At 34.5% G+C, this 144,179-nt stretch overlaps 1 protein-coding gene and 2 long non-coding RNA genes across 3 annotated transcripts; all 3 read right to left on the bottom strand.

The window, feature by feature from the left end:
* Positions 1–86,009: 86,009 nt before the first annotated feature.
* LOC134848490 (uncharacterized) lies at positions 86,010–90,178 on the bottom strand. Its single transcript, XR_010162949.1, has 4 exons — positions 89,747–90,178; positions 89,290–89,467; positions 87,419–87,497; positions 86,010–86,174 (listed from the first exon to the last, which is right to left on the bottom strand). It is a non-coding gene; the product is annotated as an uncharacterized LOC134848490 (long non-coding RNA).
* A 6,106-nt stretch (positions 90,179–96,284) lies between these two features.
* Positions 96,285–101,628, bottom strand: LOC134848388 (uncharacterized). Its single transcript, XR_010162930.1, has 5 exons — positions 101,366–101,628; positions 98,703–99,106; positions 98,225–98,402; positions 96,695–96,773; positions 96,285–96,460 (listed from the first exon to the last, which is right to left on the bottom strand). It is a non-coding gene; the product is annotated as an uncharacterized LOC134848388 (long non-coding RNA).
* Positions 101,629–102,156: 528 nt separating this feature from the next.
* Positions 102,157–135,390, bottom strand: LOC134848446 (uncharacterized). The gene is made up of 3 exons (XM_063865908.1): positions 135,302–135,390; positions 122,161–122,463; positions 102,157–102,600 (listed from the first exon to the last, which is right to left on the bottom strand). Exons 2-3 carry the CDS (start codon positions 122,191–122,193, stop codon positions 102,250–102,252), a joined length of 384 nt encoding a protein of 127 aa, XP_063721978.1. The 5' UTR covers positions 122,194–122,463; positions 135,302–135,390; the 3' UTR covers positions 102,157–102,249.
* Between the last annotated feature and the right edge of the window lie 8,789 nt (positions 135,391–144,179).

Here is a 144,179-nt window from a genome sequence, read left to right as displayed (position 1 = left end):
AAAAAGATTCCATTGATAATAATATCAGATTTCATTGACGTTAAGAAAAATATGAGGTGTGGCCGGGAAACATAAATGTCCTAGAATAGTTCCAAAGGCACACCTTTTGATTGGTAAGTGCTCGAATCTTTAAGAAGCGGTTGCAATAAAATTCCATTGATAAAAATATCAGAATTCATTGACGTTAAGAAAAACATGAGGTGTTTTTGGGAAACATTGCTTTCCTAAAAAAGTTCCAAAGGCATACCTTTTGGTTGGTAAGGGCTGGAATCTTTAAGAAGCGGTCGCAATAAGGTTCCATTCATAGTTACATCAGAATTCATTGACGTTAAGAAGCATATGAAGTGTAGCCGGGAACCATAGCTGTCCTAGACTAGTTCCAGAGGCATACCTTTTCGTTGGTAAGGGCTCCAATCTTTAGGAAGCGGTCGCAATAAGGTTTCATTGACAATAATATCAGAAATCATTGACGAAAAGAAAAAAATGAGGTGCAGCCGAGAAACATAGCTGTGCTAGAATCCTAGAATAGTTCCAAAGGCATACCTTTTGGTTGATAAGGGCTCGAACCTTTAAGAAGCGGTCGCAAAAAGGTTTCATTGACAATAATATCAGAAATCATTGACGAAAAGAAAAAAATGAGGTGTAGCCGGGAAACATAGCTGTGCTAGAATCCTAGAATAGTTCCAAAGGCATACCTTTTGGTTGGTAAGGGCTCAAACCTTTAAGAAGCGGTCGCAAAAAGGTTTCATTGACAATAATATCAGAAATCATTGACGAAAAGAAAAAAATGAGGTGCAGCCGGGAAACATAGCTGTGCTAGAATCCTAGAATAATTCCTATGGCATACCTTTTGGTTGGTAAGGGCTCGAATCTTTAAGAAGCGTTCGCAACAGGGTTCAAGTGAAAAAAAAATCAGAAGTCATTGACGCTAAGAAAAAAATGAGATGTAGCCGGAAACATAGCTGTCCTAGATTAGTTCCAAAAGCACTGCTTTTGGTTGGTAAAGGCTCAAATTTTTAAGAAGTGGTCGCAATAAGGTTCCATAGATAATAATACCAGATTTCAATGACGTTAAGAAAAGTCTGAGGTGTAGCCGGGAAACAAAGCTGTCCTAGAAATTTTCCAAAGGCATACCTTTTGGTTGGTAATGGCTGGAATCTTTAAGAAGCGGTCGCAATAAGGTTCCATTCAAAGTTTCATCAGAATTCATTGACGTTAAGAAAATTATGAGAAGTAGCCGGGAAAAATAGCTGTCCTAGAATAGTTCCCATGCCATACCCTTTTGTTGGTATGGGTTCGAATCTTTAGGAAGCGGTCGCAATAAGGTTCCATTGATAAAAATATCAGAATTCATTGACGTTAAGAAAAATATGAGGTGTTTTCGGGAAACATCGCTTTCCTAAAAAAGTTCCAAAGGCATACCTTTTGGTTGGTAAGGGCTCGAATCGTTAAGAAGCGGTCGCAATAAGGTTCCATTGATAATAATATCGGAATTCATCGACGTTAAGAAAAATATGTAGCCGGGAAATATAGCTGTCCTAGAATAGTTCGCAAATCATACCTTTTGATTGCTAAGGGCTCGAATTTTTAAGAAGCGGTCGCAATAAGGTTACATTGATAATAATTTCACAATTCAATGACGTTAAGAAAAATATGAAGTGTAGCCGGGAAACATAGCTGTCCTAGAACAGTTCCAAAGGCATACCTTTTGGTTGGTAAGGGCTCGAATCGTTAAGAAGCGGTCGAAATAAGGTACTATTGATAATAATATCGGAATTCATCGACGTTAAGAAAAATATGAGGTGTAGCCGGGAAACATAGCTGTCCTAGAATAGTTCCCAAATCATACCTTTTGGTTGGTAAGGGCTGGAATCTTTAAGAAGCGGTCGCAATAAGGTTCCATTCAAAGTTACATCAGAATTCATTGACGTTAAGAAAATTATGAGAAGTAGCCGGGAAACATAGCTGTCCTAGAATAGTTCCCATGCCATACCCTTTGGTTGGTATGGGTTCGAATCTTTAGGAAGCGGTCGCAATAAGGTTCCATTGATAAAAATATCAGAATTCATTGACGTTAAGAAAAATATGAGGTGGTTTCGGGAAACATCGCTTTCCTAAAAAAGTTCCAAAGGCATACCTTTTGGTTGGTAAGGGCTCGAATCGTTAAGAAGCGGTCGCAATAAGGTTCCATTGATAATAATATCGGAATTCATCGACGTTAAGAAAAATATGTAGCCGGGAAATATAGCTGTCCTAGAATAGTTCGCAAATCATACCTTTTGGTTGCTAAGGGCTCGAATTTTTAAGAAGCGGTCGCAATAAGGTTACATTGATAATAATTTCACAATTCAATGACGTTAAGAAAAATATGAAGTGTAGCCGGGAAACATAGCTGTCCTAGAACAGTTCCAAAGGCATACCTTTTGGTTGGTAAGGGCTCGAATCGTTAAGAAGCGGTCGAAATAAGGTACTATTGATAATAATATCGGAATTCATCGACGTTAAGAAAAATATGAGGTGTAGCCGGGAAACATAGCTGTCCTAGAATAGTTCCCAAATCATACCTTTTGGTTGGTAAGGGCTGGAATCTTTAAGAAGCGGTCGCAATAAGGTTCCATTCAAAGTTACATCAGAATTCATTGACGTTAAGAAAATTATGAGAAGTAGCCGGGAAACATAGCTGTCCTAGAATAGTTCCCATGCCATACCCTTTGGTTGGTATGGGTTCGAATCTTTAGGAAGCGGTCGCAATAAGGTTCCATTGATAAAAATATCAGAATTCATTGACGTTAAGAAAAATATGAGGTGGTTTCGGGAAACATCGCTTTCCTAAAAAAGTTCCAAAGGCATACCTTTTGGTTGGTAAGGGCTCGAATCGTTAAGAAGCGGTCGCAATAAGGTTCCATTGATAATAATATCGGAATTCATCGACGTTAAGAAAAATATGTAGCCGGGAAATATAGCTGTCCTAGAATAGTTCGCAAATCATACCTTTTGGTTGCTAAGGGCTCGAATTTTTAAGAAGCGGTCGCAATAAGGTTACATTGATAATAATTTCACAATTCAATGACGTTAAGAAAAATATGAAGTGTAGCCGGGAAACATAGCTGTCCTAGAACAGTTCCAAAGGCATACCTTTTGGTTGGTAAGGGCTCGAATCGTTAAGAAGCGGTCGAAATAAGGTACTATTGATAATAATATCGGAATTCATCGACGTTAAGAAAAATATGAGGTGTAGCCGGGAAACATAGCTGTCCTATAATAGTTCCCAAATCATACCTTTTGGTTGGTAAGGGCTGGAATCTTTAAGAAGCGGTCGCAATAAGGTTCCATTCAAAGTTACATCAGAATTCATTGACGTTAAGAAAATTATGAGAAGTAGCCGGGAAACATAGCTGTCCTAGAATAGTTCCCATGCCATACCCTTTGGTTGGTATGGGTTCGAATCTTTAGGAAGCGGTCGCAATAAGGTTCCATTGATAAAAATATCAGAATTCATTGACGTTAAGAAAAATATGAGGTGGTTTCGGGAAACATTGCTTTCCTAAAAAAGTTCCAAAGGCATACCTTTTGGTTGCTAAGGGCTTGAATTTTTAAGAAGCGGTCGCAATAAGGTTACATTGATAATAATTTCACAATTCAATGACGTTAAGAAAAATATGAAGTGTAGCCGGGAAACATAGCTGTCCTAGAACAGTTCCAAAGGCATACCTTTTGGTTGGTAAGGGCTCGAATCGTTAAGAAGCGGTCGAAATAAGGTTCTATTGATAATAATATCGGAATTCATCGACGTTAAGAAAAATATGAGGTGTAGCCGGGAAATATAGCTGTCCTAGAATAGTTCCCAAATCATACCTTTTGGTTGGTAAGGGCTGGAATCTTTAAGAAGCGGTCGCAATAAGGTTCCATTCAAAGTTACATCAGAATTCATTGACGTTAAGAAAATTATGAGAAGTAGCCGGGAAACATAGCTGTCCTAGAATAGTTCCCATGCCATACCCTTTGGTTGGTATGGGTTCGAATCTTTAGGAAGCGGTCGCAATAAGGTTCCATTGATAAAAATATCAGAATTCATTGACGTTAAGAAAAATATGAGGTGGTTTCGGGAAACATTGCTTTCCTAAAAAAGTTCCAAAGGCATACCTTTTGGTTGCTAAGGGCTTGAATTTTTAAGAAGCGGTCGCAATAAGGTTACATTGATAATAATTTCACAATTCAATGACGTTAAGAAAAATATGAAGTGTAGCCGGGAAACATAGCTGTCCTAGAACAGTTCCAAAGGCATACCTTTTGGTTGGTAAGGGCTCGAATCGTTAAGAAGCGGTCGAAATAAGGTTCTATTGATAATAATATCGGAATTCATCGACGTTAAGAAAAATATGAGGTGTAGCCGGGAAATATAGCTGTCCTAGAATAGTTCCCAAATCATACCTTTTGGTTGGTAAGGGCTGGAATCTTTAAGAAGCGGTCGCAATAAGGTTCCATTCAAAGTTACATCAGAATTCATTGACGTTAAGAAAATTATGAGAAGTAGCCGGGAAACATAGCTGTCCTAGAATAGTTCCCATGCCATACCCTTTGGTTGGTATGGGTTCGAATCTTTAGGAAGCGGTCGCAATAAGGTTCCATTGATAAAAATATCAGAATTCATTGAAGTTAAGAAGCATATGAAGTGTAGCCGGGAACCATAGCTGTCCTAGACTAGTTCCAGAGGCATACTTTTTCGTTGGTAAGGGCTCGAATCTTTAGGAAGCGGTCGCAATAAGGTTTCATTGACAATAATATCAGAAATTATTGACGAAAAGAAAAAAATGAGGTGCAGCCGGGAAACATAGCTGTGCTAGAATCCTAGAATAATTACTATGGCATACCTTTTGGTTGGTAAGGGCTCGAATCTTTAAGAAGCGTTCGCAAAAGGGTTCAAGTGAAAAAAAAAACAGAAGTCATTGACGCTAAGAAAAAAACGAGATGTAGCAGGAAACATAGCTGTCCTAGATTAGTTCCAAAAGCACTGCTTTTGGTTGGTAAAGGCTCAAAATTTCACGAAGCGGTCGCAATAAGGTTCCATAGATAATAATACCAGATTTCAATGACGTAACAAAAAGTCTGAGGTGTAGCCGGGAAACAAAGCTGTCCTAGAAATTTTCCAAAGGCATACCTTTTGGTTGGTAAGAGCTCGAATCGTTAAGAAGCGGTCGAAATAAGGTTCTATTGATAATAATATCTGAATTCATCGACGTTAAGAAAAATATGAGGTGTAGCCGGGAAACATAGCTGTCATATAATAGTTCCCAAATCATACCTTTTCGTTGGTAAGGGCTCGAATCTTTAAGAAACGGTCGCAATAAGGTTCCATTGATAATAATTGCAGAATTCAATGACGTGAAGAAAAATATGAGGTGCAGCTGGGAAACAAAGATGTCCTAGACTAGTTCCAGAGGCATACCTTTTGATTGGTAAGGGCTCGAATCTTTATGAAGCGGTCGCAATAAGGTTCCATTGATAATAATATCAGAAATCATTGACGTTAAGAAAAATATGAGATGCAGCCGGGAAACATAGATGTCCTAGACTAGTTCCAGATGCATACCTTTTGGTTGGTAAGGGCTGGAATCTTTAAAAAGTGTTCGCAATAAGGTTACATTGATAATAATTTCACAATTCAATGACGTTAAGAAAAATATGAAGTGTAGCCGGGAAACATAGCTGTCCTAGAACAGTTCCAAAGGCATACCTTTTGGTTGGTAAGGGCTCGAATCGTTAAGAAGCGGTCGAAATAAGGTACTATTGATAATAATATCGGAATTCATCGACGTTAAGAAAAATATGAGGTGTAGCCGGGAAACATAGCTGTCCTAGAATAGTTCCCAAATCATACCTTTTGGTTGGTAAGGGCTGGAATCTTTAAGAAGCGGTCGCAATAAGGTTCCATTCAAAGTTACATCAGAATTCATTGACGTTAAGAAAATTATGAGAAGTAGCCGGGAAACATAGCTGTCCTAGAATAGTTCCCATGCCATACCCTTTGGTTGGTATGGGTTCGAATCTTTAGGAAGCGGTCGCAATAAGGTTCCATTGATAAAAATATCAGAATTCATTGACGTTAAGAAAAATATGAGGTGGTTTCGGGAAACATTGCTTTCCTAAAAAAGTTCCAAAGGCATACCTTTTGGTTGCTAAGGGCTTGAATTTTTAAGAAGCGGTCGCAATAAGGTTACATTGATAATAATTTCACAATTCAATGACGTTAAGAAAAATATGAAGTGTAGCCGGGAAACATAGCTGTCCTAGAACAGTTCCAAAGGCATACCTTTTGGTTGGTAAGGGCTCGAATCGTTAAGAAGCGGTCGAAATAAGGTTCTATTGATAATAATATCGGAATTCATCGACGTTAAGAAAAATATGAGGTGTAGCCGGGAAATATAGCTGTCCTAGAATAGTTCCCAAATCATACCTTTTGGTTGGTAAGGGCTGGAATCTTTAAGAAGCGGTCGCAATAAGGTTCCATTCAAAGTTACATCAGAATTCATTGACGTTAAGAAAATTATGAGAAGTAGCCGGGAAACATAGCTGTCCTAGAATAGTTCCCATGCCATACCCTTTGGTTGGTATAGGTTCGAATCTTTAGGAAGCGGTCGCAATAAGGTTCCATTGATAAAAATATCAGAATTCATTGAAGTTAAGAAGCATATGAAGTGTAGCCGGGAACCATAGCTGTCCTAGACTAGTTCCAGAGGCATACTTTTTCGTTGGTAAGGGCTCGAATCTTTAGGAAGCGGTCGCAATAAGGTTTCATTGACAATAATATCAGAAATTATTGACGAAAAGAAAAAAATGAGGTGCAGCCGGGAAACATAGCTGTGCTAGAATCCTAGAATAATTACTATGGCATACCTTTTGGTTGGTAAGGGCTCGAATCTTTAAGAAGCGTTCGCAAAAGGGTTCAAGTGAAAAAAAAAACAGAAGTCATTGACGCTAAGAAAAAAACGAGATGTAGCAGGAAACATAGCTGTCCTAGATTAGTTCCAAAAGCACTGCTTTTGGTTGGTAAAGGCTCAAAATTTCACGAAGCGGTCGCAATAAGGTTCCATAGATAATAATACCAGATTTCAATGACGTAACAAAAAGTCTGAGGTGTAGCCGGGAAACAAAGCTGTCCTAGAAATTTTCCAAAGGCATACCTTTTGGTTGGTAAGAGCTCGAATCGTTAAGAAGCGGTCGAAATAAGGTTCTATTGATAATAATATCTGAATTCATCGACGTTAAGAAAAATATGAGGTGTAGCCGGGAAACATAGCTGTCATATAATAGTTCCCAAATCATACCTTTTCGTTGGTAAGGGCTCGAATCTTTAAGAAACGGTCGCAATAAGGTTCCATTGATAATAATTGCAGAATTCAATGACGTGAAGAAAAATATGAGGTGCAGCTGGGAAACAAAGATGTCCTAGACTAGTTCCAGAGGCATACCTTTTGGTTGGTAAGGGCTCGAATCTTTATGAAGCGGTCGCAATAAGGTTCCATTGATAATAATATCAGAAATCATTGACGTTAAGAAAAATATGAGATGCAGCCGGGAAACATAGATGTCCTAGACTAGTTCCAGATGCATACCTTTTGGTTGGTAAGGGCTGGAATCTTTAAAAAGTGTTCGCAATAAGGTTCCAGTGATAATAATATCAGAAATCCTTGACGTTCAGAAAATTATGAGGTGTAACCGGATAACATAGCTGTCCTGGAATAGTTCTAAAGGCATAATTTTTGGTTGTTAGGGGCTCGAATCTTTAGAAGCGGTCGCAATAAGGTTCATTTGACGATAACATCAGAATTCATTGACGTTAAGAAAAATCTGAGGTGTAGCCGTGAAACATAGCTGTCCTAGAATAGTTCCCAAATCATACCTTTTCGCTGGTAAGGGCTCGAGTCTTTACGAAACGGTCGCAATAAGGTTCCATTGATAAAAATATCAGAACTCATTGATGTTAAGAAAAATATGAGGTGTAGCCGGGAAACATAGCTGTCCTAGAACAGTTCCAAAGGCATACCTTTTGGTTGGTAAGGGATGGAATCTTTAAGAAGCGGTCGCAATAAGGTTCCATTCATAGTTACATCAGATTTCATTGACGTTAAGCAAATTATGAGAAGTAGCCGGGAAACATAGCTGTCCTAGAATAGTTCCCATGCCATACCCTTTGGTTTGTAAGGGTTCGAATCTTTAGGAAGCGGTCGCAATAAGGTTCCATTGATAAAAATATCAGAATTCATTGACATTAAGAAAAATATGAGGTGCAGCTGGGAAACAAAGATGTCCTAGACTAGTTCCAGAGGCATACCTTTTGGTTGGTAAGGGCTCGAATCTTTATGAAGCGGTCGCAATAAGGTTCCATTGATAATAATATCAGAAATCATTGACGTTAAGAAAAATATGAGATGCAGCCGGGAAACATAGATGTCCTAGACTAGTTCCAGAGGCATACCTTTTGGTTGGTAAGGGCTGGAATCTTTAAGAAGCGGTGGCAATAAGGTTCCATTCATAGTTACATCAGATTTCATTGACTTTAAGCAAATTATGAGAAGTAGCCGGGAAACATAGCTGTCCTAGAATAGTTCCCATGCCATACCCTTTGGTTGGTAAGGGTTCGAATCTTTAGGAAGCGGTCGCAATAAGGTTCCATTGATAAAAATATCAGAATTCATTGATATTAAGAAAAATATGAGGTGCAGCTGGGAAACAAAGATGTCTTAGACTAGTTCCAGAGGCATATCTTTTGGTTGGTAAGGGCTCGAATCTTTAAGAAGCGGTCGCAATAAGGTTCCATTGATAATAATATCAGAAATCATTGACGTTAAGAAAAATATGAGGTGCAGCCGGGAAACATAGCTGTCCTAGACTAGTTCCAGAGGCAGACCTTTCGGTTGGTAAGCCGGGATACATAGCTTTCCTAGAATAGTTCCAAAGGCATACCTTGTGGTTGGTAAGGGCTCGATTCTTTAAGAAGCGGTCGCAATAAAGTTACATTGATAAAAATATCAGAATTCATTGACATTAAGAAAAATATGAGGTGTAGCAAAGAAACATATCTGACCTAGAATAGTTCCAAAGGAGCACCTTCTGGTTGGTAAGAGCTCGAATCTTCAAGAAGCGGTCGCAATAAGCTTCCCTTGATAATAATAACAGAATTCATTGACGTTAAGAAAAAAATGGGTTGTAGCCGGGAAACATAGCTGTCCTAGACGAGTTCCAAAGGCACACCTTTTGGTTGGTAAGAGCTCGAATCTTCAAGAAGCGGTCGCAATAAGGTTCCAATGATAATAATATCAGAATTCGTTTGAGTTAAGAAAAATATGAGGTGTAGCCGGGTAACATAGCTGTCCTAGAATAGTTTCGAAGGCAAACATTTTGGTTGGTAAGGGCTCGAATCTTTAAGAAGCTGTCGCAATAAAGTTCCATTGATAATAATATCAGAATTCATTGACGTTAAGAAAAATATGAGGTGTAGCCGGGAAATATAGCTGCCCTAGAATACTTCCAAAGGCATACCTTTTGGTTGGTAAGAGCTCGAATCGTTAAGAAGCGGTCGAAATAAGGTTCTATTGATAATAATATCTGAATTCATCGACGTTAAGAAAAATATGAAGTGTAGCCGGGAAACATAGCTGTCATATAATAGTTCCCAAATCATACCTTTTCGTTGGTAAGGGCTCGAATCTTTAAGAAACGGTCGCAATAAGGTTCCATTGATAATAATTGCAGAATTCAATGACGTGAAGAAAAATATGAGGTGCAGCTGGGAAACAAAGATGTCCTAGACTAGTTCCAGAGGCATACCTTTTGGTTGGTAAGGGCTCGAATCTTTATGAAGCGGTCGCAATAAGGTTCCATTGATAATAATATCAGAAATCATTGACGTTAAGAAAAATATGAGATGCAGCCGGGAAACATAGATGTCCTAGACTAGTTCCAGAGGCATACCTTTTGGTTGGTAAGGGCTGGAATCTTTAAAAAGTGTTCGCAATAAGGTTCCAGTGATAATAATATCAGAAATCCTTGACGTTCAGAAAATTATGAGGTGTAACCGGATAACATAGCTGTCCTGGAATAGTTCTAAAGGCATAATTTTTGGTTGTTAGGGGCTCGAATCTTTAGAAGCGGTCGCAATAAGGTTCATTTGACGATAACATCAGAATTCATTGACGTTAAGAAAAATCTGAGGTGTAGCCGTGAAACATAGCTGTCCTAGAATAGTTCCCAAATCATACCTTTTCGTTGGTAAGGGCTCGAGTCTTTAAGAAACGGTCGCAATAAGGTTCCATTGATAAAAATATCAGAACTCATTGATGTTAAGAAAAATATGAGGTGTAGCCGGGAAACATAGCTGTCCTAGAACAGTTCCAAAGGCATACCTTTTGGTTGGTAAGGGCTGGAATCTTTAAGAAGCGGTCGCAATAAGGTTCCATTCATAGTTACATCAGATTTCATTGACGTTAAGCAAATTATGAGAAGTAGCCGGGAAACATAGCTGTCCTAGAATAGTTCCCATGCCATATCCTTTGGTTGGTAAGGGTTCGAATCTTTAGGAAGCGGTCGCAATAAGGTTCCATTGATAAAAATATCAGAATTCAATGACATTAAGAAAAATATGAGGTGCAGCTGGGAAACAAAGATGTCCTAGACTAGTTCCAGAGGCATACCTTTTGGTTGGTAAGGGCTCGAATCTTTATGAAGCGGTCGCAATAAGGTTCCATTGATAATAATATCAGAAATCATTGACGTTAAGAAAAATATGAGATGCAGCCGGGAAACATAGATGTCCTAGACTAGTTCCAGAGGCATACCTTTTGGTTGGTAAGGGCTGGAATCTTTAAGAAGCGGTGGCAATAAGGTTCCATTCATAGTTACATCAGATTTCATTGACTTTAAGCAAATTATGAGAAGTAGCCGGGAAACATAGCTGTCCTAGAATAGTTCCCATGCCATACCCTTTGGTTGGTAAGGGTTCGAATCTTTAGGAAGCGGTCGCAATAAGGTTCCATTGATAAAAATATCAGAATTCATTGATATTAAGAAAAATATGAGGTGCAGCTGGGAAATAAAGATGTCTTAGACTAGTTCCAGAGGCATACCTTTTGGTTGGTAAGGGCTCGAATCTTTAAGAAGCGGTCGCAATAAGGTTCCATTGATAATAATATCAGAAATCATTGACGTTAAGAAAAATATGAGGTGCAGCCGGGAAACATAGCTGTCCTAGACTAGTTCCAGAGGCAGACCTTTCGGTTGGTAAGCCGGGATACATAGCTTTCCTAGAATAGTTCCAAAAGCATACCTTGTGGTTGGTAAGGGCTCGATTCTTTAAGAAGCGGTCGCAATAAAGTTACATTGATAAAAATATCAGAATTCATTGACATTAAGAAAAATATGAGGTGTAGCAAAGAAACATATCTGACCTAGAATAGTTCCAAAGGAGCACCTTCTGGTTGGTAAGAGCTCGAATCTTCAAGAAGCGGTCGCAATAAGCTTCCCTTGATAATAATAACAGAATTCATTGACGTTAAGAAAAAAATGGGTTGTAGCCGGGAAACATAGCTGTCCTAGACGAGTTCCAAAGGCACACCTTTTGGTTGGTAAGGGCTCGAATCTTTATGAAGCGGTCGCAATAAGGTTCCATTGATAATAATATCAGAAATCATTGACGTTAAGAAAAATATGAGATGCAGCCGGGAAACATAGATGTCCTAGACTAGTTCCAGAGGCATACCTTTTGGTTGGTAAGGGCTGGAATCTTTAAGAAGCGGTGGCAATAAGGTTCCATTCATAGTTACATCAGATTTCATTGACTTTAAGCAAATTATGAGAAGTAGCCGGGAAACATAGCTGTCCTAGAATAGTTCCCATGCCATACCCTTTGGTTGGTAAGGGTTCGAATCTTTAGGAAGCGGTCGCAATAAGGTTCCATTGATAAAAATATCAGAATTCATTGATATTAAGAAAAATATGAGGTGCAGCTGGGAAATAAAGATGTCTTAGACTAGTTCCAGAGGCATACCTTTTGGTTGGTAAGGGCTCGAATCTTTAAGAAGCGGTCGCAATAAGGTTCCATTGATAATAATATCAGAAATCATTGACGTTAAGAAAAATATGAGGTGCAGCCGGGAAACATAGCTGTCCTAGACTAGTTCCAGAGGCAGACCTTTCGGTTGGTAAGCCGGGATACATAGCTTTCCTAGAATAGTTCCAAAAGCATACCTTGTGGTTGGTAAGGGCTCGATTCTTTAAGAAGCGGTCGCAATAAAGTTACATTGATAAAAATATCAGAATTCATTGACAATAAGAAAAATATGAGGTGTAGCAAAGAAACATATCTGACCTAGAATAGTTCCAAAGGAGCACCTTCTGGTTGGTAAGAGCTCGAATCTTCAAGAAGCGGTCGCAATAAGCTTCCCTTGATAATAATAACAGAATTCATTGACGTTAAGAAAAAAATGGGTTGTAGCCGGGAAACATAGCTGTCCTAGACGAGTTCCAAAGGCACACCTTTTGGTTGGTAAGAGCTCGAATCTTCAAGAAGCGGTCGCAATAAGCTTCCATTGATATTAATATCAGAGTTTTTTGACGTTAACAAAAACATGAGCTGTAGCCAGGAAACATAGCTGTCCTAGAAATTTTCCAAAGGCATACCTTTTGGTTGGTAAGGGCTCGAATCTTTAAGAAGCGGTAGCAATAAGGTTCCCTTGATAATATAAACAGAATTCATTGACGTTAAGAAAAAAATGGGGTGTAGCCGGGAAACATAGCTGTCCTAGAATAGTTCCAAAGGCATACCTTATGGTTCGTAAGGGCTCGAAACTTTAGGAAGCAATGGCAAAAAGGTTCCATTGATAATATTATCAGAATTCATTGACGTTAAGAAAATTATGAGGTGTAGCCGGGAAACATAGCTGCCCTAGATTAGTTCCAAGTGCTTACTTTTTGGTTGGTAAGGGCTCGAGTTTTTAAGAAGCGGTCGCAATAAGGTTCTATTGAAAAAAATACAGAATTCATTGACGTTAAGAAAAACATGAGCTGTAGCCAGGAAACATTGCTGTCCTAGAATAGTTCCAAAGGCACACCTTTTGGTTGGTAAGAGCTCGAATCTTCAAGAAGCGGTAGCAATAAGGTTCCCTTGATAATATAAACAGAATTCATTGACGTTAAGAAAAAAAAATGGGGTGTAGCCGGAAACATAGCTGTCCTAGAATAGTTCCAAAGGCACACCTTTTTGTTGGTAAGGGCTCGAATCTTTAAGAAGCGGTCGCAATAAGGTTCCATTGATAATATTAGCAAGATTCAAAGACGTTAAGAAAATTATGAGTTGAAAGCCGGGAAACATAGATATCCTAGAATAGTTCCAAAGGCATGCCTTATGGTTGGTAAGGGCTCGAATCTTTAAGAAGCAATGGCAAAAAGGTTCCATTGATAATATTATCAGAATTCATTGACGTTAAGAAAAATATGAGGTGTAGCCGGGAAACATAGCTGCCCTAGATTAGTTCCAAGTGCATACTTTTTGGTTGGTAAGGGCTCGAATCTTTAAGAAGCGCTCGCAATAACGTTCCATTGATAATATAATCAGAATTCATTGACATTAAGAAAATTATGAGGTTTAGCCGGAAATATAGCTGTCCTAGAATAGTTCCAAAGGCATACCTTTTGGTTAGTAAGGGCTCGAATCTTTGAGAAGCGGTCGCAAAAAAATTCCATTGATGAAAATATCAGACTTAATTGACGTTAAAAAAAATTGAGGTGTAGCCGGGAAACATAGCTGTCCTAGATTAGTTACAAAGGCATACTTTTTGGTTGGTAATGGTCTGAATCTTTAAGAAGCGGTCGCAATAAGGTTCCATAGATAATCATACCAGAATTCAATGACGTTAAGAAAAATCTGAGGTGTAGCCGGTAAACATAGCTGTCCTAGAATAGTTCCAAAGGCATACCTTTTGGTTGATAAGGGCTCGAATCTTTAAGAAGCGGTCGCAATAAGGTTAAATAGATAATAATACCAGAACTCATTGACGTTAAGAAAAATATGAGGTGTAGACATGAAACATAGCTGTTCTAGAATACTTCCAAAGGCATACCTTTTGTTTAGTAAGGGCTCTAATCTTTAAGAATCGGTAGCAAAAAATTCCATTGATAAAAATATCAGAACTCATTGACGTTAAAAAGAAATGAGGTGTAGCCGGGAAACAAAGCAGTCCTAGAATAGTTACAAAGGCATACCTTTTGGTTGTTAATGGCTCGAATCTTTAAGAAGCGGTCGCAATAAGGTTCCATAGATAATAATACCAGAATTCAACGACGTTAAGAAAAATATGAGGTGTAGCCAGGAAACATAACTGTCCTAGAATAGTTACAAAGTCATACCTTTTGGTTGGTAAGGGCTCAAAATTTTAAGAAGCGGTCGCAATAAGGTTCCATTGATAATAATATCAGAATTCAATGACGTTAAGAAAAATCTGAGGTGTAGCCGGTAAACATAGCTGTCCTAGAATAGTTCCAAAGGCATACCTTTTGGTTGATAAGGGCTCGAATCTTTAAGAAGCGGTCGCAATAAGGTTCCATAGATAATAATACCAGAATTCAATGACGTTAAGAAAAATCTGAGGTGTAGCCGGTAAACATAGCTGTCCTAGAATAGTTCCAAAGGCATACCTTTTGGTTGATAAGGGCTCGAATCTTTAAGAAGCGGTCGCAATAAGGTTAAGTAGATAAAAATACCAGAACTCATTGACGTTAAGAAAAATATGAGGTGTAGACATGAAACATAGCTCTTCTAGAATACTTCCAAAGGCATACCTTTTGTTTAGTAAGGGCTCTAATCTTTAAGAATCGCTAGCAAAAAATTCCATTGATAAAAATATCAGAACTCATTGACGTTAAAAAGAAATGAGGTGTAGCCGGGAAACAAAGCAGTCCTAGAATAGTTACAAAGGCATACCTTCTGGTTGTTAATGGCTCGAATCTTTAGTAAGCGGTCGCAAAATGGTTCCATTGATAATAATATCAGAATTCATTGACGTTAAGAAAAATATGAGGTGTAGCCGTGAAACATAACTGTCCTAGAATAGTTACAAAGTCATTTCTTTTGGTTCGTAAGGGCTCAAATCTTTAATAAGCGGTCGCAATAAAGTTCCATTGATAATAATATCAGAATTCAATGACGTTAAGAAAAATCTGAGGTGTAGCCGGTAAACATAGCTGTCCTAGAATAGTTCCAAAGGCATACCTTTTGGTTGATAAGGGCTCGAATCTTTAAGAAGCGGTCGCAATAAGGTTAAGTAGATAAAAATACCAGAACTCATTGACGTTAAGAAAAATATGACGTGTAGACATGAAACATAGCTCTTCTAGAATACTTCCAAAGGCATACCTTTTGTTTAGTAAGGGCTCTAATCTTTAAGAATCGGTAGCAAAAAAATTCCATTGATAAAATATCAGAACTCATTGACGTTAAAAAGAAATGAGGTGTAGCCGGGAAACAAAGCAGTCCTAGAATAGTTACAAAGGCATACCTTCTGGTTGTTAATGGCTCGAATCTTTAGTAAGCGGTCGCAAAATAGTTCCATTGATAATAATATCAGAATTCATTGATGTTAAGAAAAATATGAGGTGTAGCCGTGAAACATAACTGTCCTAGAATAGTTACAAAGTCATTTCTTTTGGTTCGTAAGGGCTCAAATCTTTAATAAGCGGTCGCAATAAAGTTCCATTGATAATAATATCAGAATTCAATGACATTAAGAAAAATCTGAGGTGTAGCCGGGAAACATAACTGTCCTAGAATAGTTACAAAGGCATACCTTTTGGTTGTTAATGGCTCGAATCTTTAGTAAGTGGTCGCAAAATGGTTCCATTGATAACAATATCAGAATTCATTGACGTTAAGAAAAATATGAGGTGTAGCCGTGAAACATAACTGTCCTAGATTAATTACAAAGTTATTTCTTTTGGTTGGTAAGGGCTCGAATCTTTAAGAAGCGGTCGCAATGAGGTTCCATTGATAATAATATCAGAATTCATTGACGTTAAGGAAAATATGAGGTATAGCCGTGAAGCATAGCTGTCCTAGAAGAGTTCCAAAGGCATACCTTTTGGTTGGTAAGGGCTCGAATCTTGAAAAAGCGGTCGCAATAAGGTTCCATTGATAATAATATCAGAATTCATTGTAGTTAAGGAAAAAATGAATCATAGCCGTGAAACATAGCTGTCCTAGAATAGTTCCAAAGGCATACCTTTTGGTTTGTAAGGGCTCCAATCTTTGAGAAGCGGTCGCAAAAAAGTTCCATTGATAAAATTATTAGACTTCATTGACGTTAAAAAAAATTGAGGTGTAGCCGGGAAACATAGTTGTCCTAGATTAGTTACAAAGGCATACTTTTGGTTGGTAATGGCCTGAATCTTTAAGAAGCGGTCGCAATAAGGTTCCATAGATAAAAATACCAGAATTCATCGACGTTAAGAAAAACATGAGGTGTAGCCGGGAAACATAACTGTCCTAGAATAGTTTCAAAGTCATACCTTTTGGTTGGTAAGGGCTCAAAACTTTAAGAAGCGGTCGCAATAAGATTTCAATGATAATAATATCGGAATTCAATGATGTCAAGAAAAATCTGAGGTGTAGCCGGGAAACATAGCTGTCCTAGAATAGTTCCAAAGGCATACCTTTTGGTTGGTAAGGGCTGGAATCTTTAAGAAGCGGTCAAAATAAGGTTCCATAGATAATAATACCAGAATTCATTGACGTTAAGAAAAATATGAGGTGTAGCCATGAAACATAGCTGTTCTAGAATAGTTCCAAAGGCATACCTTTTGTTTAGTAAGGGCTCGAATCTCTAAGAAGCGGTAGTAAAAATTCCATTGATAGAAATGTCAGAACTCATTGACGTTAAGAAAAATATGAGGTGTAGCCGTGAAACATAGCTGTCCTAGAAAAGTTCCAAAGGCATACCTTTTGGTTAATAAGGACTCGAGTCTTTAAGAAGAGGTCGCAAAAAAGTTCCATTGATAAAAATATCAGAATTCATTGACGTTAAAAAGAAATGAGTTGTAGCCGGGAAACATAGCTGACCTAGAATAGTTACAAGGGCATACTTTTGGGTTGTTAATGGCTCGAATCTTTAAGAAGCGGTCGCAATAAAGTTCCATAGATAATATTACCAAAATTCATTGACGCTAAGAAAAATATGAGGAGTAGCCGCGAAACATAACTGTTCTAGAATAGTTACAAAGTCATAACTTTTGGTTGGTAAGGGCTCAAATCTTTATGAAGCGGTCGCAATAAGTTTCTATTGATAATAATATCAAAAATCGTTGAATTTAAGAAAAATATGAGGTGTAGCCATGAAACATAGCTGTTCCAGAATAGTTCCAAAGGCAAACCTTTAGTTTAGTAAGGGCTCGAATCTTTAAGATACGGTCGCAAAAAATTCCATTGATAAAAATATCTGAATTCATTGACGTTAAGAAAATTATGAGGTGTAGCCGTGAAACATTGCTGTCCTAGAATAGTTCCAAAGGCATACCTTTTGGCTAGTAAGGGCTCGAATCTTTAAGAAGCGGTCGCAAAAAAATTCCTTTAAAAAAATATCAGATTTCATTGACGTTAGAAAAATGAGGTGTTGCCGGGAAACATAGCTGTCCTAGAATAATTACAAAGACATACCTTTTGGTTGGTAATGGCTCGAATCTTTAAGAAGCGGTCGCAATAGGGTTCCATTGATAATATTATCAGAATTCATTGAGGTTAAGAAAAATCTGAGGTGTAGCTGGGAAACATATCTGTCCTAGAATAGTTCCAAAGGCATACCTTTTGGTGGGTAAGGGCTCGAATCTTTAAGAAGCGGTCGCAATAAGGTTCCATAGATAATAATACCAGAATTCATTGACGTTAATAAAAATATAAGGTGTAGCCGGGAAACATAACTCTCCTTGAATAGTTCCAGAGTCATACTTTTTGGTTGAAGCGCTCGAATCTTTAAGAAGCGATTGCAATAAATTTCTATTGATAATAATATCAAAAATCATTGAGGTTAAGGAAAACATGAAGTGTAGCCGTGAAACATAGCTGTCGCAGAATAGTTCCGAAGGCATAGTTTTTTGTTGGTAAGGGCTCGAATCTTCAAGAAGCGGTCGCAATAAGGTTCCTTTGATAATAATTTCAGAATTCATTGACGTTAAGTAAAATATGAGTTGTAGCCGGGAAGATAGCTGTCCTTGAAAAACTCCAAGGGCATTCTTTTCGGTTGGTAAGGGCTCGAATCTTTAAAAGCGGTCGCAATAAGGTTTAATTGATAATAATATCAGACTTCATTGACGTTAAGAAAAACATGAAGTTTAGCCGGGAAACATAGCTGTCCTAGAATAGTTCCAAAGGCATATCTTCTGGTGGTAAGGGCTCGAATCTTGAAGAAGCGCTCGCAATAAGGTTCCATTGATAACATAATCAGAATTCATTGACATTAAGAAAATTATGAGGTGTAGCCGGGAAACATAGCTTCCTAGAATAGTTCTAAAGGCATACCTTTTGGTTAGTAAGGGCTCGAACCTTTGAGAAGCGCTCGCAAAAAAATCCATTGATAAAAATAACAGACTTCATTGACGTTAAGAAAATTTTGAGGTGTAGCCGGGAAACATAGCTGTCCTAGAATAGTGACAAAGGCATACTGTTTGGTTGTTAATGGCTCGAATCTTTAAGAAGCGGTCGCAATAAGGTTCCATAGATAAAAATACCAGAATTCATTGACGTTAAGAAAAATATGAGGTTTAGCCGGGAAACATAGCTGTCTTAGATTAGTTCCAAAGGCATACCTTTTGGTTGGTAAGGGCTCGAATCTTCAAGAAGCGGTCGAAATAAAGTTCCTTTGATAATATAAACAGAATTCATTGACGTTAAGAAAAAAATGGGGTGTAGCCGGAAACATAGCTGTCCTAGAATAGTTCCAAAGGCACACCTTTTTGTTGGTAAGGGCTCGAATCTTTAAGAAGCGGTCGCAATAAGGTTCTAATGAAAATAATACAGAATTCATTGACGTTAAGAAAAACATGAGCTGTAGCCAGGAAACATAGCTGTCCTAGAATAGTTCCAAAGGCACACCTTTTGGTTGGTAAGAGCTCGAATCTTCAAGAAGCGGTAGCAATAAGGTTCCCTTGATAATATAAACAGAATTCATTGACGTTAAGAAAAAAATGGGGTGTAGCCGGAAACATAGCTGTCCTAGAATAGTTCCAAAGGCACACCTTTTTGTTGGTAAGGGCTCGAATCTTTAAGAAGCGGTCGAAATAAAGTTCCTTTGATAATATAAACAGAATTCATTGACGTTAAGAAAAAAATGGGGTGTAGCCGGAAACATAGCTGTCCTAGAATAGTTCCAAAGGCACACCTTTTTGTTGGTAAGGGCTCGAATCTTTAAGAAGCGGTCGCAATAAGGTTCCATTGATAATATTAGCAAGATTCAATGACGTTAAGAAAAATATGAGCTGTAGCCAGGAAACATAGCTGTCCTAGAATAGTTCCAAAGGCACACCTTTTGGTTGGTAAGAGCTCGAATCTTCAAGAAGCGGTAGCAATAAGGTTCCCTTGATAATATAAACAGAATTCATTGACGTTAAGAAAAAAATGGGGTGTAGCCGGAAACATAGCTGTCCTAGAATAGTTCCAAAGGCACACCTTTTTGTTGGTAAGGGCTCGAATCTTTAAGAAGCGGTCGAAATAAAGTTCCTTTGATAATATAAACAGAATTCATTGACGTTAAGAAAAAAATGGGGTGTAGCCGGAAACATAGCTGTCCTAGAATAGTTCCAAAGGCACACCTTTTTGTTGGTAAGGGCTCGAATCTTTAAGAAGCGGTCGCAATAAGGTTCCATTGATAATATTAGCAAGATTCAATGACGTTAAGAAAAATATGAGCTGTAGCCAGGAAACATAGCTGTCCTAGAATAGTTCCAAAGGCACACCTTTTGGTTGGTAAGAGCTCGAATCTTCAAGAAGCGGTAGCAATAAGGTTCCCTTGATAATATAAACAGAATTCATTGACGTTAAGAAAAAAATGGGGTGTAGCCGGAAACATAGCTGTCCTAGAATAGTTCCAAAGGCACACCTTTTTGTTGGTAAGGGCTCGAATCTTTAAGAAGCGGTCGAAATAAAGTTCCTTTGATAATATAAACAGAATTCATTGACGTTAAGAAAAAAATGGGGTGTAGCCGGAAACATAGCTGTCCTAGAATAGTTCCAAAGGCACACCTTTTTGTTGGTAAGGGCTCGAATCTTTAAGAAGCGGTCGCAATAAGGTTCTAATGAAAATAATACAGAATTCATTGACGTTAAGAAAAACATGAGCTGTAGCCGGGAAACATAGCTATCCTAGAATAGTTTCAAAGGCATGCCTTATGGTTGGTAAGGGCTCGAATCTTTAAGAAGCAATGGCAAAAAGGTTCCATTGATAATATTATCAGAATTCATTGACGTTAAGAAAAATATGAGGTGTAGCCGGGAAACATAGCTGCCCTAGATTAGTTCCAAGTGCATACTTTTTGGTTGGTAAGGGCTCGAATCTTTAAGAAGCGCTCGCAATAAGATTCCATTGATAATATAATCAGAATTCATTGACATTAAGAAAATTATGAGGTTTAGCCGGAAATATAGCTGTCCTAGAATAGTTCCAAAGGCAAACCTTTTGGTTAGTAAGGGCTCGAATCTTTCAGAAGCGGTCGCAAAAAAATTCCATTGATGAAAATATCAGACTTAAATGACGTTAAAAAAAATTGAGGTGTAGCCGGGAAACATAGCTGTCCTAGATTAGTTACAAAGGCATACTTTTTGGTTGGTAATGGTCTGAATCTTTGAGAAGCGGTCGCAATAAGGTTCCATAGATAATAATACCAGAATTCAACGACGTTAAGAAAAATATGAGGTGTAGCCGGGAAACATAACTGTCCTAGAATAGTTACAAAGTCATACCTTTTGGTTGGTAAGGGCTCAAAACTTTAAGAAGCGGTCGCAATAAGGTTCCATTGATAATAATATCAGAATTCAATGACGTTAAGAAAAATCTGAGGTGTAGCCGGTAAACATAGCTGTCCTAGAATAGTTCCAAAGGCATACCTTTTGGTTGATAAGGGCTCGAATCTTTAAGAAGCGGTCGCAATAAGGTTAAATAGATAATAATACCAGAACTCATTGACGTTAAGAAAAATATGAGGTGTAGACATGAAACATAGCTGTTCTAGAATACTTCCGAAGGCATACCTTTTGTTTAGTAAGGGCTCTAATCTTTAAGAATCGGTAGCAAAAAATTCCATTGATAAAAATATCAGAACTCATTGACGTTAAAAAGAAATGAGGTGTAGCCGGGAAACAAAGCAGTCCTAGAATAGTTACAAAGGCATACCTTTTGGTTGTTAATGGCTCGAATCTTTAAGAAGCGGTCGCAATAAGGTTCCATAGATAATAATACCAGAATTCAACGCCGTTAAGAAAAATATGAGGTGTAGCCAGGAAACATAACTGTCCTAGAATAGTTACAAAGTCATACCTTTTGGTTGGTAAGGGCTCAAAACTTTAAGAAGCGGTCGCAATAAGGTTCCATTGATAATAATATCAGAATTCAATGACGTTAAGAAAAATCTGAGGTGTAGCCGGTAAACATAGCTGTCCTAGAATAGTTCCAAAGGCATACCTTTTGGTTGATAAGGGCTCGAATCTTTAAGACGCGGTCGCAATAAGGTTAAGTAGATAAAAAAACCAGAACTCATTGACGTTAAGAAAAATATGAGGTGTAGACATGAAACATAGCTCTTCTAGAATACTTCCAAAGGCATACCTTTTGTTTAGTAAGGGCTCTAATCTTTAAGAATCGGTAGCAAAAAAATTCCATTGATAAAAATATCAGAACTCATTGACGTTAAAAAGAAATGAGGTGTAGCCGGGAAACAAAGCAGTCCTAGAATAGTTACAAAGGCATACCTTCTGGTTGTTAATGGCTCGAATCTTTAGTAAGCGGTCGCAAAATGGTTCCATTGATAATAATATCAGAATTCAATGACGTTAAGAAAAATCTGAGGTGTAGCCGGTAAACATAGCTGTCCTAGAATAGTTCCAAAGGCATACCTTCTGGTTGTTAATGGCTCGAATCTTTAGTAAGCGGTCGCAAAATGGTTCCATTGATAATAATATCAGAATTCATTGACGTTAAGAAAAATATGAGGTGTAGCCGTGAAACATAACTGTCCTAGAATAGTTACAAAGTCATTTCTTTTGGTTCGCAAGGGCTCAAATCTTTAAAAAGCGGTCGCAATAAAGTTCCATTGATAATAATATCAGAATTCAATGACATTAAGAAAAATCTGAGGTGTAGCCGGGAAACATAACTGTCCTAGAATAGTTAAAAAGGCATACCTTTTGGTTGTTAATGGCTCGAATCTTTAGTAAGCGGTCGCAAAATGGTTCCATTGATACCAATATCAGAATTCATTGACGTTAAGAAAAATATGAGGTGTAGCCGTGAAACATAACTGTCCTAGAATAGTTACAAAGTTATTTCTTTTGGTTGGTAAGGGCTCGAATCTTTAAGAAGCGGTCGCAATGAGGTTCCATTGATAATAATATCAGAATTCATTGACGTTAAGGAAAATATGAGGTATAGCCGTGAAGCATAGCTGTCCTAGAAGAGTTCCAAAGGCATACCTTTTGGTTAGTAAGGGCTCGAATCTTGAAAAAGCGGTCGCAATAAGGTTCCATTGATAATAATATCAGAATTCATTGTCGTTAAGGAAAAAATGAAGTAAAGCCGTGAAACATAGCTGTCCTAGAATAGTTCCAAAGGCATACTTTTTGGTTTGTAAGGGCTCCAATCTTTGAGAAGCGGTCGCAAAAAAGTTCCATTGATAAAATTATTAGACTTCATTGACGTTAAAAAAAATTGAGGTGTAGCCGGGAAACATAGTTGTCCTAGATTAGTTACAAAGGCATACTTTTTGGTTGGTAATGGCCTGAATCTTTAAGAAGCGGTCGCAATAAGGTTCCATAGATAAAAAAACCAGAATTCATCGACGTTAAGAAAAATATGAGGTGTAGCCGGGAAACATAACTGTCCTAGAATAGTTTCAAAGTCATACCTTTTGGTTGGTAAGGGCTCAAAACTTTAAGAAGCGGTCGCAATAAGATTTCAATGATAATAATTTCGGAATTCAATGATGTCAAGAAAAATCTGAGGTGTAGCCGGGAAACATAGCTGTCCTAGAATAGTTCCAAAGGCATACCTTTTGGTTGGTAAGGGCTCGAATCTTTAAGAAGCGGTCAAAATAAGGTTCCATAGATAATAATACCAGAATTCATTGACGTTAAGAAAAATATGAGGTGTAGCCATGAAACATAGCTGTTCTAGAATAGTTCCAAAGGCATACCTTTTGTTTAGTAAGGGCTCGAATCTCTAAGAAGCGGTAGTAAAAATTCCATTGATAAAAATATCAGAACTCATTGACGTTAAGAAAAATATGAGGTGTAGCCGTGAAACACAGCTGTCCTAGAAAAGTTCCAAAGGCATACCTTTTGGTTAGTAAGGACTCGAGTCTTTAAGAAGAGGTCGCAAAAAAGTTCCATTGATAAAAATATCAGAATTCATTGACGTTAAAAAGAAATGAGTTGTAGCCGGGAAACATAGCTGACCTAGAATAGTTACAAGGGCATACTTTTGGGTTGTTAATGGCTCGAATCTTTAAGAAGCGGTCGCAATAAAGTTCCATAGATAATATTACCAAAATTCATTGACGCTAAGAAAAATATGAGGAGTAGCCGCAAAACATAACTGTTCTAGAATAGTTACAAAGTCATAACTTTTGGTTGGTAAGGGCTCAAATCTTTATGAAGCGGTCGCAATAAGTTTCTATTGATAATAATATCAAAAATCGTTGAAGTTAAGAAAAATATGAGGTGTAGCCATGCAACATAGCTGTTCCAGAATAGTTCCAAAGGCAAACCTTTAGTTTAGTAAGAGCTCGAATCTTTAAGATACGGTCCCAAAAAATTCCATTGATAAAAATATCTGAATTCATTGACGTTAAGAAAATTATGAGGTGTAGCCGTGAAACATTGCTGTCCTAGAATAGTTCCAAAGGCATACCTTTTGGCTAGTAAGGGCACGAATCTTTAAGAAGCGGTCGCAAAAAAATTCCTTTAAAAAAATATCAGATTTCATTGACGTTAGAAAAATGAGGTGTTGCCGGGAAACATAGCTGTCCTAGAATAATTACAAAGACATACCTTTTGGTTGGTAATGGCTCGAATCTTTAAGAAGCGGTCGCAATAGGGTTCCATTGATAATAATATCAGAATTCATTGAGGTTAAGAAAAATCTGAGGTGTAGCTGGGAAACATATCTGTCCTAGAATAGTTCCAAAGGCATACCTTTTGGTGGGTAAGGGCTCGAATCTTTAAGAAGCGGTCGCAATAAGGTTCCATAGATAATAATACCAGAATTCATTGACGTTAATAAAAATATAAGGTGTAGCCGGGAAACATAACTCTCCTAGAATAGTTCCAGAGTCATACCTTTTGGTTGAAGCGCTCGAATCTTTAAGAAGCGATTGCAAAAAATTTCTATTGATAATAATATCAAAAATCATTGAGGTTAAGAAAAACATGAAGTGTAGCCGTGAAACATAGCTGTCGCAGAATAGTTCCAAAGGCATAGTTGTTTGTTGGTAAGGGCTCGAATCTTCAAGAAGCGGTCGCAATAAAGTTCCTTTGATAATAATTTCAGAATTCATTGACGTTAAGTAAAATATGAGTTGTAGCCGGGAAGATAGCTGTCCTTGAAAAACTCCAAGGGCATTCTTTTCGGTTGGTAAGGGCTCGAATCTTTAAAAGCGGTCGCAATAAGGTCTAATTGATAATAATATCAGACTTCATTGACGTTAAGAAAAACATGAAGTTTAGCCGGGAAACATAGCTGTCCTAGAATAGTTCCAAAGGCATACCTTCTGGTGGTAAGGGCTCGAATCTTGAAGAAGCGGTCGCAAAAAAATCCATTGATAAAAATAACAGACTTCATTGACGTTAAGAAAATTTTGAGGTGTAGCCGGGAAACATAGCTGTCCTAGAATAGTTACAAAGGCATACTTTTTTGTTGGTAAGGGCTCGAATCTTCAAGAAGCGGTCGCAATAAGGTTCCTTTGATAATAATTTCAGAATTCATTGACGTTAAGTAAAATATGAATTGTAGCCGGGAAGATAGCTGTCCTTGAAAAACTCCAAGGGCATTCTTTTCGGTTGGTAAGGGCTCGAATCTTTAAAAGCGGTCGCAATAAGGTTCCATTGATAATATAATCAGAATTCATTGACATTAAGAAAATTATGAGGTGTAGCCGGGAAACATAGCTTCCTAGAATAGTTCTAAAGGCATACCTTTTGGTTAGTAAGGGCTCGAACCTTTGAGAAGCGATCGCAAAAAAATCCCTTGATAAAAATAACAGACTTCATTGACGTTAAGAAAATTTTGAGGTGTAGCCGGGAAACATAGCTGTCCTAGAATAGTTACAAAGGCATACTTTTTGGTTGTTAATGGCTCGAATCTTTAAGAAGCGGTCGCAAAGGTTCCATAGATAAAAATACCAGAATTTATTGACGTTAAGAAAAATATGAGGTTTAGCCGGGAAACATAGCTGTCTTAGATTAGTTCCAAAGGCATACCTTTTGGTTGGTAAGGGCTCGAATCTTCAAGAAGCGGTCGAAATAAAGTTCCTTTGATAATATAATCAGAATTCATTGACGTTAAGTAAAATATGAGTTGTAGCCGGGAAGATAGCTGTCCTTGAAAAACGCCAAGGGCATTCTTTTCGGTTGGTAAGGGCTCGAATCTTTAAAAGCGGTCGCAATAAGGTTTAATTGATAATAATATCAGACTTCATTGACGTTAAGAAAAACATGAAGTTTAGCCGGGAAACATAGCTGTCCTAGAATAGTTCCAAAGGCATACCTTCTGGTGGTAAGGGCTCGAATCTTGAAGAAGCGCTCGCAATAAGGTTCCATTGATAATATAATCAGAATTCATTGACATTAAGAAAATTATGAGGTGTAGCCGGGAAACATAGCTGTCCTAGAATAGTTCTAAAGGCATACCTTTTGGTTAGTAAGGGCTCGAACCTTTGAGAAGCGGTCGCAAAAAAATCCATTGATAAAAATAACAGACTTCATTGACGTTAAGAAAATTATGAGGTGTAGCCGGGAAACATAGCTGTCCTAGAATAGTTACAAAGGCATACTTTTTGGTTGTTAATGGCTCGAATCTTTAAGAAGCGGTCGCAATAAGGTTCCATAGATAAAAATACCAGAATTCATCGACCTTAAGAAAAAAATGAGGTGTAGCCGGGAAACATAGCTGTCCTAGAATAGTTACACAGGCATACCTTTTGGTTGGTAATGGCTCGAATCTTTAAAAAGCGGTCGCAATAAGGTTCCATAGATAATAATAAAAGAATTCATTGACGCTAAGTAAAATATGAGGTGTAGCTGGGAAATATAACTGTCCTAGAATAGTTACAAAGTCATACCTTTTGGTTTGTAAGGGCTCAAATCTTTAAGAAGGGGTCGCAATAATGTTCCATTGATAATAATATCAGAATTCAATGACGTTAAGAAAAATCTGAGGTGTAACCGGGAAACATAGCTGTCCTAGAATAGTTACAAAGGCATACCTTTTGTTTAGTAAGGGCTCGAATCTGTAAGAAGCGGTCGCAAAAAACTCCAATGAAAAAAATATCAGATTTCATTGACGTTGAGAAAACTATGAGGTGTAGCCGTGAAACTTAGCTGTCCTAGAAAAGTTCCAAAGTCATACCTTTGGTTGGTAAGGGCTCAAATCTTTAAGAAGCGGTCGCAAAAAATTCCATTGAAGAAAATATCAGAATTCCTTGACGTTAAGTAAAATATGAGTTGTAGCCGGGAAGATAGCTGTCCATGAAAAACTCCAAGAGCATTCTTTTCGGTTGGTAAGGGCTCGAATCTTTAAAAGCGGTCGCAATAAGGTTTAATTGATAATAATATCAGACTTCATTGACGTTAAGAAAAACATGAAGTTTAGCCGGGAAACATAGCTGTCCTAGAATAGTTCCAAAGGCATACCTTCTGGTGGTAAGGGGTCGAATCTTGAAGAAGCGCTCGCAATAAGGTTCCATTGATAATATAATCAGAATTCATTGACATTAAGAAAATTATGAGGTGTAGCCGGGAAACATAACTGTCCTAGAATAGTTCTAAAGGCATACCTTTTGGTTAGTAAGGGCTCGAACCTTTGAGAAGCGGTCGCAAAAAAATCCATTGATAAAAATAACAGACTTCATTGACGTTAAGAAAATTATGAGGTGTAGCCGGGAAACATAGCTGTCCTAGATTAGTTACAAAGGCATACCTTTTGGTTGTTAATGGCTCGAATCTTTAAGAAGCGGTCGCAATAAGGTTCCATAGATAATAATACCAGAATTCATCGACCTTAAGAAAAATATGAGGTGTAGCCGGGAAACATAGCTGTCCTAGAATAGTTACAAAGGCATACCTTTTGGTTGGTAATGGCTCGAATCTTTAAGAAGCGGTCGCAATAAGGTTCCATAGATAATAATAAAAGAATTCATTGACGCTAAGTAAAATATGAGGTGTAGCTGGGAAATATAACTGTCCTAGAATAGTTACAAAGTCATACCTTTTGGTTGGTAAGGGCTCAAATCTTTAAGAAGGGGTCGCAATAATGTTCCATTGATAATAATATCAGAATTCAATGACGTTAAGAAAAATCTGAGGTGTAACCGGGAAACATAGCTGTCCTAGAATAGTTACAAAGGCATACCTTTTGTTTAGTAAGGGCTCAAATCTTTAAGAAGCGGTCGCAAAAAATTCCAATGAAAAAAATATCAGATTTCATTGACGTTGAGAAAACTATGAGGTGTAACCGTGAAACTTAGCTGTCCTAGAAAAGTTCCAAAGTCATACCTTTGGTTGGTAAGGGCTCAAATCTTTAAGAAGCGGTCGCAAAAAATTCCATTGAAAAAAATATCAGAATTCCTTGACGTTAAGTTAAATATGAGTTGTAGCCGGGAAGATAGCTGTCCATGAAAAACTCCAAGGGCATTCTTTTCGGTTGGTATGGGCTCGAATCTTTAAAAGCGGTCGCAATAAGGTTTAATTGATAATAATATCAGACTTCATTGACGTTAAGAAAAACATGAAGTTTAGCCGGGAAACATAGCTGTCCTAGAATAGTTACAAAGGCATACCTTTTGTTTAGTAAGGGCTCAAATCTTTAAGAAGCGGTCGCAAAAAATTCCAATGAAAAAAATATCAGATTTCATTGACGTTGAGAAAACTATGAGGTGTAACCGTGAAACTTAGCTGTCCTAGAAAAGTTCCAAAGTCATACCTTTGGTTGGTAAGGGCTCAAATCTTTAAGAAGCGGTCGCAAAAAATTCCATTGAAAAAAATATCAGAATTCCTTGACGTTAAGTTAAATATGAGTTGTAGCCGGGAAGATAGCTGTCCATGAAAAACTCCAAGGGCATTCTTTTCGGTTGGTATGGGCTCGAATCTTTAAAAGCGGTCGCAATAAGGTTTAATTGATAATAATATCAGACTTCATTGACGTTAAGAAAAACATGAAGTTTAGCCGGGAAACATAGCTGTCCTAGAATAGTTCCAAAGGCATACCTTTTGGTGGTAAGGGCTCGAATCTTGAAGACGCGCTCGCAATAAGGTTCCATTGATAATATAATCAGAATTCATTGACATTAAGAAAATTATGAGGTGTAGCCGGGAAACATAGCTGTCCTAGAATAGTTCTAAAAGCATACCTTTTGGTTATTAAGGGCTCGAACCTTTGAGAAGCGGTCGCAAAAAAATCCATTGATAAAAATAACAGAATTCATTGACGTTAAGAAAATTATGAGGTGTAGCCGGGAAACATAGCTGTCCTAGATTAGTTACAAAGGCATACCTTTTGGTTGTTAATGGCTCGAATCTTTAAGAAGCGGTCGCAATAAGGTTCCATAGATAATAATACCAGAATTCATCGACCTTAAGAAAAATATGAGGTGTAGCCGGGAAACATAGCTGTCCTAGAATAGTTACAAAGGCATACCTTTTGGTTGGTAATGGCTCGAATCTTTAAGAAGCGGTCGCAATAAGGTTCCATAGATAATAATAAAAGAATTCATTGACGCTAAGTAAAATATGAGGTGTAGCTGGGAAATATAACTGTCCTAGAATAGTTACAAAGTCATACCTTTTGGTTGGTAAGGGCTCAAATCTTTAAGAAGGGGTCGCAATAATGTTCCATTGATAATAATATCAGAATTCAATGACGTTAAGAAAAATCTGAGGTGTAACCGGGAAACATAGCTGTCCTAGAATAGTTACAAAGGCATACCTTTTGTTTAGTAAGGGCTCAAATCTTTAAGAAGCGGTCGCAATAAGGTTCCATAGATAATAATAAAAGAATTCATTGACGCTAAGTAAAATATGAGGTGTAGCTGGGAAATATAACTGTCCTAGAATAGTTACAAAGTCATACCTTTTGGTTGGTAAGGGCTCAAATCTTTAAGAAGGGGTCGCAATAATGTTCCATTGATAATAATATCAGAATTCAATGACGTTAAGAAAAATCTGAGGTGTAACCGGGAAACATAGCTGCCCTAGAATAGTTACAAAGGCAAACCTTTTGTTTAGTAAGGGCTCAAATCTTTAAGAAGCGGTCGCAAAAAATTCCAATGAAAAAAATATCAGATTTCATTGACGTTGAGAAAACTATGAGGTGTAGCCGTGGAACTTAGCTGTCCTAGAAAAGTTCCAAAGTCATACCTTTGGTTGGTAAGGGCTCAAATCTTTAAGAAGCGGTCGCAAAAAATTCCATTGAAAAAAATATTAGAATTCATTGACGTTAGGAAAAATCTGAGGTGTAGCCGGGAAACATAGCTGTCCTAGAATAGTTACAAAGGCATACCTTTTGTTTAGAGAGGGCCGAATCTTTAAGAAGCGGTCGCAATAAGGTTCCATAGATAATAATAAAAGAATTCATTGACGCTAAGTAAAATATGAGGTGTAGCTGGGAAATATAACTGTCCTAGAATAGTTACAAAGTCATACTTTTTGGTTGGTAAGGGCTCAAATCTTTAAGAAGGGGTCGCAATAATGTTCCATTGATAATAATACCAGAATTCAGTGACGTTAAGAAAACTATGAGGTGTAGCCGTGAAACTTAGTTGTCCTAGAAAAGTTCCAAAAACATACCTTTGGTTGGTAAGGGCTCAAATCTTTAAGAAGCGTTCGCAAAAAATTCCATTGAAAAAAATATCAGAATTCATTGACGTTAGGAGAAATCTGAGGTGTAGCCGGGAAACATAGCTGTCCTAGATTAGTTACAAAGGCATACCTTTTGTTTAGAGAGGGCTCGAATCTTTAAGAAGCGGTCGCAAAAAATTCCAATGATAAAAATATCAGAATTCATTGACGTTAAGAAAAATATGAGGTGTAGCCATGAAACATAGCAGTCCTAGAAAAGTTCCAAAGTCATACTTTTTGGTTGGTAAGGGCTCAAATCTTTAAGAAGCGGTCGCAAAAAATTCCAGTGATAAAATATCAGAATTCATTGACGTTAAGAAAAATATGAGGTGTAGCCATGAAACATAGCTGTCCTAGAATAGTTACAAAGTCATACCTTTTGGTTGGTAAGGGCTCAAATCTTTAAGAAGCGGTCGCAAAAAATTCCATTGAAAAAAATATCAGAATTCATTGACGTTAGGAAAAATCTGAGGTGTAGCCGGGAAACATAGCTGTCCTAGATTAGTTACAAAGGCATACCTTTTGTTTAGAGAGGGCTCGAATCTTTAAGAAGCGGTCGCAAAAAATTCCAATGATAAAAATATCAGAATTCATTGACGTTAAGAAAAATATGAGGTGTAGCCATGAAACATAGCAGTCCTAGAAAAGTTCCAAAGTCATACTTTTTGGTTGGTAAGGGCTCAAATCTTTAAGAAGCGGTCGCAAAAAATTCCAGTGATAAAATATCAGAATTCATTGACGTTAAGAAAAATATGAGGTGTAGCCATGAAACATAGCTGTCCTAGAATAGTTACAAAGTCATACCTTTTGGTTGGTAAGGGCTCAAATCTTTAAGAAGCGGTCGCAAAAAATTCCATTGAAAAAAAATATCAAAATTCATTGACGTTAAGAAAAATATGAGGTGTAGCCAAGAAACATAGCTGTTCTAGAAAAGTTCCAAAGTCATACTTTTTAGTTGGTGATGGCTCGAATCTTTAAGAAGCGGACGCAATAAGGTTCCATAGATAATAAGACCAGAATTCATCGACGTTAAGAAAAATATGAGGTGCAGCCGGCAAACATAACTGTCCTAGAATAGTTACAAAGTCATACCTTTTGGATGGTAAGGGCTCAAATCTCTAAGAAGCGGTCGCAATAAGGTTCCATTATAATAATATCAGAATTCAAGGACGTTAAAAAAAATCTGAGGTGTAGCCGGGAAACATAGCTGTCCTAGAAAAGTTACAAAGGCATACCTTTTGTTTAGTAAGGGCTCGACCATTTAAGAAGCGGTCGCAAAAAATTCCATTGATAAAATTATCAGAATTCATTGACGTTAAGAAAAATCCGAGTTGTAGCCGGGAAACATAGCTGTTCTAGAAAAGTTCAAAAGTCATACTTTTTGGTTGGTGATGGCTCGAATCTTTAAGAAGCGGTCGCAATAAGGTTCCATAGATAATAAGACCAAAATTCATCGACGTTAAGAAAAATATGAGGTGCAGCCGGGAAACATAACTGTCCTAGAATAGTTACAAAGTCATACCTTTTGGATGGTAAGGGCTCAAATTTCTAAGAAGCGGTCGCAATAAGGTTCCATTATAATAATATCAGAATTCAAGGACGTTAAGAAAAATCTGAGGTGTAGCCGTGAAACATAGCTGTCCTAGAAAAGTTCCAAAGTCATACCTTTTGGTTGGTAAGGGCTCAAATCTTTAAAAAGCGGTCGCAAAAAATTTCCATTGATAAAATATCAGAATTCATTGACGTTAACAAAAAATGAGGTGTAGCCGTGAAACATAGCTGTCCTAGAAAAGCTCCAATGTCATACCTTTGGTTGGTAAGGGCTCAAATCTTTAAGAAGCGGTCGCAAAAAAATCCATTGATAAAAATATCAGAATTCATTGACCTTAAGAAAAATATGAGGTGTAGCCGTGAAACATAGCTGTCCTAGAAAAGCTCCAATGTCATACCTTTGGTTGGTAAGGGCTCAAATCTTTAAAAAGCGGTCGCAAAAAATTTCCATTGATAAAATATCAGAATTCATTGACGTTAACAAAAAATGAGGTGTAGCCGTGAAACATAGCTGTCCTAGAATAGTTCCCAAGGCATACCTTTTGGATGGTACTGGCTCGAATCTTTAAGAAGCCATCGCAATAAGGTTTCATTGATAATAATATCAGAGTTAATTGACGTTAAGAAAAATCTGAGGTGTAGCCGGTAAACACATCTGTCCTAGAATAGTTACAAAGGCATACCTTTTGGTTGGTAATGGCTCGAATCTTTAAGAAGTGGTCGCAATAAGGTTTCATTGATAATAATATCAAAATTCATTGATGTTAAGAAAAATATGAGGTGTAGCCATGAAACATAGCTGTTCTACAATAGTTCCAAAGGCATACCTTTTGGTTGGTAAGGGCTCAAATCTTTAAGAAGCGGTCGCAATACATTCCATTGATAAAAATATCAGAATTCATTGACGTTAAGAAAAATATGAGGTGTAGCCATGAAACATAGCTGAACTAGAATAGTTCCAAAGGCATACCTTTTGTTTAGTAAGGGCTCGAATCTTTAAGAAGCGGTCGCAAAAAATTCCATTGATAAAAATTTCAGAATTCATTGAAGTTCAGAAAAATATGAGGTGTAGCCGGGAAATATAGCTGTCCTAGAATAGTTACAAAGGCATACCTTTTGGTTGGTATTGGCTCGAATCTTTAAGAAGCGGTCGCAATAAGGTTCCATTGATAATAATAAAAGAATTCATTGACGCTAAGAAATATATGAGGTGTAGCCGGGAAACATAACTGTCCTAGAATAGTTACAAAGTCATAACTTTTGGTTGGTAAGGGCTCAAATCTTAAAGAAGCGGTCGCAATAGGTTTCTATTGATAATAATATCAAAAATCATTGACGTTACGAAAAATATGAGGTGTAGCCGGGAAACACAACTGTCCTAAAATAGTTACAAAGTCATTTCGTTTGCTTCGTAAGGGCTCAAATCTTTAAGAAGCGGTCGCAATGAGGTTCCCTTGATAATAATATTAGAATTCAATGACGTTAAGAAAAATCTAAGGTGTAGCCGGGAAACATAGCTGTCCTAGAATAGTTCCAAAGGCATACCTTTTGGTTGGTAAAGGCTCGAATCTTTAAGAAGCCGTCGCAATAAGGTTCCATAGATAATAATGAAAGAATTCATTGACGCTAAGAAATATATGAGGTGTAGCCGGGAAACATAACTGTCCTAGAATAGTTACAAAGTCATAACTTTTGGTTGGTAAGGACTCAAATCTTTAAGAAGCGGTCGCAATAGGTTTCTTTTGATAATAATATCAAAAATCATTGACGTTAAGAAAATATGAGGTGTAGCCATGAAACATAGCTGTTCTAGAATAGTTCCAAAGGCATACCTTTTGTTTAGTAAGGGCTCGAATCTTTAAGAAGCGGTCGCAAAAATTCCATTGATAAAATATCAGAATTCATTGACGTTAAGAAAAATATGAGGTGTAGCCGTGAAACACAGCTGTCCTAGAATAGTTACAAAGGCATACTTTTTGGTTGGTAGGGGATCGAATCTTTAAGAAGCCGTAGCAATAAGGTTCCATTGATAATAAAATCAGAATTCCTTGACGTTAAGAAAAATCTGAGGTGTAGCCGGTAAACACATCTGTCCTAGAAAAGTTCCAAAGGCATACCTTTTGGTTGGTAAGGGCTCGAATCTTTAAGAAGTCGTCTTAATAAGGTTCCATTGATTATAATATCAGAATTCATTGACGTTAAGCAAAATCTAAGCTGTAGCCGGGAAACATAACTGTCCTAGAATAGTTACAAAGTCATTTCTTTTGGTTTATAAGGGCTCAAAACTTTAAGAAGCGGTCGCAATAAGTTTTTATTGATATTAATATCAAAAATCATTGACGTTAGGAAAAATATGAGGTGTAGCCGTGAAACATAGCTGTCCTAGAATAGTTCCAAAGGCATACCTTTTGGTTAGTAAGGGCTCGGATCTCTAAGAAGCGGTCGCAAAAAATTCCATTGATAAAAATATCAGAGTTCAATGACGTTAAAAAAAATGAGGTGTAGCCGGGAAACATAGCTGACCTAGCATAGTTACAAAGGCATACCTTTTGGATGTTACTGGCTCGAATCTTTAAGAAGCCGTCGCAATAAGGTTTCATTGATAATAATATCAGAATTAATTGACGTTAAGAAAAATCTGAGGTGTAGCCGGGAAACATATCTGTCCTAGAATAGTTCCAAAGGCATACCTTTTGGTTGGTAAGGGCTCGAATCTTTAAGAAGCGGTCGCAATAAGGTTCCATAGATAATAATACCAGAAATCATTGACGTTAAGAAAAATATAAGGTGTAGCCGGGAAACATAACTGTCCTAGAATAGTTACAAAGTCATTTCTTTTGGTTCATAAGGGCTCAAAACTTTAAGAAGCGGTCGCAATAAGTTTCCATTGATAATAATATCAAAAATCATTGACGTTAAGAAAAATATGAGGTGTAGCCGTGAAACATAGCTGTCCTAGAATAGTTCCCAAGGCATACCTTTTGGATGGTACTGGCTCGAATCTTTAAGAAGCCATCGCAATAAGGTTTCATTGATAATAATATCAGAGTTAATTGACGTTAAGAAAAATCTGAGGTGTAGCCGGTAAACACATCTGTCCTAGAAAAGTTCCAAAGGCATACCTTTTGGTTGGTAAGGGCTCGAATCTTAAAGAAGTCGTCGCAATAAGGTTCCATTGATAATAATATCAGAATTCATTGACGTTAAGCAAAATATAAGGTGTAGCCGGGAAACATAACTGTCCTAGAATAGTTACAGGGTCATTTCTTTTGGTTCATAAGGGCTCAAATATTTAAGAAGCGGTCGCAATAAGTTTCTATTGATAATAATATCAAAAATCATTGACGTTAAGAAAAATATGAGGTGTAGCCGTCAAACATAGCTGTCCTAGAAAAGTTCCAAAGGCATACCTTTTGGTTAGTAAGGGCTCGGATCTCTAAGAAGCGGTCGCAAAAAAATTCCATTGATAAAAATATCAGAGTTCATTGACGTTAAAAAAAATGAGGTGTAGCCGGGAAACATAGCTGACCTAGCATAGTTACAAAGGCATACCTTTTGGATGGTACTGGCTCGAATCTTTAAGAAGCCGTCGCAATAAGATTTCATTGATAATAATATCAGAATTAATTGACGTTAAGAAAAATCTGAGGTGTAGCCGGGAAACATATCTGTCCTAGAATAGTTCCAAAGGCATTCCTTTTGGTTGGTAAGGGCTCGAATCTTTAAGAAGCGGTCGCAAAAAATTCCATTGATAAAGATATCGGAATTCATTGACGTTAAGGAAAATATTAGGTGTAGCCGTGAAACATAGCTGCCCTAGAATAGTTCAAAAGGCATACCTTTTGGTTAGTAAGGGCTGGAATTTTTAAAAAGCGGTCGCAAAAAAACTTCATTGATAAAAATATCAGAATTCATTGACGTTAAAAAAAATGAGGTGTAGCCGGGAAAAATAGCTGTCCTAGAATAGTTACAAAGGCATACCTTTTGGCTGGTAATGGCTCGAATCTTTAAGAAGCCGTCGCAATGCGGTTCCATTGATAATAATATCAAAATTCTTTGACGTTAAGAAAAATCTGAGGTGTAGCCGGGAAACATAACTGTCCTAGAATAGTTACAAAGTCATTTCTTTTGGTTCGTAAGGGCTCAAATCTTTTAAGAAGCGGTCGCAATAAATTTCCATTGATAAAAAAATCAGAATCCAACGACGTTAAAAAAAATCTGAGGTGTAGCCGGGAAACATAGCTGTCCTAGAATAGTTCCAAAGGCATGCCTTTTGGTTGGTAAGGGCTCGAATCTTTAAAAAGCGGTCGCAAAATGGTTCCATAGATAATAATACCAGATTTCATTGACGTTAAGAAAAATATAAGGTGTAGCCGGGAAACATAACTGTCCTAGAATAGTTACAAAGTCATTTCTTTTGGTTCGTAAGGGCTCAAATCTTTTAAGAAGCGGTCGCAATAAATTTCCATTGATAAAAAAATCAGAATCCAACGACGTTAAAAAAAATCTGAGGTGTAGCCGGGAAACATAGCTGTCCTAGAAAAGTTCCAAAGGCATACTTTTTGGTTAGTAATGTCTCGAATATTTAAGAAGCGGTCGCAAAAAATTCCATTGACAAAAATATCAGAATTCCTTGACGTTAAGAAAATTATGAGGTGTAGCCGTCAAACATAGCTGTCCTAGAATAGTTCCAAAGGCATACCTTTTGGTTCGTAAGGGCTCAAATCTTTATGAAGCGGTCACAATAAGGTTCCATTGATAATAATATCAGAATTCAACGACGTTAAAAAAAATCTGAGGTGTAGCCGGGAAACATAACTGTCCTAGAATAGTTCCAAAGGCATACCTTTTGGTTGGTAATGGCTCGAATCTTTAAGAAGCCGTCGCAATAAGGTTCCCTTGATAAAAATATCAGAATTCATTGACGTTAAGAAAAATCTGAGGTGTAGCCGGGAAACATATCTGTCCTAGAATAGTTCCAAAGGCATACATTTTGGTTGGTAATGGCTCGAATCTTTAAAAAGCCGTCGCAATAAGGTTCCCTTGATAAAAATATCAGAATTCATTGACGTTAAGAAAAATCTGAGGTGTAGCCGGGAAACATATCTGTCCTAGAATAGTTCCAAAGGCATACCTTTTGGTTGTTAAGGGCTCGAATCTTTAAGAAGCGGTCGCAAAAAATTCTATTAACAAAAATACCAGAATTTATTGACGTTAAAAAAAATGAGGTGTAGCCGGGAAACATAGCTGTCCTAGAATATTTACAAAGGCATACATTTTGGTTGGTAATAGCTCGAATCTTTAAGAAGCGGTCGCAAAAAATTCTAATGACAAAAATACCAGAATTCATTGACGTTAAAAAAAATGAGGTGTAGTCGGGAAACATAGCTGTCCTAGAATAGTTACAAAGGCATACATTTTGGTTGGTAATGGCTCGAATCTTTAAGAAGCCGTCGCAATAAGGTTCCCTTGATACAAATATCAGAATTCATTGACGTTAAGAAAAATCTGAGGTGTAGCCGGGAAACATATCTGTCCTAGAATAGTTCCAAAGGCATACCTTTTGGTTGTTAAGGGCTCGAATCTTTAAGAAGCGGTCGCAAAAAATTCTAGTAACAAAAATACCAGAATTCATTGACGTTAAAAAAAATGAGGTGTAGCCGGGAAACATAGCTGTCCTAGAATATTTACAAAGACATACATTTTGGTTGGTAATAGCTCAAATCTTTAAGAAGCCGTCGCAATAAGGTTCCCTTGATAATAATATCAGAATTCATTGACGTTAAGAAAAATCTGAGGTGTAGCCGGGAAACATATCTGTCCTAGAATAGTTCCAAAGGCATACCTTTTGGTTGTTAAGGGCTCGAATCTTTAAGAAGCGGTCGCAATAAGGTTTCATAGATAATAATACCAAAATTCGTTGACGTTAAGAAAAATATAAGGTGTAGCCGGGAAAAATAACTGTCCTAGAATAGTTCGAAAGTCATACCTTTTGTTTGAAGCGCTCGAATCTTTAAGAAGCGATTGCAACAAATTTCTATTGATAAAAATATCAGAATTCATTGACGTTAAGAAAAAATTGAGTTGTAGCCGGAAAACATAGCTCTCCTAGAGTAGCTACAAAGGCATACCTTTTGGCTGGTAATGGCTCGAATCTTTAAGAAGCCGTCGCAATGAGGTTTTATTGATAATAATATCAAAATTCATTGACGTTAAGAAAAATCTGAGGTGTAGCCGGAAAAATATCTGTCCTAGAATAGTTCCAAAGGCATGCCTTTTGGTTGGTAAGGGCTGTAATCTTTAAGAAGCGGTCGCAATAAGGTTCTATTGATAATATTATCAGAATTCAGTGACGTTAAAAAAAATCTGAGGTGTAGCCGGGAAACATAGCTGTCCTAGAATAGTTCCAAAGGCATACCTTATTGTTAGTAATGGCTCGAATTTTTAAGAAGCGGTCGTAAAAAGTTCCATTGACAAAAATATCAGAATTCATTGACGTTAAGAAAATTATGAGGTGTAGCCGTCAAACATAGCTGTCCTAGAATAGTTCCAAAGGCGTACCTTTTGGTTAGTAAGGGCTCGAATCTTTAAAAAGCGCTCGCAGAAAAATTCCATTGATAAAATTATCAGAATTCATTGACGTTAAAAACAATGAGCCGTAGCCGGGAAACATAGCTGTCCTAGAATAGTTACAAAGGCATACCTTTTGGTTCGTAATGGCTCGAATCTTTAAAAAGCCGTCGCAATAAGGTTCCCTTGATAATAATATCAGAATTCATTGACGTTAAGAAAAATCTGAGGTGTAGCCGGGAAACATATCTGTCCTAGAATAGTTCCAAAGGCATACCTTTTGGTTGGTAAGGGCTCGAATCTTTAAGAAGTGGTCGCAATAAGGTTCCATAGATAATAATACCAGAATTCATTGACGTTAAGAAAAATATAAGGTGTAGCCGAGAAACATAACTGTCCTAGAATAGTTCGAAAGTCACACCTTTTGGTTGAAGCGCTCGAATCTTTAAGAAGCGATCGCAATAAATTTCTATTGATAATAATATCGGAAATCATTGACGTTAAGAAAAATATGAAGTGTAGACGGGAAACATAGCTGTACTAGACTAGTTTCAAAGCCATACCTTTTGGTTGGTAAGGGCTCGAATCTTTACGAAGCGGTCACAATAAGGTTCCATGGATAATAATACCAGAATTCATTGATGTTAAGAAAAGTATGAGGTGTAGCCGGGAAACATAGCTGGCCTACAATAGTTCCAAAGGCATACCTTTTGGTTGGTAAGGGCTCGAATTTTTAAGAAGCGGTCGCAATAAGGTTCCATTGATAATAAACGATTACATAGGATTTTAATGGTCTGTCTCTATAGAAATCTAAAATGACCAATTAAAACTACCAACCCTATTTCCTCCAATTGCCCCACTATTACCCCCGGTTGCCCTACTATTACCCCCGGTTGCCCCACTATTAGTGAGAGTTCGGGTGGTGGGGTGTATTTGTCAGGGCAGTTATGTAAGCTCAAAGAGGGGTGTTAAATTTGAAAAATGCGTAAAGTTTTTTTCAATTTTCAGCGTTAAGAATTATCGAAAATTGTTGAACAATGCTATGGGGTAATTTGCAGGTGTGGGGAACCAGGGGACTTGGAAGCAGTTAGGCGTGACGAGTGGGAGGTGGGAGAGCTAGTGATTTGAAATAAACTTTAATTTATTCAAAATCTTGGAAAATAATGGATTATAATGGAGTAAAATCGATTTTGTAGCCCTGAAGTGTAGTCATAGTCGATTACAATGGCAACATTCTTGACTAAGAAAACCGATTATGATCGAATTTTATACATGAAAACTTATCGCGGGTATGCGGATTTATAATCTTAGGTGATTTATAACCTTAGAGGTGAGGTGATTTTGAACAGTTTTGTGGAAAAAATAGTAAAAATTCCTTTCGTGTTTGAAAAAATACTGTGATATTAATAGCTGGCTTAGATATGTGACAAGATATTGAGAGTATTCTTCCTTATACGAGAACATTTGGCAGCGATTTTCATAAACACAATTGTGTTTTGAAACTTTGAAACTAACAATGGACACTTTCAGAGAATTTAGTGGTAGGACGATGAAAAAGGGTGGTTGTTTAAAACTTGTACCAAACGTGGTACTCATACCTAATGATACAGGAGGTATTCTCAGGGGTAAGTTGCCAAATCATCACAGACTACTCTAGCATGCTGATTATTTGATTTTCTTACCACCTTTTTATAAAATTAGCAGCATTTTATAACTATTATCAAGCACTCACTTGACCGAAATGCAATACCGCCTGCCTATACATGTAAACAGGATGTTTCAAAACGAAGGTTTAGTTCTTTGAGCTATTGACTGATTCCCATTGTGTACTGTATGCGGCTTTTTTCTGGAATATGAGAAACTATAAATTGACATCAACCCAATCAGCGGTCTAAAATGCTAATAGCACGTGAGCTTTTGTACCCTGATATTACCATCCATATTTAGTTTTTGTTTGATTGTAAGGCTCATCAATATAAATACTGTACAGTTCAGTTCCGTTCAGAATTAATGTTTCCTTGGTTATGTTTGCAAAAGGTGTGCGCTTGGCAAATGGGTACGTTGGAGTAAGAATCTCACAATCCACCTCTTTCCTTCCGCCAGTACTCATTTCCTATTGCGATAGACTTTACTATCTTTTTATTTATTTTTTTTTTTTTTTTTTTTCAATTTATGAAAACTTTGTAATTTTAGAGGAAAGTAAAAATATCGACAAAATTTTCAAATTTCAAAAAAGAACGCCCCCCCCCCCCCATCCATTCTCCTTAGAATATTTTTGATTCACAAATCATAACATAAACAACCATACTGGCCTAGGTTGACAAAAATGTGCTATCTTAGTAAATTTATGATAAGCAATTTTCAACTGCTAACAAAATTTGGCTCTTAGATTGTTACAAGAAAAGGATTTTTCTTCATAAGAAAGTTGTGAGATTAAAAACGCGTCGCTCAAAAAAGGTGTAAGATTGGAACAGAATCTACAAAATTGATGTTTAAATGACTCCAAAAACTTTCAATACGCTTTCAATAAACTTTAAATTTGTATCAATAAAAGAACCATTGAAAAGAAAACCATTTCAGGAAATTTTTAATTTTCGAAATGCAAATAGTATCCGTATAATATGAAAATTTACGTGAATTTAAATGAAAAACAAAAACTGAAAATTTTTCTGAAATTATTTATTCCTTATTTTGATAAAGAAAAAGACTCAAAAAAGTTTCAGCTTTCTTCTAAACTTCACCAGTTTTTGTGGAAAGAAATTGCTATCTTAAAATTTGACGTAAAAAAAATTGCGAGAAAATGATACAATATTGTAAAAATATCTATTAAAGGGTACTTTTTTGTAGGATGATTAACCTGTGAACTTTGAAGTTAATCAACAATTAAGTTCTTATTACAATTTTTATTTAAAAAATCTTGAATTTTTTTACAAGTACTAATTGATACGATACAGTCGTTTTATTAATTAGTAGCTTAAATTAGGTCTCACTCCCAGTGAAACGCCTTCAAAAATCTGGGAACACTTCTGAGATCTGGGAACACTTCTGCTTTGTGACTGCACTTTAAATATTTACTCAATTAATTTTTTACTGAATTGCATGTTAAAAAAATTGAGGCAAATTCAACAATCTTTCAAGATTTGATTTTTTATGCAGAGCCAGTAAGCGGAATCGCTCAAGTGCTGTTGCAAAATGGTTTCTATAGGTAGCGTTTTTTTCAAAGTCTCAAGCTTGTTTTTATTTGTTTACTTCATGCCATTAGCTAGAGAAAAAGCGTAGCAGGGTTCCCTAGGAAAAACTTTAAGTATGTATTAAGATTCTGTTAGTAAATCTATCGCTTTGCCTTTTGGTGATTGTATGTGTGGCCTCTGCAGCGAAAATTTTTGTAATGAGCCAGCAGATATCCTGTTGGATCCCGGGGCGCATTGACCCAGAGAGGTCCAAAAGGACGACGATGGGTGGGGAAATACGAATCGCGAGGCCACGCTACTTTCCGATCCCACCTGTGAACACAATTTTAAGTATAACATTCAGAAATAGAAATTTTTGGGTCTTTTCTGGGCGGAGTCCCTCATCTTCGAAGAACCGACTGCGCAAAAATAAAAATCAGCCAATCAGTTTTTAATAACTTAAAAAAACGAAACGCTGAAAAAAAATATATAAACATTTCACGGGACTCATTTCACGGTTTTTTCTGCACTTCGACCTGTTCTGCATATCGACAATTCTGCTTATTGCTCCTCCTCCGGCGATTAGGCTTCTATCAACCAATTTGGAACGATTTTTAAGACGGATTGAATGGGTCTAGGACAACAAGCTGACGAGGCTTCAGATTGAAATTTAAACTTTTTTAGCACCTCAAATCACTATTTTGTCATCTGTAAAACATTGTTTTTCAAAAATTTAGGCAAGTTTAACCCATAAGAAGCGTTATTCTTGACAATGAATCCTAAGGATTGGCATTCGTTAATAATATCAGCCGGTTTTTGAAATGCATAAATCAGAAAACAAGAAAATTACTTTCTGCCGTGTTTTATTTTTCAACTTTCCTAAAATCACTTGGAGGCTTAAGTTCTATGAAAACGCCAATAACTACTGAAGAAAGATCATGAAATTGAGAAATTCTTCAAAAAAGTATTCAAATCGATCATATTTCCCTTATGAAAAAATTTCGGATTGAAGTTCATAGCTAAAGATTTTTTTATGATTCAAAGACAAAGTTTTTACGGCATCTCTGAATTCAACAGCAACTCTCCAACAGCATCTCTGGTACTAAAATTTTTTTTGTTGTGGTAGTAAAAAAAGTCTGACTGAAAACTACACGCGAAAATGAATATCTCAAATATTACAAAGGGGGACCTTTTGGGTCGGTAGGGGGTCCAATGCTTGAGGAGGAAGCGTCCGCCACCCCCCCCCCCCCCCTAAAACCGCTGGTGTAATGTTGCAAACATCACATCAAAAAAATTGCATATCCGTGCCTGAAATAATGAAAGGTTAATTGAACTGTACAGCTATTTTTAAAAATCGATGCTGTTATGTGATTGTACAATGCTCAAGGAGTTTTCATTTTATAGATCTGAAAGACATCAAACCGTTCGATCCCCGGAAGGAGCCACGGAAGAGTATTTTGAGGAAGAAATCTGACTTGGCATTTAAAATTATTTCTTGCGAAAATATACCACAAGAATCAACTCTAAGCGATCAACCAATTTCGAAGGACGAAGCTTGAACAATGCGCTTTGATGGTGATATTAGCAAATATGATCTTATAATTTCCAAAAAAAACTGGTGTCTAATCGAAATTTTCAATTGATTTTGGATTCGTTCAGCATTTTACGGCGTGTGAAATTTACGGCTTTTTCCACGCAACCCCCACTGGAATTTCATGGATAATAGTCGAGCATAATGAAATTTTTGTGACAAAAGCTGGGAAGAAGATTAGGGATTTGGAACAAACTTAAGACGTGGAAATTGGGGTGCGGAGGTTAAGTCAAACTGGCGAGGGAGAATGGGGCGATAAACTGAGGAGTGGGAACTGGGGTTGGGGGTAATTTGGATGCTGGGGGGGGGGGGGCTAAGCTCATCCCTTGGTTCAACCATTCCCCCTTCAACCAATAAATACCCTCCCCCGTTCAAGCATAGAACCCTTCTGACTTGATGCAGTGAGCAAATGGCGATAGTGAAGAAAAAAAATGTGAGAAGCACTTTTTTACCTTGATAATGGAAAAAAAAACTATTAAACAAAACGTTCAAGTTCCAAATTGAAAAAATCGAGAACTTCAATAAAAATTATGTGAAAGTAAAAGTTTATGACACGTATAACATAACAACTTGAAACCAGATTGAAACTAGATTTTATTACTGCTCATTGTTTATGTATTTTATCCCTATAAAATATTGAATACTAACCAATCATACTCCATCAAACTAACAACCCACTCATTTGTAAGTGCTGAAATTACTTGTAATTTCAGCATCAGAGAAATTTGAACTTGACTTAGAACTTAGTTGCTTTCTCCAAGAGACCGACTCGTAACAAACCAGTATACTCTAGATCTATTGAGACTAGGAGATATAAGATTAAGATTAAGATCGGTATTAGAGTAAGAAGTTGCACGAATCTATCCGGCCGAAAATGAGATAGCGTGACGAGCAGACGGTGTACCCTATCTGAAATTACTCGATGAGTTATACAACCCAGCCTTAACTCATCTGGTGCGACCAAAAGTCTCGAACAAGACCTTAAACAACTTGGATTGGAACTAACCAAAACATTAGATTAGCAAAAAATGTTACATGACAAAAATTTAATTGAAATGTTTCTTCGACTCAAAAGACCAGAGTCAATATTCCGAAAAATATGAGAATTACCCGGTATTGGAAGACAACCTCGGACAAGAGAAGATAAACGACTAGAACGAAACTTACCAATAATTTCATGGTCGTACGGCAAAAGCCAACTCAAATTTTTATATTTAAAATTTTATTAGCAGTAAAATTAGATTTTTTTTTTACTGACATAACATCTTTCAAGAAAAGTCTTCAACAATCATTGAAGTCGCTAAACTTATTAATTGTACAATAGCGACTGATAAAAACATCTCTAGCCGTTCTCTTCAAAAATTTGCAGTAAATTTACAGTAAATCTGGGAAAAACATTTATTGAATAAACACTTAAATAAAAATTAGTTAGTTTAAAAAACATACCGTTAGTATAAATAAATCATTTCATAATCCCAGCTTTATCACCTAAAACATAACAGTAAATCATAAAACTACTAACATCGCCAAAAACTGAAACTAATTTTTTAAATTGTCAAGGCCTATCCTTGTTTTCACTTAACTAACTTATTTAAAGCAACATATTATCAAGGCTTACCTTCGATCTTTAATTAAAATTCACTTAAATTAAATTTATATTAATTCAATTCATATCCTGATCATCAAGGCTTATCCTTGGATCAAATAGATTAATTTTTTCTCTCCTTCAAAAATTACAAAATGTCTAACAACCTCAAACGTCGATTCACTATCCAACCCTTACTAAAGACACAGGACTAACACAAATTTTTCAAAAAATTAAGCATTCTAATTAAGATAAACAGTGACGAAATTCGGTTATTCATCCTTCACTTGACTCCCCCTCTTAGTTGACCCGAGATAATATTTAAATTTAGTAAGTTTAAAATAGTACCTAACGAACTACTTGCGTTCTAATTATACCTGAACCTTGTGAATCGATTCTATGTTCTCCAACCCTTGATCACAAATCACTACCCCTAGGTAAGATTCAGTAAGTTAACACCTTAACTTAGATTAGCCACGAGAAAGTAAAAATCATTCTGATGCATCGATATATACACTTCTCTCCAACCCTACATGACCCAAGTTAAGCTAACCACAAAAAATTGTAAGACCTTACAGTTTAAAACATCAAAAATCACAAATCCCAATCTTGCATCCGTCATCCTGAACCTTATGTCAAGAGACGATTTAGGAAAGAAACAAACAATTATACTCAACAACTGTATAATTAACGACGAAAGATACGAATTTGTAGTCACACCACATAGACAAACAATAGAATACATAAGAACAAGACGACAAACACAAAAAAATATAAGCAACCAAAAACAAATTGTTCGAAAGTGATTTTCAAAGCGAAGAAACGCAGTCTCCGAATCGGAAACCAGTGAAATACAATATCTTTACAAGCTAAAGGATTCGATAAAGAAAAATCACCAAGTTAACGATCAATTATATTCTGTTGACTCAGAAACTACATCACAGTCATCAATAAAAGGAAAACGAAGAATAAAAAAGATATATACAAATAAACCAGTGAGCCTATACAATTGGAATCAACCAATAAAACTTATTGAAACTTACACACTAACAGTCATCATAAAATACATGAATTCAAAGCAAAGAAAACCAAGCAGAAAACTCCATTCTCGCATGTTTTGTAAGCCCACTAACTGAAGATAGAGGACAAGTACATATTTGTCAAAATCTACTACCAAATTTATTTGAAAAAGAAGATAGCCCATGTAAACGTGTATTCCCCGAAGTAAAATTCAAAAGACAACTCCTTGACCACTATCTTAAACGAATATGTAACATCTCGCAACAGTACGGAATTTACGCCATAGAAATCAGTTCACCAAATACATTTCATGTTAGATATCTAATTCAAACAGATGAAGTAGATATAGAATTTTCAAAAGTATTCACAGAATACATAAAAAAATACAACACAAAAACTCACAAAGGGCAAATTGAATATTCACTAATGACGTATTTTGATTTATTTATAGCTATTTATCTACATTAGAAAGAACGGAATCTTTAGAAAGAACTACATTAGAAAGAACGGAAAGAAGAAGATTCACCATTTCAAACATCTCGAAATACAATGTCAGACACCAAATTGCAAAATTTTCCGAATTGTTAAACGCAATCCGTAACAATTTAACAAGTAATGATTTAGTAATGAAATAAATTTAGCATGGTTTATGTTCGATTACTTTACACGTAATATTGAACTTAATTCACAAGCGAGAAAAAATTTTAGACAACAAAATACAAATGATGAAATGGTCTTAGCAGAACAATGAGATTGTGTTTGGGACCCAGAATGGTCTCATGATAATACCATCAGAACCAAGTCAAGCAATTAGGACAATTTCTATTCACAAGGATTATGTTAAAATACACCCACTCATAGTTGACGCAACACCTATAAAGTATAATTCATTTCTTCCCGATAGAACAGGAAACAATAGTGTAAATTCAACATTCATGCAACAAGAAAACCTAAATGAAACTAGAAATCCTACTCAGCAAGATATCCAAAATTCATCACATTTCGTAAAAGAACAAATAAGTGAAACAATAGCAACTACAACACAACAAAGTTATTCATCCAAATCTTACAGCTCCAAGACCGAGAAACCCCATGAAACCACAGATAACATTAGAATCTACGGTAAAACCCTCCGTTGTTCCAAAATATACGCAAATGGATTATCAAGCATTTACACCAATTGCGAAACTAACGCAAAAAAAACATCCTAGCGAAATAATTTTCCAGAACATAATTACAACTACGTAAAAAGATCACAAATAACTAAATCCTCAGGTACAAACACACAAAACCACTTTTCTCACAAAATCAAAATTTACAGCAACCATTATCAAACTCAGTAAATTTTAATGACTACCCACAAACTTCAAAAGATCAAAGAAAAAACTATACGTTTTTTCAACAAAACAAAAACATTATACAACGAAATCATACTAGACATCAAACATCCTATTATACAGCTAATTATCATCCATCAGACAATGAGGAGTATTATAATCAGAATCATCAACGATTTTATCAAAACCAGAGACCTCGTTCCTACAACATAGATCAACCAGATATTTGTGAACCGTATACACGAGAAGAACAAATAAGACAACCTAGACCAATTCAAACATCACAGAGTTAAGGTTTTCAATCACAAAACTCAGTTAGTACACAATCCTATCAACCAAATCAAATGCCTAGTGAAATTCCACTATCATATTATTTACAAAAACATGAAATAACAAAAAGTCAACTTACAATTTTTTCACAAATGCCAAATGCCGCAGAATCACTACAGACGAGTATGAATCCATACCTAATGGGTGGATGATCAATATCATCAATTAAACCGCTAATGGTATTCACAGGCACAGACCTGAATACTCTGTAGAAGATTGTCTGAATACAGTCACAGCAAATCTGTTTTTAAACATGGGAACTGAACCAGTAAATACACCACTTCATCAAAACTGGATACATAGACACACAGCTTTAATCCAAACAACACTTGATGGCGCAGTCCAGAAATGGTTTTCAATTTTACCTATAGATATAAAATCAGATTGGAAAAGATTCACACAAGAATTTTCAAATATTGTTCGACTCTGAAAGAAACAAACAACACCAAAGAGTTTTATGCAATGAATTTCGTAGACTACCAAATGAAACAATTAAACAATTGGCAGTTAGAATCGAAACACTAGTTCGAAAAGCATATTCACCTAACACTAATGATTAAAAAAACACAAAATTGGCAGAAATCTTAGTGATGACTTTAACAACTCAATTACGAAAAATAGCAATCAAAAAGAGAGCATCAATTCCTCAATTCCTCAATTCGAGAACCAGATCCAGACATTAGAAATGTAGTTGATAAAATAGAACATGCAGAAATCACTATGAAACTAGAAGAAACAAAAAATCTCAAGCTACAATATGTAAGTAACATTCAAACCACTACTACACAAATAAATAATATACAAGACTCAAATACTGACATATCCGTGATAATTTAAATATATACGAGAAAAACCCAAATCATCGTTTGAAAAATGGTGTAACTATCGCCAAAGATACGGACACAGCATTGATGAATGCCAACAAAAACAGCAAGACAACCAAAATGAACCACAAAATACAGAGAACCAAATAAATTATTTCTTCAGTATAAGAAGAAAGATCAAAATCTAGCTAACAAAAATTTTCACGGTAATAATAGGAAAATCACTACCAAATAGTTCAAATTATTCTAGAAATCAATCACCTTGTAATTCCAACTACAGAGGACGATCACCAAACCAAAGAAACTCACGTAATTTCTCACAAAACAGATGTAGTCGATCAAATGGTCGAAATAAACATTATCGATACAACTATTCACAATCGAAATCAAACCGACCAGAATTTTCATTTGAAACCGGTTCCCATTCACACTCCAGGAGTAGACACTATTCCAATGATACCTCAAGAAATTCTTCGTACCATAGAAATAGAAATTATTCCATCAATAGGAATAGAAACTACTCAAATATTCGAAATCAAAGATATCAAAACAAAAGATCACGAGATTGTTCTAACAACAGATCAAATTATCACAGATCTAATTACAACAACTGCAATCCAAAAACTTCAACCACCATCTAACAAAAAAAAATCCAAGGAATTCTCGGAATGTTAAACTTCTTAAGTAAATTTGTATATAAAATGCAATTATACTATGGACCATTCTACAACATTCTTAGTCAACAAAACAATTTCGAACGGACGACAAAACAACGAACACGATTCGAAGAAATCAAAAACTTTCTCACAGAATAAATTTCAAACGCACTTCCAGATCCCGATCAACCATATTATGCAATGTGCGATGCTTCAAAATTTGGCATCGGCGCAGCATTATTACAATCTCACATTGGAACAAATAAAATGAACCTCATTTCAGCAATCTCTAGGCTATTTACACAAGCTGAATTAGGACTCTCTACCCCTTATGAGAGAATGCACAGACATTATATATACTCTTACAGAATATGAATTTTTAATACTTGGATCAAAACATCCAAAATTCTTATTTCCAGATCATAAGACCATAATAATTTTATTCACCCAGAAATCGAACCCAAACCATATAGTTTATAGATTTCAATTAATTTTAATAAAATTCCCCAACTTACACATAGTATGGACAGCAGGAAAAAATCATGCACTACCTGATACTATTAGTAGAAACACACCACCCGAATTGGTAACAAAAAAGTTGAAATACCACAAATCATTAAATTTTTTCTTGCAAAAGATGAAACTTCTTCATGATTAGAATGTAAATATGCAGTAAAAATTGACATAGATCAAACACAAATAAACAACTTACACTTTTTTCCATTATCTTTAGATTGTCAAAACAACCACTTTGAAATTGATATACTAGGTAAAGCTACATTTAAACCAATCCCATACTCCAAATGGATCAAAAACAATACTCAGCAAAACAAATTAGACAACAACCATATAGAAAAGATCTACTCCCTTTAGTAGAAAAAGAAAACTTGACTGATGATATAAATTTATCAGGCCCATTGAATAATGATTCAAAACTTACACTACAGGAAAAATTACACTAGAATTACTACAAAAATGAAAACGTTGACTAATTTATCAGACAACTAAAATCTTTGTACAAAAATGAAACCAAAACAATTGAAGCTGACATCATCACTCTAGGAAATGAAACACTTCTGAAGCAAAAAAATTGTTACAAAGACAAAATATAAATTCCCAAATCAATTCACGATTTACACCAGCTACAGATTTAAAAGTGGGAACATTTATTTTAATTTTAAAATTTACAACCCAAAAAGGAATATCCAAAAAACTACAACCACTCCCAAGAGGACCTTACCAAATAATTGATAAACCCATTGATGTAACATACAAACTTTTTAGATCTAAACAAAAAATAAATTGTTCAACACCGAAATAATCTACTACCTTTAAATCCAAACGAGTGTGCCCTTCGCAAATTAACTCAATTATACTCTTTCACAGGACTAAAAATTATTCAAAACAATTAAGACTCTAAACAAAATCAAAATACTAATATAAATTCTAATCCAAAACCACTCCAACAAAAAAAATAGAAAACTTATAGAAAAAACTCTACCACAAGATCATAAAGAAAAATCTGAACATAGACAATCATCAAAATTTCGAAAACAACCACGAAAGGATTATAAAACATTCATTCCACAATCTAAAATACTAATGAAAGTCGAAATAGAGAAACCACTTTATTTTTATTGAACATTTTCACCACTTTGAATCATTTTGAATACAGTACAATTTCTCAATTTCATGCTGAAAAAGCACTCGAACAAATCTAGTTCAAACCCAACCAATAGAAATCTTCCCGATCCATCACCTCATTTTAACAGCAGGACTTTATTAGCCGACAAATAATAACCTTCAAGCGTATCTATAACTATAACTTCAAGACTTCCAGGTCAGAAATAAGCAAACAGCTAAAACCTGACAACTGAAACAAACAAAACCTCAAAGTTACAACCCTACCCTATCAAGTAGAACAAAGATCAACAATGTTTTCCCGATTTAGACCTCAAAGTTCCCCAAAGCAAAAAAATTAATTAAGCCTAAGGTTCAAATATTTCATGGATAGCCCCAACTATCCAACAAATAAAAACAAAACCAAGAAGACCTCCCGAGCACCGTAAAATAACTCCTCAACAAAATTTGTCAAAACCCAACCCACTCGTCAAAGAACCAATAAATAATGCAACCACACTCGAATTAAGCCTCAAAAAAAAAATTCGGCAGAGCTAATCAGTTTTCAATGCTTCTTTCTACGACGGTTAACAAATTTCAACGAATTTTTTCAATTTTTCTCATAAAACTTTCTATCTTTTTAAAATTTTTCTTAATATTTTCAGCTGATACCTTTGAAATTTTAATACTCCTCCTAATATTTTTTTGCACATTTTTCTTTTTTTATTCCTTATTCCAAGCCTATATAATTCTTGCCAAAATCCTTGATCACCTACACAGGTACGAAAATTCAAAAACTCTTTTAATGTTTCAACATCTATTTAGTAGAACCGATGTTTTTCTGCTTTTCATAATTTTTCTCACATTTTTGACATCCCTCATAATTACAATGTTCAAAAGTAAAGAACGGCACTCGTCACATTCGCATTAGCAACAATACTTTTAATTCTTTTCTCCGAAGAATACTACAACAAACATAAAATTTCTGCAAAAAAAATCTAATTTTAAGTTTTTCCAAAAATGCTAAACAACAACCACCACACCTGTCCCAATCGACAACATCCCAAGAGCCTGCAATAACGCCAAAAAATACTCAAAACCCACAATCATCAACACGCATTTCTTTTCAAGACAATCCATATACTTTTGAAGAAAGACACGCACGATTGTCCGAACCACTAGTCGTTCGCCGCGCACCTTCAAGCGAACCACAATACGAACCAACATATAACATATGCCGCCCTCTCCAACAAGACCTTGATAGAGTAAGACACATAAATCAAAATAAAAACACACTCCAAATAAATAGACAAATTATACATGCAAGACGAAATAGAAATTTCCAAAACCCAAGAAATAATTTTAATATACCTGAATCACCAACACCAAATCCTCTAGATCTTTCTAGTAGTACAATTCCAGATACTCCCCCAATTGCTTCACAACAAAGCACTTCAAATATACCATCAGACTACTTAGGTTCAACTCCCACATCAAAAAAATTCGAGAAAACCCTTCTATTCCCCCAGCAACTACAGAACGTCTTCCCTAATGGGCTACACACACCTACACTCGAGGTGAACTAAGTTTAGTAAGCGACCCAATTGACGTTTTATCTGATACAACAATATTACATTACCAGAAACACTTGCACTTCCCTCAACACCTTCTATAAAACAAATATCACCAACACTTTTTCCTCTGAATTTTCCTATAAATCTCGACGCTCGATATCAAGAACAATCATCTAATAATACATCCCTACGATTAGATGGGAATACATTCGTAGCACCTCTTCCATTATTCGGTCAACATCAAGAAAGTAGCAGGATACACAACTGGGCACTAAACAGATTACAATATAGACACGATATTAACAAAGATATACAAGAACATAACATACAAATACTACAACACGCTATTTTGACACTCAAATCCGAAATCACAGTCAAACTATATGAAAACGTTCAACATCCATTCCCCCTAGCCCCTCCAAATATAACAGCTCAATCTTTACCTCCCCCATTTGTCACAACAAAAATTGTCTACAAATACGATAGATACACTAAAAGGACAATCGGATACATAATTTTCATAACGCACCACCATCCGAACCACAAGCTATAGACACTACAAATATTATAGCTACGTTGTACTCAAAAGCACAAACTACAACACTAACAGGATATAATATCACAGCGACATTTTGCGAAAAGAAAGTACATTGTTCACAAGTCTCAAATGGAATTAAAAACAGATTAGATCATGAATCTTTCTATCAAAGCAATTTTGAAAGACTTTTACATCTCAACCCTGGAGATTGTAAAAAGGAACTACTCAGATTAAAAATCGCATCGAACAAAGGCACAAACAGGAAATTATTAAGCTATCAAGTTTTCACAGATTCCGCACATCCAGTCCAACTTAAAAAATACCAAGGCCAATTTAGACTAGACGATAAATTTCCATACCATGGCGCACACGGAAGATTATGTTACAGAAGATCCTTGGTGCACACGGAAGGATATACTTTACCAAGGAACCAGACTCCCTTGCAAAAATGACCAAGGGCAAAATCCTACCACTCGAACGCAAGCAACAATTGTCTGGTTTCCTGAAGACATTTGAACCACATTTCAAGTAGCAAAAATACACGCCAGAATGATAAAATTTCATCAAAAAAATTTTATTGAACCCACTTTTTTGACAACGTAAGCCCTGGAAAAAGCACACATAGGAATTATAAAATTAGAAATATTCACAGTATAGAAAACAAGTTCACACGCTTCCAATCTTATCCAGAAACAGAACTTGCATGCAAATACAATAAACCACTCTTTTAGACACAGTATTCAGAATTTCTTGTTGATCATGAAGAAGGTTTTGGTATAAATACAGCAAAAGTATTAAGAAATCCAGATGCAACACATCATACAGCAAATGACGGAAACTCATACATACCAATAAACCTCCTTAAAAACACAGTAAACATTGGTGGAAAAATAAAACCACAAGATATAGATAGTACACGCTTGCAAGAACTATCACTAATGAACAACGCCTAGTTGGGTGCAATTCATTATGACAGACAACTAGATATGAAATTAGATTACACAATAAGCAGAAATTTTCAAGAAATGTCCTTATCAGAATTAGAAACACTACATGAATTATGCGAACTTGAAAAACACATATTCTACAATCACTCGCATTAGCAGCTCTAAAAATACTCTATGCAGGATAATCATAATCCGGAAACAGATCCTACTTCCTGGACTATGAAGGAAACATTTTAAGGTGTTACACTTGTACCAAGAAAGTATCATCTTTATATCGAGATAAACGATGCTCGAAAAAATCCCAATATTTTACAAAAATAAAGTAAATTTTGTCGATGCACTCTCACTAAGAACTTATTTTTGGGATACAGCAGTCCAATGTGGATCAAAAAATAGCCACAACGTAGTACAGTTAAGCCCCGACGAAGATAATTATTATCTACTCACACCACCATACTAAACTAATGCAACTATTAACAAAGTTTTCACTTGAAAGCATTAGAGCTATTGCCCGCAAATTATTGATTTACAATTGATTGACATATAATCTAATTCTGATATACAACATCACATTCCTACACAACAATTTCGAGAATTACTTACAAAAATGGACACAATACAACGACAATCAATAGATCAAAATTTACGCAAACTTCAGAAACAGCAGGTTCTTCAGATATTTACTCACAAGACTACAGCGGATATTTTAAAGACACCAAAGGTTACAATTACTTAAATGGCGAAAAATATAGACCACAAGATATTTCACCAATCAAAATTTTTATTCTCGTAAATTTGAAAAACGAATTTCTTGCCTAGGTAGGATGGCCCTATTACATCTTAGAAAGATTGACTACATTTTACGCAATGTTTAAGTTTATCGGACTTCTGTCCTCTCTTTTAAAAAGAATCTATATTATACGTGCCATACACACACAAGTAAACAGACAAGCAAGCGTAGCACGCATATTTTTTGCAGGTTTTTTTGGAATTTTCTCTACATCGATAAATAGAATACTTTTAGTTGCACAAATAAAAAGAATACCATACAAAATTATCAACTACACCAAAAAACATATGACGATTCGCAAAACAACACAAATACAACACCTACAGCACCACAACTAACAAACACACATCACAACAATCCATTATCATTAGTACCACGAAATTTTCGAAACATGACATTCACAGATATCATATCTTCATGACCTAAATTTCCACGAAGCCCAAGTCACCATATAGTGACACAACAATACCAAAATGACTATACATATGAACAAATAATCGAACAACCCCACACCACGAGTTTTCGTTCTCAGAATAATCATCTTTTTAGCCCACGCTGAGCCGTCAAATTGGATCCCTTCACCGCTCAATTTCCCACCAGCCAGTCTCCAAAACAATATCACCATCATCAAATTTTTTGTTTTTCCTCCACCTGAATCACCCCATATTAACACTTCATCTGGCATAGATTCTGATACCAATTCGAATATCACCCTTTACCACACAATTTCTCAATTCGAAATTTCTGACCTAGAAACCCCAGATGAAATCAAAAACTCTGAACCCAGAACGTCTACTTTTTCCCAACCCCCTTTTCAACCGATCCACTCCCAAACCAGAGATGATTCTCCTTCGACTCCCTCTCATATTTCCAACGTGACGCCTACGTACTCCCCTTTCACCAGTGAACGTCCAACAATAGTTCCCCAGATGACACACAAACATCATATGAACTAAGCAATCTAAGAACACTCCAACAACAATTACAGCACCTTCAGACCCTAACCATTCATCAACTATCATCATCCATAACATCATCAAATCAACCAACTCCCACATCCTCTTCAAAATACACCCCTTCTCTAGACCAATCTTCCACTTCCAACCAATCTTCATCCAGTACGAACCGCGCTTACAGAACATTCAAAAGGAAATTCCCAAATCACCCATTTCCCTCTCAAACCGGAACAGCACAATCATACATTAATCATCCTAACCACTCAAATACTAAAGAATACTTTCGAATCTGTTTACCTTCCTTTCCCCAAATATACGTATGCTTATTCCGACGCTAACCACGAACAACCAAACTAAGTCGATGAACACGTATTAATTACCACCCTCCATTGGATATCATTTTACCACTTCTCAAACCCACTTTGCTTATCACTCATTAACACATCACAAGAAATGGAAAGATGCAAAAACGACCTCTTCCGACTCACTTCAGAATTAACCCCTAGACAATTTACACACGTAGGATACCAAAAATTATTAAAAATGTTAACCGCACCTAAAGCTAACGATTATTCCATCAAATATTATGATCATGGCATCATACGCCCTAACTATGATCACTTCCTTAATGACGATAAGTTTGCTAATCCACAACTAACAGAAAAATTTTTAATCCGAACACCTTATGTTTTACCCTCATTTTATTAGACAAAAAACATGACCACATCATTTCAGAAGCAGTTTGTGATATCCAAGCCTATGAATTTTATTATAGCAAATTTAACATTTTCTCACTAACCATTCATTTCCTCACACCAAAAGAACGTGATTTGCACTGTTCACACGACATCATGTCACTTACTAAACATACACATATATACACTTACTACAGATTTGAAAAAAATATTACACATTGCATACACCATTACGACAACCGCACCATAGGTATCAATTCTTTAATTCCAAATACCCTTCAACATTCTTTCTTAACTTCACATATTTTATTAAAAATACTAACTTCCAAGGCATCCACCGAAATTATGATTTCATCACACAGATCTATTTTTTGTACCTTAACCAAGACCTTTAATGTAGGAGAATCCCGCCCACTAGTTGTCCCACATGAATTCCTCCAGCATATTGAAGTCCCAATTCTAGAATTTATACATAACACCAAATACAATCATAAACCCTTTAACCTTATTCAAAATACACCGTATGAATTTGAACCTGGCTACTAACCTCATCAGAAGACGTTTTCCTCCATATATTCTTTCCCGATGATTAAAGTATTATGAATTGAATAATTTATACTAACAAAATCGAAACAATACTAACCATTTTTTATCAAAAGTTTTCTTTTCTTTAGCCTTCAGAGCACAATCATCTATAAAAAGAAAAACCGAATAAAAACAGAATTTTTTTCATAATTTTTAAACTTCTATCAACAAACCGCAAAGAATAAGGCAGTAAAATTACCCCCAAACAGCAGTAAAATAATATATATATAATTTCTTCTCACCAAAATAGTAAAATTAAATAAAATGAAATTGAATCAATAATTTCAACCCTCAAAGTAGTAGTAAAATTGAATTTTTCTGTAGTAATTTTATACAAATGAAAGCAGTACTATGCTTTTTAATGACGCTTCTTTATAATATTCAATCGCCCACAATTCTATGTATAATCGCACTGCTCGCCCACGACGAATTGTTTAAAATAATGAATTTCAGTTTTAACTTTCACTGATAACAAATCTAACCAGTATTAACAAGTTTCGAACTTTCCTTTAACCCGGTTGGAAAGGAAATGAATAATAATCCAAACTAACCAACGCAGCTTACTAAACTCGCAAAGCAAAAACCTAACAGCATGACTAAGAAAAGAATACCCACGGTACTCAAACCGGATTAAACCAGCTTAAGAACTGGATAATTTAATCTTTTGAAGACTATTCATAAAAAGGACAAGTCCAAAAAAGGACGAATAAAACACCAAAAAGTCAAATGACAAAACCAAACCAAACAATTTGATTTTTGAGAATAGGACACAACCAAACAACAAAAGAAAAAACCAGTAATAAAAAAGACAAACAAAGTAAACACAAAACAGGACCCCACAAAAAACTAGCACGAAATTATACCCTACTCCTGGCCTGACCAACCAGAAGGGACGTCCTGAGCATGTTCTATAGCCAGCCTAACCCACCGTGCTTCATCCCCGCTTTGTGACCCACTCCCAATTTTTGATGAGAGTTACTCAAGGCTGAGTAGCTCTTTAAAAATAACAGAACTAAACAAAAATGGTTTTGCGATAAAAAAATAAATATAAAATCATAACTAAAAACAAAATTAACAAAAATTTATATATGTAAATGTTACAACGCAGTATATAGATTACACACAGCCCAAAAACAAGCATCAACGAATTTGACGACCCAATAACAATCAAACTACAGAATGGCTAAGCACAACCGATATGCTGCCTACAGTCACAACTCAAAGGATTTGAAGTACGAATTGGCATCGCAGCAATGGAACTCCATTGAACCAGACCAATGGCTATCTCGATGTTCAAGTGTACGTGCAGATCCGAGTTACAAGGCACCCCCTCCAAACTCACACTTCACGCCATTCCCAAACAAGATTGGAACACTGTTCTCTACAAAGCAAGAACAAATGATCATAACAAACCGATCAGAAATCACAATCCCACCTCAGCCATACGTCTCCCACTTCAACCATACCCCCCACAAAACAATCCGCCAACAAAACAATTCAACTCCCAAAGGGGAATGGGGACTGGTTCTGGCGTGGGGGGTTACTTGGGTGTTTCAGGTGGTCAAGTTGGGGGGTTTCATTCAGGTGGGGTATGTTTGACTCAAGTGAGGGGGGTGGGTGGTTAAGGTTAGGGGCGGGTGCTTTGGGTGGAGGGGGTGCAGAGGGTGAGGGTTCAGGGTGGACGGGTGATTCAGATGTGTGTGTGGGGGGGTTTCATTTGTGAGGGTGGTAAATGGTCAAACTTTGTTGTAAGCGGGTTGTAAGGGGGAAAAATCAAGGGGGAAGGTTAACGGAACGAGTTTACAATTTGAGAATGTTTAGGTTTATAAATGAAGCAGGCCGATCAGTCGCTTTGCGAAATTTCCGCATTAATCATTTGATAAATGCAGAAATTATGGCTAAAATTTGCACGACGCGAAACAAAAGTAAACAGAAAAAAAATCTATTTTAATTGATTTTAAATGGATTATAAATAGTTTTAAATTTGATACAAACAATTTATTATTATCGATTATTTGTTCGATTTTGTTGTCTGAGTGCAACATTGGACTCGATTATTTTGACATTTCTTAGACTGCAAAAAACCATTACAATTTATTTCTATTTCTTTTCACTTTTTAGATGCGGGTTGTATAGGGGTGAGTTTGTCACACAGATCCCGCGCAACATACGTTCTTTTGGAAACTGATTTAATGAAAAAAAAGAGGTCAAGCATATATATTCCTCACTGTCTTCGAAAATTAGAACAAGAAGACAGCCCTGGATCCTTATCGATTAAATTGCTACTTTATTACAATTTTTTATGTATCAATAAAATTAAAAAAAAATAGTTATAACCCATTAAAAACGAATTATAATCCTGTTAACTTTTTTCTGCAATGTAATCCACCTATAATAAATTAAAATAAATGTTTGAGAGTTGATTCAAAAAACTTACAACTTTTTTCCTAAGTTATCTGTTTTCCTGCTTACTGCAGTTGATACGTTTTACGTGTTCATAAATTGTTACATTTCTCATTAGAGCTCTGAAATTTTTTGTCTCTAACTTTCCAATTTATTGCAGTTTAACACTTTGTTTAACTTAACTGTTTTTTTTTCTACCAGTGCTGAGCAGGGGTCGTGTAGTGTTTGAAAAGGATAAAAAAATCATTTAATGTAGAATTGGCGGGTTGACGATTTATCCCCTCCCATATAACCCCCTTTCCAATGTTTGAGCCTCCCCAGTTTACCCCTTCCCAGCTTACCACAACCATCAATCGTCTCCCCGGGGAGTCATGGTTATGGGGATTTTATTTATTGTTTTTGCTAGAATTGGGAGGGGGTCATGATTGAACCTCCTCCCCTCCGATTTACCCTCTGTAGGTAAAAAAACATGTCGAAAAGACATTGGCATGCTTTTCGTAACTTTCTCGCAAAATTTCTGCAAAAATACTCGAATTTAGTTCTTAAAAAATGAATTATAATCGATTCTAATGGACTACAATGGATTTTTATTTAAGAAATAATCAATTATCATGAACTATCTTGGCTAAAGAACTGGATTTTAGTGCCAAAAATAGTTGGATTATAATCAATCATAATGGACTATTTTTTTTAGTGGGACTGAATTTTACATCTGTAATGGATTCTAATGGATTTTTTTGTCTCAGAAATCCATTATAAACAATTAGAATCCATAGGCACTCGGTGAATTGGATGATAGTATATTTTGGATAGTTCTTACAAATAAAAAGCGAACCTGTGGACTAATTTGATCTGATTGTCCTCCTCAATGTATGACTCAACATCAATGTATGGCCAGTTCCACTGCCTGCGACCTAAAACTTCAAAAAGTGTCCTTACATGAATAATGTATTAAATTCTTAATGAAGGTACATGTACTAATAAAAGAGGGATCCAGATAATAACTAAGGATGACAGAGGGCTCCGAATCACTCAATTTTTGAGCAAAATAGCAATTAGGTAAATATTTGGACGCCGGTCGATCGTTGGCCGGACTTTTCCCGAAATGAAATTAACCTGCCTCGTTTGCGCTTATTAATTACTGTAATTCAAGTTGTCAAGACACTAAAATGGTCAACTTTGATGAACTTTAGGACCCTGTTAGTTTTTTGAGACCTCTCTGTCACACTTGTACCTAGGTCCGATTTGTCTAGGTCTCATAACGTATAATTTTCAAATACCTCATTATACATAATCTTCAAATTTATCTAACTCATTATTTCTGTTGATATTAATTTTTGGCGCGGCAACAAGTATTCGATTCAGGCTTTACAAGTCGCGGGTGTGGCTGATCACTATTTCAGAATTCCGGTTCATGGTTCAAGTTTTTCCCAGCTTTTGTCTTATTACAAAAAATTGCCGATAAACTTTGTAATAATACGACGTATACTATATGAGGTGAAACCCATGTTCTGGGTGATAGGCCAGTTAAACGTTGTACGGCACGAAGACTTTTCAGAAGTTTGGGTTAGCCGACGAGACTTAGATGTCGTAACAACTACTAAAAAGTCGGGAACCCTTCAGGTGTTCAGATGATCGAATCCTAAGGTGGGAGGGGGAGTTTTGAGTGACCATCTTACCGGCCTTAACTGAGTCATTGAAGTACAATTTGACAATTTTTCCGTTATTCTGAACTCGTGGAAGTCCCTGGATCCCGTAGTGTCTGTCGTCCTTGAACAGTTTGATCAGTTTTTCTCTCGTATCATAATGTATCATGAGATCAATGTCGTCGTCCCAGGGTAACATATCGTGCATGACCTTGAAGAGCTCGGCAATTTGATTGGTTGCCTATAGTTAATCCTAACTATACACATATCGGAATGCCAAACTAGAACCAGAACCAGAACCAAACTGACAAAATAGCCTGCTCCATTATTCCCCGAATGATACGGATGTGTATAGACTTATTTAAATTCAGACTCATAGACTAACAATGAGCGCACGCTTGAAATTTTGGTAACCAGTTTTAATCAGATATCAGATATGTTCATGTTTTATGTTCGCCAAAATGTCGAATTTTGTATTTTTGCATATTTGGTCTAAAATTTCTGTTTTTCTAAATTGATCTAAGTTTCGCAGAAGCAAATACAATAATTTCGACTTCATTAGCAACCTTGTTTGACAAATTTTGCAGAATTTGTAACTCTTTTGCATTAAAAGCTAATTGCATTAAAAAACAAAAATGTAGCATCAAATAAAGTGAAAAATATAATCGCATTCACAAACGAAAAATTCGTAAAATTGACCAATCACGTCAAACTATTATGTAAGGATTGAAAATTGAACATTTTTACTATAAAAAACTAAATGCGAGTAACACCACTGCGTGTTAATAGATAGATGTGAAATAAACAAAAAACATATAGTATCGGTCTATAATTTCAGTGATTTGTTCACTCAAAATTTGTTTTCGATTTTTTTTCTGTGTAAAGATGAATCTTAAACTGCAGACTACAGGCATTAGAATTTCGCTTACGGCCTCCAAAGATTGCTTTCAGTTTAGGATATTTTTCTGACTAGAAAAAAAATTGTAATTCTGTGAAACTACTTCGATTCCTTTTTTTTGGTCTAAATTTCGCAAAGGTTCTGAGAGCATCAATTGAATGCTGTTGTCAAAACAATGATTTTTGGTAGTGTCTAGCGTTATTTGCAGGAAAATCAGAAAAAAAATTAGATGAAAAAAGATAACATGGAAGAGATTGTCTCAGCTTGTGACATGAGTGTATGCTGAAAGATACTAGCTTTGTACATAAATTGCTAGTTGGATGTCTTCACGGTTTATGCTTTCTTGTTTTCATGATTCATTTATAGAAATTTTTCATCTTTCAACTTTTCATTTTTTTGGTTTATCGTGATGTAAAATTAGGCTTTGCGTGTATTTGTAATTTAGAGTTAATTTAGAAAATTTACTGCCATCTAGTTGACGAGATTTTAGAATTCGATAACCAAATTTGCAAGGAAGCCCAAAAAATTATAAAAAAGAAAACCAATAGCTGCTAGCGTTATGTGTATGCGTATGTGTATGTGCATGCTGATGCATCCTTTGTTAAATGTTTGCTGTTTGAGTATCTCTATGACAAACATATTCATCATTTTTAAAATAAACATATTGTTTGCCATCTCTTAAAATGATCCTGCATTATTGATAATTCGAAGATATTATCTGAATGTCTAGATCAGGGGCGGATCTAGGATTTTCTCGAGGGGGGGGGGGCGTTATTTCAAAAAAAAAATCGAAATTTTGGGCACTTTTTAAAAAATTTTGACAAAAAAATTGCGTTTTTTTTGGCGCGCGCTCCCCTTCAATGTTAGTATATAATGGCGCCAAAGGCGCCTTTAGAAAAAGTTTAGGGTCGGTCGGCCAAAAAAGAATTTCTGAAAAAGTATCAAAGGGGGGACCCTTTGGGTCGGCAGGGGGTCGAATCCCTGAGGGGAGGGCGTTCGCATCCCCCCCTAAATCCGCCTCTGGTCTAGATTAATTTTTGCTATTTCTTTCATCCAGATCGCGTATGATTTTTTGAAAGTTTAGTTACTGTTTTCTGTTTAGATTTAAAACTTCTTACGACAAAAGTTGAATTGGAACTTTCTGTAATACTGGCATAGATTTCAATTTTTTTAGGAGCAAAAAGGAACAAGACTCAAAGTGTTAAGGCAAAGCCGTAAATTTTCCGACTGCATTTTAACTTTAACGATTACTTTAAATTGAAACAATTGATGAAAATTTCAAACAAAACATGAAAACATTTCAAAAAAAAAACTTCGAATTCTTTTTAGATCGATCCCCAACGCTATGTAAAATAAAAAAATAATTTAGTTTGAAAAAGTCACAGTTTATATAGACAGCGGAGCACGCCTAAATCTATTTTGAAACAATTTCTAAAACGGATTAAATCAAATCTTCGCTTACGCCTTTATAGCATGAAAAACTTAGCAGTCTTTAAATTCCTATAAGTTTGTGTAGAAAGCTCACAAGCTAAATATAATTTTTTTTAAATTGAGCTCAAGACAAAAACACCTTTTGACTGACATCAAGAATTTGTCAAAAAAAGCTAGATAAAACGTCGAAATTTGTCTGGAAATAAAAAATCTAATCCCAGCACAATTATTCCTAAATTTTCTTTAAAAATAGTCGGAACAAAAGGACACACGAGGGCAGTTCTTAAATTGATGGGTTCAACGTCTTCTCTATTTCAGGGATGTGACCCCCTGAGTTTAAAATTATCTTTTAAAGTTTTTTTTAGCTTCATTTCAGATATAATCTGGAGAATTTTTGAACAGCACTTGTTGTGCTAAGGTTCACTGTTTTGATTGCAAAACGCTGCCAAAATTGTGCGACGCCAACAAAAAGAGTCTTACTAATTTCAGGGAGAGCACAGAACGTGAATTTGGCGAGCCTAAAAATGTCGACAAAAGTTTTACATGAATTTGAAAGATCCTTCTCACTCTCCACGCTAAAGAAAGTGCTCTCTCGACATTATTAAAACATTATGAAAACATAAATCTTTAAGGCTTATCACTATCATCAACCAGATTTTAATTGTATTAGGTGCTCTAACTTCAAATTTTTGCCTTTTTGGTGTTTTCAATATTGTAGTGAAATTTTATTGTTCCGACTTCAGAAAAAAATTATGAAATATTTCTGCTCGACGTGGTATGTTTTTCTTCAGAAAAATTTCGACTTTTTCGACCTCTGATTGTTTTTTTGTAAAGGTATGAGGGTTCAAAGCTTGCCAGGTGTGTGATTTATTTTGCGCTGTCTAGATATCTTCACTTCAGTTCCCTCTAAAATTGCTTAGTTCAATAAGAAATTGCAACGCGCCGAGCTTTTTGGTCCGACTATTGAAAAAATCTAAACCGTAGTTTTCTATAGACAAAGGTCGGAACATTCTGTGCTACTTGTTTTAGTTTTCGTTCGGATGTGAATTGAGACAAAACTGGTCGTATATCAGGGCAAAGCCCTGAATGTTCTGACTGCCACTTAATCCGTCTCGATTTTTTTTTGAAAAGAAAATATTGGTAAACAAAAATTTCGGACAAAATCAGAGATCAATTGTAAAAATTTGAGTCAAATAAAAATAATACGATCGATTAGTTAGCCTCAATTCAAATTAGAACGATTTAGTTGTGCGGTTTAGTTTGCCCGCATAAATAATTCGCATTATATTTTCATAACTATGGATAAAATTTTCAAAGCGGACATAAAATTAGTCCTGAGGATGGCCAAATTGCCAGTTTTGAAACTCTCAAAACTTGGCCAAAATTGATTGGAGGTAAAATATCTTATTAAGTTTGTATTAGGGAGTCGATGTCTTCGATGGGGCATAAGAATGTTTTTTGTTAAAGCTATTTGACCGATCACCAAAAATTGTCTGAATAAAAAAACCACAAATTCGGAATAAAAGTACAACCCAGCCAAACCGTCATGTAATTGAACAATACTTTCCAAATTGGTCAATTTGCGCATGACTTTTATAGACTATTAACATATTACTTTTGGTTGATGCTCTCAGATTTTATTCAGTTTGCTGCTTCGCAAAAATTTCAGATTCAGCTTTTTGAAATATCAAAAAAGAAGAAAACAACAAATAAAAAAAACAAGACTGCTCGTATATCAGGGCAAAGCCCTGATTGTTCCGTCTATCCCTTAATTCATATCGATTGGTTTTTGGAAAAAGAAAATATTGATAACCTTTACTTTTTGGACAATATAAAAGTGTGAAATGGTGAGTCGTACTAAATTAATACGACCGATCTGAATAGGTAGCCTTAATTCAATTTGAAACAGTTTCGTTGTGCAGGATAACTCATCACGCATAAATAATTGCAAAAATTGCCGCGCACAAGTTACGCTATCAGCAGTAGTGGATTTAGGGGGAGGGCGGATCCCTCTTTGTATTATTTTGAGATATCCATTTTTGCATTACGAGGTAAACTATGCATTTTGTGCATTGTGAGCGAATTCCGCAACAAGGACGCTCCCTTTGTTCTTCTTTTTTTAATTTTCCTTTGATCCGACAAAATGTTCCGACAAAATTTTCACATGTTTAAAGACTTGTCTCTGGAATCCAAGAATATACAGACACAAAATTGTGCGCCTATTCAGTGCACAGTTTGGCCTCGTAATCTAAAAGCGCCACTGGAACCAATCTATACTAATTTTGAGGGGGAGCGCTTTTCAAGGAAAACGCGAAGTTTTGGTTGATTTTTTTCCAAAAAGTACCTATAAACGCATTTTTTGGCCTGTTTTAAAACATTTTCGTGCAGCGCAGAAAATTGGGTCAAATTAGGGTCTTTATAGTGGTTTAGTAAAGCTCAGAAAATCAATTTTGTCGACCTAATATAAAAGAAAAATCGACAAATTTCTCAAATTGTTTTTTGAATATCCCCCGTCGAGAAATTCTTAGATCCGCGCCTGGCTATCAACAATCTGGAGGATTGTTAAGTAGATTCGAAATAAATAAGACATCCTTAATTAACTTGAATTAGACATGTTTGAAGTCTGCAGAAGTCATTGAAAATTTAAATTTTAGCAATCGTCAATCATCCTATTGCCGAACCGAACATATGATCCCACGAGTGTGCCTGCGCTTACAGTGTAAGCAATGTCATTGTCCTCAAAGACTCTGAGAGAAAGTTTCAAAAGACGCATAAAAGTGTCATAGTCTTCTTTTAAAAGTTTTCGTGGAAGATGAGAATCATTTCTTCTTGGAACTTTAAATTTCTCGTTTAGTTTAGGAAATAGTTCAATTCCAATCGGGCAAAAACAAAAACGGTCGGTTGTTTTGATTTTCTCTGGAAACAAGTAGATTGGATGACCAAATTCAATCAAGTGAGCTTCCTTAGATAATACATACGAATAAGTGAAAACCAAGGTAGCGATAAAAACCAGCGAAACAAATATAGATGGTTGGAATAAAAGCCTGGTTGGAATAAAACAGTTACCAGGCATTCTCAATGAAGTTGTCAGTAAGGATCAATCAGCATACCGAAGGTAAACTTTTTTCTATATTAGAAAAGATGTACACGATTGCTTTGCAAGTATAACAGAATTCTCTGACCAATATTTCTTAAAGTTAAAACAAGTCTCCGTTTTTACATTTTCCGTCCTTTTCGAAAATTTGTAGATTTTTTCTGTAAAAAAAAAAAGATTTTATGAGCTCTCTCGAATCACAACAAGACTGCTCGTATCAGGGTGAAGGCTATATGTTTCGAATGTTTTGACTGTGTTTTAGTTTTGATGGAGTAGTTTAAATTGCTTCGCCTTGAATGTATCGACTGTGTTGTAGTTTTGATGGAGTAGTTTAAATTGAAGAAGAAAGTTTTCTTTGAGTTTTTTTTGAAGATCATCCCCCAGCAAGCTATGAAAAGTACCAATTTATATATTTTGCAAAGTTTTAAACAGACGATAGAGCATGCCTAAACCCGATTTGGATTACTTTCTAGGACGGATTATATCTCCGGTTACGAGTCCATAGCATGAAAAAAGTCGACCTTTTTCCTCCCAAACTGGCCAAGCTGGCAATTTCTACACCCAAAAACTTTCCGCAAACAGATCACAAGTGAAATATCTTTTTGAACTTGAGCTCAGGACAACAATACTTTTCATTTTAAATTGATAAAAATCATCAGTTAAAAACTTTGTCCGGAGAAAAAAAAACCAACACGAGCACAAATACTCCGTCATTTTTTCGAGAAAATAAGGAGCAAAAAAACTCTTTCAATTTATAGAAAACGTGTTTTAGTTGGTTTTCAGACTAAATAACACAAAAGTATATTATGTTTTTGTTCCGACTTCTATAACGAAAGTAACGGAATTCTTGCGCTGAAAGCGGTTTTTTCTTCAGACAAATTTCGACTTTCCATTTAGCCATTTGTGACAAAACTTCATATATCATTCAAAAGTTCTTGTTGTCTTAGGCTTAAAATTGAAAAACAATTTACCTGTGACTGTTTTTCTTTAAGTTATGAGGGTTTAAAGATTGCCAAAATTGGCCAACTTGGGACAATTACCGCGCAATATATTTTGCGCTATTAACGCTTGAGCGGAGATTTAATCCGTCTTAAAAATCGTTTCAAATTGGTTGAACGAAGCTGAAGTGTAATAATTGATTTGTTACTAGGAGCACTTTGTACTTTAAATGGCGTGTGGTGGGTAAGTTTTTACAAAGAAAATTCCAAATTTTTCTAAAAAAAGTTTCATTTTGTTTGATTACTTTTCATTTTTTCACCTTATTACTGCTCCATAGACCTTAAAAGGCAGTCGGAACCTTAAGGGTTTCGAGTTGATACAAGCAGTTCTGCTAAGTTTTGAAGTTCGTTGAATTATCTTGAAGGGCTATGGAGCAGTAATGGCATCAAAAAAAATTTTTTCTTCCTTTTTTTCTACATTTTGAAAATCATCACTCCCACACGCTATATGAAGTACAAAGTCAAAGGTTGTTAGGCTAGTAACAAACCATCTATGGCAAATAAGCTTCCTTAAACCATTTTGGAACGATTTCTAAGCCGGAGTAAAACTCCGTTTAAGCGTTAATAGCGGGAAATAAATCGCGCGTTACTTGTCCTAAATTGGTCAAAATGGTAAGATTTAAACCCACAACTTTACGAGAAATGATCACACTTTTCTTTTTTAGGCTCAGGACAACAATACTTTTTGGTATGTTTAGATTGTATCAACCCAAGCTATTTTTGGTTGTGGCTATATTCAACAGATTAAAAAATTTCCAACAATGTTGAGCAAGAAAAGTTTTTCGACTGGTCCGAGCGACGAATTTTTTCAGCGAAACGAGCTTCGAGGAAAAGCGGTTCAACACAGAATTCGATCTGTGCCTCGAAACCGATTCATTACATAATTCAATCACAGGATTCAACCAGATCTGTGCACTAGCTGAAAAAATGGAAACGCCCAAAACAAATCAAAATACAACAGATTTTTGTAAACTGGCGCATAAAAATATGCATGTGTTAGCCTCCTGTGATCATTCCATGACAGAAAATCAAAATTGGTATAAATTTTATAGTTGAATTTTCTGTACGGAACAACCAATCTATCTAAAAACTCTAAAATAAATCTAAGAGACTTTAATGTGATATTTTTGAAGCTAGAAAATGCTCATTTGCCCAAGTGCTCTTGTGGCCTATTGGCTCACGCAATTGTCTAAAAAAAAGAAAATAGTGATTAAAATAGCTGCAAAACGTCAGTGATTCAAATTATTCTAGGTTTAGAAAACGTTTGGCCAGAAATCAAAGTACAAATGTGCATTGAAAATCATTAAAAAAAAAACAATTTTGAGCCAAAAGTTTTATTAGAAATTATATCTATCGCATCAAAAAATCTTCAAGAAATGGATTTGGGTGGCCAATGCAAATTTGAGCTAGTAATCTAGTGATGTCCACATTTGATTGTCTTTTTTGTCGAAAGTAAAAGTTTTCTGAAAATGAATTATTGAAGACTCGTAACACTTTTTTTAAAAAAACAATGTGAGCATCTGACTTGTGCTAATAGGCACGCCTACTTGTCACTCCAACGCTTGTTATGTCACCATCATTTTTTTGTAAAGATATAACTTTGAAATTCGAAAAAGAACTAGAAGAAGTGTCCTGGATGTGATTATTTCTTCGGGCATTTTTTTTTGTGATTAAAAATTGATAAATTGGTTAATTTGTCTTAAGAAGACTGTTATATATTTGTTTCTTATCATCACATTGCGGACGCGAGGAATTGAACTAGCAGAGTCCAATTCCGTTTTTTTCATACTAACTGATTCAAGTAATCTAATAACAGAAATAAGCAAAACAAATCTTGAGCGTGAAACTGCTTGTGCGTGAAATTTTCTCAATACATATTCAAACTCTTTTTTTTTTAAATTCAACAAATTTTGAACAATTTTTGCGCTTGTTTTTTGTAAATTGTGTATATGTTTACATAAATTTGATTTAAAATTTGAAAGAATTTTCTGGCAATTGTTCGGATTGCGTGACGGACGCAAACAGAAAAATAGGAAGAGCATGTGCGTCTCGAAGTGAAGATTTATTTAAACCAGACTTGCTTGTATCAAGACAAAGCCCTGAATGTTCCGACTGCCTTTTTAGGCATATGGAGCAGTGACCATCTACAGAAAGTTAATGAATCCAAAACAAAAGAAAACTTTTCAAGAAAATGCTGAGGTTTTTTATTGTCCCTCAACATTCCATATTAGAAACAAAGTGATTGATTTTGCTCCTAGTAAGATATCAATTATGACAAATAGCATGTTGAACCATTTTGAAACGTTTTCTACGACAGACTAAATCTCCGCTCACGCGTTAATAGCGCGAATTATATCACAATTCAATTGTCCCAAATTAGCCACAACTTTACAAAAAACAATAACAGAAAAAACATTTTTTTTATATGAGCTCACGACAACCCTATAGTTTGGTTGATGAAGAATTTTCTGGCAAAAAAGGCTGCTAAAAAACTCGAAATTTGTGAGAAAAAGAACTCAACCCGAACTTTAATGTTCTATAACTTTCTTTGAAAGTCGGAACAATGTCAACTTTGAAGTTTTTTTAATTTTTATTTGTAATAAAAACTTTAAGAATTTTAACTAAATAAACCGTTAGCTTCTCTCGATGTTCAGGAAACCAAAAAGTAGCGTTGATTTTTGCAAAAAAAAAAGCTTTCATCCGTCAAACATAGCATCATCTTGAACCTTTTTAATCTATCTGTTTTTCTGAAAAGTAAAATAAAAAATTGGAAGGAAATATTCGGTGTCGAGGAAAACTAAAACGATAATTTTGATATTTAGCCTAATTCACCGCCACAAGAGGTAAAACAGAGAAATTATTTGTGAACGAAAAAGAACTGCTGGCTTCATGATATTCAAATGCTTCGCTTCCCGGGTTGAGTCAATAGAAGAAAAATGCTTATCATACGGTTTCATAGATGAAGTCTATGGAAAAAATGCTTTTCATAAAAAGTTCATACAAAATTTAAAAAATGTTTCAAAAGTTTTTTGTGAACGTTTTTGGTCTAATTGAGGTTCTTTTGAAGCTTCCTGGTCATTGAAAAATGATTTGAAATTTTTGACAAAAGCGATTATCATACAATTTTCAAAAAAAACTCAAAAATCACCAAAAAACAAAAAAGTGTCTCGGTAACTTTAAACAGATTTAAGTAATTATATCTATGATAGAGTGCATTTTGACAATCAAAAACATAATTTTAATTTCGGTCAGAAAGTTGCTTATCATAAAGGTTTCCTATAAGAAAATTGTATGATATGCATTTTTTCATAAGAAAAAACTAAAATTTCAGGTAAAAACTTTTTAATCTCTTTTTTGTTTGCAAACTTGCTTTTTTGCTAAAATATAAATTATGCGAACAAAAATTTGGCATGCAAACTTTGACTTTTTCTGTTTATAACGTAGTTTAGGATGAGTTTTTCACCCAAAAAATCCAAAAATGGCAAGAAATTGTTTTTTTTTTTGTAAACACGACTATTATTTTTGTTTCACTTGCTAAGATAAAAATATATTTGTAAAAAATGGGCCTTTTTCTCAACCACTAATCTTTTCAAACTGAAAACTATCTAGCCATATACAAAAAATTACTTTTTTGCTATACAATGCCATGTGAAAATTTTGAAAATTAACTGGTATGGCTAAAATCAGCGAACTCAATTTATCTGCGTAGTAAATGCCAGTTATACTCTGGGATTTCTTTTGACAAAAAACATTGGTTAGTGTTTCGGTTGGAACAGAAAATTTAGAAACGAAATTTTTTTTCTGTTTTCATTTATGGAAAAACTGCTTGTCATACAATACCATAGTTTGGAAAAAGGCTTGTCATACAATTTCATATTGTGGAAAAAAAGCTTATTTTGCTATTTTCATACACTAACTTTTGCTCTATGAAATTGTATCAAAGAGTATGATAAGCATTTTTTGTCAACCCGCGTTATAAGCCTCGATTATTTTTCTTAGGTTGACTACTGTTTTCTATTTGTTCCAACCACTGAAAAAGTGAAGAGTTTTGTTTTCCCGTGTGTTGTGTTAGTTCAAAAAAATCAAGTACAACAAATAAGATAATGGATAGAGTGATAAACGATTTTAAAGCCGTTTCAGTCTGATTTTATTGGCATTTTAGTTTGATTGTATTTTAGCTATAACTCAAGTTAAGATAAGCGTTATAACAGCAAAAAATTATTTTTGTATTAATTGTAACAAGTTTGTTGTTCTGTTGAAGCACCGCTTTAAGCTTGCTGGGCAATAAAAAGGTTGGAAACTAAAGAAGTTTTTTTTTTAAATTCTGCGTTTTGTTTTATCTTTTTTTTCAAAAAACCTGTCGGGATATATAACTATTTTACTGATGTTATAAGCGTTAATTTTGTTACTCTTATCAAAAAATGTGCAAAAAACGACTCAAAATAAAAAAAAAATTTTTGTTCATTTTGTTTGATTACTTTTCATTTTTTCACCTTATTACTGCTCCATAGACCTTAAAAGGCAGTCGGAACCTTAAGGGTTTCGAGTTGATACAAGCAGTTCTGCTAAGTTTTGAAGTTCGTTGAATTATCTTGAAGGGCTATGGAGCAGTAATGGCATCAAAAAAAATTTTTTCTTCTTTTTTTTCTACATTTTGAAAATCATCACTCCCACACGCTATATGAAGTACAAAGTCAAAGGTTGTTAGGCTAGTAACAAACCATCTATGGCAAATAAGCTTCCTTAAACCATTTTGGAACGATTTCTAAGCCGGAGTAAAACTCCGTTTAAGCGTTAATAGCGGGAAATAAATCGCGCGTTACTTGTCCTAAATTGGTCAAAATGGTAAGATTTAAACCCACAACTTTACGAGAAATGATCACACTTTTCTTTTTTAGGCTCAGGACAACAATACTTTTTGGTATGTTTAGATTGTATCAACCCAAGCTATTTTTGGTTGTGGCTATATTCAACAGATTAAAAAATTTCCAACAATGTTGAGCAAGAAAAGTTTTTCGACTGGTCCGAGCGACGAATTTTTTCAGCGAAACGAGCTTCGAGGAAAAGCGGTTCAACACAGAATTCGATCTGTGCCTCGAAACCGATTCATTACATAATTCAATCACAGGATTCAACCAGATCTGTGCACTAGCTGAAAAAATGGTAACGCCCAAAACAAATCAAAATACAACAGATTTTTGTAAACTGGCGCATAAAAATATGCATGTGTTAGCCTCCTGTGATCATTCCATGACAGAAAATCAAAATTGGTATAAATTTTATAGTTGAATTTTCTGTACGGAACAACCAATCTATCTAAAAACTCTAAAATAAATCTAAGAGACTTTAATGTGATATTTTTGAAGCTAAAAAGTGCTCATTTGCCCAAGTGCTCTTGTGGCCTAGTGGCTCACGCAATTGTCTAAAAAAAAGAAAATAGTGATTAAAATAGCTGCAAAACGTCAGTGATTCAAATTATTCTAGGTTTAGAAAACGTTTGGCCAGAAATCAAAGTACAAATGTGCATTGAAAATCATTAAAAAAAAACAATTTTGAGCCAAAAGTTTTATTAGAAATTATATCTATCGCATCAAAAAATCTTCAAGAAATGGATTTGGGTGGCCAATGCAAATTTGAGCTAGTAATCTAGTGATGTCCACATTTGATTGTCTTTTTTGTCGAAAGTAAAAGTTTTCTGAAAATGAATTATTGAAGACTCGTAACACTTTTTTTAAAAAAACAATGTGAGCATCTGACTTGTGCTAATAGGCACGCCTACTTGTCACTCCAACGCTTGTTATGTCACCATCATTTTTTTGTAAAGATATAACTTTGAAATTCGAAAAAGAACTAGAAGAAGTGTCCTGGATGTGATTATTTCTTCGGGCATTTTTTTTTGTGATTAAAAATTGATAAATTGGTTAATTTGTCTTAAGAAGACTGTTATATATTTGTTTCTTATCATCACATTGCGGACGCGAGGAATTGAACTAGCAGAGTCCAATTCCGTTTTTTTCATACTAACTGATTCAAGTAATCTAATAACAGAAATAAGCAAAACAAATCTTGAGCGTGAAACTGCTTGTGCGTGAAATTTTCTCAATACATATTCAAACTCTTTTTTTTTTAAATTCAACAAATTTTGAACAATTTTTGCGCTTGTTTTTTGTAAATTGTGTATATGTTTACATAAATTTGATTTAAAATTTGAAAGAATTTTCTGGCAATTGTTCGGATTGCGTGACGGACGCAAACAGAAAAATAGGAAGAGCATGTGCGTCTCGAAGTGAAGATTTATTTAAACCAGACTTGCTTGTATCAAGACAAAGCCCTGAATGTTCCGACTGCCTTTTTAGGCATATGGAGCAGTGACCATCTACAGAAAGTTAATGAATCCAAAACAAAAGAAAACTTTTCAAGAAAATGCTGAGGTTTTTTATTGTCCCTCAACATTCCATATTAGAAACAAAGTGATTGATTTTGCTCCTAGTAAGATATCAATTATGACAAATAGCATGTTGAACCATTTTGAAACGTTTTCTACGACAGACTAAATCTCCGCTCACGCGTTAATAGCGCGAATTATATCACAATTCAATTGTCCCAAATTAGCCACAACTTTACAAAAAACAATAACAGAAAAAACATTTTTTTTATATGAGCTCACGACAACCCTATAGTTTGGTTGATGAAGAATTTTCTGGCAAAAAAGGCTGCTAAAAAACTCGAAATTTGTGAGAAAAAGAACTCAACCCGAACTTTAATGTTCTATAACTTTCTTTGAAAGTCGGAACAATGTCAACTTTGAAGTTTTTTTAATTTTTATTTGTAATAAAAACTTTAAGAATTTTAACTAAATAAACCGTTAGCTTCTCTCGATGTTCAGGAAACCAAAAAGTAGCGTTGATTTTTGCAAAAAAAAAAGCTTTCATCCGTCAAACATAGCATCATCTTGAACCTTTTTAATCTATCTGTTTTTCTGAAAAGTAAAATAAAAAATTGGAAGGAAATATTCGGTGTCGAGGAAAACTAAAACGATAATTTTGATATTTAGCCTAATTCACCGCCACAAGAGGTAAAACAGAGAAATTATTTGTGAACGAAAAAGAACTGCTGGCTTCATGATATTCAAATGCTTCGCTTCCCGGGTTGAGTCAATAGAAGAAAAATGCTTATCATACGGCTTCATAGATGAAGTCTATGGAAAAAATGCTTTTCATAAAAAGTTCATACAAAATTTAAAAAATGTTTCAAAAGTTTTTTGTGAACGTTTTTGGTCTAATTGAGGTTCTTTTGAAGCTTCCTGGTCATTGAAAAATGATTTGAAATTTTTGACAAAAAGCGATTATCATACAATTTTCAAAAAAAACTCAAAAATCACCAAAAAACAAAAAAGTGTCTCGGTAACTTTAAACAGATTTAAGTAATTATATCTATGATAGAGTGCATTTTGACAATCAAAAACATAATTTTAATTTCGGTCAGAAAGTTGCTTATCATAAAGGTTTCCTATAAGAAAATTGTATGATATGCATTTTTTCATAAGAAAAAACTAAAATTTCAGGTAAAAACTTTTTAATCTCTTTTTTGTTTGCAAACTTGCTTTTTTGCTAAAATATAAATTATGCGAACAAAAATTTGGCATGCAAACTTTGACTTTTTCTGTTTATAACGTAGTTTAGGATGAGTTTTTCACCCAAAAAATCCAAAAATGGCAAGAAATTGTTTTTTTTTTGTAAACACGACTATTATTTTTGTTTCACTTGCTAAGATAAAAATATATTTGTAAAAAATGGGCCTTTTTCTCAACCACTAATCTTTTCAAACTGAAAACTATCTAGCCATATACAAAAAATTACTTTTTTGCTATACAATGCCATGTGAAAATTTTGAAAATTAACTGGTATGGCTAAAATCAGCGAACTCAATTTATCTGCGTAGTAAATGCCAGTTATACTCTGGGATTTCTTATGACAAAAAACATTGGTTAGTGTTTCGGTTGGAACAGAAAATTTAGAAACGAAATTTTTTTTCTGTTTTCATTTATGGAAAAACTGCTTGTCATACAATACCATAGTTTGGAAAAAGGCTTGTCATACAATTTCATATTGTGGAAAAAAAGCTTATTTTGCTATTTTCATACACTAACTTTTGCTCTATGAAATTGTATCAAAGAGTATGATAAGCATTTTTTGTCAACCCGCGTTATAAGCCTCGATTATTTTTCTTAGGTTGACTACTGTTTTCTATTTGTTCCAACCACTGAAAAAGTGAAGAGTTTTGTTTTCCCGTGTGTTGTGTTAGTTCAAAAAAATCAAGTACAACAAATAAGATAATGGATAGAGTGATAAACGATTTTAAAGCCGTTTCAGTCTGATTTTATTGGCATTTTAGTTCGATTGTATTTTAGCTATAACTCAAGTTAAGATAAGCGTTATAACAGCAAAAAATTATTTTTGTATTAATTGTAACAAGTTTGTTGTTCTGTTGAAGCACCGCTTTAAGCTTGCTGGGCAATAAAAAGGTTGGAAACTAAAGAAGTTTTTTTTTTAAATTCTGCGTTTTGTTTTATCTTTTTTTTTCAAAAAACCTGTCGGGATATATAACTATTTTACTGATGTTATAAGCGTTAATTTTGTTACTCTTATCAAAAAATGTGCAAAAAACGACTCAAAATAAAAAAAAAAATTTTGTTCATTTTATTATGGTCGAGTTTTCTGTGCAGCTTGCACAGCAACCGTCTGCTCATGTTCTTTCTTGTTACTTAAGAAAAACTTTCAGCGTATTCCAAACTTTCTCCGCTACTTTGAGTTTGCCTCCAATAATTAAGATAATTTTTAACTCACGAGTTAACTCTCATCAAATAAACGTTTCTTACTCTGATAACTTTGTGTTGGTTATCGAAAACAAGTTTAAAAAAATGTGATGAAGCGATTTTAATTTTGGTAACCGATGTAAAGGAAAAAAGTGGGAGGTTTCTTAAGGTTATGTATAACCAGATTAATTGATTTAACTCAATCTTAATAACAAAAGAAACAGACATGATGAAATAAGCTGACACGCCAATAAAATAAAACAAAAAAGTTTGTTATTAAATATAAACGTTTTTATTGTAAATCTGTTTATTATCTACGGATACTCCTGGCCGATATTGAATGGTAATGCGTTGCAACAGCTTAACCAAGAAAAATTAACCATCAAACTTCACTTCAATTTTTTTTCACCACTCAAATAAATATTTCATCGCAAGAAGAATTGAAAAAAGCTAATTTGTTAATCATTTTTTGCTGCTACTAGCACTACTAACACTTTTACTGAATGACTGCATAAAAAACATCCTTGAAATTTCCAAAAATTATAAATGACATAATTGACTGCGCTTTCAGATTGTTTCAACAACAAACACGGCCATCATCCTAGGGTAGGACTCTATACAAAATTTAGAGCCGATTATCGCCGCAAAGCGGCGACGCGCGCATAGCGCGCTCACCAGCGTCCTTAAACCAAGAAATAATTCCAATTCCGATTTTCTTTCGAATCTAGCGTTATGTAAAACTGGCTGAATTGTCTCAGGCTGAATTGTCCGTATATTATTGGCTGAATTGTCTGAACTTCAAATTGGCTGAATGTTCTTGGGCCGAATTGTCTGTGCACCCCTAAATACAGCGATCAACAAGAAACATTTCAGTCATTCAGTATAAATCATTCAGTTTAACGAGAGGTGGGGCGAATTTTCAAAAAAACTTAGAAGTTTGTCAATATCTTTTGGGCCGGCCATATTGGTTTTCTGAGATCTCCTTAAACGCTAGAAGTAATTTATTACACCAGGTTTTCTGAGCTGCAAAAAGTAGAAAAATTTGAAAGTTTTGACCCCAAAATATCATCTTTTCGGCACGCGCTTTTCTGCAAGCAGTGACTAAAATAAACGGCGAAAAAAAATTACGCTCTGATTGACCTCCATATACTCAAAGTTCATAAATTTCCACAAATTAAGCTTTTGAAAGAAATTTTAGAAAAAATGCGCTTTTGTTTTTGTGGAAAAATTTATAGTAAAATGATTGATGAAAACTTCAAAAAAAAAGAAAAAATTTCAAAAACTATTTTTGATGATTTTTTTTTTGAAAATCATCCCCCAAAAGCTAATTAAAGAAGAAAAAGATATAATTCGCATTTAGTAAATTCTTAGATGGACAAAAGAGCATGGCTCAATCCAATTTTAAACGATTTCTAATACGGATTATATCTTCGCTTACGCGTTGATAGCACAAATACGCGGCAAAATGGCCAAATTAGCGATAATTAAACCCCAATAACTTTGCAAAAAATGATTACAGGTGAAATAGTTTTTTAAAATTGAGCACAAGACAATAGTACTTTTTAAAAGATGTTTAACAATTTCCTCAAAAAATTGTTAGTTAAAAAGGCAAAATTTGTTTTGAGAAAAAAACCACCCCAAGCCAGGGGTTGCAAAAATTAAATTGGACCGAGAACAGTCAATCAATTGGTGTACCAATCAATCATTTGTTGCAATTAAATAGCTTTTTTGAAAGAAAAAAAAGAATGGTAAAACAAGAGTTCAAGCCTATTTAGGAACACAAAAAATTTTTTTCAGTTAAATTACTGTAAATCACTAAAACAGCCTTTCAAACAGAACAAAAACTCATGCGGTTAATCTGGCAACTAATTCCTCGTCCCAAAGAATTGCGTCATATTAGTTGCTGCTATTCTGCAGCGAATATTTAGTGAAAAACGAGATTAATTCCGCTCCATTTCATAAACTCCAATAAATGCCAACTAATTGCAATTAATTGATTGTTTATTAATCAATTAAATATTTGTTGAACGCCTGTCAATCAATTAAATGGACCAATTAATTGCCAACTAATTGGATTTCAATTAATTTTTCGGAACCCCTGCCCCGAGCAGAAATATTCCGTCACTTTCTTCGGACAATTACTTGTAGACTTTCATGCGTTTTGTGTACTTGAAGGTATTGCATAAAAAGTGTATGATAGAATTTTGCATTAAAAGTCTCGCTACCAAAATTAACTTAAGAATGTCAGATCGCGCCATTTCCTGCATAACGCAAGTCTTGCCGTCTCCACCCTGGTCGCGAAAGTTGCGAAGGATCGTTTTGTTCGAAAGAAATCTGAAGATAACGAATATTGGCCGCGACGAATTTGCTCAAAGTTTGGTTGCGACGAGTTCGCGCTCTGGTCACAAAGGTCATGCAGTATCTAGGTCCCGAAAGTCTGGACATTAAAAAAAGAATATAGAACGGAGACCTCGGACGCTGGTATTGATTATTTAATGCTAGATTTCTGTGACTCAATGATTATAACGGAGTGGCAAAACGAGCATGAGATTCTGTTAATTCGAGCATAGATTGGTATCGACCGCATAGTGTGAATTTTCTTTAGTTCAATTCACCCCCGACAGCCTAACATATTTCCTATTGTTACGCTTTATTAGTCCCAGGGCTCATTTTCAATTGTGACCGAATCAATTGAAATTGGAACCCACTGAAGTGTGTCAATCCTCAATTCAGCCCAGCTGCTCAATAAAAAAGTTTCCCTTATCCTCCAGCACAGTTTATTTTTAACCGTTATCGAAAAACTGCTTTTCAAGCTTAACAAATTTGGTTCGCGTCAAATTGGATTTTTGAAGCCAACTATGTCAACCATAATACAATTGGACAGCCTACGGCGTGGTGCTTCGGGTGACAATTGAAAAAATAATAGATAGAAAACTCATTACAATATGATTGACAATTTCCTCATAGACCAAATTGTTGCCGATTTGTGGCAATGTAAATTCGCTTTGTGTAATCTACCCCAGGTATTTTTGTCAGGTCTGTGATTGATGATTTTTCACGTTTGGTTTTTACCATGATGTCTGGAGTATTAACTTCTGTAGTCTAGACAAACATAGCCAACAGACAGTTGGAAAAGAAACAATGCGGGCAAGGGAAACAGAAAAAAATTTAATTAGATGTTGCAAAGTAATAATTATATGGCCTTAATTCTCTTTGAACTTTTACTGAGTAAAAATTCTTGTAAATCACAGTGTGTATGTGAGTGGTCTTGTTTTTTTACTTCTCCTAAGCGATGGTTGATTGTTATGTATTGATGAAATGATTTGTAACGAAAAGAGATTCCCTCAATGTGATTCTACTATCAAGCGAGTATATTTTTGAGAGGTTAGTAAGGCCATATTGATAAAAACTTTAAATTTTTTTGGATAAAAGTTTAGCAAAATGAATCAAAGACGATTGGTTCTATTCGATAAAATTCCGAGCTTAGAAAGGTGTCTCAATTTCAAATAAAAGCATTGAAAGTAAGGTTAAGAAAAAAGATTCTGTTGCGATTCTGTAGTTGAAAATAACTTGACAAAACTACAAAACTAAAAGAACTTTGTGAGCAAAGTGAGCTCTAATCCTTGCTAAGACTACTTGTCCTTCCCCCACCTCACATAAGCATCAGTTTCCTTGAGTAATGAAAGGTTTTAGAGTGTAAATTATGAGAACCAATTGTTTTTGTCTTAGCCTAATTAGTCTGCATAACAATTTTTGTGAATGTTCTACAATCAGACATTATGAACAGAATGCTTGCTACAAAAAATGATAGCCGGTTTTTGTGCAAATAGCACAGAATCTTCCGACCACAGTCTTAAAAAATACAAAGAAAAAATTTTTTTTTTTTAAATTGGTGTCGTTTTTTTCTGCGTTTTGTTATAAAAAAAAATCTGTTGTGATAAAACAAAAAAAATTAGAAGGTAGGCATATTTGAGAGTCATACTTAAAGAAGTCAGCTGGAAAAAATTCTTTGAGAAAAAATAACTTGAAAAGCGAAAAATTTTTTCAAAATTATTTGAAAACATTTCAAAAATTTTTGCTGAATTTTTTTTGAGTTTTCAAGTTTTTGATTCCCAAATTTGCGCTAAAAACTACCTCTACTTGAGTATAACTAGGTTTTTACGGCTTAAAGAAACTATTATAAGCGTACATGGTCATCACATCAGCTCGAAATTAGACAGAAAATCAAAAATTTCAAACCCGTTTTTCTCGACACTGTGAAAAAAATTTCAAAATTTCTTAATGTTGTTCGAATCCTAACTGAAATAGATTTACTCGCATTTGCGGGAAAAAGCCATTGCTAGTACTACAATTAATCTCCAGTGTGGGTTAATTTTTTCTAATTTCTCTATTTTGTCGAACCAAGATGATTTTTCTTTCGTAAAGCTACAACCAACTATTCTGTTGGACAATAAAAAAGTCTGTAGAATCGACCGACAATTTTTGTGAAAAAGAAGGTAGTTGAACGCAATAAAATTCACTTTAAACGCGTGTATCCTATCTTATTGACAAGCTTGATTGATTAATCTTTCATTGTTCCGACTTTCGTAACGAAAGTAACGGAATAATTGTGCTCGTGGTGTTTTTTTCTGTCAGACAAAATTCGAATTTTCAACTACTGTTTTTGACAGAAATTTTCAAACATTCATTAGTAATTGTTGTATTGAGCTTTGATTAAAAAAAATACTTCAGCTTTGATTAATTTTTCGTAAAGTTATGGGGGTTTAAAGATAGTGCAATTTGGGACAATTTCTGCGCAATATATTTGAGCTATTAAAGCGCACGCGAATATAATCTTCCTTAGAAATTGTTCCAAATTTATTGAAGGAAGCTCATTTGCCATAATTTGTTTTTGTTACGCTGGAAATTTATCATTTTTCACTTCATATGGGGTGATCATTTTCAAAAAAAAAAACTAAATTAAAGCTACAATAACATTAAAATGCATCAGTGAAAACTCAGACCTTCGCAGAATGTTCTATATCAAAACAAGCAGTCTTGTTCTATAGTTAGGATCCCTAAAAAACGATGATGCTGAAACTTTTTAAAGCCCTGAATTTGAAGTAAGTGTGAAATTTGACTTTCGAAATTTATTTTCCTGAAATACTAGCCAAGTTAAATGATAATGAGATATCAAGCCAAACTCAAAATTGATATTGGAGATCATTTGAAAAAACCTAGTAAAACGAATGAAAAAAGAACTTTAAACTGAAAAAGAATCGACCCTCATCGACACCAGCGCAGCAAGATATTAACAAATTAACCATAAATAAATTTCAGTGTTATTTTGAGAAATAGTTTATCTTTATGACCAGGAGTTCAAGAACAAAGAACGAATGAGCGAGAAAAAAGTTTTGACACAAATAAAAGCAACAGGAAACCATTGTAATACATATTGAGAAATTTTTCAAAAAAGCAAGGAGAAACAAAAGGACAATAATTTTTGGTTTTAGAGCAATTTCTGCTTGTAGCTAAAACTACTAAAATTAGTACTCGTATCAATAAAGCACAAAAAATTTAAATCGAAAGCTTTTTCTCGCATTTTGAAGATCAAAATTTATTTGAAAATTTCCATGTGAAACGGAAGTTTACCGCGAGCAAAACGAGTTCTATTCACTGCTATTTTTATGATAAATCTATATAAAGATAATATAGGTATTTCTGGTATGTAGTAATTGATAGAAAAACTCGCATTGCTCCAAAACTTTTCCAGTTTTTAAAATCTTGTTTTTTACCATCTTTTTCCGAATTATGAAACAAGGATTTTTCAATTATGCCGCGCGGTTAATAATTTAAAGTTCATCATTCCTACTCATGCTGTAATATAATGTTCACTTGGATAAAAAAATGGCGCTTTTTCATGATATCGTGGAGTGCCGCGTAGTAATAGAAAAGACAGACAAGTCTGCTCGTATCAGGGCGAAGCCCTGAATGTTCCGAATGCCTTTTAAGGTATATGAAGCCTTTTAAGGTATATAATAACATGGAAAATTAAATCTAATAAAAAGGAATTTAAAAAATTTCTTTTAAAAAGAAGATTTTTTTGTGAAAACATCCCCCCATTCAAATTAAGTACAAGTGATAAATTTAGCTTCTATTAACAAATCAATTATGGCAGATAAGCTTCCTTGAACCAATTTTGAACGATTTCTAAGACGGACTAAATATCGCTTACGCTTTAATAACACAAAATATATCGCGCATTTATTGTCTCAAATTGGATAAATGGCCGCATAACAAAAATTGATCGCAGGTGTCGAAATTTGTCTGAAGCAAAAAACTCACCCCGAGCACAAATATTCTGTTCTTTTTGTTACGAAAATCGGAAAAAAATAAGAAAAATGCCTATTTTGATTTTCTGTCCCGTAATGAGTTTATATTTTTAGTTACGAAAGTCGGAACAATAACACTCTCTCCTTCAAATTCCTTTCTGTTCAATTAAAATTTTTGGTTGTTATTTGATAACACTTGCGTTGAAGCGCTCTCAAAATAATGCAAAATAAGTCCGTGCACTTGAATTGAAGTCAAATGATTATTTCGATTTTAAAGTTTGAGATAATTTCAATTACCTTGATTTTCAAAATTTATCATTTCATAGCAAAAAAAAATTTTTTTTTCAAAAAACATACATGTGTTTGTTTCTAACTCTTAAAAAAACAAAGATTTAAAAATATTTCTTTTTTTTTGCTTTTTTCTGCTGTTTATCTTTTCAATCTTAGTCAATTTAAAAAAAAACATCAAACCATGGGCTACCCATGATGATTTTTCATTACCTTGAAATTTTTTTGGTTCAACAAACTGGGAGGCGTAGAATAACAGCGTAGAATTGCAGTTTATAAATGATTTCAATCAAGTGATATAATTCATTAGAAATTGAAGTTAAACTTAAAATAATATGTTGAAAAGTTTTGATCAGATGAATTCGATTACTTTTTGAAAAAAATCCAAATTAGTTCAGTACAAAATTCAGATTTTTCTGATAACAATCTCCAATTTCATCGCCTAAGAAAGAAACGGCAATGTAGCGAAGCCTTACAAAAACAAAATGAATGTAACAAATACGTGGGGGGCTTTAACAAAAAAGACCTCAAATTTGTCGGTTTCTATGAAAGTTTTAACCAAAAAAAACAAGCAAATGACTATTAATTAACGTGAAACTTGTTTCCTGTTAGAAAAAAAGGTATTACAAAATGTATGGGATTTGATTTTTTATTTAGTTTTTTTGATACACGTTAAAATTCCGATACACTAGAAAATTTTCCAAAAATTTTTTCAAAATCTAGAAAAAATGCGTCACTTGTTTTTAAATAATAGTCCCAATGGATTACCATCATATCCCAGGTATGCATGCATGTTTCTTAGCTTCTTTTTTGTACAGATTATCTCGGCTTCTACAGCTGGATATTTTATCAAAAACCTTTTTTTTCATTTCCTCGAAAACTGCCCTTTCAAACTGAGATTTTGGGTTCAATAAAAATCAGGTGTTGGTAAACTTCTCATCATTAGCGTCAATAACCAATTCTGTTTGCTCAAAAAATTATGGCCCTCAAAAAGATCAAGTTTTTGATTTTTTGACGAAAATTTGAAATTTTTTGAGTTTTATTCATTAACTACGCTCCCAACTCTGAGAGAAATTTAAATGAGAAAACAAGTCCTGGTAATACCCTTTTAACAAAAATTTTTTCCTATTTTTTGTTTAAAATGTTTTTGCTGTCAGAAAAGTCAAAGTTTTTGAACTATTTCTTAAAAACTCTGTGACTTTTCTCAAAAAAATTATGAGTTTATTGTAACGCTCTAACCACTTCACGATCTTTAACCCCGGACGCTTAATAAAGCCTAAACATTAGCCACATATACAGCAGAGAACAGATGTTATGAAAATTCTAATGCTACAGATCGTTATGATAACACCAATTAAATCAACAATTTTATGAATACTTTCATTTGCGAGTTAGATTAGAAAAAAGGAAGTTCGTACTTATACACTACGCTTTGCAGGCCCGCAAGTGTAATCATCGTACTAGGTTCAGTGATATATCATATTAAATCCCTTTATACCGGAATTGGTTTGGGGTTTTTGAATTGCGTCAATTTTTGAGCGAGTAAAACGAGCGAGCAGGCTTGTTAATGTTTAATTTAAGCCGTTAACAATAACGTATTCATGCGTTACGAAATCACTTAATAAAGCAATCTGAGATTAATGGTTCTATCAAAGAAACAGATTGCAAGAACTTTCTCGCAGAAACGGCGTTTTCTTAATTTTTCATGAACGCTTTTTCAGTTTTTGGAAAAAGCCCAATTTTTGGAAAAAGCTCAATTTTTGATTCTTCGCCAATTTGCAAAGTTTGCACTTTTTGCCATTTTCTCAAAAAATACTCTGTCGAATCCGATATTAGGAATTCAATAGAAAAAACAGGTTATGGGAAATTCACTTGCATAACTGGCTCGGAATTCCCTACTTCTAAGAACCTTTTCTATGAAAAACATTTTGTCCAATTAAACTTAATAGTTCAATTTAAATTTTTCAGTTAAATGATTTGATTTACAAAACAAAATAAAGATTTTCCCTGTTTTTTTGTTTAAACCCTGTTTTTGATTAAAATGAAAATTCAGCATGCCTCTATGAAAAATCACTCAAAAACTTAACCATTTTTTTCAGAAAATTTTTCTGTTTTTCTATTATGACAATTTTGATATTGAATTTAATGGGAAAATGGGCTTTGGTTATCTCGCCTGCATAAACAGTTGATTCAACTTTGTAAAAATTCTTTCTCATTAAAAAAACTGCCATCATGACAAAGTATTCTACATGCCAAATCTACAAGTGCAACCATTTTCTTGCATTAAACGGTTACCAAACTACAATTGGTGAGATTACTCTTGAGATTCAATTGATTTTTTTTATCACTTTTTGATTTTTTGATTGAAAATTGCGTCAGCTAATTGAGCAATATGTACATAGTTTGCTAGCTTAAGTTTAAACAAAAGTTTCCCAATTGTGGTTTTGCTGTGATGACGGTCATACTTCCAGAAAAATTGAGTTTTAAACAAAATCAATTAGAAGTTGCATCGAAATTGGCAAAAAGAGGAGATCTTAAAAAAGGCAATGATTTATTGAATAATGAAACCAGGGACAATTTTTTGATGAAAATCAAACCAATGCGATCAATTTAAGCGTGCAACTTTCACAAAAACACCTCAAGTGCATTTTTTTTAAATTATGTGATTATAGCTACCAAATTATACTTATAATCAAAAATTTACCATCCAAATTTATTTTTAGTTTTATTATAGGGCTCATCAACATAAATACTGTATAGTTCGGTTCTGTTCAGAACAAGTGTTTCCTTGGTAATGTTTGCGAATGGTGTCCTCCTAATAAACGGGTAATCTGCAGCCACAGCCTCACAGTCAGCTTCTCTTGATTTCACTCGTAGTTCCTTTGGCGATAGAATAATTTTTTCTTGTTTCTAATGGAACAATTTTTTCAAAAAATTCTCTATGTTATGCTGAGTCATTTTTTGCTTAATTCTTTGAAAGACTGTAATCGAAAGTTTTCATATAGTTTGTGGAAAACAGAGACCAATAATTCCCTTCTTCGAAAAACTTTTATCAACAGCTTATCTGCAAACACTTTTCAATCTTTGAAACCATTACAAATTTGAAGCACTTTTAGTGAAAAACGTTTTTTTTTGGTTCATTTGATTTCCAAAAACACAATTTTCTAAAAAATTTAATCAGAATTTACTAAACTCACAGGATCTATGGTATAAAAGCATAATTCTGATTTTTTTTTGTGTTTAATGAGTTTTGAATTGAGCGCAAAACACTCATCGCATAAACAAAAAAGTTTATTTTTTCTAAATTCTTTATGCAAATTTACAAGGTAGCATTTTTTTATGCTCTAAATTAACTTTGATGTTGTGTGCAGATGAAAGATTTTTTAAAATAAGGCATTATGTACTGATATTTTAAATATGACATCTATCGTTTTTCCTCTTTGTGAGCCCAAGTTGAAGTTTTGCACTGAAAGGGGTTTTTGTAATGGGCGAGCAGATATCCTCTGGGGTCTCGTGGGAATTTGAGCCATAGGGGCCCAAAAGGACGGCGATGGGTGGGGAAGTAGGAATCGCGAGGCCATGATATATTATGGTCACTCCTTTAAACAAAATTTACAGTAGTCAAAACGCCAGAGACTGTTTAAAAATCTTTCTAAATTATGCATCAAGATACATCATAAACAACTGCAGAAAGAGTTTTCGCTTATAAAATTGAATCAAACTTTTCAACGAGGCTTATTTGCAATCAAAGATTGAAAATACAATTGTTAAAACTAATCTGCAAAGTCAACTGAGCGTTCAGTCCTAAAACTAGTTAAAAATGCTCACATGAATGCAAAAATTTGATTATTCTGAATGGCTCTTAGCGTCCAGGGAGTAAAGCATCATTCCATGAACCTCAAAATTAATTAAAATTCAGTTATAAAAAGGAAGTTTTTTTTAAGTTTTGTATATTACACTATATATTACAAATTTATATCATTTGCGTATAGTAACTTTTTAGTAGCTCCAAAAAGCCTGCTTCGGTGAAATCCCTTATTCTCAGCAAACAACTTGTACAAATTTTTTATCAGCCAATGAGAGCTCATTATTCCAAAATTGGAAAAAACCGAAAAAGTTTGCCAGTTTTCGAAATTTAGATAGACCTTGCTTGGTTGTAATTTGGCTTTCGCGCATAAAAGAGTTTCTTCTATTTGCCTCAAAACAAATTGAAACTATTTCTGGGCGGTATTAAACTGCCGCTTGCCCTTTAATAGAACAAAGTATATCACGCGTAAATCGTCTCAAATAAGGATAATTGCAGTGTTTTTTTGGTTGCAGTGGCGGAGCGGCGGTGAAGTGGTTACGTCTCCGCCTCTCAATCGAAGGGTCGGATGTTCGAGGCCCACCACGAGACAACATTACCCAGCCCAGAAAAATAGCCAAAAAATTGCATGTATATCTTAACCAGGGGCACAACAGCGGTTTTCCGTGAAGAGCTGAACAGCAACTCGTATATTAGTCCTTTCCTTTGTGAATAAATCTTCTTAACTCTTCTAGAGAAAAAAATTAGGGCGCGGACAATTCTTTTATCCTTTCAAAATATGTCAAACTGAGATCGAAAACAGTTCAATGTCTTTTTTGGCAGCAATTTATTTCCCAACTACTACTATCAGAGAATTATGATACAAATAATGGCGAGCAATTATCAAAGAGTTCTGGATTAGTTTCGTGTACTTATTACTGAAAAAAAGCACAAACAGATAAGCGATAAATGAATTTAAAAACATGGACAAATAATTTGAAAAAAAAAACTGATGCATATGCGTTAATTATAAAATTCGGGACTGCAATAAAAGTATACCTGTTAAATAATTTGATCTGGTTGTCCTCTTCAATATAAGGCTCAGATTCAATGAAGGGCCACTTCCAAGGTCTGTTACCTGCAATGTGTCAAAAATTATGCAAAAGTTTGATAACTAGCATATATTACACTATAATAACTAGATAAGAATAAGAATTAGACTTTAGTTTTTCAATGATAGTTCTCAGGTTACGAGAGCTCTGCAGCTAAAGTTTGTTGACTATTATCTGAAATTATAGTAAGTTTTAGGGGAAAACAAAACGGGCTTAGCATCCATCTCAGGATCTGCCTAATAATGTCTTAGTTATAGTATCAGAAATTTGGGGAGGAAACTGCATCCGGAATAAGTTTTTGATATCCATCTATACCTTCGTATTTGTATTTTTGCGTATAATGATCGAAAGTTTTTTTTCCGGTAGTCATCAAATCATAACTGGAAAGGCCTGTAATGACAAATCACTGGATTTTCTATGGTTTGTGTGAAACACGAATACTTTAATACATATTTGTTGAAAAGCTCGGGGTTCGGAATATGGTGGTGTGTTTTTTGTCCTATTTGTTCATTTTCGATTGTTATTGTTCGAATTTTAAAACAAGTCCAATAAACTTTGGCTCGGTGCTGCACAATGCTACTTCGAGTTGGCAAAATGTAGCGTCAAATTTACATCCTCCCCCCAACTCCCCTCCCCTCCCCCCCAAAAAAATAGACCAACTAATGATCCTCCACCCCAGCGTTCAATTTAATTTAAATTTACTAAGCGCTGCAAAATGCTCTATTAATTAGGTCCCAGCAACTCAACAGGTCAAAGACCGCAAGTTTCCACATTCACGAATGCCACATGTTCTATTTTCACTATAAATATTACTTGCCAAGGTTAATTAACCTCATAATAAATCAAAACTTAGTCGTTTAAAACTGTGAAGTTCTTTGCAAAGATAAAGTTTTTTTTTGATATTCAATATGTTTCTATATCAAGTAGATAGCCAGGCGCCAAGGGAGCAATTGGATCTGACAAAAAATTGATTTTTTAAAATGCATTTATCATTATACTAAAACAACAAGACTGCTCGTAGCAGGGCGAAGCCCTGAATGTCCCGACTGCCCATTAAGGTTTATGGAGCAGTAATATCAATAAGAAATTAAAAGTAATAAAACCAAAATGAAAATTTTTTTTTTCTCAAAAATTTGAAATTTTTAAAATAAAAATCATCCCCCCACACGCCATATAAAAAACAAAAGGATAGATTTCGCTACTTGTAACAAATCAATTATGGCAAATAAGCTTCGTTAAATCAATTTGGAACGATTTCTAAGACGGATTAACTCTCCGCTTACGCGTTAATAGCGCGAAATATATCGTGCGTTAATTGTCCCAAATTGGCCCAATTGGCAATCTTTAAACCCCCATAACTTTACGAAAAATGATTACAGGTGAAATATCTTTTCAAATTTGAGCTCAGGACAACAATACCCTTCGAATGATATAAAAAAATTCCGTCAAAAATGGCTAGTTAAAAAGTCGAAATTTGTCTGAAGAAAAAAAAACCAAAACGAGCACAAATATTCCGTTACTTTCGTATCGAAAGTCGGAACCATAACTGATGTGCTACGTGTGTTTGATTCAGCGAAAAAACACAGCCTTTTTCCTTCTCACTTCAATTATTTCTTACTTCTCATTTCAGAGTTTTGAAAAAATGGATTGAAAACCAGCACTGCCGGCCAGTGGGCGCCATGATTTCAAGTTGAAATTTTCAACTAGCGTTTTTTTTTACTTTTCAACCTCTCTTCTTTTTTTCTAACAGTGAACTGTTTATCTTGTTTTTGAAGCAAAATGATGAGGCTATCGTGTTATCGCAAGTTAGTCACTTACCTGTTTTGACGGAATTTGTAAAGAAAAGCTTCATGAACACTCCGTTCCATTGACGAGTCAGAAGTCCCTTGATCCCGTGGTGTCTGTCATCTTGGAACAGATGAATAACTTTTTCTTTCGTTTCGTAATTTATCATGATATCCATATCGTCGTCCCATGGTAACAAGTCGTGCATGACCTTAAGGAGCTCGGCTATTTGTTTCTGCTTACAAAATTTCCGCGTCAGCGTCAGCACAAAAGCTGTTTGACTCCTTACTGAGATCAGCGTTGACTCTTTATTGAGAACAAAGTTTGCTTTGTTAACATTTTCTCAATTGTTACAAATTAGTTTTGAAAACTATGAAAAGGATGAGGTTTTCAGAAACTGATTCAAAAAGAAGAAAAAATGATGAAGTTTTACTGTGAATAGCCAAACAGTTTTTGTGTAGTTTGAGAAAATGATTAGCCGAGCCCTTACGTATGAACCCACAAGTCCGCCAGCACTAACAGTGTAAGGAATGTCATTTTCATCCAAAACTGACAGAGACAAATTTAAGAGTTGCATTAACGTGTCATAGTCTTTTTTAAACATTTTTCTAGGAAGATGAGAGCTATTTTTTCTAGGAACACTGAATTTTTCAATCAAATTTGGATAAGTATTCTTTTCAATCGGCCAACTACTTAAATCAATGATATCTATTTTATTTTGCGGCAAAGTGATAAAATTTTTGATAAGTTTATCTACTTCAATTTTTTTAGTGAATAATAAATGAAAACTAAGAAGTAATCCAAGTGATATATTAACCAAAACAAATAGAGATCTTTTTGAGAACCGGGTTGGAATGAGACATCGCTCAAACATTATAACCAACTATATGTCTAATTTTTCTGACACGTTTGAGAATACCAAGGCACCTTATAGCTTCTTGTGCTAAAAATTCGAAATAGTTTGCCTTCAGGCGACAATACTACCTAAGATATATTATAACTTCAGATAATATTTGAGAAAAAAAAAATCCTAGAGATAATATTGAACGACATTACAAACTATTTTTTGAAATCGTCGTAGTACGGTTATTTTATAGCATTAAGTTAGCATCAGAACTCAATAGCAAAAGAAGTGAACTTGAAAATGGGCCCAAAATTGTATCTAGAACTCCGGTGATCTTACCAGTTTCTTTTTTGGCCGCAAAAAAATTTTGCATGTGCGGAACATTCAATCCTAAGCCCTACGGGGTTGATAGGTGGCTGGTCGGTTAATTTTTTTGATCTGAGGACAGAACTGCCTCCTATTAAATTACCTGTCGAAATAACGCTAGTTTGATGCCTGCACAAAATAGCTAATCAAGACCGCAACCAGCTAATCAAGACCGCTCGGTTGATGTGAAATCAAGCAATTCTGTAACAAGATTGACGACAAAAGCGAGATGATATGCTACAAAAAAAGCGCCAGATCACATGCAATTTTTACTAACTGCGACCAAAGTCTTCCTTTAAAACGAGATACACAGGGAGCAGTCTCTGATTTTATCATTGTATTGGACACTCCAACGTTCCAACGATTTCAGTTCAATGTTCCAACTCATGTGTGGAGAGTTCGCACAACTTGCGGCTCTCGATTTCCTACTATAGCATCAACTAATCAACGAGCAATATTCCTTTTTTTTTTAAATTTGACAAAGATCCGCTTAATATCTAGCCTGAAAGTACACGAACATAGGCTTTTCAATTAAACTAGAAGTATGCCTAAAGCTAAACGAAAAATGTTGCACTCAAGATTTAAAATTGAACCCATCTTGGCCTTAAATCATCTCAATGTTCAATGTATTCTAAATGAGACAACGGAACGAATTGCAAGCAAGGGGTCTTCGTTTTCGAGACAACGGCATCACTTGTGTCGGAGTCAAAATTGACCGTGTCTGTAAGAAACGACTGTCAGTTGGCATGACTGTTAATATGCGGATTCTCAAAAAAAGCCCTGACGTTTAAATTTTCAAATTAAAATTCAATTCCATCATTTGAAGGAGATAATAAACTTTAGTTTTAAAGGGGAACATTTCATGTTAGTTGCAGAAGTTCCTACGGTTTTTTACCCGCTTTTAATCCTGAGAAACCAATTAGAGGATTATCAGGAGTTTTTTTGAGGATTTTTGCAAAGAAGAGAGCTTACACTATAATTTCCATGAGTAAATTATATGTACGGTGAAGCAAAAATGTTTGAGCGCTTTTACAACCTTTTTAGGACAACTTCTTTGACACATTACGATCGAAAAATGGAATACATTTTGAAAAACGAGAAGAAACCTAGTTTGTGCTCATCGCCGAAATGGTCCCTCTGATTATGAGCTTTGTCTTTACATTTGGTATATTTTGACTTTATTTGTTCCGTGTTTGACTTAGATACCTCGCAACCTTTACTTTCTCTTCCTCTTTTCATCCCTTGCAAAGCGCCAACTGTGCTATTAATATTCCATGAAACAACTCCAAGGCTCTTCTCCCTCTTTCTACCGAAGTTCAAAAGTCTTTTTTCGTTTCTAAACTTCGGTCTCTTTTTTTCTCGCATTGTTTTTAGCACTTATTTTACAAAATTTTCATTGAATTTGTATAACTTATCAGGTGGTTAATACCGTAAACAGGGGCAGATCTAGAATTTTCTCGAGGGGGCTGCGGATTTTCAAGAAATCTTCCAAAATTTTATCGACCTTTTTTTTAGGTCGACCAAACTGATTTTTCGAGCTCTCCCTAAGCACTCCCTTGTGAAAATTTTGAAAAAACAGTCCAAAAAGCTACCCCCCCCCCCTAATCCGCCCCTGACTGTAAAAGTCTCTTGTTTTCTACTGCTCAAAAAAGATTTGCGGGCGGCGCTGTGACAGATGAACCTCAAAAATTCAAGAAAGTTGAAAGAATTCCTTGCTTGACAATAGACAATCGATTTTGGAAAACGTAGCTATGAGTTATTACGCTTAAATCAAATATCTACTGCTTTTAATCGCATAGCAAAAAGTGCATTATTAGATCAAACTGTCAATTTTGTGATTTGTCAGCGGATTTTGCGACAAGCCAAAATTAGATTTGTAGCAGAGTTCGCAACTTTGCCAATTTTGTTGATCTTTTTTGCTGTTTTGGATTCCCCTAAAACACAAATAACTAGAACACTGAAAGCATAAAAGCAGGGAAACACTAAAACCTAATAGCTAAAACACTTTACTGCACAAAATCGCTGCGAAAACAGGCAAGTTTGCGGAGGCTTCAACAGTATTTGCTGATTCCGGAACAGTTTGCGAAACCCGCAAACAAACGGTTAAACATGTGCATAAAAAAATTGAGCTGTAGTTTATTTCACAAATTGTATGCGGAACCCGCAGATTACATGCGGAACTCACATTTTGTTTGCGGATTTCAGTAACATATATAGCAAAGTTCCTTTTACATTCTTTTCTTTACCAGGTGGTCACCAGCGAGATCAATTACTACCTGAGTCTTACCCCGAACCATTTGATCTCAATTCCTGTCAATTCAGTTCCTGTCAGATCATTTCCTGCCTTTTCTATTCCTGCTAACTAATTCCTGCTAAGTCAAACATCCGATCTCAATTTTTGCCCATTAATTAACCCCCAAACGTTCATCGCAAATTTTTCAAAATAGAAGAAATAGAAGATAAGAACAAACCAGAAAAGTTTGAATCATTTTGACAATCCTGTTATTGCAAATAACCTCACACTGTGGCACATCCCAATAAACCTTTCATTCCAATAAACTATTTGAATTCACTCTGATTTGATCTCAATTTTCCCTCGAAACATTTGATTTCACTCTCATCCTAGTAATCCCGAATAACGATATGATTCGGTGATGTGTTTTGTTGTAATTTCGAACAATCTCAGAACACTAATCCCACTAGTTTATTTGGTGACTGTGTTACCAAATGACCCCAAAAATTACTCGATGGGAGCTTTATTCCAATAATCAAAGGGTCCATCCACCAATTGTGTTAACAAATAATTTCGGATTCTTCGAAAATTCTTCTGACAATGATTTTAAATTCCACTTTTGCTAGATAAAAACTCCAGCTCTAATGTTTTTTGGTTGTTCATATGCAAGAACTGCATTAGTTCAGAAAAAAATATATAGCATATTCGCTTGTTGAGAAATCCGCGACAAAAAACAAACTGTGCCGACAAAATTTACGTTACAGTTTTTTTATACGTGGAAGCCACGGAATTTTTGTAATTGGAATCCACTTAAATTTTGGAGCATCTTTAAAGACTTGTCTCTGAATTTCACTGACCTACAGACATCAAATTGTGCGCATGTCCAGTGCACAGAGTTGGCCTCGTAATGTAGACATTTTGTGATGTCGACACATTATAGAGTAAACAATTACTATAATAACCAATCAGAATTGAGATACGAGAACAGTTTAACGAGAAATCAAATTTTTTATGATTCTTGCGTATGTTTGTTTTTCTAATTTCAATTTTGATTGGTTAATTCTGTATCTGTCTATATTTTGACGAGTATGATTTAAAAGTATAACTGAGGCTAATTTGAGGCTAAACTGTGTACTGTATAGGCGTAAAATTTGGTGTCTCTGTGTTCCTGAAATCTAGAGAAAAGTCTTTAACTTGTAAGTGGAGTCCACTTAAAAAATTGTTGTGGAATCCGCGTACAAAAACGTTTAATGTAATTTTCATCGGCACATTAGTTTCGTTGCGGACTTTGCAACGAATTAATATAATTAGTTGTTCCGGATTCCGCAAACGTAAGCGAATTCTGCAAACGTAATTGAACTCCGCAAAATTACGAGGATTCCGCTTACTTTTTGCGGATTACATTTACAAAGTGCAGAAACACATAAGTTATTATTTGTCTGAGGATTCCACAAGCTGTTCCAGATTCCGCAAAATTTGTTGCAGATTCCACAAGTTTTGTTGCCTGTTTTTGGAATGATTTTCGAGCAATACAGTCTTTTAGCTTTTCTTCCGTAGAGTCCACAAAAAAGCTAAGAAAATTAAACAAAAATAAGAATTTTTGGGATTCCGCAAAAATTCTGTTTTTGGCCTGTTATGGAGCCCGCTTACAGTTCATAAGTTGCACAGTATGGCTCCGATATAAACTGTCTAGTTTTGACCGCAAACGGCTGATTTTTGACTGCAAAGAGAGCAACAAAGTGAAAAAAAATAGCGTTTCTGGGTGATCCATTGCGAAATCTTCTTTAAAATTCTTTAAAGGACTTGCGCGATAAAATAATTGGTAAAAAATGATAAATGACAGCACACTCATAATAATTTAGTTCTGTAGTTTTTTGAAGTACAAGGTTTTTGCTACTTGAAATTTGTCTTCGCCGCTCCATTCAAAAAATGTATTTTGATAACAAAAGCTGATCTAAAATTTTTCCACGGATAAAAAAGGAGTTGTCTTTTCAAAAATTAGTGGACTATCCAAGGTCTGTCAAAACAAAAAAAAACTTTTTGATAAATAAATTTATTCTAAGTGTCCTTGACAACTAAAAAATCAGCGGCACAGAAAAATTTTTGAGGAAGCAGGCCAGCAGTACCGTTTTTGGGTTTTGAAAAGTTTTGAAAAAAATGTGGAAAACTTTCCGGTCTACATCCACTTTCTTAATTCTTGAACTGAAAGCACTTTGAAGAGAGTTTCATAGTCGGCCAGTCAAAAACGGATGTCGTTAAGTAGTACCAAACGAGTGACAGTGTCGAATTTGGAAGAGAAATTGCCCTGGTAAAACAAAAATTTTACTCTGAAAATTTTCTAGCAAATTTCACTACCAATATAGAAGTTTTCTTGAACAATAATGTCAAAATAATCAAAACATTTCTGGTAAGAGTAAGTAAAAACGGAGCTATGTTGATGCAATAACAATTTGTATTTAAGCATAGTTTGAGCAATTATATTAAAAACCAGATAAAATTAAAAACTGTTTTAACAGAATAGTGTCATGTTGTACAACCTGTGGTGTAACTGTGATGAAAACAAACCAAATTTTTGTTTCTTTAAAAAAGACCAGTTTTCCTTGTCTCAAAAAGTTTTTCAGCTTCCCTGTTTCGGCTATACAAAGCGTCTCCTTTAAACGAACATTTGTCTTTTGACTGTGATTTGGCTGTGAAAACGGTTAACCATTCCACATTAGTCGAGTTTCAAACATAATTCATATGAAAAAAGCATCAATCAGTAAACAAAAAAGCTTTAAAAAGAATAATGAATAAGATAAAAAAAAATTTAAAGAAAAATGCATAAGTTTTTAATTTAAAAAAATGACAAAATTCAATCAATCATTTTATTCGGAAAAAAGTTATTTGCGTGAAAATTTTAGAAAGGCCTGTCAAATGTTCTTTTCCCAATAATAACATACAGTTCAAAATGTATCATTGTAAGTCAGAATTTACCATCCATATTTAGTTTTAGTTTTGTTGTACGGCTCATCTATGTAAATGCTGTATAGTTCGGTTCCGTTCAAAACAAGTGTCTCCTTGGTAATGTTTGCGAATGGTGTCCTCCTAACGAACGGGTAATCTGCCGCCACAACATCACAGTCGGCCTCCTTTGCTTTCACTCGTAGCTCCTTCGGCAATAGATTAGATAATTTATGTTGGCTTTGAAAACTTTTACCAAACATTTTTTAGTTTTATGTGATTTTAAGAGATGAATTGCATAAAATTTGGTTTTGGCGGGGAACATTTTTATTAGAGTCTAACCACCTGCAATTAGATTATTGATTCAAAGATTATTAATTTCAATTTTATCTAAGTTAAAATGAAAGTAACTCGCAATAAAATATGGTCCCAAAAAGCGAGGTTTGAACCGTTATTCACTTGGCTACTGAAAAAAATTTTGAGCAATGCTGTTATTAAATAATGAATTTCAACTTTTTCTAGTTGTTTAAAATCTGGAAGGCTTCACCTCAGCTTATTTATTATTTCTTCTCTCCTAAAAAATAACATCTTGATAAAAACTTCTTAGAAATGAGGCACAAAAGGATTCAAAATACAGTCCTTAAATCTATCGCCTTTCCTCTTTGTGGGCCCAAGTGGATGTTTTGCAGTGAAAAGGGTTTTTGTAGTGAGCGAGTAGGTATCCACTGGGGTCTCGTGGAAACTTGAGCCAGAGGGGTCCAAAAGGACGGAGATGTGTTGGAAAGTATGAGTCACGAGGCCATGCTACTTTCCGGTCTGACCTATGAACACAATTAATTTTATACCGTTAAATTTTACACCATTAACTTTGAACACAATTAAGTTTATACCGTTAAAAAACTTAGTTTTGAAGTCTATTTACTATCAAGATTTTTTAAAGCTAGACTTACTTAGTTAGAATCCACATTAAAGTGTATATAATTTATATAAGGCCCATTCGTAACTGATAGTTAAAAAAAATCAAGTTAGTGTTTTTAACGGAATATATAATCGACCTGTGAACTAATTTGATCTCATTTTCCTCCTCGATATATGACTCAACGTCTATGAAGGGCCAGTTCCAAGGTTTTCCCCCTAAAACAAAATAAAAACAATAAAAAAGATTAGCTAAATATCACGAACATTTATCTGGAATCAGTTCAAATATTTCTCATTGTTCCAATCACAAAAAAATCGAAGCGAGTCAGGTGTGGTTTCATTTTAAAGACCTATTGACGACCATGATTCGGATTCCAAAAACACTTCAAAAAAGGTCGCTCAATAGTTTTTATATAAAAGTTGACCTCATAAGTGAAGGGGTTGGAAAGTGTTTTGGTCCACTCCTACACGTACATCACGTGTACCCCACCTCACATATTCATCAACTTGGGCAATTGCAAGTGAGGGGAGGGATATTTTTGAAGTTTCGGTCGAAGGACCTCGGCAGATGCTGGACGTCGGTGGGTGGGGTCATGAATGATAGACGTGTGAGAGTGGGGGAGGGGGTGGGAGTGTCAAACATTTTGTACAAAACTTTAGGAGAGTGATAGGTGATAATAGTTCATAGATAGGCGTATTAGAGAGGGGAGGGGAGAGAGGTATTTTCTTTTTTCACTGAAACCCAGGCCATTTTCATTGAATTCAGGGGAATACATTGAAAAGCAAAATGAATGAAAACCAGTTGTCGAAAATAAAGCAAATAAAATTATAATCAGAAATGATGGATTTTTAGGCATTTTTTTACTCAAACCTTATCTTTTATCTTAAAACAAAAATTGCATTATGTGGTTTCAATTGCCAAAGAAATCGAATATCTAGACAAAACATTACTCTAAGAGAATATATTTTAATCATTTTTCATCCAAGAACCTTCGATTAGGGCTCTTTTATGCTCATTATCTTATCCACTGGATCACCCCATGTTGTGAAAAATGACCCAAGAACCTGAAAAACCAGTTTTTGTTATCGTTACATTTTCTATTTCTCTAAAATAAACTACCAGTTAGTCTTCAAAACTAGAATTAGATTATTTTGGCACTTGTTCAGTTCGGCCAAAGAAATTTTGAAAAAATGGCAGCTATTGAACAGAAATTATGAATGAGCTATTAAGTGCAACTTTGTCTGCTGAAAAATGGCCCTGAAAGAAAGCTAAATCTATTTAGGTAACATTCTTCTAATGCTTTGGGATTATTACGTAGACAATGCGGTAAGAAAATATCTATGATTTGAATCCAGCGTTGCGGATAATTGCTATAATTGTTGCATTTTAGGCTAACTTTTCTGTAAAAATCAATTTTTTTCTAGCTTTTGAGTTTTTGCTCGATATCCGAGACAAGATGACGAAAAAATCTTTCACCATTCATATTTGCTCTGTCTGTAGTTATTACGGCTAAACGCGTGATGATACGATGTAAGGACGAAGAACAAATCTGTTCACAATTGTTAGTTTGTTCACTATGCCAAATTTCGCTGAACTATGAAACTAAAACTAAAATTGAAATGAGGGGGATGGAAAAAACCATCGTTTCAATTGTTCAGTAAATCACCCGCTTTGACGGAGTTAGTAAAGAATAACTTGATGAGATCCCCGTTCATCTGACGACTCTGAAGTCCTTGGATCCCGTAGTGTCTGTCGTCCTTGAACAGGTTGATCACTTTTTCTTTTGAGTCGTAATTTATCATGATATCCATATCGTCATCCCATGGCAACATGTCGTGCATGACCTTGAAGAGCTCGGTTATTTGCTACCGTTTTTCTAATTAAAACAAACTATTTCCGCAACAACATTCAGTTGTTTTTTCAAAAAAGAATGTTTAAAGCCAAGTTGAGGCCGCGTTCGTTCGTCAAGGATCCAAAGTAATATTGTGTTCTTAGATTTTTTTAAACTGATGTATTTTTTCTCAAAAGCAAAAAAATGACCTGTTTAGAAACTGATTCACAAATTAAAAATTGGGATTTAATTTGACTGTTTTTAAGCAAATTGATATTTATGTTAGTTGAGAAAATAAATAGCCGAGCTTTACATATGAACCCACTAGTCCGCCAGCGCTAACTGTGTAAGGAATTTCATTTTCATCCAAAACTGACAGCGATAAATTTAACAGGCGCATGAAGGTATCATAGTCTTTTTTTGACATTTTTCTCGGGAGATGTGTGCAATTTTTTCTTGGAACATTAAATTTTCGAATCAAATTCGGAAAATTGCTAATTCCGATTGGCCGATTACATGAATCACTGATATCACCTATCGCATGTGTTAACAAGAAATTAAAATTACTGGCAAATTTTTTGAGCTGGTGTTCCTTGTCGAAATGAAGGTGATAAATAAGAACTAATGCAATTAGTAAGTTAATTAAAACAAATAAGGATCTTTTTGTGAACCGAGTGGGAAAAATATAATTCCCAAACATTGTTAACTAGACTGTTTCTAATAATATTAGACAATTTTGAGAAAACTAAAGTGGAGGTCAATACTAGCCGCTTAGGTCGGTAAAAAAATTACAAAAATGACAGGCTATTACAACCTCGAAAACTGCTGTAAAGCGAAGAAAACGTTTGATTCATTAGAACAGCTTTCCATTTTGTATAATTTTTTTGGGCAGACTGGGACAAGAGTATTTACAAATACCTTTTTTTGAATCATGTAGGGTTTGGCTATAACAATCGTTCTAACTAACTGTAATTCAATCAAGTAAACATTTTAAACCCAAAAAAAATTGTCTTTCTGTTTTTAAAATTATTTCTTTGTTAAGATGATTTTCTCGATTAGAATTGCTAGCATGTTACATTAATTAAAAAGAACAAAAAATGGAAAAAAATGGCAAAATATTTTTATTTCGTCGCTAATGTGTGAAAAAAAATCTTTTGTGTTTCCATCACCAAGTCGCAAAAAATTTCTTTTCGGTTCTTTTTAACAAAAAATCAAGTACTATTCGTACTTTTTTGTCTAATGATATATTCTTTTCAATTTATAGGTCTTTTTTTTTCTTTTTTGTACATTTTTTTCCAAATCTAGGATTTTTTCAAAGGGGCTGGCGAATTTTCAAGAAATTTTTGGAAATTTTGTCGAATGTTTTTTTTTCAGCTCGGTCAAATTGATTTTCCGAGATCTCCCAAACTAGTAAAAAGACCCTGTTTTGGCCAAAATTTCTGCGCCGCAGGCAAAATTTCGAAAGAAAAGTCCACAAAAGCGTTTTCTTTTGCACTATTTTGAAAATTTTGACCAAAAAATAGCGTTTTTTCTCGGCGCGCGCTCCCCCCTGAAAATTAGTATATATTGGCGCCAAGGCGCCTCTAGAAAAGTTTTTGGGTCCGTCAATTAAAATTGGATATCCCAAAATAGTACAAAGGGGACCGTATGGGTCGGTAGGGGGTCGAATTCCTGATGGAAGGGCGTACCCCCCCTTAATCCGCCTTAGGGTGTGCATTTTCTATTCTGTTTATGTAATTTTACAGATTATATCATTAATTGCACTTTATCCGTCACTTATCCTGCCGAATGCGCGATGAGAGTGCACTTGGAAGTTTCTGTGTGTGTGTGATGAGGCAATCGTCGCTCGCTCACTGTACGCTGTTTTTGTATGTATTCATCTGTTAATTATTGTTGTTCCGACTTTCGTAACGAAAGTAACGGTATTTTTGTGCTCCGGGTGGTTTTTTTTCTTCAGACAAATTTCGACTTTCTTACTAGCCGTTTTTGACAAAAAAAATTTATCATTCAAAAAGCACTGTTGTCTTGATTTTAAGTTCGAAAAGATATTTTACCTGTGTTCTTTTTTGTAAAACTATGGGGATTTAAATATTGCTATTATAGCCAATTTGGGAAAATTAACGCGCGATATACTTTGCACTATTACCGCGTAAGCGGAGATTTAATCCCTCTTAGAAACCATTCCAAATTGGTTGTAGGAAGACTATTTGCCATAATTGATATGCTACTACTAGCAAAAAGTTATCACTTTGTACTTTATATGGCTTGTGGGGGGATAACTTTCACAAAATAAGGCTCAAATAAAAAAAAATCATTTTATTCCTTATTACATTTAATTTTTTCATGTGCTTACTGCTCCATAGACCTTAAAAGGTAGTCGAAACATTCAGGGGGGTTGTATGACATTCTCTCAGGAATTTGACCCGCTGCCGACCCAAAGGTCCCCCTTTGTACTATTTTGAGACATCCAATTTTGGTTGACAGACTCAAAAATTTTTCTAAAGGCGCCTGTGGCGCCAATATATACTAATTTTCAGGGGGGAGCGAGAAAATTTGACCAAAACAGGGTCTTTTTAATGCTTTGGGAGAGCTCGGAAAATCAATTTTGGTCGACCTAAAAAAGGTAAGCAACGTTTCGCCCCCTCCCCTCAAGAAAATCGTGGATCCGCTCCTGTGCTGTGCACACCCCTCAGTTATTCTGCTTTGTGTTTACTTTTCGTTGTTAACTTGAAATCAGTTGTACATCAAAAGCTACCTTTGAAGTATAGGGTATTATAGTATTTTAGGAGAGCTTGGAAAATCAAATAGGTCGACCTAACAAAATAGGTCAGCAAAATTTTCAAAAAATTTTCGAAAAACCGCCCCCCCCCCCAAAAAAAAATTTTGTGTACGCCACTGCTCAGAATAGAACATTTCCACGAATTTTTTCGGCTAGTTTTTAATAATTCACTAACTATAACTTTTATTCAAAATTGCCGTGATTTATGAATATTTCGTCAAAAAAAAATTAACAAAGAGATAATTTGAACAGAAAATTTTTTTCAATAAATTGAAATTGCCGAAATAACAAAAAACAATATATGTCAAAGAACAGCAAACGTGTTTGTCATGACGGAGCAAACAAACTGCATTCGACCACAGTTGAAAATTAAAACTTGAAAAAAGAACATTTCAATAAGACTGATGTCCTTGTCATGTTTGAAAACCAACAAATAATGGATGAAACTCAAACTAATTATTCGTAAAAAATCTAGTTGATATTATTAAATCTGTTGAACCAATATTCAACATTAAATTATTCCGCATCAGTGTTGAAAGATCTTTTTTGCACGAATTACAGCAGATGTCTTATACCAACTAATTTTAGGCCAAATTTAAATTAACCATTGAAAAGGCAAGTCATTTTATTTGCTCCTCAACTGTAATACAATTTCCGTGCCATCATCGAAAAAGAAATTGTTCTGAATCAATCAGTAAAAGAATGAAGACACAATTAGAGGAGATGGACACTGTTATACAATGCGTGTCATAACATAAGCCGATTTTTTTCCTGTTCTACTTGGCAAAATTTTTACTAACAAAACTAATCAAAAAATGGATCAAAAAGATTAGGGATGAATTGAATGTGCTCAGAAACTCAAATCTTTTAAAATCTTCGGGGAAATAAAATTTTAATTGAATCTCGGTAAAGGTTAAAAATTAACTTATTGATACATTATTATCCATAATATATGAAATTTTCATTCTACGCAAATCATGATAAATTCGATTTAAATAAATGATTTATTCAAATAAAAGGTTTATTCAAATTTCCAGTATTTTTTGAAAGCTGTTGATGGATTTTCAAATCTTAATAAATTTTAAACATGCGAATCAGTAGCATTTGCTGCAGCAGTCTTCTTGGCTCCGTTCGGATCGGCACCGGTTCCGGAAACGACTCCGTTCGCATTGACTGGTGCAGGAGCATCGCCGTCCAGTTCCATCGCTTGTTCTGCTCCTCTTTCTTCGTTGTCGGCTTTGTTTTCGACGCAGCAACATTTATTCTCACATAAAAATGTACAGCAGGCGTATTTTTTGACGCATTCGCAAAGAGAGCCGAGACGTTTTTTGAGAGGAGGGGACATTAGTATAAATACGAAAGGGTTCGTACATGAAGCTATCATGGTCATTTCTGGCAATATGTAGTGGGCTGCCCGCTCCATGCTGGATATCTAGAACAGAAGCATCAAAAACATCAACGAATAGCAAAATGTGTCAGCATAAAAACTCTATGAATACAAAGATGCTTTAATTTAATTAATTAAACAGTTTTTTATGAATACTTTACTTCACTTGCTGAAAATGACGCTGTTTTTCACGATATTTGATTTAAATCATTCTGAAAGGTTGAAAACATCAAATCAAACTTTCTCGTGACTGATATAGATAAATTTACATATTTGCTCCGGTTTTGGGAGAAAATGACGGAATATCTGTGTCCGGGGTGGTTTTTTTCTCCAGACTAATTTCGACTTTTTAATCGATTTGCAATTTTTGGCGGATTTTCTTATATCATCCAGTAGGTATTGTTGTCCTTTGCTGAAGTTGAAAAAAAAATTTCTACCTGTGATCATTTTCGTAAAGTTATGGGGGTTTAAAATTACCAACCTGGCCTGTTTGGAATAATTAACGCACGACATATTTCAAAAAGGGGGATGTTTTGAAAAAAGAAAAATTGTTAAACGCATTTCAATTTTTTTTATAGGTTTCATCATTTTTTCAAAGCACGCACTACCCCATATACTTTAACAGTCAGTCGAAAAGTTCAGGGATTTGCCCTGATACGAACAGTCCAGTTCAGGGGCGGATTTAGGGGGGGGGGCGGGGGGGGCGGACGCCTCCCCCCCTCAGGGATTCGACCCCCTGCCAACCCAAAGGGTCCCCCCTTTGGTACTTTTTAAGAAATCCATTTTTGGCCGACCGACCCTAAAATTTTTCTAAAGAGGCCTTTGGCGCCAATATATACTTATTTTGAGGGGGAGCGCGCGCCAAATAAAACGCGATTTTTTTGTCAAAATTTTCCAAAAAGTGCCCAAAAACGGCTTTTTTGACCTGGTTTTTCAAAAAATTGCCTGCGGCGCTGAAAATTTGGCCAAAACAGGGTCTTTTTATTGCTTTGGGAGAGCTCGGAAAATCAATCTGATCGACCTAAAAAAAAAAAAAAAGGTCGTCGTCAAAATTTTCGAAAATTTTTTGAAAATCCGCCCCCCCCCCTCGAGAAAATCCTAGATCCGCCCCTGGTCCAGTTTCTTTATATTGATCGAAAATAGGACTGAAAGAAATTTGACATGACAGATCTCTCGGCTTCCTCTCACGATTATTTGAGTTACTTGATTGTGCGTGCGTGGGACAAATTAACCGAATACTATTTTCTATTTCATAATCAAACCGTGAGAAGTTTGAGGCCCACTGTATTTCGTGCTCGTAGCTTGAGAGAGACGAAACATTACCCAGTCGAGAAAAATCCCCCCCCCCCAAAAAAAACGTGTAAATTTTAACCCTGCGCACAAAAAAGAGCCGAACAGGTCAAATATTGGCCCTTTCCTCAAAAACAATTTGTCGTAATTTAAGTGTAGTAATACTTGTGATAAGAACCAGAAAGTTCAGCCAGAAAGTCAATATGAAAAGCGTATCTAGGGGCGGATCTACGATTTTCTCGAGGGGGGGGGGATTCGGATTTTCAAAAAAATCGAAAATTTCGTCGACCTTTTTTAGGCCGACAAAATTGATTTTTTGAGCTCTCCCAGGTCACTATGAAAACCCCATTTTGACCAAACTGTCTGCGCCGCAGGCATCTTTTTGAATAAAAAAACAGGCTAAAAAAAAGCGTTTTTAGGCACTTTTTGGAAAATTTTGACCAAAAGATTGCGTTTTTTGGCGAGCGCTCTCACCTCAAATGTTGTATATTTTGGCGCCGAAGGTGCCTTTAGAAAAATTTAAGGGCCAGTCAACCAAAAAGGGATATCTCGAAATAGTACCAAGGGGGGCTTATCAATTCTTCAGAACTTTTTTTGAAATTCCCCCTGGATTACGATTCGCCTCCTCCCCTGTAACTTGAATCCCTTGCCAGCCAAAAAAATAACATGCTTGGCCATATTTTGAGACAAATTTATCAACAAAATTCTTACTGATTTTTTTCTCATCCCTAGCCATATTTTGGGCAAAATTTTTTGGCGCTGATATTTGCATATTTGGTTTTTTACTGGTCACTCCGTCCACATTTTTTTTTCTAAATTTATTTGATAACCAATCTTCATCAATCGCATATATGGCCCTGATCTAATTAATATTCTTGAAAAGAGGATACCCGGAATGAAATTTTATATATAAAATCGATTATAATGTATTTTCGTTGACTAAAATGTTGTCTATATAAACAATTCTCATGGCAATTTTAGACAACTTAATGGCTTTTAAATCCATTTTCATCAATTATTTTAATTGAAAATTAAAAATCCATTAAAAACCATAATAATCAGTTATAGTCCGTTTTTGTTTTCAGTATAATGGATTATTTTTTGTATATAAAATCCATGAAAATTGATTAAATATTGTAAACAATGACTCTACTTTTTGCAAATTTCTGCAAAACTCAAACCAATACGTTCATCCAGGGGCGGCCAATATGTAGTAATTTTGAAGAGGCCAATATTTAGTAATTTTCCATAAAAAGTTCTTGACCAGCTCCCCATGTACCCCCCTACGTACCCCCAACGTAGAGCCCCTCCCCCACCACGTACCCCCCAAGAACCCCTCCCACCCCACGTACCCACATGTACCCCCACGTAACCTCACCCCACGTATACCCCATGTAACCCCCCCCCCCCCCCAAGTAACCCTCTTCCCACGTACCCCATAGGTAACTTTTAGTAAATTTTCATATGCGCGGTTGAAAATAGGAAAAAAGGAAATTTAGCGAGAGAACAAAATAACTAATTTAGGTTTAACAATATTATGAAAAAATGGAAGCAACTTACGAAAAGATTTAAAAAATGGATTATTTTTCTTTGATAAAATTTTTTGAAAACAAGTTGAAAGTAATCGGTTATAATCGATTATAATAGATTATATTGGGATTTCATTGCCTAAAAATAATATCATTATAATCCATTCGATTGATTGAAGTTGATTAATTTTGTTATTTAATAGAGACTGACAATGAAATCCAATATAATCGATTATTATCAATGAAACTTCAGTGCGGGTAGAACAAAGTTGTTTGGGAAATTCATGTCTTGTTAAAATCATTTTTAGCTTCAACTATGGGAATTGACCCAGTTAAACCAGCGAAATTCTGCTAATCCTTAAATCTTCAAAAAAAAAAACAAAAGCCTTTGCTTACTTTCTATTTTTAGCTTTTCATTAAACTGGCAGAACCCATCTTTCGTGCTCTCATTCAAAGCAGACAATTATCAAAATTTTCACAAATTCTAAGAGAATGGGATAACCTAGCTCACTCAGACAGTCTATCCTATGACTAAATTGGATAATCGGATTTTATGTTTTCTTCCAATATCTTCTTTGAGTCTGTGTCAAAAGGCTTCAATTTAGAAATTCGCTTGCAGTTATCCAGATTATGCTATCTCTTTCTAAATTTAGAGCTGGTGAACATACAAAATACATAGCTGTTTGTAGATTCCCATTCTTGCCTTGTCAAAAAAATAGAGCAGTTCTAAGGTGAAACAAGACTGCTCGTATTTCAAGGCAAAGCCCTGAACGTTCCGACTGCCCCTTAATCCATATCGATTCATTTTTGGGAAAAGACAATATTGATAACCGATAAATTTTAGTCAATATCAAGTGTGAAACTATAAGTCGTACGAAATTGATACGACCGATTGGCTAGCCCCAATTCAGTTTGGAACGATGTTGTTGTGCGGGATAAATCTCTCGCATAAATCATTCGCGTTACGCTCTTGGAATTATCCAAAAAATTTTCAAAGTGCGCATAACTTAGTCCAGAGCATGGCCAAATTTGCAACTTTCGAACTCCTAGAACTTTGCACAAAAGATTGGAGGTAAAATTTGAGGTACTATTAAATTTGATTGCAAAGAGTTGATATCTTCTATTGGGTATAAAAATTTTTGTTGAAAGCGATTATTTCTTTCGTTCGGCAAACATTGACTGAATAAAAAAGCACACAGAGAATAAATAATTCGTTTTCTTCAAAAGTCGGAACAAATATACTGGGTGACATTGAGACGCAACACTGTGAGCCAAATTGCCAAAACACAAACTTTTTAAAAGTTTAAAAAGAACTCAAAGTTGAAACAAAACTTAAATGTAGATTAGATGCCGTAATTTGATCTAATTTTCTTCAATTGCAGGTCTTTGTACAGTTTCACAATTTATTTGAACCGCTGACTTTATGATCAAAAAAAATTTATACCGGCAATAACATTTTGATTGACTTAAGAAAATTCAAAGTTAAAAGGAGTTATTCAAAGTTAAATATCAAGTTAACCATATCACTATTCGATGAATCGTTGAGAATGCACGTAGTCTCTCTCTACTTAACAAAATCGACACATCATTGTATAAATCTAAAAATTTGACAGGACCACTCAACCCAACCTTGATACTCAAAACCCACTTGTGAAATACAAGCAACTGTACTCCTTCTTCTCTCTCTCTCTCTCTCTCTCTCTACGAAGACAACTACTCCACAGCACGAGCAACTGTTTTTTTCTCTTCCTTCACAAAACCACTGCTTCCAAGGACTCTACTCCAAAGAATAAAAAAACTTCTCCATTCATCCTTCACAACAACAAATTTACAACTTAAAAAATTCTAAATCCCGGATAGTTCTAGGATTTTTACAGAGATATTTTATCAAGATTATAAGAGGATAAAATAAATACTTAATTTGAACTGGTTCGACCCGTTCAAAACAAGTATTTATTTTATCGTATTATAATCTTGATAAACTATCTCAGTAAAAAACTTAGAACTAACCAATCATGAGCCATTAATAACACTTATAATAATTTGTAAGATAATTTGTAAGTCTGAAACTGTTTATAGTTTCAGCCTGAACAGAATAAATTTAACTTGGCAAACAGTTGCTCTTCTCCAGAGCAATTCCTGATATCTAGCCTCGCAAATACCAGTATACACTAGATATATTGGGAAGGAGATATAAGAATAAGATTAAGATTGGTATTGGACTAAAAAGCTGCGTGAATTAGGAAGTTACGTGAATCAGATTTAAAAAACTGAAAATTTTCCTTTTATTTTATACATCCTTGTTTTGGTATCGAAACGATGTCGAAAATTTTTGAGATTTTTCCAAACTTCGTGTTTTGTGGGAAGAAATTACCATTCTAGAATTTTACGTAAAGAGATGGTTTTAAGAAATGCGACAAAGTTGATGCGATTCTCATTATAGGGTAACTTTTTGTAGAATGATCTATCCGTGGGTTTTGAAGTTTATCAGCAATTATTTTTTGTAAAAAATTTCAAATAAAATATTCTTGACTTATGTACATATATAATTGGAAACTGTTTAAAACCAGAATTTATATCCAATTATGTTATTGATAAAACTATCTCTGTACAATATTCTAACTAACTAATCATGACCCATAACTAACACTTTCAATAATTTGTAAAGCCGAAACTATTCATAGTTTCAGCAACAGAACAGAATAAATATAACTTAGCAAACAGTCGTTCGTCTCTAGAAAAGTTCCTGATATCTTAACTCGCAAATACCAGTATACACTAGATGTAATGAGACTAGGAGATATAATAGTAAGGTTAAGATTGGTATTAGACTAAGAAGTTGCACGAATCTATCCAGCCGAAAATAAGTTAGCGTGACGAACAGACGGTGTACCTTACCTGAGATTATTCTATGAGTGAGCCACCCCGGACTTAAACGCAGTATTTTTGATTTTTTCTGGTCGATTTTTTCTGGAACTTTATTTCGGCTCTAAATTTAAAAACCAAAATTAAAAATCTTGCATCAAGTTAATATCTTCACTAAAAATATTATGCGTCAATTTAAACCTGTACGCGCGAGGTGAAAGATATTCAAAAACAAAAATTTTCAAAATTAACTAAAACTTCTTCGAATTCTCAAAACTAAAACGGATTCTCAAAAATTTAATAATCTGTTTTTAAGTTGATAAACTTGAATTCCGGAAGTTTTCCAGTTATCATACAGACTATTTGTTGCCAGTTTTGCTGAAATTGACATAGCCAGAGTTTTTGGAGCTCTTCAGGCACATTTAACGATCGAGCGGTCAACTTTTTAGGTCGGTTGCTTGCTTGGGGCGTGTCATAAATATTAACTTAGATGAACCCGCTGGGTAGCGTCCACACATACAAAAATTCACTTCTGAGTTCAAGCATACTTTTGATATAGCCCTCGTTCTTTCTATTGACTAAATTTAGCGCATTAATACTTCAAGTATGTGAAGTTGCGCCCTTTATTTTCTCCCAAAAATGGATTTTTCAGAAGAATAAAGATTGTTTTTATTCTTTGAAGGCTAAAAATCTATATATTCAGTATTCATTTTAAATTTCCTCGTTAACTGCTTCAGCTCCATTATTTGATATCTGAGCTAAAAAAAGAAACCAACAAATGCATCAACGTCGCATCAAAACTTGAAACAAAAGCAGCTAGGAATGAGTACTAAAGCAGGATATTGCCAGTATGGTCAGAATAGGGTGCTGCAAGATTGAACCTTCACTGTTTTTCCCATTTCTTTATCAGTGTACCATCAAGGTCGGGCAATGAGCAGAAAAACACTACAAAATAGTTCTGCCAGACAGGAAACACCTAGTACATTTTCTACCAGACAGGGAACACAGTCATGGGTAATTTCCAGTCTCTTTTTGACCAAACTAAAGGATCTTGTCAACTATTTCCCCCCTATGGTACCTTGTGACGAATATCCCCCTATAAGGAAAGAATTGAACAGTTAAGCATATACGAAGTTTGTACCTTGTTAACTACCCCCCCCCCCCTCTATTTCAAATGGGGGAGCGGGGAATAGTTAACAAGATCCAAACTAAACTTCATAAACAACTTGATGATTCGGAAAAACTCCTATTTAGATGTTTTTTTCTTCAGAAAAAAGAATAATTGTAGAAAAAAAGAAAGGCTCAAAGCATCTGTAAAATACATTTTTAAAAGAATGTGTCTGCTTTTTAGCTATTGGGCTCAACGCACCTGCCCTGTATAGCAAAACCCCTTCAAACCTCCATAGGGTAATTTTCACTCTCTTTTTCAACAGTGTAAGCTTTCGTTACTTGTCAAGAAGACACAATAATTCTGTCACATAATCCCAAGTAGCTGACTGATTTTGCCCCTGGAGAAAAGACAATGTTATCAATAATTAGCAACGAGCTTCAAATTTCAAATGGTCAGCACTGAGTTATAAAAATAGATGTTTTCTTTTGCGAGACGAGAAAACGTAGAACATTTTTAAAAATAGGTTTTTTGTGAAATTATTGAAACAAAATTAATATAAGCAACAAATGAGAGTCAGTTTGGTAATTTCAGGTGCTTTCAATTGCCCTTTTCTTTATTAAAGGTCAAGTCTTCAAGGGGCCAAGATGCTTGGTTTATTTCAATCGGAACTCGGAAAAAAATTGGCAGTTGAAATAAAATAAGCTACGAAAAAATTCAATACAGTGAATAACCTCAACAAAGGCTACAATTGAAATCACTATGTTGGATCTCTCCAAAGCTTCTGACATCGTTGATCAATAAAATATAATCCAAAATTTAATTTATACGGATTTAGAGGAAAACTGAAAAAAAAAATAACATCCTAGCTAAGCAAGAAGATGCACTTTGACATGAAACAGTAGAAGAGTCAGAAATAAAACCCACAGAATGCGACGTACAAGAAACTGCAAAGTTGGACCTACGCTTTTTTGTATAATTAAAACAACTTTTTCTTGAATGTGAAACAAAGCAACAGAGCTATGTTTGCAAATAATTGCACTCTCCGGAGTTATAAGGATATCATCAGTTATACTTAAGTTTCATTGTCAGTCTCTGTAAAAGTAAAAAAAATTAACTGATTCTAATCAATTTAAATTGCATTTTATAGCTTTTTCTGTTTGAAACAACCAAATCAAAACGGAAATCAAAAATCAAAAACTGGCCTCGTAATGGACAATTGATCATGTTGACCACATATTTGAGCAAAAAAAAATCTATCAAAATTGGTTTTCTTCACATGACTTATATGCGGGTGCCTTGTTTAAGAAAATTTTTAGTCAAAAGAGTGAGAAATTTTTCAGGGATATCCATAGAGTATAAATATGAGTGGGTACAAAATGGTGTAATTTGTGTAATTGTATTTAAATGTGATTAAGTGTGTTTAAGTGAGTGAGTGTCTGCAACGGTGTAAGGGTATCTGTAAGCGTTTGTCTGTGTGTTTCTCGCGTTGATATTTCGCCGAACGCTCCAATGTCAAAAAGTTAATTTGGAATATTTGGAATATTTGTGCACGGAATAGTTTTTTTTGCTCTAGACAAATTTCGATTTTTCGATAGGAAAGCAACGGAATATTTCTGCTCGGGTGGGTTTTTTGTTTCTTCAGACAAATTTCGAATTTTTAACAAGCAATTTTTGACGGAATTTTTAAACATCATTAGAAAAGTATTGTTGTCCTGAGCTCAAATTTGAAAAAATATTTCACCTGTGATCATTTTTGGAAAGTTATGGGGGTTTAGAGATTGCCATTTTGGCCAATTTTGGACAATTAACGCGCGATATATTTCGCCCTATTCGCACGTAAGCGGATATTTAATCCGTCTTCGAAATCGTTCCAAATTGGTTGAAAGGAGCTTATTTGCCAAATTTGAATTGTTACTAGGAGCAAAATCTATCCTTTTCTACTTTTTTTGGCGTTTAGGGGGATGATTTTTGTAAAAATACTTCAAACTTTAGAAAAATTTTTTTTTTCATTTTGTTTAATTACATTTAACTTTTTAATGTTATTACTGCTCCATAAAACTTAAAAGGCAGTCGGAACATTCAGGGCTTCGCCCTGATACGAGCAGTCTTGTACTCTTTTTGTTTTTGCTTAACTTCATTCTAGACAAAGAAGTTTTGTTGGCCAAAGTCTCGTTGTCTAAACTCACAAAGAGTTTTTGTCTAAATTCAGTTTTTTTACGGTCCTCCAATTCGCTTGTCGTCTAGTTTCTTAGGCCCTTTGACGCTTACTATTCACCAAAAAATTATAATTTTATAATCAAATCAAATACAAATTATTCGCTGAAACAATTTAGCATCAAAAGCGATAATATACAATATTATTGTTCCGACTTTCGTAACGAAAGTAACAGATTATTTGTGCTCGGGGTGTTTTTTTTGAGCAGAAAATTTTCGACAATTTAACTATTCATTTCTTAACTAGTAATTTTCATATCATTCAAACGGTATTGTTGTACTGCGCTTAGATTTGAAAAGATATTTTACCTATGATCATTTTTCGTAAATTTATGGGGCTTAAAAATTGCCAATTTGAGACAATTAACAAACGATATAATTCGCGCTATTAACGCGTAAGCAGAGATTTATTCTGTCATAAAAAATGTTCCAAATTGGTCGACGGAATCTTATTTGCCATACTTGATTTGTAATTAGGAGCGAAACTTGTCACTTTGTACTTTATAGGGTGTGTGAGGGGATGATTTATAACAACCTCAAATAACAACCCCGCTGAAAGGAGCCATCAACTTGAGTGTTTTGCTATTGCAGCAAATTCACAAGATGTGGCTGGTTTTCGCAGTTTTGTTTTATTCAAAAACTTATCGAAGATTTGTTAATAATTTGCAGAAAATGGCGAAATTTTTTGAACTCTAGCGAAATTTCCGGAGCTCAGAGTCAAAATTAAGTTTGAGTGAGAATAGTGCATAATACATTGATATTTTGTGGAATCCGTATCAACCGCAAAATCCTAAACTTTTTTAGCAGGTTTCATAACCTAATATTTGACTCTATAGTTCTTCTGAGATTATTTTACGTTGGAATTTCTGACTTGTAGGCCGGAACGTGTACATAATGTCAAAGTTGAGATTGGTGTAATAATGATTACACTACACACACTCAGTAAAAAAAGAAAATAATAGATTATAATGGTTTTTATTGTCAGTCTCCATAAATTTCGAAAAAAAAGAGATCATAATGGATAATAATGTTACTATTTTTAGAAACAAAAAAAACCATTATAGCCATCAGAAAATTATTTCTGAAATTTTATTGAATTATAAAACATTTTAATCGATTATAAAACTTTCTTATTCAAAAAACGTCATCGCTTCAATTCGTTTTATTTTTGTTTTGCTTTGTGTGCTTTTCAGTTGGTTTCTTTTCTTACTGTTTACTGTTTACTTTCTTTACTGTTTACTGCAAAAACAGATTTAAGGGGGGGGGGGCGGACGCTTTTTTTCAGAGGTTCGACCTCCTGCCTACACAAAGGGTTCCCCCTGTTTTGAGATATCCCTATTTGGTGACGGACCTTATGGCCTTTGGCGCCAATAAAAACTAATTTTGAGGGGGAGCGCGCGCCAAAAAAAACGAGATTCTTAAGTGAAATTTTTCCAAAAGCCGTTTTTGGTCTTTTTCTTCTAAAATTTACCTGCGGCGCACAAAATTTGGCCAAAACAGGGTCTTTTAAGTGCTCTGGGAGAGCTCGGAAAGTCAATTTGGTCGACTAAAAAAAGGTCGATAAAATTTTTGGAAACTTTTAAAACTTCCGCCTCCACTTTTCGAGAAAATCTCATATCCGCCCCTGGTTTACTGATTTCGTACTTCTTACTGATTTTTACTGTTTTTTCATGCAAAATAGCTAAATAATAATCCATTATATTTCATTTTTCATTAAAAATAATATTTTGATAGAAAAAGGGATTATAATCTATTATAATAGATTATAAGAGATTGTAAGAGATTTTCGGAAAAATTATGATCAATTATAATTGATTATGATTTCATAAAATTTCAACAAAATTGATATAATTATAATATTTTATAAATCCTTTAAACATCTAAAGTTATAATTAATTATAGTTTTGCTAAAAGTACGATTATAATTATAATATAATCGATTATTTTCTCTTTTTACTGAGTGCGGGTAACTTTTAGTTAAAATTTTTGATTCAATTTAACCTTTTTGGGCTACAAAGGATTCAATATAATTGTGCCGACATTTGATTCAGTAATTTTGTCGTAATTTTTGATTAATCACAAAAAACCATAAATTACCCGTTTTTGGCAATGAAATTTGGACCCCAGTTTCGCAAAATAAATGATACCTTATTAATTCAGCTAAAGCTGTAACCAATTTTTGTATTCATCGTTTTTTGCTTTAACTCAACCCAGTTTGAGGAAAACGCGTTAAATATTTCATATTTTATTCGTTTTGCCTGGATAATTTAAATCAGCATTGAATGTGTTGGCGCCTTACGACAGGATTAAAGGTTGATTGGTCAAAATTTCAGAGTTGGTTGGCCGGTTGGTGGGAGTCGTAGAAAAGGTCATATGAGATCCCTCTCGGTGGCGAGGGGTTCAAATGTTTGAAAGGGGCGTACATCCATCAAAATCTGCCACTAAGTTCAAGCATTTTTTATATAGCGCTACTTTTTTTTACAGGACTAAATTTGGCGCAATTATACTTCATTATACTTCATCTATGTCAAGTTACACTTTTCATTTTGTCGCACAAATGCATTATTAAGAAGATGATATAATAATTCTCAGCACTGAAGGTTTTTGCTCTGTTGCCTCTTCATTAATATTTTCCTAGTCTACTGAACGAGCTTCATTTTTGACATCTGAGCTAATAAAAGGAACCAAAAATGCATCAATTTCGTTGAAATGGAAATAACTAGGAGAGCGAAATCAAACAGGATATTGCCAATATGGAAGTTACAAGGTTTGCAGCGCATCAGCGAAGATTGAACATGAAAAGTGCTCAAAAAGAAGACAGGTCATAAAAAGGAAACGTCGTCAGCTAATCAGAAAAGATAAGAAAACAAACTAACCCTAATGGTTTTTTATGATTCTTGCGTGCTTTGATTTTCTTATCTCGATACTGATTTGGTTTTTGAACTGTCTACTTTATGGTCTGTCTACTTTTTGCTAAGTAACCATTGAACCTGCACTGTTTCAAGGTCGGGCATTAAGCAGGGAAAAAGCTGCAAAAATGCTTTCGTTTGCAATTTTCTACCAAAAAGTAAGACCTTATCGGCTTCTGTTTTGTCCTATTTAAACTTTATGAACAAATAGTTCAGAAAGGGGCCAAACATTGAAAAAATTCAAATATAGAGTGGAAAAATTCAAAATTTCAGAAGTCAAAATATATGCTGAAAAATGAAATTACTGTTTAAATATTTTTCAAAGAATGTATATGCTTTGTAGCTATCGGGCCCAACGAACCTGCGCCGTATAAAAAACTATTCAAACCCTCATAGGGTAATTTTCCCTCTGTTTTTCATCGGTAATCTTTCGCCCAGTGACAAGAAGGCGCAATAATTCTGTCACATAGTCTTAAGTAGGTGACAGAAAATGCCCGGAAGAAAAGACAGTTTTACGATGTTATCATTAATAATCACTGAACATCACAAGGCGTATGGCATCATAATTCAAAATGCATATGGAGTTATAAAAATAGATTTGAAAATAAAATTTTTGGTGTACCAGACAAAAAAAACATAAAACAATTCTGAATCATAATTCAAAATGCATATGGAGTTATAAAAATAGATTTGAAAATAAAATTTTTGGTGTACCAGACAAAAAAAAACATAAAACAATTCTGAAAACATATCTGACAGCCAAAGCGCTCAGGAGCGGACGCTGTTTTTCAAACGTTTTTCTAGGTCGACCTTTTTCTAGGTCGACCAAATTGATTTACTGAGCTCTCCTAAATCAATATAAAGACCCTATTTTGATTTTAAAAAGTTCTGCAAAGCCGTCAATTTTTTTTTAGAAAAACTGTGGCCAAGTAAAGGAGTTTTTAGCTATTTTTGGGAATTTTTGACCAAAAACTGCGTTTTTTGGTGCTCGCTCCCCACAAAATAAGTATACGCTGGCGCCACAGGTGCCTTTAGAAAAACTTTAGGGTCGGTCGGGCAAAAGTGGAGGTCTTAAACTAGTATCAGAGAGGTCGATAGAGGGTCAAATACTTGAATGGGGAGGGAGAGGGGGAGGGGGAGGAGGGGCTTGACGTCCATTCCATATTGCCCCCTTCCGCTAAATCCGCTTCTGCTGACAACCTTGAAGCAAATGTATCATAAAGCTAAAATGAGTTAATTGGGCAAATGAGGGCGTCTTCAGTTGATATGTTAATTTTCATAGGGGTGGAGAGTAGCTTGGCTTACACTGTGTTGAGCTCAAACAAACAACTGTTTGAAATGAAATAAGATACAAATGTATAATTACTTAAACCACCCATCCCCGTCAATCTTATGTCCCATTTTTTTTAAACTCCGATGCTAAAACAAACCAGCTCAAGCCATTTTCTGGCTTGGGTTATTTTAGAACCTTTGCTGAGTTTTGAAATTGGGATATCATGTAGAAACAATTTTCAGTTGATCAAAAAGAGCACTCCAACCAGTCAAAATTTGACAACTTTTGACAAAGCAACTTGATTGCATTTTATAGTTCCGACTTTCGATGAAAGTGAGTAATAAAAATGCTTGGGATGGTATTTTTTCCAATGCTGCTCGAATAAATCTTTGAGTTTCACTTCACAAAAAACTTATGGGTGGAAACTTTTTATATATCCGTACTCGGATTTTTTCGAATGTTTTCAATGAAGTTTGAAGCAAGAATTTTTTTAAACACTGGAATTTTTTTAAAGGAAGTACAAAAGTTTTCGAATCGTTCAAAATCAACGGTATCCTTCAACAAACTCTACCATGGCTTGATCTATCAAAACTTAAAAAAAACTCTTAAATCATTTTTTTAATTGTAAAAATTCGTTGTCTAAGAAATCTCAAAAAAGTTTCAAAAACAAAAAAAAACTAAAAAGGTAACTAAGAAAGCAGATTAGACAAAAGCCACTAAACAATCGTCATTTTTGACAAGGTTTTTTTTTTAAAAGAGAGACAGATAATCGGACGGAGCAAACTTTGCCATCAAAAATTGAGAAAAATACCACTAAATTGTTACACAGTCTCACAAACAAAACTCGCCTTGATTTAAAATTCTTGCCGGTTATAATAGTGAGTTATTAGATATGTGTTGATTCTTTTAAGCAATTTTGTTGTGTATATTCTAAAAGTATTCACCTACTTACGCTACTACAATTCTACTACTAGGTATGCTACTATAATTCTTATTGAGAGCATTTGTTGTTCCGACTTTCGAATATTTGTGCTCGGGGTGGGTTTTTTTTCTTAAGACGAAATTCGACTTTTTAACTTGCAATTTTTGACCAAATTTTTTTATATCATTCAAGAAATATTTTTGTCTTGAGCTTAAATTTGAAAAGATATTTCACCTGTAATTATTTTTTGTAAAGTTAGGGAGGTTTAAAGATTGCCATTTTGGCCATTTTTGGACAATTAACGCGCGATATAATTCAATGAAGTTTGAAGCAAGAATTTTTTTAAACACTGGAATTTTTTTAAAGGAAGTACAAAAGTTTTCGAATCGTTCAAAATCAACGGTATCCTTCAACGACCTCTACCATGGCTTGATCTATCAAAACTTAAAAAAAAAACAAGACGAAATTCGACTTTTTAACGACGAAATTCGACTTTTTAACTTGCAATTTTTGACCAAATTTTTTTATATCATTCAAAAAGTATTTTTGTCTTGAGCTTAAATTTGAAAAGATATTTCACCTGTAATTATTTTTTGTAAAGTTAGGGAGGTTTAAAGATTGCCATTTTGGCCATTTTTGGACAATTAACGCGCGATATAATTCGCGCTATCAACGCGTAAGCGGAGATTTAATTCATATTAGAAATCGTTCCAAACTGGTTGAGAGTTTGGAACTTTTTAACGACGAAATTCGACTTTTTAACTTGCAATTTTTGACCAAATTTTTTTATATCATTCAAGAAGTATTTTTGTCTTGAGCTTAAATTTGAAAAGATATTTCACCTGTAATTATTTTTTGAAAAGTTAGGGAGGTTTAAAGATTGCCATTTTGGCCATTTTTGGACAATTAACGCGCGATATAATTCGCGCTATCAACGCGTAAGCGGAGATTTAATTCATATTAGAAATCGTTCCGAACTGGTTGAGAGAAGCTTATTTGCCTTAATTAATTTGTTACTAGAAGCGAAATTTATCCTTTTGTACTTTATAGAGCGTGTGGGGGGATAATTTTTATAGAAAAAATTTCAAGTTCAAAAAAAATATTTCATTTTGTTTTATTTCATTCAACTTTAGTTGTGTGTTTTTGTTATTCCTGCTCCATAAACCTTAAAGGCAGTCGGAACATTCAGGGCTTCACCCTGATACAAGTAGTCTCGTTATTTTTTTCAATTTCCTTGACTTTTTGTTTTAAAACTTGCTCCTGATGTTTTGAGAGCTGGAAAGTTGAGGTTGTCTTATGACCTAAAATGGCAAAGCTCGCATCAAAAAGCATAAAATGAATATGTAATGAAGAGACGTTGATATGCGAAAAATTAACGAGCTGTTGAAAGATTTATCGACCGTCATATGCATAATGAGCTACTATGTCATGCAAAATGTATTCAGAAACGGAAAACTTAATTGGACTTTCCGTGGTAATGAGATCCAAATTGGTCTCTAATCAATTAGGTAATCGACTATAAGAAATGTGTTCCTGATTCGTGTTGCACTCATTTGGTAGAACATTTTATGAACTATAAAGAAACTGAGCGAGTGAACTGGATGAAAAAAAAAATAGATGACCTTCATTTTATACAAGCTTAGTTATCATTTCATCAGGAGTTAATGTTGAGCAGTCCACACTCTGCGTTAATGTTGAGCAGTATTTTGGTCTGAATATCAAATGTTGCACAAACATATTTGTGCTTGGTGTGGTTTTTATTCGGATAGTAATTACCGCATTTTCTCAGGCTATTTACAATTTTCATGTATGACTCTAATGACTTGAATGAAAAATCCTTTCAGAAAAAAATATTTTAAACTTTATCCATTTTCTGTTAAAATGTTGAGGTCAAAATTGGAAAAAGATAGCCATAGCTCCATTATTGTCATTATCAAAGAAGTAATTTCAGAAGCTAGTTGATCATATTTATTTCCAATTCCATTTTTCTGGAAAAAGATAACCATTAGTTTCAATTTTCAACAGTCATGTTTCATTTTATAATATCATGCATATGCTAATGGATAAGCTGGCGTCAAGAGAAAAAATACACACAAACATTTTGGTTCTTTTTGCTAGAATGAAAAAAGTTTTAACAAAAGAGTGCGCAAAAAACTCAGCTATGGATGGCAGCATGAAAAATACCGAATGAGATTTTTTTGAATTACTAAAATCCACGTTTAATTAAATTATCTAAAAATTATATAATAATGAGATCTGATCCTTTTTTTTTAGCTCTGTCGGAACACAATGCTTTAAGAAAGCATCCTGTTTTTCAAGAAGAAAATCGATTTAGAATAGTTGCAAAAAGAATCGGAAAACATACCAAAAATAAAGTTTCAAAACTTTGGGATTGTTTTAAGCTTGCAAACCCACCTCAAAAGTGGTCAAGTGGTCATGTCAGCCAACACTGTATATGGTTTAGGATCGTCTCTAGAAATCAATAAAAAATTAAAAAAAAGAAAATAGAACTAAATCAATTTCAAAAAGCATTTCAAAAAGCTAAAAAATCAATTCAAATGAAGTTAAATCTATTTTAATCCATAGTTTTTTCTACAGCTTTTTATCGATGCACTTTGTGTCAATTTGAGTCATTTTTAACCTATTCATTATGATTTGAATCAATTTTATCATAGTAATCGTTTTACACTGTTTGGTTATAAGTTTTCCAAAAATAATCGACACTCAGTTGTTATGAATGAAATGGCAAAAAAATTACTATAGTGCGTTTTGCAGTTAATATTGCGTGCTAATGTTTGGCCTGAAAAAGTATTACTTGATTAAATAAGCACGAAGTTTTTGAAGCAGAGTTAAAAATTTCCACTAGAGATTTTAGTTTTCAAGACTCGCTTTAAAATGCGCCGCACTGATTCTTGGATTGCAAAACATAAAAAAGCCACAAAATAGTAATTTACGGTAAAAAAGTGCATTTATTTGACTATAGATTGCAGTAAAACATTTTAAGAAAAAAAAATGCCCAAGTTTTGAAGCAAAAATGATGATTAAGCAAAGTTAATAAGTGCTTAAGTCTAAAAATTTGATCCTTTTAAAACCTTAAAAAATTGTAAAATGTAAACTAGTATCCACCATTTTTTATCCAAGCCAATTTAAATTAGCTTTTTTGGCACTAATTGATCCAAAATGTTTGGGATAGATCAACCTAAACGAGTTTGAAATCTTACCAATTTAAAATCATTTTACAAGGGCAGTACAATTCAGCAAACTTTTTCAGCAAATTTTGCATCATCTAATAACAATTTATAATAACGCGCTTTAAGCGAATTTCAACAACTCAAAGTTGGTCAAGGTTTCGTCTGTAATTGGTTCAAAGTTCATCTTTTATGACAAGCTAATTTTTTTGCGAAATTTCTTACTTACAATTTGATCGGGTATATAATTTAAAAACAAAAAAAATTCAGCGTCAAATACATTTTTTTGCAATACAGACATTTGCAACATTAAAAACTGAAAATGAACACCTCAAAAAGTTCTTGAACCCATTTTGTTTGCCGACTTATTTAAATATAGAAAAAAAACTAAGCAAAGTGTCTCACTTGACATACAATTCAATACATCTGGTTTTGTTTGGAATCTCTAATTTTGCTTGAGAAAAACGTGTACAAAGTCCAAAAATTTCTAGTGTTTCCCCATATCCTTGTCGGATAGAATGAGCAATTTTTAGTAGTTTAGCATAATCATTGTTTACTTCAGCTATATTCATTTTTTGAAACTAAAAAAAAGTTTTTGTGCCTTAGAAAAAGAATTTGATTAACCGATAACGTCACCAAATTTGAAATTAGGGAAATGTTGAAAAAAAGTTAAATACGTTTTCTTCAAGCGTACTATTTCTAGCAGAACATCCGCCAATGTATGACCCTATGAAAACTTAGGAATTGCCGTGATGTATTAATTTTTGTGTCAATTGCGTTTATAGCAGATTGTAGTGTTACAAGTTTACGACAAGTAAACTTAAAAACAATTCATAACGGTTAAGGGCATCCCGAATTATAAAAAACAAAAAAATTCATAGTATTCCAACAATTTTTAATTCTGTCAGAAAAAAAAAATTTAGATAGCTTGAAATTTTTTCAAATTGTTTTGAAGCAAAAGTGCAGTAATTTATTCAAAATTACAAGATTTTTTTTTGTTTTTGCATTCCTGCATGACATCCTGTTTTGAATGCTTTATCTTGAAATTTTTTTGTAATTGTTAAACTTTTTGCATTAATTAGACCAAGTAAATGTTTTTTCGATGGTGTTATAGTGTTATAGATTGAAAAACAGAGGCGAAGCTGCAACTTCGCAAACTCGAGCGAGAAAATGGCAAAGATTCAGAAGGTTTAAAATGCACAAAACTCATATTTTGCACATAATAAATTGGAATCGATAATAAACTAAAGACAACCACACTAATTTTGCATGTAATAAATTGGAATTTTTTAACAAATTTTTGATAAATTATGCATTTCAAAAACCTCCCAAAGTATATCGTGTTTGAAAGTTTCTGATATCGAGTTCCAATTGTTATACTGTTATATGAAATAAATAGTTTTTTTTTGGTTCATATGACAAATTAAAAAAAAACAACAACTATGTTAGCTTATTACTAGTCAAATGTCGAAGCACTAGGCATTATATAGCTAATTCAGCGTAAAAATCAAAAGTGCCGCCAAAAGTTGCGAATTAGGTGGGGAAAAATATGCATCGTACTATCACACTACGCTACGCTAGTGTGAAACAAGTTGCATCGTACTATCACACTAACTACACACGAGTAGATAATTCTTTTAAATGCAATTAACATAACAATATAATATGACAATGCAATTTCTGATTTCCCCCAAATGGGCAATGAAAAAATGGCTGAAGCAAAAACTGTCATTAGTTTCAAAAAAAATATTGTTTTCAATTTTATTTTTAATCCGCATCTAGTGAGGATTTTTTTGAAAAATATCAATATAGTTTTATAACCCTATTGTTTTATTATCCCTATTCATGTCTTGTATTGGCAAATAAAATATTTTGGCAGTCTCCGGCAAGAGGTTTTGCTAAATATCTGCTACACTAGCAGACACTAAACAAAGCGCTGAAATACCTCAACAGCAGATGTTTCCGCCTGAATTTGTTTTTTTTAAATAAAACCTTTAAATAAAGACATCCGTTTCTTGTGAAATTCTATGCCGGAAGTTTTTCACATGTTTTTACAAGATGCATGTATCTCTTAGAAGAAATCTAACAAAACTCTTTGAGATTTCGATTTGCACTAAAGCACGGGATACAAGCGCTGCTGAAAACCCTGGTTTTGGTTTGTAAATAAAATTGTGCTTCGATTTATTAAGCGATTAATTAACAAACAGTATGTAGTCGGAACAATATGCACCATTTGCCCACCTGAGGGCTGTTCGTTAAGCTAACTTTTATAAACTTTTAATGAATTATCCTTTATTAACTAACGTCCCCTTCCTGCTTTATGTCGAATGCTTTCATTGCTGCAAGTCTGACCAGATGAATGATATACGGCAACCACAACACTGAACGAACTAGAGTCGCCACCAGACACGATTTTGCCACCCGAAGCTGCGGCTGCTGACGACTTCGCGCCGGCTTCCTCGGACTGTTGTCGCCAATCTTGCTAGGTTTAGCCGCCGCCTCGGCCAAGGTCAAGTTTTTGTTGTCATTATTCGGATGCTTATTTTGGAGAGCGGAGGTTGTAGGTTGATTTGCAGCAGCAGCTTTCTGGTCCTGGCGTTGTGCAACCTAAAATGTAAAAGAGCTTGTTTTTCTTAATGCCCTTAAAAGTCGCGTCGTTTTAGAAACAAAGTTATTGAGAAAACCTTATAAAAAAATCGCAACGACGCGCACTCCACTATCACCTTAAGCCTCCCCTTCCCCGTCCATCGACCATGTCAACTATCTAATCCACAAACAAACTTTATTGAGTATAAAAATCATAATGAAGGGAACTTTTCCCCGCTAATTTAATTTGGGAACATCATCGTTCAGATGTTCCAGGGACATGTTGACAATTAGTCAAATCGGGTAACTTCCTCGCGACAGAAGGACTAAATTACAGTAGGTAATGAAAGCTAAACTATATTTTAAATCAGTTTTCATAAATTTGAAACAAAAGCATCAAAACCCGTACAAATCAGTCTGATATACAAAAGTTTATTTTTTGGTTACATGTTTTTTGCCATCAAGGGCATCTGTCATAAAATTGCCCCCCCCCCTTTGAAAGCAAAATCACTAAAATGAATCAATGTGGGCTAGTCTCAGCGGTTGTGTAAATTTAAGTGGATGTGGTGTGGTGTGGTCTAACGGTATCGTTATGACGTCATTATAGTATTACTTTCAATGCTAGTTATTAATCGTGCTAATCTTGCCTATTGGCTATCAAGGTCGCTACCGACCTGTCAATCTATACTCTATTCATCATCAAGTGCGCTCACTCACTCTTTCTCAATTTATGAAAGATTTAAGTAGAACTCTAGAATTTTGTCATGACATTATTTATATTATTTACAATCTTATCTATTATAAACAAGGTGAATTGAGTCTTGTTTAAACTGGTATTCCTCAAGAAACCACAGTGGGGAATTTATAGTTTAGAGGAAAACTGAAAACAAGAAAATTGGGCAAAAACTCTTTTTTAAGCCAAACAACAAGCAGTAGGCGGTAACATCTAAATTTCGACCAATAAATTTTAAAAATACAATGAGAGGATCATAAAGTAAGAAGGGCTCTTTTACCGTTTCCGCCCAGCCAGATATAAACCACTATACGTTTTTACTTTTGATTTTTCGAGATCGCAAATTGTGACAAAAATTGTTTCTAATTTAGTAACAAAATCACATACTAATTTTTCAACTTAACCCAATTTAAAACGTAACCAATTTCACAGCTTTAGCAAAACTCCTCTGTGCTTTATCTTGACGTTCATAAAAATTTTTGTCAACCAGCTACAAAAACAATGAAGCTAAATTATAAGCTGAGATATACTGATATTTTAACTTTACCAGCACAAAATTTGTAAAACGTGTTATTATCAGAAAAAAAGCGCATGAAATAAATCAGAATTATTATCGTGTCAGTATTGTTACGGAATTCCAAAAAAAACTGACTGAAAGCAAATCCAAAAATTGTCGGCTAAAAACAATAAACTCATTATTGATTTATTAAATACCTGTGTTATAGCAATTTTTTGTTTTGCAATTGCAAGAACTGAATTTTTTTTAGCTTTTTCCGCTTTCAACTTTTTTCGTCTAATTGTGGATGTTTTATTTTTCTGACTGTCAAAGAAAGTGGGATATTTATGCTTGGGGTAGTTTTTTTTATTCAGTCAATTTTCAGCAATCAAAATAATAATTTTTAACAAATCTGAATCCTGAAAGGTTAGAAGGTTTTTGGTTAATCGGTTCTTCTCTCTTTCGTTAGCAAATTGAGCTCTCATCCTAAAATTTTTTCACCAAAACAAGGTTATTCGAAATAACGGTTTTTCGATTTTTGCTCTGAGAAATTTTCACCTAATTTGAAGAAAGATTTGAGCAATTTGAGCGGTTTTTTAGACAATTGCGCTCAAAATCTTGCTTCAAATTGAGCGGTTTGAGCGGTTTTTGAACGGTTCGTCTAAGAAAAACCGCTCAAAACCGTTCAAATCTTGCGCGTTTTTTTTTTAGATAAACCGTTCAAAAACCGCTCAAACCGCTCATTTTGAAGCAAGATTTTGAGCGCAATCGTCTAAAAAACCGCTCAAAGCGCTCAAATCTTGCTTGATTTCAATTGCGATAAAGTCTTGCAAAGTTATGGACTTTGTGATTAAAAGTTTGCCCAATTTGGGACACACGTTAATTTGTGAGAAAAATCAGAAACAAAAATCAAAACTTAAAAAGACGAAAATCAGAAAAAGAACAAGCAAAATGATTAAGAATTTTGTAGTTTAACATTGTTAGGATTCGTCTCTGCACTAGTAATGTGAGATGACTGTTCAAAATTAAGAAAAAAACATGTGTATCTGCAGCCAGATAAACCACAACAAAACTGCTCCTATCAGGGCAAAGCCCTGATTGTTCCAAGTACCCATTATCTGGTGCCAAACAGTTTTTGGTTAGGAAAAAATTGACAAGCTATGAATCTAAGGCTGATAGTATCCAATTTTAAGATATAAAATTTGCGTCGTGTTTGATATCAATAAGACCAAACAGCTTGCCTCAAAACAGTTTGTAACAATTTTTAGTGCGAGATAAGCATAAAACGAGTAGTTTAGCTATGAATGAGTCAGGTTTGAATAGTGATGCTCCAACCCGGCTGAGACCCCCGATGATCCAGAGATCGATGAGATTTCTTTTTTGAAAATGGACTAAATTCAAAAAAACATTAGAAGCAAATATAATTCTCACTTTAATAAAATCGGAACACAAAATGAGGCCCTGATATTTTAAGCAATGAATCCGAGTTATAGGTTAATTAGAAATAAGAAAATTTTTTGGTCTTTGAATAGATCAACCTCAGATTAGGACTTGATTTTGTTACTATAATTTACGTCGGGTATCACTTTCAAGACTAACTATTTTCGTTCCGACTTTCGATGAAATTTTTTTTCTCCAAACCAGTATTACGTTTTTTAACTAACCAATTTTTTTACTACCATTTGAAATTCAGTCAATCTTTTGAAAAATATGGCATTTGAAAACTGTCAATTTGGTTAATTTGCGGCACTTAAAGCGCATTTTTTTGCGCTATTGCCGCAGGAATGGCTATTTGGCTATTTAATCAGATCATTAATTGTTCCAAAAGAAAATGAGGGAAGACATTCCTGTCAAAAATACGTTACTAGACACTTTACTATCATTTTTTTTGCAATTCGATTCATATCAAGCAAAACATATATACTTAAAAAATAGTCACAGGTAAGAAGTAATGAGCAACTCAAATTCTTTTTGCTATAAATTATTCCGTCTTTAGTCCGACATTTGCTGTTTTGTTTACATTGAAGCTTTTATAGATTTTACTGGCGAGCCAAGCAAAAACTTAACCAACTTTCTTACTTCAAATATGAAAAAACAATTGTTTCAAAAATTTTAAATAAAATAAGATGTTTTACCAGTCACTTTTTTAAAATTTTTGGGTTAACGTGGCCAATTTGGCTATGTTCTTGAACGAAATTATGCACGCATTAAAGTCCAAAAAATTTGATCAAAAGTTGTTCAAAAGTGAACTAAGCCATGCACTTTAGCAGATCAATTATTTTTCTGAAAAATCAAAATAAAACAATCATTGTTTGATTTTTATTGCTGAAGGGAACAAAACAAACAGTTTAATATAAAAAACAAACAAAAGCTGATTTTGAAAAGTAATTATGTTTTAGCTTGTCAGTTTAAATATAATTACATTCAGGAATTTAAGAATATAAATAGATATAGAAGCGGACAAGTCATTGGACCATCTACACAACCAGCCGTTGGATGATCTCCAAATGTTTCTTTGTGTCATTCGTAATGGTTTGTTACTCCTTTATGCAAAAAGAACGAGCTGTGGTTTAGCTAGGGTTTTTTGCCCGGTAACAAAAAAAACTCCCACATGGTCAAATTCTCAAAAGGTCTGATTTATAATTTTGAATTAGTTTTTAAACTCAATTAGTGACGTTTTCGGGAAAAAATATTTTTAAACCTCTAATTGTCTTTAAGTGTGTCAACTTGAATGTTTTTTTTTCGATAATTCAGCTTAAACGGGCCATTAAGTTAAAGACATTGTAAGAAAAAAACATCAATTTTACGCTCAGACAAAAAACAATTATTTTTAAACCGGGAAAAAAGCTTTCTCTCCACTCGATTTATTGTGCAGAAGCAGATCTTTTTTCCAACTACACGCTTCAATAGTTTGCTGACGTAGAGATGAAAACTCTTTACATAATCTAAAGTATAAAAAATATATACAGATCCAAATCTGACAAAGATTCACACAATGCAGGAAAAACTTTTAAAAAAAGAATGCTCAAAAACAATATTCGGGCTGTATTTGACGGTTTCTACCTAAAATTGGTTTTTTGTCGCGCGCTTAATTCTAAAAAAAAATTTTTTTTTTGCGCCTGAGAACCTTCATAGCTGCTAGTCTAAAAATAGATGAGGTAAAATAGAACAAGTGGGATAAAATCTTGAAGGGCTAGGGGCTTCTCTCCCTGAATCCACTTGACCTCTTACCTCTTCTAGTCTCCGCATTTTTTTGAATTGTTTGCATTTATAATGTACGTCGCAATTATGTTTGAATGTTCTGGCTGAATCGCAGATACAATTTGCATCTTGTTGAAACAAAATTTGCATTTATTTGAGGTTGATTCAAAATCAGTTTTTCTGTATTTAGTTTGAATTGCTGCTATCCATTTATTTCCAACCGAATGCAAGAAATCAATAATAATTAACCGCAAAGGTGAGTGTGTAGATCAAATTTAGTTTTTGCTTGCATAAATATTCATCTGGCTATTTGGAATTTGGAATTTTTGTTTTATAACTCCATCAGCATTTAATAGCCTTTATCCCCGTAAGACAAAAAAACCTAGAATGGTAAAGAAATGAGCAAAAAAAACAGTTTTTAGGTGATTGTCTATGGAAAAAAACTTCAGTCAATTCAAATCAAATCAATTTTTTTTCGGAAAAAGAAAGTTCGGATTCGAAAAATTGGAAAAAAGCGGGTGGCTTACGCCCCCACTCACTTGCAGATTCGACGACATCAAAAACCATAGGGTCTCCCAAAAGCCCTAAATTGTGTCTAAGGGCACGTTTGGAAGACTGCTTAAACTGCTCGTTTTATAATTAACACGTGACGAATTATCCCGCTCTACGAAGTTGTTCCAAACTGAACTGAGACAACTATATGGTCTTATCGTTTCCATGCGTGCCTCAAATATTGACTACAATTTTTGGGCCAAGAGGACGAACTTTTTCCGGTCATGTTTCAGTAACAGAAGGAAAGTTACCAGAAGGTCAAATTTAAAAGCTTCTAGAAGCTCGAAATCCAACAAGAAATCAAAAAATTTTTTGCCAGAAAAATTGACACGCCTCCAGAAAAATTGACAAGCATATCATAACCAAAAATGATGGGATCGTTTCTATTTGTATTTGAACTCTTAGTTCAAATGTCTTGCTCATTCAGCTAACTACTTTTTTTCGAACTTCAAAATATTCTCTGCTACTGTGCATCATCCGGTTTTAATTGGTAAAAATTAGTACCAGCTTATGTACATATTTTCAATTATGCTTCTTCAATGATATAAAAATTCAATACAGTAATAATTTATTATTTTTTCTTGCAAAAATCATGAAGGTTCGAGACAATACAGCACTTCCAGAGTGAAATAGTGAATCGTTTTAGATTAAATTTTAGAAAATTTGAATTTCAATTTTTTTATTGCAATTTTTAAAGAAATTAAGGAAAAATACATTTTTTGTTGGTTTTCTCTTTCAGAATTTCTTGTTTCAATTTTTAAAAAATAGGACGGAATAATTGTGTTTGAGTAGTTTTCTCCTGACAAATTTCAACGTTTAATTAACAGTTCTTGATGAATTTTTCATATTCACATTGTTGTTGCTCAGAAATTATAAAAAAATTTCTCCAGCTTTTTTGTAAAATTATTGGGATTAATTATTGCTAATTTGGCCAATTAGGGACGATTAACTTGGGATATCTTTCTAACTATTACGCAGTAAGCAAAAATGTAATCGATTCAACAATTTAACGATTCCAATTTGACTTAATGCATGCTATTTGTTCTATTTAAAATTTAAATATATGCAAAATATATCCGTTTGTTTTTAATGTGTGTTAATTTGTTTTTAAGTTTTGTAATTTGTTTCTAAAACCTTCATCAATATAAGCAAACGTTACTCCACAGACCTTAAGAGACAGTCGGATTATTTAGGGTTTCTTCATGATATGAGCAGTTTTTTCTAATTTTCGGTAATCCAACCAATAGTTTTAAACAAACTCCCTTATTTGAAATATAAGCACTCAAAGTTGTTCCAAAAGATTTGAGACCGGCACTTGGTCCAATAGTTCCCTTTACAACTCAAAATATAACCTTCTCTGTTTGATAGTGGCTGTTGGGGAGAACAAACAAACTGTTCAACATTTTTACTTCATCAAAAACTTAAGTTTTAAAACTTTTTTTACAGGTCTTTGTTGCAATCAGGGCTTTGTTCTGATATACAAGTAGTCTTGTTATTTCATTCATTCGATAAATTGCTTTCAGAGTTTTTCTGAGTTAAATTTTGTTAAAACTGTTCAACCCAATTAAAATCGGTTAGGTAAAAGTTTTCAGTTTAAAATTTCTAAATTGGGTTGGTTTGGGCGTGTCCGTTTCAACAGTTTAAGTGATATTTTAGCTAACATGGGCAATTAGGCAATGTAATCAATTTTCAGCTCGGAAAAAAACCAATTATTTTTTTAACAAGAAAAAAGCTTTCTATCCGCTTGAATTACTGTGCAAAAGCAGGTCCTTTCTCCTTTTAAAAGCTTCTATATTTTGCTGACGTTATACCAGATAATTGAGCAAAACTATATAAAAAAACTAAAAATTAAAAAAATTAAAAGAAAAAATAAAAGCGATAAAATACGAATTTGTGATAAAGTAATATGCTGCTGGCTCAAATTTGAACAAATAGCTTGAGAGACCTTTCTGGGACAACTTTGACCGAAACAACTCAAATGCTTAGCTGACTTGAGCTGATTCTTTATGCAAAATAACTTCAACTGAACCAAATTGAATCAAATAGATTTTCAGCGAACTAACGCTTAGAATTAAAAACTGAATTACGCACTAGGAGTGTATATACTATCTCTACGTAAATAAAAAAAGGCATGTATCCTATCTCCCACCTATTTTTTGCTTCATTTTTATGTTACTTTCAGGGCCAGGAAAGGAAACTAAACAGCGTTTTGTTTTACTTGAGAAAAATTAACCGGATTCAAGTCATTGGATGATCAACTTGTAGTCTAGAAATGTTGCTTATCTTTTTTTGTTCAACATACCTCCGACTGAGACATTAAAAGTAAAGAGAAGAAATTATAGGTTAATTAAGGTTTTTGTCCAATTATAAGTAACAAAAAAGCTCCCGGAAGTTCAGGTGTAAAAGCTCCCAGAAGATCTGATTTATCATTTTTAAAAACCTTCAGTCATTCCAATTAATGACCTTTTTGAGAAAAAAGTATATTTCGATAACCTTATTGGGTTTAAATGTATCATTTTTATTGGTTGTTTGAATAAAACGGGCATATAAAATGGAATTTATCGACAAAAACAAGGGCATAAATGTTACTCTCGGAAGCAGCCATAATTGTTTTAAAATCAAGATAAAGTTTTCTCTCCACTGAATGCATTGTGTGGAGGCTACATTTGTCCAATTAAACGCTTCAGTAACTTGCTGACGTAGAGCCAAAAAAATTTTCGCATTTTTAATAAATACAGAAAAAAAACTGTAGTGAGTTATAACCGATGGTCTTAACTCATAGAGTAATTTCGGATAGGGTACACCGTCTGCTCGTCACGCTATCTTATTTTCGGCCGGATAGATTCGTGCAACTTCTTAGTCTAATACCGATCCTAATCTTACTCTTATACTATTCTAGTCTCAGGTTGTTTAACTAGTCTCTGCTAGGCTAAATAGATCTAGGGTATACTGGTTTATTGCGGCTGCTGAAGTTCTCTTGGAGAGGCAGCTAATTTCTAAGTTAAATTCAAATCTCTCTGGTGCTGAAATTACAAGTAATTTCAGCACTTACAAATAAGTGGGTTGTTAGTTAGATGGATCATGATTGGTTAATATTAAATACTTTACAGTGGTAAAATATCTAATTTATCCAATCATAAAATGTAGTTTAGATCAGGTTCCAGTAGAGATCCAATCTGACAAAAATTTATTGGCTGCAGCTTAAATGATGAAAAAACGGCCCAAAACAAAGTTAACGTTTTTTAAGACAATGTCTACCTAATCTTCATATTTTTGGGCAGTCGCTCGACTCTATGTTTGTTTTTCATATTGTGCCCGAGAACTTTCGGTGCTGTTAGACTAAACTAAGAATAGATGACGTAAAATAGAACAAAAGGGATAAATCGTTGAAAAAGAAGAGGCGGGCGTCAATTATCTCCCTAAATCCAATTAACTCTTCTGTTTTTCCGCATTTTTTATTTTGAATGTTTTGCTTTCATATTGTACGTCGCATTTATATTTGAATGTTTTGTGCTAATTTGCATAGACAATTTGCAACTTGTTGAAACAAAATTTTTACAGATAAAATTGAACTACTGCTAATCAATTTTGGTCACTCTCAATGCAAATCATCAAAGTCACCTTTGCAAAAATTAATTGCAAAGACGTGTCGTGAGAAGATTACATTTTATTTTGCTCGCATAAATTTTGTTCTGGCTTAGGCAATTTGGAAATTTTGTATTATGGCTCCCTCAGCATTTAATAGCCTCTACCCCCGTAACACAGAAAAACCTAGAAAGGTAATGGAATGAGCTAAAAAGAAACTGCTTTTAGGTGATTGTCCATGGAAAAAAAACTTCAACCAATTCAAATCAAATTGAATCAAATCGAATCAAATCAAATCAAATCAATTTTTTTCGGAAAAAGAAAGTTCAGATTCAAAAAACGCATTAAAGTCCAAAAAAGTCGATCAAAAGTTGTTCAAAAGTGAACTAAGCCAGGCACTTTCGCAGATCAATTATGTTTGAGCTTGTCAGTTTAACTATAATTATTTTCAGGAATTTAAGTATATAAATATATATAGAAGCGGACGAGTCATTGGATGGTCTACGCAACCAGCCATTGGATGATCTACGAGTAGTGTCCAAATGTTTCTTTGTGTCATCCTTAATGGTTTGTTACTCCATTGTGCAAAGAGAACGAGCTATGGTTTAGCTAGGGTTTTTTGCCCGGTAACAAAAAAAACTCCCACATGGTCAAATTCTCAAAAGGTCTGATTTATAATTTTGAATTAGTTTTTAAATTCAATTAGTGACATTTTCGGGAAAAAAGTATTTTTAAATCTCTAATTGTGTTGAGTGTGTCAATTTGATTGTTTTTTTTGATAATTCAGCTTAAGCGGGCCATTAAGCTAAAGACATTGTAAGAAAAAAACATCAATTTTACGCTCAGACAAAAAACTATTATTTTTAAACCGGGAAAAAAGCTTTCTCTCTGCTCAATTTATTGTGCAGAAGCAGATCATTTTCCAACTACACGCTTCAATAGTTTACTGACGTAGAGATGAAAACTCTTTACATTATCTAAAGAATAAAAAAGTATACAGATCCAAATCTGACAAAGATTTACACAAATGCAGGAAAATTTTTAAAAAAGAATGCTCAAAAACAATATTCGGGCTGTTTTAGACGGTTTCTACCTAAAATTGAAACTTTTGTCGCGCGCTTGGTTCTAAAAAAAGTTTCTATTTTGCGCCTGAGAACCTTCAGAGCTGCTAGTCTAAAAATAGATGAGGTAAAATAGAACAAGTGGGATAAAATCTTGAAGGGCTAGGGGCTTCTCTCCCTGAATCCACTTGACCTCTTACCTCTTCTAGTCTCCGCATTTTTTTTGAATTGTTTGCATTTATAATGTACGTCGCAATTATGTTTGAATATTCTGGCTAAATCGCAAATGCAATTTGCATCTTGTTGAAACAAAATTTGCATTTATTTGAGGTTGATTCAAAATCGGTTTTTCTGTATTTAATTTGAATTGTTGCCATCCATTTATTTCCAACCGAATGCAAGAAATCAATAATAATTAACCGCAAAGGTGAGTGTGAAGATCAAATTTAGTTTTTGCTTTCATAATTTTTCATCTGGCTTAAGCAATTTGGGGTTTTTGTTTTATAGCCCGTAACACAAAAAACCTGGAGTGGTAAGGGAATGAGCTAAAAAACAGCTTTTAGGTGATTCTCTATGGAAAAAATTTTCAATCAATTCAAATCAAATCAAATCAAATCAATTTTTTTTTCGGAAAATGAAAGTTCGGATTCAAAAAATTGATCTGCGCACAGTGAGTACAAATATAGTCAGGGACAATTTTAGGGGGTAGGGAAAAGCGGGTGGCGTACGCCCCCTTTCCTTTGAGGAGTTGACGACATCAACAACCAAAGGGTACCCTAAAACTCAGAAATGTTTCTAAGGGCGCCTTTGGAAGACTGCTGAAATTGCTCGTTTTATACATTACACGTGGCGAGTTATCCCGCATTACGAAGTTGCTCCAATTTGAACTGAGACAACTATCTGGTTTTATCATTTCCATGCCTGCCTCATATGTTGATTATCAGTCTAAAATTCATAATTTTGCCAAATTTTAATTTAGCACAAAACTATTCGAGACCAATTGAATGGCAATCGGAATTTTCATGGCCTTGACTAGATACGAGCAGTCTTGTTTTTTATTAGCCCGCCTACAATTTTTAGGTAAAAAGAACGAACTAAAGATTTGATAATATTTTTTCGGCCACGTTTCGGTAACCTTATAAATTTTCGAGGCGAAAAAAAAACAAGAAAAATGAGAAAAAAAAACTTGCTCGACAATTTAAATTTTTGGGGTAGCACAAAGTGCTAAACAACTTTGAACTTCAGCAGCATAAATTTTGAATTCGTTTTCAGTGCTCTGATTTCATAATTAATCACTTTGTAAATAAAAGTAACACACTTGAGTGATAGAACATCTGAATCAATAATTAAAAATTTACAAAAAATTGTTAATTTCAGTCGAAGTTGTTAGTTTTAGCACGAAAACTAAAAAAACATCAACTATGAACGAAAATTGATTTGAAATTGGTTCATAGTCACAATGGAGACATACCAACAACCATTAAAATGATGAGAAGAGACCGTTTGGAGAAAAAAAGCAGTTTTTCAGTGGCGATGTGAATTTAAAAATTGAAAATTGAATATTTTTTATGAAAAGTTTTGAATTATCTGTTCTTTATTTTTTCAACAACTTTGAAAATTTTTTCGACATTGTTGAGCACAAAAAAGGGCCAGATAGAAAAATCAAACTGTTTCACATAGGAAATGATGGGTTTTTTTGGTTATACCCTCCAAATGTAAAAAATGAAAGCGAATTTTATTATTAAAAAATTGAATCGTTTTAGCTGAGAATTGCAGAAAAATTATAACGAGCTTTAAATCAAGTTGAAAATTGCAAAAATTTTTATTGAAATGGCAACTAAAGCGCATTTGGTCAATGATTTGTAAAAAATTTTGCGGAGAAAACCGCAAAAACAGTGAGAAAAGCCACTGAGAGAATAAATTAGGTAAACTGCTTCGTTCTGACAAGTTCCATAATATTATCTTGCATTTTTTAGTAATACCTATTCGAATTTGTGTTCAGAGATTCGTTTTCAATTTTCATGGTTTAGTGGGGGTTATAGCCATGCAGACCCGCAATTTCCAACATGGATTAGCATATTTTTAATGTTCTAACTAACTGAAATCGTCTGCTCAAGAATAAAAAGAATAATAGACAAAACCTAAAAACAGGGCATAAAAACAGCATAAAAACAGGGGGCCGATCGTTTAGCATACCAATCTTTTTAGCATTCAATGTGGAAAATGAGTCTTTTAGCGGACCAACGTTGTAACAACTGATACATGATTGATTGGCAGACTCAAAAAGGCGCTCAGTCTTGGGCCAAGCTTCCCTAATTAAGACAGTTATCTCACGAATTGTTAAAAAAAAACACTTTTTAACTTCAAAATCACAAGTCTAAAATAGCAGCAAAACAAAATTCATGTGCACAAAAACACTCGTGCCGAATGGAAGCCCAGCGGATCAAGCGGTCGCTAATCGCCAATGCCGCGTTTAAAGTTAGCGTTTTGGCTTGCTAATTGTTCTGAGTCCGCTGAAAGATTGATCTGCTAAAAAACCGGTCTGCTAAAATGCCTAGCACCATACAAATAAGAAGCTTTTGTCGGGAAATTGAATATCCAGCAGCAAAAAAAATTAGGGCAATCAATTGCTTAACTATTTGTTTGCAGGTGCTTTCAACGAGTACAAACTCCAGTGCCGAAACTAAAAATGCGTTCAACACGGCAAAAACTTGATGATATTTTACAAGTTTTCAATTCGTTTGTGAACTATTTGCTTTTTTGTGACTACTGCTTTGTTTCGAGACAAAACCGAGATAAATGCTTGAGAATTGTTCAGAAAAAAAGTTTCTTCAATAATCAAATCTTGAACGCTTAATCGACTCAACTACTTTGTTAGGGCATGCTAACAGTCCTCATGACAATATGCTAATAGACAATAGGCCGGTCCCCGAGTAAAAAGAGTATTCTGAATAACATTCGGCACTGTTGAACAGTAATAAGTTTTTGGCACTGTTGTACTTCGGCACTGTTGTACTGGCCCTTTGCTTACCCTTAAATCGAATGAAAATCAGTCTAACCAAATAACTAGTAATAACTGGTGAATAAACTGTCTACTAATTGAGTGCTAGATATTTCACCTTGTTTTGCATAAATAGGTATCTAAATCACGATTGGCTTTTGGGGGAACAATTTCCCCAAATTAAAACCTTTTAAAAACATAAGGGATGTCTGTAACTATATCCTCCTCACCTCGAGTACCTAGTAACGAATATCCCCCTCTAAAGGCATAAGTCAACGGTTAAGCATATGAGAATAAAACCTAGTAACGAATCTCCTCCCCTCTTTTGCATTAATTCGAACTTGCGGGCTTTATAAGTTAATTAGATTTTAGTGAGAGAATGTAATCATAAATTAGAAGCAAAATAATCTTTTCAAGTATTGTCTCAATAATGATGAAAATTTCTCTATGTTAACGCGAAGATTTAAAAACTACAGATTAGAAGTAGAAAATAACAGATTAGAATTGACGTCAAGATCTTTTTATTTGGTAAAATTTGTAGATCGAATTATGCACACTAACTGAAGTAAGGGCATTATTGAAAGGGACCCGGATCGAATAAGCCAACCCACTATTGAAGCATGAACAAATTAATCTAATCAACTAAACAATCAATGCAAGGAATACTCGAAATAATTATGTCGAAACATTTCGAATTGCCTAGTTCATAGACTCACAGAAAATGATTCACATTGAATAGGTCGTACTTTTCTCAAGCAAAAAAACAACTTATTTTAAACCAAAACTTTTTTTAAATGAAAACAAAACAGTTGTTTATAATCTCAGTGTTAGAAAAAATAGTTGGAATTTGAAAAAAAATGTGTCCAAGAGCTTGGATTGAAAACAAAAGTTGGGCATAAAAGTTTCATATTATAGTCTATACAGTTCATACTTCTAGCCAGGGGCGGATCTAGGGGAGGGGGCTAAAATTGTTATAAACGCGCCTTCGGTGCCAATATATAATAACTTTGAGGGGGAGCGCGCGCCAAAAAAAACGCATTTTTTTTGTCAAAATTTTCCAAAAAGTGCCCAAAAACGGCGCAGAAATTTGTTTGCGGCGCAGAAAATTTGGCCAAAACAGCATCTTTTTAGTGCTTTAAGAGAGCTCAAAATCAGTTTGGTCGACCTAACGACCTAAAAAAACGGTCGTCAAAATTTTCGAAAATTTTTTTGAAAATCTGCACCCCCCCCCCCCCTCGAGAAAATCCAAGATCCGCCCCTGCGTCTAGCAATTTGTATGATAACTACTTTAGGATTAACATTTCCCACAGTTTCTGAAGATGTATGACAAGCACTTTTTGCAGACCAAAAAACTCCATGACACAAAAACTAACAAGACTGCTTGTATCAGGGCGAAGCCCTGAATGGTCCGGCTCTCTTATAAGTTCTATGAAGCAGTGTTCGCTTTACAACAATTGATGAGTTTTTCAGAAAAAAAATAAGTATCTTTTTTGAGATTTTTCAAGTATTCCGTCATTTTCTTCGAAATTCGGAACAATAAACACTTCGAGTTTCGCTTTTTATATTTTTTGTTCGAAAACACATTACTCAAGAGTTTTCCCAAATAGGAAAATATACAGACTAAGTGGTAAAAATCTCACTGATAAACAGCAGTCGAAGACTTGCTATCTAAGATTGTGTAACAAATCGTAACATTTTGAAAAAGTAACATTTTGAATCTGGCTAGAATATAATTTTGTTTTAACAAATTTAGTGGATGAAAATTGTCGCTTGTTTTTCTGACTGACCCTCGAATTATTTTATCATGTAAAAACGTATTTTTTTTCTGAGTCCATATAAAAACACTATTGTGCTTTTTGTTTCCCTTTGTGAAAAACGGGAATCTAGACTATGTTATAGACTAAAAAATAACAAAAAATGCTCAAGTAATGAATTGATTTTGCAATTTAAAAAAATTCAGCTTTTTTACAAATATGAAAATTCTACCTGAAATTTTTAATTGCAGTGATGCAAAAACCTTATCATACAAGTGTTGCGGTAAAAACATCGTATGCCTAGCTTTTTGCACGAGAAACGTAAAAACCGTTTTTACGGAGACTTCACCGTCCCAAACTAGTTTGAAATCAACCATCGAAGACTGTTTCTTCAGAAAACCAGTTTTAATTCGGAACTAAATCAGAACGCAAATCAGCAGGTTAACTTATAAAACTATAAAATTTAGGTTTAAGATTTATTTTCGATCTATTTTTAATGAAAATCCCCCTATGGCAACCTATGTAAGAACATCATGGAAAAAAATTAAGTTTACTAGAAGATCAATTAATTTTTTTGTAAAATCGATTTGGTATTAGCCTATTTAAACACGAGTGTAAAGGTTCATACACTGATACGACATACGATTTAACAGTTTAGAGTGCACTAGAATTGCCATCTGATAATTGCACAGTTTAGAGTGCACTAGAATTGCCATCTGAGAAGCACAATTGATTGCTTCGACAATTTTCGGAGAAAACTACCGCAAAAAAATTGTGGCCGTGTAGTTTTTTCTCCAGAGAAAAAAATGATTTTCAAACTAGCACTTTTTATAAAAAATAGTTTTTATCTACTCAAAATTATTGTTGTCCTGAACTCAAACTTACAAAAATAGAAATTTTACTGTGATCATTTTAACAAAGGTTATGGGGGTTTTGAAAATTGCAAATTTGTGTTTTTGGTGTGATTAACGCGTTATATATTTCGTGCTTTTAACGCGTGAGCGGATGTTTATATCGTCTTAGAATAGTTCCAAATTGAAATCAGGCATGCTCTTTGGTATATCTAATGCTATGCAAAATGCGAAATATATCATTTTGTTTTTTGAAAAAAGAACTGGAAAGATTATCTTTTTTTTTAGTTTTCACTGAAATTTTTTTAAATTTGAACTACGAGCAGTCTTCTTGGATGTATACTCTCATTTGAGAAAGAGAATAAATTATTGTTTTGAATTTTAACGAATAACCATGCTGAGTAAGAGATCAATGTTTACCATTAAAGAAATTTTTTTAGGCAATGAAAATTTTTATTTCAGTTTCTTGCAATTTTGAAAGAATATGTTCAAAAAAACATAGAAAAAATTTGAACACTCAATTTGGTCAATTCTCAATTAAGGCTTTTTGTTTGATTTGCTCAATGATAATCTAAGGTCGTACCTAAAGTTTTGGCATTAAAAAGTTACGAAAATGACAAATACCAATAAAAGTGAGAATAAATATTACCTGAAAAAAGTTGCTTTGAGAACCCGTTCACTAAGTTTTATAATTTAGTCAAGAAGAAAGCATCAATTAAAAAGGTGTTAAAATTTGTTATATTAAATCAATTTTTACTTTTTGACCCAAATTGTTAAAATCAATTTTGAACATTACGTGGCGAATTTTTGTATTTTGTGAAATTTGAGCGGATTCTGCAACAAGGACGATCTTTTTTTCCAACTCTCAAACAAAGCGACAGAGTATTTGTTCTCGTGTGGTTTTTTCTTCAGACAAAGTTTGACGTTTGAACTAGCAGTTTTTGACCGAACTTTTATATTATTCGGAACGTATTCTTGTCTTGAACACAAATTCAAAAGAATACCTCGAGAGTGATAATTTTTCGTTAAGTTATGGGGGTTAAAAGTTTGGCAATATAGCCAACTTGTAACAATTAACACGCGATATATTCCGTGCATGCTCTTTGGTCTACTTAAAAAATTGCTATATGTTTTTTGAATATTTCATGAATTATATTATTTTAAGTTACTTCATAGAAATTAAAACGCAGTCAGGAATTTTTGGGCTTTGCCCTGATACGAGCAGTCATGATATTTTTCTGTTCTTTCGTTTTTCTTCGTTCCGAAAAAATATGGACATGTTCAAAGACTTGTCTCTGGGACACAGAGACCTACACATACCAAATTGTGCGCCTATCCAGTGCACAGTTTGGCATCATGATGCATTTCAGCCAACTAGTTTAGCCACTCGTTTTCTATTTGAGTCAATCAGGGTCGTGCAAGGTCAAATTATAAGTCAACCGGCCCAAGTATAGATCAATACATTAGTCAATAACAGTTGGGATATGGGTCAAACTAATTATGTTGATAGCAGAATTTTTTTTGATACCGTTGAGTTTTTGGCAGCAGATCAAAATTAGCTTATCCAAAAAGTCATCTATATAATTGAAAAGCACTCATATCTTTTTGGAGTGATATAAAACAAAGTAATAATGGCTGTTCTAAAATAACATAAGTGATAAATGGTAGAAAAAGGAATTCTTGTAAATGGCATGAAAGCAAAGCACTAATTGAATTGATAAATTCCGCAAATCTTTTCAAACGCATTAGCTTTTAAAAATTAGCTTGCAACGAGCACTTTTTTCAGCTGAAGTGTTCCTCAAAATGTATTTGGGAAAGATAAATTAAATACTTTTTTCCTGATGAAAAGAGTTTTAAATGATAGGAATATATTTAGATTTTCATTGAAAATTACGCCATTATGAAACTTTAATATTTTGGAAGTCACCATAAAAACTGCTACACTCTGCGATTGTTCATAAAACTTTTTGATTAGTTTAATAAGATAAATAAAATAAAATACTAGCAAATTGAGGGGAGGCGTCAAATCCCTAAATGTCCCAATTGCACTTCAAGGCCAATTAGAAATATTCCGTTTGAAAAACTGATATAATAAATTGAATAACTGAACAAGGAAATACTTTTTATTTACATGTTTTTCTTCAATTTAACCTCCACGTGTTAATGTAAAATACAAAAAGATATATTGACCCTCGTCCTATTCTGATACCGGCACCAAATGACGAGTCTCAATTCAATTTGGAACAAATTAGTTATCCGCTCACGCGTGTTGTAAGAACCCAATAAATCGAGCGATAATTGCTCCAAATTGGCCTTATTAAGAATTTTCGAACCCCTATAGCTGAACCAGAAGCAATTGTTAAAAATCAGTGTTGAACAAACTTAGGTAAAAAGAAATCACAGTTTTAGTGAGACAAGCTACAACGTTATTAAGCAAAATCATTAAGTTATACCAATAGCCCGAAGGAAATGGCGAGATATTAGTGAGAGTACATAAGCGAATAGTGAATGCCGCGCAATGTATATTCATTCAGACTGGAGTTTGTCTTGATATCTACTTTTTGACGTTGTGAATTGCTCGCCTGGGTGATCAGATCACCGGTTGAATGTGGAATTTAGTTATATAGTGTTGGAGCCTAGATGTATAAATTGATGAATTGATGTATATATAAATGTGTATTTGACCCCTGCCGACTCAAAGGGTCCCCCTTTTGTACTGTTTTGGGATTTCTTTTTTTGCTGACTGAACCTAAAATTTTTCTAACATTACAAGGCCAAACTGTGCACTGGATAGGCGCACAATTTTGTGTCTGTATGTTCCTGGATTCCAGAGACAAGTATTTAAACTGTTCCAAAATGTAAGTGGATTCCATTTACAAGATTTACGTGGATTCCGCGTGCATATGCTTGTAACATAAAATTTGTCGGCACATTTATTTTGTTGCGGACTCCGCAACAAGCAAATATAGCTAGTTGTTCTGGATTCCACAACTGTAAGTGGATTCCGCAAAATGTAAGTGGAATCCGCAAATGTAAGTGGAATCCGCAAAATTTGTAAGCGGTATCCGCAAATTGTAAAGGAATTCAGAAATTTGTTTATTACTGAACTTGCATATGCACATGCGGAACTTAAAAGCAAGGAGTCAACCATTGTCAGCGGAATCTACGAACAAATCATACAACCTTGGTTAACTAAATCAATGGATGTTACACTTTAGTATTTGCAAGCAGTTTTTGGGATCATAGTTTTGAAAACACAACACCGAATAAATTTATTGGGTGAAATCGGTAATTTGGTTAATTGATTATTGGGTTGACATATCGCCGTATTAGATCGGTTTTTGGGATTCAGTAATTGAGATTCCGTTTTTGGGATTTTGTAATTGAGATTCAGTATTTGTGAGTGTGAATTGAAAGCATTTTGTTCATAGGGAGTACAGGATCTCTTGAACTAGTTTGAGCAAATTAGTCTTAGATAAAAATTACCAAAATTGATTTACAGCAGAATTGAATTTTAAAATCAAAAACACAAATATATAGTCCTGAAAATGCTGCCATATCAAACTACGTTCTGGTTTCGCATTTTAAAAATATTTCAAAATGGCCAAATTGAAACTTTTTTGTTTTAACTGAATGGCTTGAAATGAACTAATGAATAAGTTTACAGGAATTGAGATTGATGACAGGAATTGAGATTGAAGTTAACCTTTGTAAAAAATCAGATTGAAGCTGGGCTGGGTATGTTTGACAAGAATCGAAATGAGATCGAAATTTCGTATGTTTGTCAGGAATTGAAATCGAAGTTGGGTATGTTCCACAGGATTAGAGATCGAAGTTGGGTTTTTGACAGGAATTGAGATCGAATGTTTGGCAATGCAACTGGTAGCTGATCAACGTATTAATTAAAAGACATAGTTTTAAACGCTACTACTCATTCATGTATGTAAACGGATTCCGCAAACAAAATGCGGATTCCATTTACAATTTGCAGATTCCACTTACACTTTGCGGATTCCGCGTACAGTTGCGGATTCCCCAATAGCTCAGTTCAGCTATACACATGTCTCATTTTTTGTTTGTGGATTCCAAAAACTGTTCTGGATTCCGCAAATACGGTTGCGGATTGCACCATTTTGCCTATTTTGGAGCAATTTTGAACGGTACAATGTTTTAGGTATTTGTTTGTGGAATCCAAAACAGCAAATAAGATCAAAGAAAAGTAGCAATGTTGCGGATTCCGCGACAATTCTGATTTTGGCCTGTTGCGGATTCCGCTTACAATGCAGAGAATGCACATTTTGGTCTCGTAATAAAAGGCGCCTTTGGCCTCAAACTATATTAATTTTGAGGGGGGAGCGCGCGCCAAAAGGAACGCAATTTTTTGGTCAACATTTTTCAAAAAGTGCATATTTTACCTGTTTTTTTTTCACAGAAATTTGCTTGCGGTGCAGAAAATTTCTTCAAAATGAGGTCTTTGTAGTGATTTGAGAGACCTCAGAAATCAATCTCGGTGACCTAGAAAAAAAGGTCAACGAAAATTTTTTCGAATTTGTTTGAAATCCGCCAACACATATGTTTATATGCAGACTCTCCCATTTAACCTGTGAACTAACCAATTGAGAGTAAGTTTGTTTTCCCAAGAGCGTTATCTTCCCAGTTGGCACTTGCTTCCAACAAAATACATTTTTCATTTTTTATTTATCCGTTTCCAAACAGGGCGTCGACATTTATTTAAATGGTTATATGTTATGTGTTCCCTTCAATAAGCTATTTCTGAACTGTTTTTCAATAAATTAAGTTCAATATAAAAACAGCAGCCAAGCAATGATCAGACCTGACTAAGATACCTGATATAGTCTAAGTTTATTAGTTCACCTAGCAGACAACAATCTACAAAGTAAATTGTTTGATGTACTAAAATTGCATTAAAAAAAAACATTTTTGACGGCTTCTTCTATTTTCCGAGCTCTCTTAAAACTCATCTCTTTAAATCATGCTACTAACTTGGTTTCAATTAATATTCACATATTTTCGATTAGCACGTAAGCGATTGACTTTTTTGCTAAGCTGTCAGATTCATATTAAACGATTTAGAAACTCGCGCAAAAAACTAAAATTTAAGCCAAAAAAAGGTCTAAAAATGTCGTTTTTTGCCATTTTTTCAAAACTTTGCCGGCATTTCTAACAAAGAGTCTGATAGCGTTTTTCAGTTGCTCGGATATAGAACATACAAATTTTGATGAGTTTCTGAGCTTTTTAGAGACGTGCCCCGATCTTTCACCACAAAAACCGCAGATCCGCCTCTGGTCTTTTGAATTCTGTTCAGATCGGGAAAACTTAATCAAATTACTGTAATTCACTATGAAAAAAACCTGATTTTCTGATTTCAAAGCAAGTAATCCGCTAAAAACTAACCAATTTCATCACTCGAAAAAATTTATCCTTCAACAATGCTTTTATTTTGGGCGGTCGCTTAAAGTTTACCCAGATTTCAAATTACTTCAGCGGTTTTAATCAAAGTCAACAGGTTAACAATGGTTAACAATTGAATTAAGCTACCCTTTGTTCTTCCTTAAGCTAACCATTTAACTGAGATCCTCGGTTTGAATAACAAATGCATTCCAAAATTAGGTAATCTCCGAAATTTTGAAATCCAGCCTTCTAATTCAGCCTGCTCAGCCTTTTGGGTGAGCCTTTTCAGTTTAAATTTTGGCGTAGAAAAAAAAAGAAAAATTTGTTGCAATCAGCATATTATGCTTTTGAAATTCGAGATTTTCAAAAAGTGTTTCCATACTTTTCGGAACGATCAAAGAAAATGAAAGAAAAAAAGAAGAACAAAGGGAGCATCCTTGTTGCGTAATTCGCTAACAACTCACAAAATGCACAGTTTGGCCTCGTAATGGCTTTGACTGAAAGCTTAACATAAATTTTAAAATTATCAGTCAAAAAACTTTTAAATGCTACACTGTTAATTTGAACTTAAAACTTATTCAACAAATTCGTTCTTCAGCAATCCACTCGTTAATGTGAGGGTATGAAAACTGCATATTAGATATAGTACCAAGAATATGATAGTACCAAGAATATGAGACAAGTCAAAAAAATCCTGAACTCAAATACCTATATCTAATCAAAATTGCGGATATAGCTATTGATAGTACCCTAAGCAGGGGCGGATTTAGGAGAGGGCCCCAATCGACAAAACAGAACTAATCGGTACTGTACGACTCTTAGTACAGCAATAATTGGTGTCCACCATGACCATACCCTCAAAGGTTAAATTCTTTAATTTTATGAATCTACATTTTCTCATCAACGAATCCGAGTACTTTTTTAAAAACCATAACTTTAAAAAGAGAAATCAGATAGCTGATTTTGCTTTATAGTCAGCGGAAATAATATATGCATCGAGAGTAACAAAAACTATTTTAAGTTACATAATGCGACAAATCACAATTAAAGACAACTCGCAATAAAAGACAACTCGGATTAAAGGACAATTA

The sequence above is a fragment of the Symsagittifera roscoffensis genome, chromosome 6 (genome assembly GCF_963678635.1).
Source record: "Symsagittifera roscoffensis chromosome 6, txSymRosc1.1, whole genome shotgun sequence".
Taxonomy (NCBI): domain Eukaryota; kingdom Metazoa; phylum Xenacoelomorpha; order Acoela; family Convolutidae; genus Symsagittifera; species Symsagittifera roscoffensis.
The sequence above is the reverse complement of the archived record's forward strand: the minus strand, read 5'-3'. Positions and strand labels throughout refer to the sequence as shown.

What these genes read in the sequence shown, in the direction of transcription:
- LOC134848446 (XM_063865908.1), bottom strand. Translation starts at nt 122,193, where the DNA reads ATGAAAGCATTCGACATAAAGCAGGAAGGGGAC. An exon ending in ACATAAAGCAGGAAGGGGAC is followed by an intron (nt 102,601 to 122,160) that starts GTTAGTTAATAA and finishes CTTCTGTTCTAG; the next exon opens with ATATCCAGCATGGAGCGGGC.